Raw genomic sequence first — 136,515 nt, 5'->3', positions numbered from 1 at the left:
TTATGACATAGTAGCCGTCCACATAATAAAAGTTTGTCAAAACCACTTGAATGGGCATGAAATGTAAAATTAAATAAAATAGACCTAATTCAACATTTGAATAAGATAGTACTTTGACAGTAAATATTCAGTTTATTGGCTTTTATTTTCATTACAGTAGTGGATTTGAATGTATTAAAATGAGAGTAGGCCTAGTGAGTTTCCTAGAACTCAATCGCTCATTGAACATCTGTGTGGAACGTTCGCAGCTGACGCAACGGACGCCTTTGAAAAACATTCACGATTTTAGTTTCATATTCAACTTATCAGCAATAATGCACGGCAAATAAATTCCCAGTACTCAAATAAACCTGACAATCGCAATTGTTTATTTATTAGAGCATCCTCTTAGAATGAGAATCACTGTGGTGTCAATGTTTTTGATTATGTCCAAGTAGGAACATAGCTACTGGTATTTTGACTTCTATACTATAATAGTAGTAGTTGTGTGTGTTTTCTTGTTGTGCATTCGTTTTGAGTCAAAGCTAAACCCACAATTTTTTGGTCCCATTCAGTATTAGCACCATCAGCCAATAGGGGAAGTGACATGCCTGAAGCCTAAATTGATGTTGTCAACTAAACACAATTCAATATTACTTTTGTAATACAGGTAATAGCCTAAAGTTAAGGCTCTCTTACAAACTAATGTAACAGTATTTATTCAACCTTAACATAAGTAACAGATTCATGGCCACATTTTGAGGTTACTGTAACTATACATGTATTCATATGTAAAGTTAATCATATAAAATGTAGAGATAGCATGCATACTATACTGTAGGTTGTGGAGATCTGTGGAGATATTCACAATTGCTGTAGTCAATGTAGAATCTCGAACGGCACTGATCACTTGCACCATGTCATCTCAACTTCACCGTCATTTGGTTCTGCTTTTTGATGAAGCAGTGTGGTTTAGTCGCCAGGGTTGTGGATGTGATTCCCACGGGTGACCAGTGTGACCGTATGCGAAATGACTAAAATGTAAATAACCAGTGGTGGAAAAGTACTCAATTGTCATACTTTTTTTTTTACAATATATTTATTGGCATTTCTTTTTTTGTTACAATTTAACAATCATCAGAATATGATACAGATAATGCCCCGTTATTCCCTTCCCTCCCCAACACAGGAACACCCTCCTCCCTCCCCTCTACCGGTATTAACTTCACTGATTAACAACAAAAAAAGAAACAGAATGACCTTCACATTCCATGCTAGAAAATAAATGATTCAACACAAAAACAAATAATAATAATAGATTCATGAAGAAAGTAGTAATGAGGCAGCTAAGGTGACGTCTCTAGAAACTACTGAAAGTCCCCCCAGACATCAGTAAATTCAAAGGGTTTATTACGTCAATTGTATGTTATTCTATCAGATGGAATATAGGAAGATAGTTATTTTAGCCACATCTGCTTGCTTGGCGGAGTGTCACTCTTCCATATAATAGCTCTGCCAATTTAATGAATCTGGTTTTGCTACAAATATAATACATTTGTACAGTAATCTAATCAGACCTACATACTTAGGTCCAATATTCTTCCTCTGTAAAACTTCAAACAGATAGTTCCATTCTATGCGGTCAAAAGCTTTTTCCGGTCATTCTCTACATAATGCATAATATTAAATAATCTTCTGATATTATCAGAAGATGAGCGGTTTCTTACAAAGACTGTTTGGTCCGTATCAACCAAGTCAGGTAGAACCTTATCCAGTCTAAGAGCAATGAGTTTCGCAAGAATCTTATATGAAGTGTTCAATAGAGATATTGGTCTATACGACACACAAAGCATAGGATCTTTCCCAGGTTTTAACAAAACTGTGATCTGTGTCTGGGAGCTTTTCTGTCTCTTCGACATAATTAAACTTACTGTAAAGAGGCTCAATTAGTTTGGGTAAAAAGGATCGATAGAATTCAATAGGGAATCCGTCTAACCCTGGTGATTGTCCCCCAGCAGTGTTGAAAATGGATTCCCTAATTTCCTCTGATGTAATCTCTTTCTCCAAGTGCTCTCTATCCTCATCATTAAAGTTTGTAAATTGAGTTTGTTCAAAAACTCATGACTTGTACAATGTTTCATAAAACTTCCTGAAGACTGGATAAATTTCCTCAGGACTGTGAACAACTGTGTTACTGGGTAGCTTAATAGAGCTAATAACTCTACTAGCATCCTCTCGTCTTATCTGGCAAGGAAGCAACTTTCCTGCTTTATCTCCATGTTCGTAGTGGTTTTGTTTTGTTCTCCTGAGAGCATTTTCCACTTCATGGGTCGTCAGGGTGTTATATTCCAATCGCTTTGAGTCTAATTTTTGTAGAGTTGAGTCGTCAAATGTTACAGTATGTTCATTTTCCAGATCTGTAATTTCATTCTCCAACGAATCTACTTGAGCCTTATACATCTGACAAGCATCTGAACTAAAGGATATGATTTGCCCCCTCAGATATGCAAGGAGAGCTTCTCATAAAATTAGGGAAGAGGCAGAGTTGTTATTGGTGCTAAAAAATAAGTCTATATGAGTGTTCAGAAATGTTACAAATGTGGGACTATTTAGTAAATATGTACCAAACCTCCATCTTCTTGAGGGTGGCTGTGCTCTACTGACGGGTACTGAAGCCAGCAGGGCAGAATGATCTGATATACATCTTGGTAAGTACTTACACCCAGTAGTTAAACTTCCCCTGGCTGCAGGAATAAGAAATACGTCTCTTCTAGAGTAATTGTTATGGACAGGGGAGTAAAATGAGTATTCTTTAACCTTTTGGTTGTGAAATCTCCTTAAGTCTACAAGTCCAAAGTGTTTCATTTGTTTTTAACATTTTAGCTGCCTGTGTGAGGTTGATACTATTAGAGGAAGATCTATCACTGGAAGGGTCCAGTACCAAGTTAAAATCCCCTGCCATTATTATCTCTGATGATGGGCACATTAACTTTAAAAAGATGTCTTGGTAAAATGTAGGATCATCATGGTTAGGACCATACACAATCACAATGGTAATGGGCTCAGTATTAATGAAACCTTGAATGATCACAAACCTTCCCCCTTTGTCTTTATTCTGAGATTGTATCTGAAAGGGGCAATGCTTATTAATGAGTATGGCCACCCCTCTTGCCCGAGAGGTGAAAGATGAATAGTACACTTGGCCCACCCATTCTCTTCAGTTTATCATGCTCAGAGTCAGTCAGGTGTGTCTCCTGAAGAAGAGCTATATCAACCTTATGCTGCTTTAGATAATACAGAATGCGTTTGCGCTTGACTGGGCATTTAGTACCCTTAATGTTAAGTGTCATAAAAGTATAGTTATTAGGTGCAGACATCTTTAAAGAAAATAAGAAATAGGGAAAAGGAAAGAAACAAAATTGCATTGAGTGTATACAACTTGAAAATTTAAAGTAGTAAACATCTCGTGAGCTAATACCCTGACCCTACCACAAACCCACCCAACCCCCTCCCCAACTGAGGGAGTTAAAGTACCCATATCCTTAGATGCTAGTCTTTAAACTAGATGTACCTACTATGCATAGCATCGCTCTAATTAGGTTAATTCTAAATTATATGTATATGGAATTGGAACTACATTGACTGTTCCTTGTAGCATAAAAATATTGTTAGTCAAGTAACAAAATACACTACCTGGACTTATGGATCATCAAATAGAATGATGCAGTACACACAGACTTATATACAAAGCCCACAGACCGCAATACCTTGCTATGTGTGAAATGTATGCATCCCCTTCCCCTCAAGAATGGTCAACCATACAGTCAGTTATGCAGGATTAAACAAATCTGTGGCCACCAGAAAGATTTTGACAACAATGCTAAAAAAAATGACAGATCAATTCAAAATGAGAAGCTACAAGGACAAAACTCTTGATGCTGCAATGATGAAAATATCTCATAAACCAAGAGAGGAATTACTTAAAACTCAACCAAAGAAGAAAAACAACGCAACCATCTTTTGCACTAAATACACCAAGGGTTCAGAGAAAATGAAAGCAATCCTGAAAAAGGACTGGCATATTCTGCAATCAGACAAAAAAAATAATTGCACACCTCTTCAAGGAATCCCCGCTGGTGGTCTATAAGCGTGGTCACAATATTGGAGATAGCTTGGTGAGATCTGACATGCCCCCTGAGCTCACTCAGACACTCTTGACACCTATCCCAAATGGGAACTACAAATGTGGATCATGCGCACAGTGCAATAGCATTATAAAAACATCCTTCTTCAGACACCCACATACAGGTCGAAACATCCCTGTTAGGGGTAATCATCTCCTGCAAGACCCCGGGAGTAATCTATCTCATCATCTGTTCATGTGGAAAAGCCGACAAAGGGAGCCTTACAGGATATCCTCTCTAAAAACATTGACCCCTAGTGGTCTGAATATTGACTTTGATCTCAGGCCCTTCTTATGAACAATTCCTTCTTTTATGAACAAGTCTTATAAATTGATATAATCTTTCTACAGCTTATTAGTGTACACCTAATATGTTCCCCCTGTTGATGATGCTCATTATAGATTAAGGTTGAACCAAAAGATTACATGTAACAAATATGAAATGAAATACGAAACAATGAAATATGTGAAATTGAATTAAACAATAATGTATGTGGATGCTAATATGATGTACTATATTCAATGATGTTTCTATACGATAACAATAGCCTAATATATTTAATATGCCATAAACGATTGTTTAAAAAAAAAAATCTAATTAACTTAATCATTATGGCATTAATTGCACTGTTTGTCTACATAACCTGGTTCAAGTTTTCATGACATTACCCTGAAGAAGGCATAGTGATGCTAAAACATTGGTAAATACCCAATACATTACTGGGAGTTTATATATGGAGTGTGCAACTTTCTTTATTTTGATAAAAAAAAGTATTTAAGTAAAAATACTTTAAAGTACTGTATCTGTACTTTATTATTTATGTTTTTGACATATTTTACTTTTACTTAACATTTCTAAAGAATATGATGTACTTTTTACTCCATATATTTTCCCTGACACCCAAAAGTACTCATTACATTTTGAATGCTTAGCAGGACCGAAAATGGTCAAATTCCCACACTTATCAAGAGAACATCCCTGGTAATCCCTACTGACTCTGATCTGGCGGACTCAAAATCACTAAACACAAATTCTTTGTTTTTAAATGATGTCTGGGTGTGACTCTGGCTATCTGATTTGCTTAATTTAAGGAATTTTAAATTCATACTTTTACTTTTGATACTTAAGTATATTTTAGCAACTACATTTACTTTTGATACTTAAGTATATTTAAAACCAAATACTTTTAGACTTTTACTCAGGTAGTTTTTTATTGGCTGACTTTCACTTTTTTTTGAGTCATTTTCTACTAAGGTAACTTTACTTTTACTCAAGTATGGCAATTGAGTACTTTTTCCATCACTGGTTATTTACATTTTGGTCATTTAGCATACGGTCACACTGGTCACCCGTGGGAATCGCACCCACAACCCTGGCGACTAAACCACACTGTGCTTCATAAAATAGCAAAACCAAATTACTTGGTTTGAAGTTGAGAATACATTAAAAGTGAATTTGAAATGTGTTTGGTCGACAACAGCAATTTAGGCATCAGACATGTCACTTCCCCCATTGGCTGACAGTGCTAATACCGAATGGGACCAAAATATTGTGGGATTAGCGTTGACTCAAAACGAATGCAAGACAAGAAAACACACACAACTGCTACTATTTTAGTATAGAAGTCAAAATACCTGTAGCTATGTTCCTACTTGGACATAATCAAAAACACTGACACCACAGGGATTCTCGTTCTAAGAGGATGCTATAATAAATAGATAATTGCGATTTTCAGATTTATTTGAGCACTGGGAATTTATTTGTCGTGCATATATGCTCATAAATTGAATATGAATGTCACGTTCTGACCCTAGTTCCTGTGTTATTTGTTTGTCTTAGTTGGTCAGGACGTGAGTTGGGTGGGCATTCTATGTTTTGTGTTTCTAGGTTGGTTTTCTGTGTTCGGCCTAGTATGGTTCTCAATCAGAGGCAGGTGTCGTTAGTTGTCTCTGATTGAGAATCATACTTAGGTAGCCTGGATTTCACTGTTGTTTTGTGGGTGATGGTTTCCGTGTCTGTTCACCACACGGTACTGTTTCGGTTTTGTTCACGTTTATTGTTTTGTATTCATTGAGTGTTCAGTTTGTTTTATTAAACGATATGGACACTTAGCACGCTGCGCGTTGGTCCTCCGATCCTTCTCGCTACTCCTCCTCAGAAGAGGAGGAGGAAAACCTTTACAATGAAACTAAAATCGTGAATGTTTTTGTGTGGCGTCAGCTGCGAACGTTCCACACAGATGTTCAATGAGCGATCGAGTTCAACTAAACTCACTAGGCCTACTCTCATTTAAATGAATTCAAAACCACTACTGTAATGAAAATAAAAGCCAATAAACTGAATAATTACTGTCAAAGTATTGTTTTTATTCAATTGTTGAATTAGGCCTATTGTATTTAATTTGACTATTCATTCCTATTCAAGTGGTTTTGACAAACTTTTATGATGTGGACAGCTGCTATGTCATAATGTACATGATGTCATAATGAAGCTTTCTTTTGTTAAAATTTGACATTCCATAGACAGGTCATTGATGCTCTTCCATATCTTAGGTAGGACCTATAATTTAATGAAATAATCTCAAATACACTACTTTTATCTCATGACAACTTTATTTAATCAATAACTAAGAAAAACGTATGTTTTGTGATTTGTTTCAAAAATATTTCTTTAAACTAGGTATTGTGGTCTTGTTTCTGTTTTCAATAATATATTGTTGAAACTGTATAGTCAAATCCTACGTGTGCAAATTATCTGGAAGTCCAAATTGAAGGTAGGCCTTAATCTTTCATTTTTATTAATTTGTGAACATTTTGGCAGGAATTGGAATGTCCTTTGAAAGTGGAAAAACACTAGCTTATAATAACAACTTTGATCAAATTCTATTGTAATAATGAAATTTATTCTATATTGTTATTCTCAAACATGTTGTTTGCTCCTCCACTGTGACTCTCACAGCCATGAAAGACAGAGGGAAGTCCAGGACTAGGACACAAGAGACCAGTCAGAACAGTTCTGAGAACAGCCTGACAGACATCCTCAGTGTCCGGTGTGCCAGTGATATTGTCCTACAGCCAATGCCGCCAGGGAGAAAGAATAGCCGATCCCACTTCCACAACATGGATGGGACTAAAGAGAGGGCTGACATGGGAAGGCTTCCAATGGCCACTCCACCCATCAGGCTCCCAATGCTCATTGTGACCTCTCTCAATGCCCAAAGTAACAAAAACACCCTCAAGGTGCCTGGCATGCCTCGTCTGCAGCTGGAGGGACAGATGGGTAGCAAGCGTCTGGGTCCGGTTAAATCCAAAACCGGAGGGAGCACATTTACCTCCAGCCACAAGAAGGAGCCAGAGGTTAAATCGAGCAGACCACAGACATCAGGAAGCATCCCTAGGAGGCCCAATTTATGCTCCACTGCAGCCAAGGCAGTGGCTCCTTTATCTGGGACTCCATGCAGCCAGTCTGAGGTCAGGATCCAGGCCAATCCTCTCAAGAGGTCTAACATCCAGGAACAAAGGCCCTGCTCTCCTCCTGCTCAGGCCAGACGGTCTCTGTCCGACGGAAGCCTCTTGCAGCCGCCATGTTCTCCTGTGGATGTCCTCCAGCCGGAGGTCCAGGCCAGCAGAAGCCTGGCTCGACCCAAGACCGGGATAGCTAGGATAACAAGACATACTGATGGCAGCACTCTGAGGTTCCCTAACCAGACTTTAGATCTTATAAACTCCATGGGTAGGAGGGAGAGCACCAATTCTTTCCCTGTGCTGCCAACAATTGCAGTGTCAGCCTCACCTGCCCAGATGGCCATCCCATTGCCTACCCCAATGGTCAGCTATGTACCTGACCTTCTGTTGCCTACTCCATCTGCTTCTCCGGTTCCTTCCAGCCGAGTGCCTGCCCCACCTGCCTCCCCAGTGCCAGCCCGGCCTGCCAACGCCAGATCACGGAGTGTGTCGAAGAGGATCCAGCTCTTACAGATCCGGTCTGCTATGCTGGACCAGCAGCTACCAGAACAACTGGGTGACAAACAAATCATATTACCCTCTGAGCCCCTGTCCTTCAGTAGCACTGAGAGGATGTTCCTCTGTGGTCCACCTTTAGTCTGCCACCCAACCAACGTAGGCGGAGATGATGGCTGTCACCCCCTGCCCAGACCTACGCCCAGCCACACAGGTCGCACCGACCACTCCCCCTTATTGACCAGTAGGAGAGCCGTGCAGGCGGGTGAGAAGTGCCCCGTTGAAATCCTCTTGACCCCCTTGGTCCCACTGGCAGAACAGCCTCCTATCAAGCGGGGGCACATGCCCGCATCCCGTGCCAAGGCCGAGCGTGAATGGGAGAATAGCCAACGAGGGCGCAGGAAGAGAGTGAAGCCCATTCACTGGGACGTTAACTTTAAGTCTGGGCCTTTCTTCCCAGTGTGTGTCTCTCCATCACTGCCCTCGATCTTGGAGATGGATGAAGAGTCTCTTTCTGAAGAGATGGAGTAAAGACAGTTTTAAGGGGTCGCACACACACACACACTCACTCACACACGTACACATATCCTCATTTTATTTTTTTGACCTTTATTTAAATTGTGAAGTTAGTTAAGAACAAATTCTTATTTACAATGACGACCTACCCCGGCCAAACCCTGACGACACTGGGCCAATTGTGAACCGCCCTATGGGACCAGTGCCTTATACCGCTGCGCCAATCAGGAGCCCTATTGAGACCTCATGGCCTTCCATGGACCAGAGAGGATCAACCAGCATCATCCCAGCATCTGCCCTGCCTGTCATCCTAGTACCTCCACTTCCCTTTCAACCCCAAACCACAAAGGGCAGGTGACAGAAATGATCCAGCGCCCACCGATCCAGGCTGTTCTGCATGAGCAGCAGCAGCTACTGTCGGAAGTACTGTTGGAACAGACTTTTCCTATGAGACCCAACAGGAGCCACAAGCTGTCAAAGTACTTTCATCCCTGGGGTGTGGAGCTTCTCGAACAGTGTTCTCTTCCTGAAGATGGACTGCTTCAACCCCTTAGGAGTATCCAGAGTATCTAGTACGCTGATGTGATGATAGAATATGTCCCTCAGTATCAACTAGAGATTAATATTAATCCACTTGTTATTCTAGTTGGGCAAATGTTAATTTATCATCAGCATGTTCCAAAGAATTCTGTTTCTATAAAGTTTTATTGCAGTTGAAAATTATGTGTGGTGTGTGTTGTTGGTTTCTTGTGAGCTATGAAGTATACCCTTTTAGTAGAATGTTTATTTCTTCATTGGATTTGTTGATTTGTTGACCAAGGAGAAGAGGTAAGTGCTGACCGGACTAATATAAGTGAAGTTCCGATTCAAATTTGTATTAATCCGAAGGTGGCACATCTGACTCACAATTTAATGTCATAATTCTTCACGTTTTCAATGTATAGCAACACTGACAAATTCTAAGGTGGAACTATTTGTACTACATCATTTGAAATGAGGATATATCCAAACACAGTGGTTATGAATTGCGAGAATGCTGAACAACATTTTCTGACCAATAGGCTTGTTTGTCGTAATATTTGGCCAAAGGTTTCTTTGCTTGAGTCAAGAGGCCCTGTCTCAACTTGCACATGTAAGGGAAGCAGACAGCTGCAGATTTAATATAACTGCTGGGTTACACGATAACCAGGTCTCTCTTGCCAAAAGAACCCACTTTTGCAAGAAAGACCTGATAGTGCCACATAACACAACGCTTATATAATTCTTCCTTTTAAAATTAGCCCTTTAACTGGAATAGATGTAGTGTTGCCTTGCATTTTCTGAAATGTGAATGACATTTGCTTAGCCTTCAAACTGTGCTTCGTTTAAAATACGTTGGTTGGACTGCGACGCAGTGACTATATCGTTTTTCTTTTGATCTGAAGCCTGACACTGTACGACACTTCGTGTCTCATCCTCCGTCATTTGAATAAAACTTCCTCGACATGATTTTATTCTCACATTACCCATGTTTTTTTTCAACCCTCGCAAACAAATGTTGATCCCCATGAAAAGACATGTTATATTCCACAGGGGGGCACTAAAGGTCTGTAAGAAAGGAGGTTGAACACTTTGTACCTTGACACCATCTGAATTTACACACAGCCTCAACTATTTAAATGACAGAAAATGTCATATCTGCTCTCACACAGTACATTAGGTTTTTCACAGTCCATCATAATAAATACTTTTTGGCAACTTATGTGTTGTTGTCTAAGGTTCATTCCGAAACGCATTATCTCCACCAAAGCCCAAAGTTTACTAGCATTATAAAGATATCCATCAAGTTTAAGAGGTGTTACCACATTTTTGTAGATATGTATCTGCGGGCCAGTGCAAAGACTCACATTGCATTGTAAGATTAGTCATGCATCGTACCCAGTTCCTCTCTAGAAACATGCATGAGAAGCTATGACTAAGCAGAGCAGTATGGCTGTATCAATTGTTCTAGAACTGGTTCAAGAAAGAAGGTTAGGTTAGTTAGGCTACGTGTGATCGTGCATCACCATAACTGAAACATGGCCTTTCTTTCACTGTTTCACGTCATGGTGCAAGTATTTCCATGAACTGGGAAACATTTGCATACATTTCAATTTCTCTGGCCGGCAGTGAAGGGGTTAGTCAGCTGTGTGCTCTCAGTATACGCTCACTCCCAACTCATAACTCCCTGTTGGGGTGAGTCTATCTACAAATAAACGCAGCAAGAAGATAACAGCTAACACAGGAAGCTGAAATCCTGGGGTCCGTCTTATGTTCCCTCAGTTCTACCCCATTTTGAACAGATGCTTTCATCCATGACCAGGCCATGTTTTGGCAGTTTTGCTGCACGACATTCTCCAATCCGTCAAAAAAAATAGGCCTATAGTGTACAGTGTCGGCCTATAATGTCATTTTATAACTAGGCCTACCATAAGATAGCCTACCATTTTTAAAACATGCAGTTGCGTTGGATTTATTAACCTAGTCCTGATTCCTGACAAAAGCTTATAGGGACTTGTCCTTTAAGGTATGAACATCAGTTATCCATCAGCTACCCAAGTTTATTACAAGTTTTCTTGAGGCTTTTTGCAAAGAGATCAATAGTGATGTAACGGCCTACGTCTTCATAGCAGTACAAAGCTGAAATCACTTATCAGTACATTTTATTCCACCTTGTGAAACCAGGGGTCTAGTGGAGGGTAAATGTGAATAGAATTTTAAAAAGGCCTGTTATGAGAGAGAAAGAGAGATGGTGAGAGTAGCTGAGTGCCTATAGTAAGAGATGGCTGTTAATATCACTAGGCTGTTTGGTCTGTGTGCAAGTAAGAATCTTAACCTGCCATAAACTGCTTTTGTGTCAGCAAGTCTACAGACCATTCAAGTAACTGCACTGAACACCTCACTGATACTGACGGTGTAAGCTACAAACCCAAATTGTCTACGGAAATGTAGGTGACTGTCACGGTTTTCGTCCTCTTCTTCTTCTGAGGAGTAGGAAGGATCGGACCAATACGCAGCGTGGTAAGTGTTCGTCATATTTTTTATCGAAACTGAACCCTACACAGATTGAAACCGAAATAGTTCTGTGTGGAAAAAACAGAAAACAATCACCCACAACCAAAATGGGGAAGACAGGCTACCTAAGTATGATTCTCAATCAGAGACAACGATCGATCAACAGCTGCCTCTGATTGAGAACCATACCAGGCCAAACACAGAAATACAACATAGAAAAAAGAACATAGACTACCCACCCCAACTCACGCCCTGACCAAACTAACACAAAGACATAATAAAGGAACTAAGGTCTGAATTTGACAGTGACAGTAATAATATTGCACACATATTCAGAAATCTGCAAGTTTTTATACTACTTCTATATTGCACCGTTACCAACATGATCTTTTTTTTTAATCCATTAATTTCCCTGTAATCTGCTGAGATTGTGATAGTTTTCAGGCTTTGAAGGGAGTTTTGACTGGATTTACTAGAAATGTGAAATTGACCTGGCAAGCCTGTCTCTGCCTGAGCATGATCACAACAAAAGTAGCTGTGCAGCACGTTTTTTAAGGAAGAGGAGGATGGTTGCAGACGTTCGCATTTATACAAGAAGGTAAGTTATTAACTAAACTGTTAACAAATATGTTAACTAAAATTGTATGTGGTGTATTGGCAAGCAATGCATGTTCCCATTGTCTTTATTTGTAATTAATGTTAGCTCATGTATGTCTTTCGGTGGAATTCAACATGCATTGACAATGTCCGAAAGCCGCATTGTATCAGATATACTTCATCATGAGATTGAAATTGGTAGGCTCATCCAAACAATTCATTAATATGCAATTGTTACTTTGCATGTTTTTACCTTATATTTATTTACTGCTTGCTAATGATTAGCGTGCTAGCTAGCGGTTAGCGTGCTAGCTAACGGTTAGCGTGCTAGTTTAGCATAATTGGTCAAAATGTCTTTGATTCAGAATACATGTTTGTGGTTAACCCAATGTTACATGATTTGGAAAATAATATTGCCAATGTAACTTGAATTGGTTTACAAGCTAGCCAGAAAAGCCAGTTCCTTTTCATCTGTTTTGTCAAGTCATAAGCATGCATGTGTGCTGAAATATTTAAATAAATCCCCTCATTTAATTATTTTATTTGGGCAGTTTTTTTATCACCCTTTCTTACCCAAAGAGAAATAAGTTGCTAGTTACTTTGGCTTTGCACTCAAAAGAGTGAAACACCACAACAGGAATAAGGATTGTGTAAAGTGTCAAATTTGGTAGGACTGCCAATTCACATGCCTTCCTTTAGCCATATCACTCATACTGTTACTGGTTTAAACCATCCATAAAAGCAGATGTGCTTTAGTTGCATCCAGGAACTTGTATAATGTGCTTATACTTGCTTTTTTTTTTACCTTGAAAGTCGTCTTAAAAAAGGAAATTGTAATAGATGTTTGTAGGACCTCATTCAGTCAATGATAACAGTCATTGGTGTCCCCCAGCCCATCCCCTTTGTTGTGTGCCGAGCAATCTTGTCATTCTTTGAGAAACTTGTCTTTCTTTACGAAGGCACTGCAGAGGCTAAGAAGACGCATGGAAACTCTAAAAGAAACATAATTCAACGTGTAGGCCAGATTTGAAAAGGAAATAATAAATCCTGAAGCTCAGGTTTGTCAGTTGTTTAGAATGAGGATACTGGGGATTGTGTAATCATATTCAATTGCCTAAGTGGCACATGACTAATTTAATATTATTGTATCCTTAGATGTCAGACACCGAGGCTGCCAGTACCGTATACGTAAGTTAGTGTCATTCAACACCAGCACATACTGTAAGTTCTTGTGAATCTGCTTTGTAAATCAAAGACAGGCAAGTCTGCACTTTCATCCCATATTCATTGTATTATAACAAAATGTAAAGTAGAGGAGCACAGAGCCATAACTAATCAAAATGTCAAAATACTTTGTGTTATCTCTCCAGTTATCTAATATGCTTTTTTCTGCAATACAGTTGACCAAAGCTATGCTTGGATACAAGACTGATGACTCAATAACTATTATTGACAAATGTGAAGATGTTATGTCCCAGGGTCATCAGAGGAAGGCAATTTCTATGAAGAAAATCTGACCAGTATGCCTATACCTTACATACACATGGACCTATTCTTATCTGATACAGTGCCTTGAGAAAGTATTCGGCCCCCTTGAACTTTGCGACCTTTTGCCACATTTCAGGCTTCAAACATAAAAATATAAAACTGTATTTTTTTGTGAAGAATCAACAACAAGTGGGACACAATCATGAAGTGGAACGACATTTATTGGATATTTCAAACTTTTTTAACAAATCAAAAACTGAAAAATTGGGCGTGCAAAATGATTCAGCCCCTTTAAGTTAATACTTTGTAGCGCCACCTTTTGCTGTGATTACAGCTGTAAGTCGCTTGGGGTATGTCTCTATCAGTTTTGCACATCGAGAGACTGAATTTTTTTCCCATTCCTCCTTGCAAAACAGCTCGAGCTCAGTGAGGTTGGATGGAGAGCATTTGTGAACAGCAGTTTTCAGTTCTTTCAACAGATTCTCGATTGGATTCAGGTCTGGACTTTGACTTGGCCATTCTAACACCTGGATATGTTTATTTTTGAACCATTCCATTGTAGATTTTGCTTTATGTTTTGGATCATTGTCTTGTTGGAAGACAAATCTCTGTCCCAGTCTCAGGTCTTTTGCAGACTCCATCAGGTTTTCTTCCAGAATGGTCCTGTATTTGGCTCCATCCATCTTCCCATCAATTTTAACCATCTTCCCTGTCCCTGCTGAAGAAAAGCAGGCCCAAACCATGATGCTGCCACCACCATGTTTGACAGTGGGGATGGTGTGTTCAGGGTGATGAGCTGTGTTGCTTTTACGCCAAACATAACGTTTTGCATTGTTGCCAAAAAGTTCAATTTTGGTTTCATCTGACCAGAGCACCTTCTTCCACATGTTTGGTGTGTCTCCCAGGTGGCTTGTGGCAAACTTTAAACAACACTTTTTATGGATATCTTTAAGAAATGGCTTTCTTTTTGCCACTCATAGATCACTGCACCTGTACATAGCCCTCCTGTAATCAGTCCATCCAACTACCTCATCCCCATACTGTTATCTATTTTATTTATTTTGCTCCTTTGCACGCCAGTATCTCTACTTGTACACTCATCTTCTGCACATCTATCACTCCAGTGTTTAATTGCTATATTGTAACTATTTCGCCACTATGGCCTATTTATTGCCTTACCTCTGTTATCCTTCCTCATTTGCACACATTATATAGACGTTTTCTATTGTATTATTGACTGTATGTTTGTTTATTCCATGTGTAACTCTGTGTTGTTGTTGTTTGTGTTGCACTGCACTGTAAAGGAATTAATATGTACATGTAAGTATATGGATGAGGGAGATACAGAACATGGTATAGAGTACAGTATATACATATGAGATGAGTAATGTAGGGTATGTAAACAGTTTAGAAAGTAGCATTGTTAAAAGTGACATTTATTAAAAAATGTAATTATTAAAGTGCCTAGAGATTTTGAGTCAGTATGTAAGCAGCAGCCACTCAATGTTAGTGATTGCTGTTTAACAGTCTGATGGCCTTGAGATAGAAGCTGTTTTTTCAGTCTCTCGGTCCCAGCTTTGATGCACCTGTACTGACCTCACCTTCTGGATGATAGCCTGGGTGAACAGGCAGTGGCTCGCTCGGGTGGTTGTTGTCCTTGAGGATCTTTTTGGCCTTCCTGTGACATCGGATGGTGTAGTTGTCCTGGAGGGCAGGTAGTTTGCCCCCGGTGATGCGTTGTGCAGACCTCACTACCCTCTGAAGAGCCTTACGGTTGTGGGCGGAGAAGTTGCCGTACCAGTCGGTGATATAGCCCGACAGGATGCTCTCGATTGTGCATCTGTAAAGGTTTGTGAGTGTTTTTGGTGACGAGACAAATTTCTTCAGCCTCCTGAGGTTGAAGAGGCGCTGTTGCGCCGCCTTCACCATACTGTGTGTGGGTGGACCATTTCAGTTTGTGTACGCCGAGGAACTTAAAACTTTCCACCTTCTCCACTACTGTCCCGTTGAAGTGGATAGGGGGGTGCTCCCTCTGTTGTTTCCTGAATTCCACGATCATCTCCTTTGTTTAGTTGACGTTGAGTGTGAGGTTATTTTCCTGACACCACACTCCGAGGGCCCTCACCTCCTCCCTGTAGGCTGTGTTGTCATTGTTGGTAATCAAGCCTACCACTGTAGTGTCGTCTGCAAACTTGATGATTGAGTTGGAGGCGTGCATGGCCACGCAGTCGTGGGTGAACAGGGAGCACAGGAGAGGGCTGAGAATGCACCCTTGTGGGACCGCAGTGTTGAGGATTAGCGGAATGGAGATGTTGTTTTCTACCCTCACCACCTGGAGGTGGCCCGTCAGAAAGTCCAGGATCCAGTTGCACAGGGCGGGGTCAAGACCCAGGGTCTCAAGCTAAATTACAAGTTTGGAGGGTACTATGGTGTTAAATGCTGAGCTGTAATCGATGAACATGATTCTTACATAGGTATTCCTCTTGCCCAGATGGGTTAGGGGAGTGTGATTGCGATTGCGTCGTCTGTGGACCTATTGGGGCGGTAAGCAAATTGGAGTGGGTCTAGGGTGGAGGTGATATGATCCTTGACTCGTCTCTCAAAGCATTTCATGATGACAGAAGTGAGTACTACGGGGCGATAGTCGTTTAGCTCAGTTACATTAGCTTTCTTGGGAACAGGAACAATGTTGGCACTCTTGAAGCATGTGGGTACAGCAGACTGGGATAGGGATTGATTGAATATGTCCGTAAACACACCAGCCAGCTGGTCTGCGCATGCTCTGAGGACACGGCTAGGGATGCCGTCTGGGCCGTCAGCCTTGCGAGTTTTAAGACATTTAAATGTTTTACTCACGTTGGCTGCGGTGAAAAAGAGCCTGCAGGTTTTGATAGTGGGCCGTGTCAGTGGCACTGTATTGTCCTCAAAGCGAGCAAAGAAGTTGTTTAGTTTGTCTGGGAGCAAGACTTCAGTGTCCACGACGGGGCTGGTTTTCGTTTTATAATCCGTGATTAGCTACACTGTTTGTATTCGGTCATGTTTCCGGTTGCCTTGCCATGATTAAAAGCAGTGGTTCGCGTTTTCAGTTTTGTGCGAATGCTGCCATCAATCCATGGTTTCTGGTTGGGGAAGGTTTTAATAGTCACCGTGGGTGACTATTAGTCACCGTGGGCAACTTGCACTTGCTAATAAACTCGCTCACCGAATCAGCGTATACATCAATGTGGTTGTCTAAGGCTATCTGGAACATATCCCAGTCCACGTGATCGTAGCAATCTTGAAGTGTGGAATCAGATTGGTCGGACCAGCATTGAACAGACCTGAGCACGGACGTTTCCTGTTTTAGTTTCTGTCTATAGGCTGGGAGCAAGAAAATCGAGTCGTGGTCAGATTTGCGACTCTTTAATCATAAGACATACACCCCCGCCCTTCTTCTTACCAGAGAGATGTTTGTTTCTGTCTGCGCGATGTTGAAGAAACCGGGTGGCTGTACCGAGTCTGATAACGTATCCCGAGTGAGCCATGTTTCCGTGAAACAGAGAATGTTACAATCTCTGATGTCTCTCTGGAAGGCAACCCTTGCTCGAATTTCGTCTACCTTGTGGTAAAGAGACTGGACATTGGCGAGTAGTATATTCGGAAGTGGTGAGCGATGTGCCCGTCTACGGAGCCTGACCAGAAGACCGCTCCGTCTTCCCCTTCTGGGACGCCATTGTTTTTGGTCGCCTTCTGGAATCCAATCCATTGTCCTGGGTGGTGGTCCAAACAGAGGATCCACTTGGGGAAAGCCATATTCCTGGTCGTAATGTTGGTAAGTTGACGTTGCTCTTATATCCAATAGTTCTTCCCGGCTGTATGTAATTAGACTTCAGATTTCCTGGGGAACAGTGTAAGAAATAGACATTAAAAAACAAAATACTGCCTCCCGGGTTGCGCAGTGGTTAAGGGCCCTGTACTGCAGCGCCAGCTGTGCCACCAGAGACTCTGGGTTCGCGCCCAGGCTCTGTCGTAACCGGCCGCGACGGGGAGGTCCGTGGGGAGACGCACAGTTGGCCTAGCGTCGTTCGGGTTAGGGAGGGTTTGGCCGGTAGGGAAATCCTTGTCTCAACGCGCAAAAGCGACTCCTGTGGCGGGCCGGGCGCAGTGCACGCTAACCAAGGTTGCCAGGTGCACCGTGTTTCCTCCGACACATTGGTGCGGCTGGCTTCCGGGTTGGATGCGCGCTGTGTTAAGAAGCAGTGTGGCTTGGTTGGGTTGTGTATCGGAGGACGCATGACTTTCAACCTTCGTCTCTCCCGAGCCCGTACGGGAGTTGTAGCGATGAGACAAGATACTACGAAATTGGGGAGGAAACGGGGTAAAATTCCCCCCGACCCCCCCCCCCCCAAAAAAAAACCCCAAAAATACTGCATAGTTTCCTAAGAACGCGAAGCGAGGCGACCATCTCTGTCAGTTAGTGTATTTCCAACCATGCCAGCACAGAACGGTTCCGTTTGGATTGTACAGTGGTGTGAAAAAGGTTAGGATCCACCCTGATGGAGTCTGCCTTCATTTCAGCATGGTATTGTGCGTTCCCCTCTCACTACATGGCTGTATCTGTAGGGTTTGTGTGGCTGTAGCCGTCCCTCTCATACCATATTCAATAGGCTTGAATGGCACAGCTGTTATAAACCTGCATTTTTAGTTGCTCCAACAGTTATCGCTTATGGATTGGTTCATAGGTTGGATTGGGTGAAACTGACATGATTCCCACTGATGTTTTCCAGGAGAGATGTCAGCGATTCGGGCCAATGACCAAGGGAAAGCTGGGACAAAAGAGAGGTTCACACGGTAAACATGTTTACTACTGTCTTCAGTCAGTGCATTTTCACTCTGGCAAAAAATGCTGACTCTAATTTGTTGTGCATTGATTTAACTTGCTGCAATTTGATTTTGTTTTTGTCTTTTACAAACTATTATGTCTGAAGAAATGGATGCTGCGGCCACTGATTGCGCATCAGAGAATGACTCTGAGAAAGAGGAGTCATCTGAAGAATCCTATGAAGAAAATCTGACCGGTATGCCTATACCTTACATACACATGGACCTATTCTTAATTACAATGTCCTTTTCAACATGTTTTCCAGGAGAGATGTCAGCGATTCGGGCCAAACAACCAATAACCAAGGGAAGACTGGGACAAAAGAGAGGCTCACACGGTAAGCATGTTTCCTATTGCCTTCAGGCAGTGCATTTTCACTCTGTAGTGTCAACTTATGGCCGTACTGTGCTGGTCCAGATCAATCCTGTCTTTATCAGTTAGTGTATTTCCAACCATGCCAGCACAGAACGGTTCGGTTTGGATTGGACACAAGTCAAGACGTTAGATCTGGAACTAGTGTGTCAGGATAGATGATAACACAGAAGGATTACCACACTTTACATTGTTTTTCTTGAGGGAGGGAACTTGATTTAATAGGTATTGCTTTTATTAGAAGGTTTACATTGCAAACAGATTGTTGGGCTTAGATTCCATACAGATTGAGTCTGCCTTGATGTCAGCATTGCACATTCTCCTCTCACATCCTTATCTATGTAGTTATTTAGTTGGGATTATTAGTTTAATTTCAACACAGTCTCTGCAGATACAGCTGTAACCTTGTAGAGTTAATACAGAGAGATGTTCAAGTACTGTATTGTAGTCAACCTTTATTTAATGTAGTCATTCATAATGCCATCTCTTTACAAAGGTGACAAAGGAACAAAAAGGTATTGGTCGACAATAGAGGTGGATGCAGTTGAAGATTCCTTGATGAACTTTATCCGAATGGGGAAAAATGCCTGGAAAACAAGACTGTGAGAAATGCATTGCTGCTTCTCCCCAAGCGCTTTTAAACAGGGACTGGAGAGCAGTACAGTTCTATAGACACAACAGAATAGTTGCAGATCAGAGAAAATAAGTGTATGAGATGCTTCTGGCTATCTCATAGGCAGATGACAAATGTCCTCTATCTCACTGTTCAGGGGAAGTTTTTCCTGGTGGATGGTTCACGAGGTGAGATCTTGCATGGAGCCCCAGATCGAGGGTGATTGACCGTCATCTTGAACTTCTTCCATTTTCTATTAATTGCGCCAACAGTTGTTGCCTTCTCACCAAGCTGATTGCATATTGTCCTGTAGCCTATCCCAGCCTTGTGCAGGTCTACAATTGTATCCCTGATGTCCTTACACAGCTCTCTAGTCTTGGCCATTGTGGAGAGGTTGGAGTCTGTTTGATTGAGTGTGTGGATAGGTGTCTTTTATACAGGTAACGAGTTCAAACAGGTGCAGTTAATACAGGTAATGAGTGGAGAACAGGAGGGCTTCTTTAAAAAAAACTAACAGGTCTGTGAGAGCCGGAATTCTTACTGGATATATTGAATCCATTACTAAAATGGTTGTTCCAGTTTAAATACTTTAAAGAAGAACTACACTACAGCCGTTGAGTTGCCTTCCGTGTTGCTTCATTCTGGCATTCTACATGGATATTTTCAGTCATAAAATATAAATAATGTGTCAAATATAGAGATTTTAAAATTGTTAATTATTTTACGCTTCCATTAGGTACAACTTAGGCAGTTGGATAGCTTTTATAGATTTCATAGGAGACATTCTCTCGATGGCTGATGGCAATGCATTGAGTGGCTGCTGCCAACATACAGACTCAATCTCTAGCCACTTTAATAATGAATTATTCGATGTAATAAATGTATCACTAGTCATTTAAACTGTGCCACTTTATATAATGTTTACATACCCTACATTTCTGTCATTTAAATAGTTGAGGCTGTGTGTTAGTTTAGATGGTGTTCAAGGTACAAAGTGTTCAACCTCCTTTCTTACAAAACTTTAGTGCCCCCCTGTGGAATATCACCTGTCGTTACATGGGGATCAACATTTGTTTTTGAGGGTTGAAAAAAACAAACATGGATAATGTTAGAATAAAATCATGCTGAGGAAGTTTTATTCAAAAGACGAAGGATGAGACACGACGTGTCGTACAGTGTCAGGCTTCAGATCAAAAGAAAAACAATACAGTCTCTTCCTCGCAGTCCAACCAACGGTATTTTAAACGAAGCACAGTTGGAAGGCTAAGCAAATGTCATTCATATTACACAAATGTAAGGCAACACTACATCTATTCCAGATAAAGGGGTGGTTTTTATTCGTATAAAAGGAATCATTTATATAAGTGTTTCTTATGTGGCACTATCCAGGTCTTTCTTGCAAAAGTGGGTTATTTTGGCAAGAGAGACCTGGTTACCGCAGAACCCAGCAGTTATATTTCATCTGCAGCTGTCTGCTTCCCTTACATGTGCAAGTTGAGACAGGGCCTCTTCGCGTCAGATGTACCTCCTTCGGAATAATACAAATTTGAATCGGAACTTCACTTATTTTATTCCGATCAGCACTTACCTCTACTCTTTGGTCAACAAATCCAATGAAGAAATAAACATTCTACTAAAAGGGTATACTTCATAGCTCACAAGAAACCAACAACACACACCACAGATCATTTTCAACTGCAATAAAACTTTATAGAAACAGAATTCTTTGGAACATGCTGATGATAAATTAACATTTGCCCAACTAGAATAACAAGTGGATTAATATTAATCTCTAGTTCATACTGAGGGACATATTCTATCATCACATCAGCGTACTAGATACTCTGGATACTCCTAAGGGGTTGAAGCAGTCCATCTTCAGGAAGAGGCTCATAATTGTTCCAGTGTCGTCCGGTTTAGGGTTTGGCCGGGGTAGGTCGTCATTGTAAATAAGAATTTGTTCTTAACTAACTTCACAATTTAAATAAAGGTAAAAAATAAATAAAATGAAGGTGTGTGTGTGTGTGTGCGACCCCTTACAACTGGCTTTGCTCCATCTCTTCAGAAAGAGACTCTTCATCCACCTCCAATATCGAGGACAGTGATGGAGAGACACACACTGGGAAGAAAGGCCCAGACTTAAAGTTAACGTCCCAGTGAATGGGCTTCACTCTCTTCCTACGCCCTCGTTGTCTATTCTCCCGCTCAGCCTTGGCACGGGAGGTGGGCATGTGCCCCCGCTTGATAGGAGGCTGTTCTGCCAGTGGGACCAAGGGGGTCAAGAGGGTATCAAAGGGGCACTTCTCATCCGCCTGCACGGCTCTCCCACTGGTCAGTAAAGGGGAGTGGTCGGTGCGACCTGTGTGGCTGGGTGTATGTCTGGTCAGGGGGTGACAGCCATCATCTCCGCAGACTAAAGGTGGACCACAGAGGAACATCCTCTCAGTGCTACTGAAGGACAGGGGCTCAGAGGGTAATATGATTTGTTTGTCACCCAGTTGTTCTGGTAGCTGCTGGTCCAGCATAGCAGACTGGATCTGTAATAGCTGGATCTTCTTTGACACACGCCGTGATCTGGCGTTGGCAGGCCGGGCTGGCACTGGGGAGGCAGGTGGGGCAGGCACTCGGCTGGAAGGAACCGGAGATGCAGATGGAGTAGGCACCAGAAGGTCAGGCACATGGCTGACCATTGGGGTAGGCAATGGGATGGCCATCAGGGGAGGTGAGGCTGACACTGCAATGGTTGGCAGCACAGGGAAAGAATTGGTGCTCTCCCTCCTACCCATGGAGTTTATAAGCTCTAAGGTCTGGTTAGGGAACCTCAGAGTGCTGCCATCAGTATGTCTTGTTATCCTAGCTATCCCGGTCTTGGGTCGAGCCAGGCTTCTGCTGGCCTGGACCTCCGGCTGGAGGACATCCACAGGAGAACATGGCGGCTGCAAGAGGCTTCCGTCGGACAGAGACCGTCTGGCCTGAGCAGGAGGAGAGCGGGGCCTTTGGTCCTGGATGTTAGACCTCTTGAGAGGATTGGCCTGGATCCTGATCTCAGACTGGCTGCATGGAGTCCCAGATAAAGGAGCTACTGCCTTGGCTGCAGTGGAGCATAAATTGGGTCTCCTAGGGATGCTTCCTGATATCTGTGGTCTGCTGGATTTAACCTCTGGCTCCTTCTTGTGGCTGGAGATCAATGTGCCCCCTCCGGTTTTGGTTTTAACCGGACCCAGAGGCTTGCTACCCATCTGTCCCTCCAGCTGCAGACGAGGCATGCGAGGCACCTTGAGGGTGTTTTTGTTCCTTTGGGCATTGAGAGAGGTCACAGTGAGCATTGGGAGCCTGATGGGTGGAGTGGCCAATGGAAGCCTTCCCATGTCAGCCCTCTCTTTAATCACATCCATGTTGTGGAAGTGGGATCGGCTATTCTTTCTCCCTGGTGGCATTGGCTGTAGGACAATATCACTGGCACACCGGACACTGAGGATGTCTGTCAGGCTGTTCTCAGAACTGTTCTGACTGGTCTCTTGTGTCCTAGTCATGGACTTCCCTCTGTCTTTCATGGCTGTGAGAGTCACAGTGGAAGAGCAAACAATATGTTTGAGAATAAGAATATAGAATAAATTACATATATTACAATAGAATTTGATCAAAGTTGTTTTTATGAACTAGTGTTTTTCCACTTTCAAAGGACATTCCAATTCCTGCCAAAATGTTCACAAATTCATAAAAATGAAAGATTCACAGACTAAGGCCTACCTTCAATTTGGACTTCCAGATAATTTGCTCACGTAGGATTTAACTCTACAGTTTCAAGAATATATTAAGACCACAATACTTAGTTTAAATAAATACTTTTTTTTGTCACAAATCACAAAACATAACCGTTTTTCTTACAGTTATTGATCAAATAAAGTTCTCATAAGATAAAAGTAGTGTATTTGAGATTATTTCATTAAATTATAGGTCCTACCTCAGATATGGAAGAGCATCAATGACCTGTCTATGGAATGTCTTATTTTAACAAAAGAATGCTTCATTATGACATCATGTACATTATGACATAGTAGCCGTCCACATAATAAAAGTTTGTCAAAACCACTTGAATAGGCATGAAATGTAAAATTAAATAAAATAGGCCTAATTCAACATTTGAATAAGATAGTACTTTGACAGTAAATATTCACTTTATTGGCTTTTATTTTCATTACAGTAGTGGTTTTGAATGTATTAAAATGAGAGTAGACCTAGTGAGTTTCCTAGAACTCAATCGCTCATTGAACACCTGTGTGGAACGTTCGCAGCTGACGCCACGGACGCCTTTGAAAAACTTTCACGATTTTAGTTTCATATTCAACTTATCAGCAATAATGCACGGCAAATAAATTCCCAGTACTCAAATAAACCTGACAATCGCAATTGTTTATTTATTAGAGCATCCTCTTAGAACGAGAATCACTGTGGTGTCAATGTTTTTGATTATGTCCAAGTAGGAACATAGCTACTGGTATTTTGACTTCTATACTATAATAGTAGTAGTTGTGTGTGTTTTCTTGTTGTGCATTCGTTTTGAGTCAAAGCTAAACCCACAATTTTTTGGTCCCATTCGGTATGAGCACCGTCAGCCAATAGGGGAAGTGACATGCCTGAAGCCTAAATTGATGTTGTCAACTAAACACAATTCAATATTACTTTTGTAATACAGGTAATAGCCTAAAGTTAAGGCTCTCTTACAAACTAATGTAACAGTATTTATTCAACCTTAACATAAGTAACATTTTGAGGTTACTGTAACTATACATGTATTCATATGTAAAGTTAATCATATAAAATGTGCATGTTCAAGATAGCATGCATACTATACTGTAGGTTGTGGAGATCTGTGGAGATATTCACAATGGCTGTAGTCAATGTAGAATCTCGAACGGCACTGATCACTTGCACCATGTCATCTCAACTTCAAACCAGGTAATTTGGTTCTGCTTTTTGATGAAGCAGTGTGGTTTAGTCGCCAGGGTTGTGGGTGCGATTCCCACGGTTGACCAGTGTGACCGTATGCTAAATGACTAAAATGTAAATAACTAGTGGTGGAAAAAGTACTAACTTGTCATACTTTTTTTTTTAGAATATATTTATTGGCATTTTTTTTTTTTTTAACAATTTAACAATCATCAGAATATGATACAGATAATGCCCCGTTATTCCTTCCACCTAAACAAAACACCATGCTACATGGGAGCACATCGTGCAAAACCCTTCCCTCCCCAACACAGGAACACCCCCCTCCCTCCCCTCTACCGGTATTAACTTCACTGATTAACAGCAAAAAAAGAAACAGAATGACCTTCACATTCCATGCTAGAAAATAAATGATTCAACACAAAAACAAATAATAATAATAGATTCATGAAGAAAGTAGTAATGAGGCAGCTAAGGTGACGTCTCTAGAAACTACTGAAAGTCCCCCCAGACATCAGTAAATTCAAAGGGTTTATTACATCAATTGTATGTTATTCTTTCAGATGGAATATAGGAAGATAGTTCTTTTAGCCACATCTGCTTGCTTGGCGGAGTGTCACTCTTCCATATAATAGCTCTGCCAATTTAATGAATCTGGTTTTGCTACAAATATAATACATTTGTACAGTAATCTAATCAGACCTACATACTTAGGTCCAATATTCTTCCTCTGTAAAACTTCAAAACGCCACTACAGATTCTTGGTCATTCTCTACATAATGCATAATATTAAATACTCTTCTGATATTATCAGGAGATGAGCGGTTTCTTACAAAGCCTGTTTGGTCCATATCAACCAAGTCCGGTAGAACCTTATCCAGTCTAAGAGCAATGAGTTTCGTAAGAATCTTATATGAAGTGTTCAATAGAGATATTGGTCTATACGACCCACAAAGCATAGGATCTTTCCCAGGTTTTAACAAAACTGTGATCATTGTCTGGGAGCTTTTCTGTCTCTATGGCATAATTAAACTTACTGTAAAGAGGCTCAATTAGTTTGGGTAAAAAGGATCAAAAGAAATCAATAGGGAATCCGTCTAACCCTGGTGATTTTCCCCCAGCAGTGTTGAAAATGGATTCCCTAATTTCCTCTGATGTAATCTCTTTCTCCAAGTGCTCTCTATCCTCATCATTAAAGTTTGTAAATTGAGTTTGTTCAAAAACTCATGCATTGTGGCAGGGGCATCCCCTTCAGACTTGTACAATGTTTCATAAAACTCCCTGAAGACTGGATAAATTTCCTCAGGACTGTGAACAACTGTGTTACTGGGTAGCTTAATAGAGCTAATAACTCTACTAGCATCCTCTCGTCTTATCTGGCCAGGAAGCAACTTTCCTGCTTTATCTCCATGTTCGTAGTGGTTTTGTTTTGTTCTCCTGAGAGCATTTTCCACTTCATGGGTCGTCAGGGTGTTATATTCCAATCGCTTTGAGTCAAATTTTTGTAGAGTTGAGTCATCAAATGTTACACTATGTTCATTTTCCAGATCTGTAATTTCATTCCCCAACGAATCTACTTGAGCCTTATACATCTGACAAGCATCTGAACTAAAGGATATGATTTGCCCCCTCAGATATGCAAGGAGAGCTTCTCATAAAATTAGGGAAGAGGCAGAGTTGTTATTGGTGCTAAAAAATAAGTATATATGAGTGTTCAGAAATGTTACAAATGTGGGAGTATTTAGTAAATATGTACCAAACCTCCATCTTCTTGAGGGTGGCTGTGCTCTACTGACGGGTACTGAAGCCAGCAGGGCAGAATGATCTGATATACATCTTGGTAAGTACTTACACCCAGTAGTTAAACTTCCCCTGGCTGCAGGAATAAGAAATAAGTCTCTTCTAGAGTAATTGTTATGGACAGGGGAGTAAAATGAGTATTCTTTAACCTTTTGGTTGTGAAATGTCCATAAGTCTACGAGTACAAAGTGTTTAATTTCTGCTTTTAACATTTTAGCTTCCTGTGTGAGGTTGATACTATTAGAGGAAGATCTATCACTGGAAGGGTCCAGTACCAAGTTAAAATCCCCTGCCATTATTATCTTTGATGATGGGCACATTATCTTCAAAAAGATGTCTTTGTAAAATGTAGGATCATCATGGTTAGGACCATACACAATCACAATGGTAATGGGCTCAGTATTAATGAAACCTTGAATGATCACAAACCTTCCCCCTTTGTCTTTATTCTGAGATTGTATCTGAAAGGGGCAATGCTTATTAATGAGTATGGCCACCCCTCTTGCCCGAGAGGTGAAAGATGAATAGTACACTTGGCCCACCCATTCTCTTCAGTTTATCATGCTCAGAGTCAGTCAGGTGTGTCTCCTGAAGAAGAGCTATATCAACCTTATGCTGCTTTAGATCATTCAGAATGCGTTTGCGCTTGACTGGGCATTTAGTACCCCTAATGTTAAGTGTCATAAAAGTATAGTTATTAGGTGCAGACATCTTTAAAGAAAATAAGAAATAGGGAAAAGGAAAGAAACAAAATTGCATTGAGTGTATACAACTTGAAAATTTAAAGTAGTAAACATCTCGTGAGCTAATACCCTGACCCTACCACAAACCCACCCAACCCCCTCCCCAACTGAGGGAGTGAAAGTACCCATATCCTTAGATGCTAGTCTTTAAACTAGATGTACCTACTATGCATAGCATCGCTCTAATTAGGTTAATTCTAAATTATATGTATATGGAATTGGAACTACATTGACTGTTCCTTGTAGCATAAACATATTGTTAGTCAAGTAACAAAATACAATTCGATTACAACAATAATGACCGGATTATTTAGCCCAACTTGAGCATGTCTCAACAACAACAACAAAAACCTTGTGCGCGTTCATAGTCACCAACAGAGCCTACAAGCACACCCAAATGTCAACCAATCGGCATTCCCCAATGCGCCCTGAGACCTGTGCTGCGAGGCGACAAAAGCGATGACCACAAATGCACCCCAGCAGGTCAGGAAAAAAGACATCAAGCTGTGATGTATAAATGAAAACCTTTAACAGACGATAACAATCATCTCTCATAAAATAGGGACAAGTAGTTAAACAATCACCATCCTCCTGAGTTCACTGTCCCCAAAAAAATATATATATATATACACACACACACACGTATGCACATACACAAGTGTAAAGCTATCAGCTAGTTGGCAAATAGGCGGCCAGCGGGTAACTTATCCCGGTCCCGGTATCAGTAACGCTAGCATATATCTCTAACAATAAACAAGCCAGCAAACGTAATAGTAGCTAATATTCCCTGAAGTAATATAAACATAGTTAGGCTTGAAACCCAGTCAAATGCCACATAACTATTTAACTAAACCCGGCTGGACCTCTCTGCATAAATTAAAGTATACAGAAAAATTATAACTACCTGGCATAGTGTGGACGTATAGTAGCTAAAGCTACAACCTTGTAAACTTAGCGAGCTGGCTAAGTAGCACAGCCAACATTAGCTAACATCCAACTTTACCTCGCTAGTCATTATCGCACTAGCCATCTAGCCAGCCATCCAGCCAGTCGATCATATGAGTAATTTCGTTGTTTCATCATGTGCTAACAGTTCACTATCCACTGTATCCAAGTTCAAAAGACAGTTCCTCGGGATGTAGTAGACGTGAACAAGTCAGGAAGTTCTTTCCTCATGTATGTTTCAGCCATCTTCACAGAGTCAAATGTGCGCTCACCATTCTTGGTTTCGATCCACAAAGTCGCTGGGTAGCTCAGGTCGTATGCCAAGCCAGCCTGACGTAGAAGTCTCTTCAGTGGGGAGAAAGCCATCCTCCTCTTGTGTAGTGTGGGAGAAAGATCCGGAAAGATCATGATTCTGGCATCTCCATACTTGAGCTCTCCCTTTGCTCGGTTAGCAGACAGGATGCGAACAGTGTTCTGGTGTAGAAATGTAATGACAAATGCCCTGGGTGCAACCTGGCCAGGCAGCCGCCTCCGTAGGGTGCGATGGGCCCTCTCGATCTCCAGTGGGTGCGCGGGAGGGGGTAGATCCAGAATTTTGGGAATCCATTCCTGTAGAAAGCAGATCACGTCTCTTCCCTCCACGGCCTCTGGGAAACCTTGAAGTCTCAAATTCTCACTTCTTGTATTTTTGGTCCACTTCCTCATGGACGTCCAGGATGGCAGCCTGGTGGTCAGCATGGGCTTTTTCTAACTTTGTCACTCGTCCCTTTGTGACTATCTGGTCTTCGTGGAGTTTATCGACCAGTACATCAATTTTGCTGAGGTGTTCAGAAAGTGTCTCTTGGATTTTTGTTATACCCTTGTCCATCTATCTCCATTCTGAACCATGCTGGTGCTTCTTCCGAGCTAGCATCTGCCGAATTCGAAGAAGGGCTGTCAGAGAGGGGCATTTTTCCATGCCTTGTCTGAGGCTTTGACATATTGGGCATATTTTAATTTGACGATACAATAGATGTTTTAACTTCCAACTCACTATTGACGAAAAGGTAAACCATGTCAAATGCCTTAAAAAGGTTTGAAAGTTTGAGGACGCTACGCAGACACGTCTTGTTAGAGCTTAGCCATTTCCGGAAGTCTCAATTGTCATACTTGAGTAAAAGTAAAGTTACCTTTAGTAGAAAATTATTCAAATAAAAGTGAAAGTCAGCCAATAAGATACTACCTGAGTAAAAGTCTAAAAGTATTTGGTTTTAAATATAGTGGAAGTGATTAGCGAGTACACCAGATCAGAGGCAGGAGAGATGACCAGGGATGTTCTCTTGAAGTGTGGGAATTGGACCATTTTCTGTCCTGCTAAGCATTCAACATGTAATGAGTACTTTTGGGTGTCAGGGAAATGTATGGAGTGTAAAGTACATTATATTCTTTAGTAATGTTGTTAAGTAAGTGTAAAATATGTCAAAAACATAAATAATAAAGTACAGATACAGTACTTTAAAGTATTTTTACTTAAATACTTTATATCAAAATAAAGAAAGTCGCACACTCCATATATAAACTCCCATATGTGTGTTATTTACAGTGGTGTAAAGTACTTAAGCAGATTAAAAAACATGAGCTGGTGCACACCCAGAAAAATGTGTTTTTGTGGGGAAATAAACGATAAACTATCAAAATAAAGAAAGTCGCTCACTCCATATATAAACTCCCAGTAATTTATTGGGTATTTGCCAACGTTTCTGCATCACTGTGTCTTCTGCAGGGAAAGTTTCTAAAATCCTCCTATGGAAGAGATACATAGATGATGTATTTGTGCTCTGGGAAGGAAGTCAGCAGGAACTAAATTAATTCCAAACTCTACTAAACGAGAGCTCTGAATACCTTAAAATCCCCATGTAGACTGATGAGAGAAAAATACACTACCTGGACTTATAGATCATCAAATATAATGATGCAGTACACACAGACTTATATACAAAGCCCACAGACCGCAATGCCTTGCTATGTGTGAATAGTATGCACCCCCTTCCCCTCAAGAATGGTCAACCAGTTATGCAGGATTAAACAAATCTGTGGCCACCAGACAGATTTTGACAACAATGCTAAAAAAAATGACAGATCAATTCAAAATGAGAAGCTACAAGGACAAAACTCTTGATGCTGCAATGATGAAAATATCTCATAAACCAAGAGAGGAATTACTTAAAACTCAACCAGAGAAGAAAAACAACGCAACCATCTGTTGCACTAAATACACCAAGGGTTCAGAGAAAATGAAAGCAATCCTGAAAAAGGACTGGCATATTCTGCAATCAGACACACAAAAAAAAGCCCGCTGGTGGTCTATAAGCGTGGTCACAATATTGGAGATAGCTTGGTGAGATCTGACATGCCCCCTGAGCTCACTCAGACACTCTTGACACCTATCCCAAATGGGAACTACAAATGTGGATCATGTGCACAGTGCAATAGCATTATAAAAACATCCTTCTTCAGACACCCACATACAGGTCGAAACATCCCTGTTAGGGGTAATCATCTCATGCAAGACCCCGGGAGTAATCTATCTCATCATCTGTTCGTGTGGAAAAGCCGACAAAGGGAGCCTTACAGGATATCCTCTCTAAAAACATTGACCCCTAGTGGTCTGAATATTGACTTTGATCTCAGGCCCTTCTTATGAACAATTCCTTCTTTTATGAAGTCTTATAAATGTATATAATCTTTCTACAGCTTATTAGTGTACACCTAATATGTTCCCCCTGTTGATGATGCTCATTATAGATTAAGGTTGAACCAAAAGTTTACATGTAACAAATATGAAATGAAATACGAAACAATTAAATATGTGAAATTGAATTAAACAATAATGTATGTGGATGCTAATATGATGTACTATATTCAATGATGTTTCTATACGATAACAATAGCCTAATATATTTAATATGCCATCAACGATTGTTTTTTAAAAACATTTTCACTAATTAATTCTAATTAACTTAATCATTATGGCACAAATTGCAATGTCTGTCTACATAACCTGGTTCAAGTTTTCATGACATTACCCTGAAGAAGGCATAGTGATGCTAAAACATTGGTAAATACCCAATACATTACTGGGAGTTTATATATGGAGGGTGCAACTTTCTTTATTTTGATATAAAGTATTTAAGTAAAAATGTCATGTACTGTCATGTTGTCTTGTCTCTGTCCTTTCCCTTTTTTTGACAGGGGTGCCGGAGGAATATCACGATCTGCGCACGGTGTTCAGTCGGTCCAGGGCCACCTCTCTTCCTCCACACCGGTCGTATGATTGTAGTATTGATCTCCTTCCGGGAACCACCCCCCCCCGGGGTAGACTATTCTCTCTGTCGGCTCCCGAACGTAAGGCTCTCGAAGATTATTTGTCTGTAGCTCTTGACGCCGGTACCATAGTCCCCTCCTCCTCTCCCGCCGGAGCGGGGTTTTTTTTTGTCAAGAAGAAGGACGGGTCTCTGCGCCCCTGCATAGATTATCGAGGGCTGAATGACATAACAGTGAAGAATCGTTATCCGCTTCCTCTTATGTCTTCAGCCTTCGAGATCCTGCAGGGAGCCAGGTTTTTCACTAAGTTGGACCTTCGTAACGCTTACCATCTCGTGCGCATCAGGGAGGGGGACGAGTGGAAGACGGCGTTTAACACTCCGTTAGGGCACTTTGAATACCGGGTTCTTCCTTTCGGCCTCGCTAACGCTCCAGCTGTCTTTCAGGCATTAGTCAATGATGTCCTGAGAGACATGCTGAACATCTTTGTTTTCGTTTACCTTGACGATATCCTGATTTTTTCACCGTCACTCCAGATTCATGTTCAGCACGTTCGACGTGTCCTCCAGCGCCTTTTAGAGAATTGTCTTTTTGTGAAGGCTGAGAAGTGCACTTTTCATGCCTCCTCCGTCACATTTCTCGGTTCTGTTATTTCCGCTGAAGGCATTAAGATGGATCCCGCTAAGGTCCAAGCTGTCATTGATTGGCCCGTCCCTAAGTCACGCGTCGAGCTGCAGCGCTTTCTCGGCTTCGCGAACTTCTATCGTCGTTTCATCCTCTTCTGTCAAGACGTGCTTTAAGTGGTCCGTTTCCGCCCAGGGAGCTTTTGATCTCCTCAAGAATCGTTTTACATCCGCTCCTATCCTTGTTACACCTGACGTCTCTAGACAGTTCGTTGTCGAGGTTGACGCGTCAGAGGTGGGAGTGGGAGCCATCCTTTCTCAGCGCTCCCTCTCTGACGACAAGGTCCACCCATGCGCGTATTTTTCTCATCGCCTGTCGCCGTCGGAACGTAACTATGATGTGGGTAACCGCGAACTGCTCGCCATCCGGTTAGCCCTAGGCGAATGGCGACAGTGGTTGGAGGGGGCGACCGTTCCTTTTGTCGTTTGGACTGACCATAGGAACCTTGAGTACATCCGTTCTGCCAAACGACTTAATGCGCGTCAGGCGCGTTGGGCGCTGTTTTTCGCTCGTTTCGAGTTCGTGATTTCTTATCGTCCGGGCTCTAAGAACACCAAGCCTGATGCTTTGTCTCGTCTCTTCAGTTCTTCAGTAGCCTCCACTGACCCCGAGGGGATTCTCCCTGAGGGGCGTGTTGTCGGGTTGACTGTCTGGGGAATTGAGAGGCAGGTAAAGCAAGCACTCACTCAAACTCCGTCGCCGCGCGCTTGTCCTAGGAACCTTCTTTTCGTTCCCGTTCCTACTCGTCTGGCCGTTCTTCAGTGGGCTCACTCTGCCAAGTTAGCCGGCCACCCTGGCGTTCGGGGTACGCTTGCTTCCATTCGCCAGCGTTTCTGGTGGCCCACCCGGGAGCATGACACGCGTCGTTTCGTGGCTGCTTGTTCGGTCTGCGCGCAGACTAAGTCCGGTAACTCTCCTCCTGCCGGCCGTCTCAGGCCGCTTCCTATTCCCTCTCGACCGTGGTCTCACATCGCCTTAGATTTTGTCACCGGACTGCCTTCGTCAGCGGGGAAGACTGTTATTCTTACGGTTGTCGATAGGTTCTCTAAGGCGGCTCATTTCATTCCCCTTGCTAAGCTTCCTTCTGCTAAAGAGACGGCACAAATCATCATCGAGAATGTTTTCAGAATTCATGGCCTTCCGTCAGACGTCGTTTCGGACAGAGGTCCGCAATTCACGTCTCAATTTTGGAGGGAGTTTTGCCGTTTGATTGGGGCTTCCGTCAGTCTCTCTTCCGGCTTTCACCCCCAGTCTAACGGTCAAGCAGAACGGGCCAATCAGACTATTGGTCGCATCTTACGCAGTCTTTCTTTTCGCAACCCTGCGTCTTGGTCAGAACAGCTCCCCTGGGCAGAATACGCCCACAACTCGCTTCCTTCGTCTGCGACCGGGCTATCTCCTTTTCAGAGTAGCCTCGGGTACCAGCCTCCGTTGTTCTCATCTCAGTTCGCCGAGTCCAGCGTCCCCTCCGCTCAGGCTTTTGTCCAACGTTGCGAGCGCACCTGGAAGAGGGTCAGGTCTGCACTTTGCCGTTATAGGGCGCAGACTGTGAGAGCTGCTAATAAGCGTAGAACTAAGAGCCCTAGATATTGTCGCGGTCAGAGAGTTTGGCTCTCCACTCAGAACCTTCCCCTTAAGACGGCTTCTCGCAAGTTGACCCCGCGGTTCATTGGTCCATTCCGTATCTCTCAGGTCATTAATCCTGTCGCAGTGCGACTTCTTCTTCCGCGATATCTTCGTCGCGTCCACCCGGTCTTCCATGTCTCCTGTGTTAAGCCCGTTCTTCGCGCCCCCGCTCGTCTTCCCCCCCCCCCCCCCCCATCCTTGTCGAGGGCGCACCTATCTACAGGGTCCGTAAAATCTTGGACATGCGTCCTCGGGGCCGTGGTCATCAGTACCTAGTTGACTGGGAGGGGTACGGTCCTGAGGAGAGGAGTTGGGTTCCCTCTCGGGACGTGCTGGACCGTGCGCTGATTGATGATTTCCTCCGTTGCCGCCAGGTTTCCTCCTCGAGTGCGCCAGGAGGCGCTCGGTGAGTGGGGGGGTACTGTCATGTACTGTCATGTTGTCTTGTCTCTGTCCTTTCCCTTCACCCTGTCTCCCTCTGCTGGTCGTTGTTAGGTTACCTTTTCTCCCCCGCTTTCTCCCAGCTGTTCCTTGTCTCCTCTAACTACCCATTCACCCCGTTTCCCACCTGTTCCCTTTTTCCCTCTGATTAGGTCCCTATATCTCTCTCTGTTTCTGCTCCTGTCCTTGTCGGATTCTTGTTTGTTTGTGTCATTCATGCCTGAACCAGACTGTCGTCATGTTTGCTGTAACCTTGTCCTGTCCTGTCGGAATCTGCCGGTCTATCTGAGCCTACCTATGTTTGGTTATTAAAGAAGCTCTGTTTAAGTTAGTTCGCTTTTGGGTCCTCATTCACTCACCGTAACAAAAATACTTTAAAGTACTGTATCTGTACTTTATTATTTATGTTTTTGACATATTTTACTTTTACTTAACATTTCTAAAGAATATGATGTACTTTTTACTCCACACATTTTCCCTGACACCTAAAAGTACTCATTACATTTTGAATGCTTAGCAGGACCGAAAATGGTCCAATTCCCACACTTATCAAGAGAACATCCCTGGTAATCCCTACTGCCTCTGATCTGGCGGACTCACAAATCACTAAACACAAATTCTTTGTTTTTAAATGATGTCTGGGTGTGACTCTGGCTATCTGATTTGCTTAATTTAAGGAATTTTAAATTCATACTTTTACTTTTGATACTTAAGTATATTTTAGCAACTACATTTACTTTTGATACTTAAGTATATTTTAGCAACTACATTTACTTTTGATACTGAAGTATGTTTAAAACCAAATACTTTTAGACTTTTACTCAGGTAGTATTTTATTGGCTGACTTACACTTTTATTTGAGTCATTTTCTACAAAGGTAACTTTACTTTTACTCAAGTATGACAATTGAGTACTTTTTCCATTACTGGTTATTTACATTTTAGTCATTAATCACGAATAAATGTATAGTTACAGTAGCCTCAAAATGTGGCCATGGATCTGTTACTTATTTTAAGGTTGAATAAAGACTGTTACATTAGTGGTTAAGATGGCTATTTACTGTATTACAAAAGTAATATTGAATTGTGTTTAGTTGACAACGCTTCCAAATTTCAACATTTAAAGGATATATTTACTGCTTGGATAGTTCAATCTAAGACACTGGCTTAATTCCATTCTTTCACTTTCATTTTTGGTTGAGTTGGAGACGTGAAGCCAACATATAATTTATGAACTTGTTTTGTCGACAAATTAACAGGCTATTTATTGTATTTCAAAAGTGAAATTGAAATGTGTTTGGTCGACAACATCAATTTAGGCATCAGGCATGTCACTTCCCCCATTGGCTGACAGTGCTAATACCGAATGGGACCAACATATTGCGGGATTAGCGTTGACTCAAAACGAATGCACGACAAGAAAACACACACAACTACTACTATTATAGTATAGAAGTTAAAATACCTGTAGCTATGTTCCTACTTCTACTTAATCAAACACATTGACACCACAGTGATTCTCATTCTAAGAGGATGCTATAATAAATAGATAATTGCGATTTTCAGATTTATTTGAGTACTGGGAATGTATTTGTTGTGCATATATGCTGATAAATTGAATATGAAACTAAAATCGTGAATTTTTTTTCAAAGGTGTCTGTGTGGCGTCAGCTGCGAACGTTCCACACAGGTGTTCAATGAGCGATCAAGTTCTACTAAACTCACTAGGCCTGCTCTCATTTTAATTAATTCAAAACCACTACTGTAATGAAAATAAAAGCCAATAAACGGAATAATTACTGTCAAACGATTTCTATTTCTATTCAATTATTGAATTAGGCCTACTGTACTTAATTTGACATTTCATGCCCATTCAAGTGGTTTTGACAAACTTTTATTATGTGGACGGCTACTATGTCATAATGTACATGATGTCATAATGAAGCATTCTTTTGTTAAAATAAGACATTCCATAGACAGGTCATTGATGCTATTCCTGAACTAAGGTAGGACCTATAATTTAATTAAATAATCTCAAATACACTACTTTTATCTTATGAGAACTTTATTTGATCAATAACTGTAAGAAAAACTGTTATGTTTTGTGATTTGTGACAAAAAAAATATTTTTTTAAACTAGGTATTGTGGTCTTGTGTTTCTGTTTTCAAGAATATATTGTTGAAACTGTATAGTCAAATCCTACGTGTGCAAATTATCTGGAAGTCCAAATTGAAGGTAGGCCTTAGTCTGTGAATCTTTCATTTTTATGAATTTGTGAACATTTTGGCAGGAATTGGAATGTCCTTTGAAAGTGGAAAAACACTAGTTTATAATTACAACTTTGATCAAATTCTATTGTAATATATGTAATTTATTCTATATTCTTATTCTCAAACATGTTGTTTGCTCTTCCACTGTGACTCTCACAGCCATGAAAGACAGAGGGAAGTCCATGACTAGGACACAAGAGACCAGTCAGAACAGTTCTGAGAACAGCCTGACAGACATCCTCAGTGTCCAGTGTGCCAGTGATATTGTCCTACAGCCAATCCCGCCAGGGAGAAAGAATAGACGATCCCACTTCCACAACATGGATGTGACTAAAGAGAGGGCTGACATGGGAAGGCTTCCAATGGCCACTCCACCCATCAGGCTCCCAATGCTCACTGTGACCTCTCTCACTGTCCAAAGGAACAAAAATACCCTCAAGGTGCCTCGCACGCCTCGTCTGCAGCTGGAGGGACAGATGGGTAGCAAGCGTCTGGGTCCGGTTAAATCCATAACCGGAGGGAGCACATTTACCTCCAGCCACAAGAAGGAGCCAGAGGTTAAATCCAGCAGACCACAGACATCAGGAAGCATCCCTAGGAGCCCCAAAATATGCTCCACTGCAGCCAAGGCAGTAGCTCCTTTATCTGGGACTCCATGCAGCCAGTCTGAGGTCAGGATCCAGGCCAATCCTCTCCAGAGGTCTAACATCCAGGACATCAAGGCCCCGCTCTCCTCTTGCTCAGGCCAGACGGTCTCTGTCCGACGGAAGCCTCTTGCAGCCGCCATGTTCTCCTGTGGATGTCCTCCAGCCGGAGGTCCAGGCCAGCAGAAGCCTGGCTCGACCCAAGACCGGGATAGCTAAGATAACAAGACATACTGATGGCAGCACTCTGAGGTTCCCTAACCAGACCTTAGATCTTATAAACTCCACGGATGGGAGGGAGAGCACCAATTCCTTCCATGTGCTGCCAACCATTGCAGTGTCAGCCTCCCCTGCCCAGATGGCCATCCCATTGCCTACCCCAATGGTCAGCTATGTACCTGACCTTCTGGTGGCTACTCCATCTGCTTCTCCGGTTCCTTCCAGCCGAGTGCCTGCCCCACCTGCCTCCCCAGTGCCAGCCCGGCCTGCCAACGCCAGATCACGGCGTGTGTCGAAGAGGATCCAGCTCTTACAGATCCAGTCTGCTATGCTGGACCAGCAGCTACCAGAACAACTGGGTGACAAACAAATCATATTACCCTCTGAGCCCCTGTCCTTCAGTAGCACTGAGAGGATGTTCCTCTGTGGTCCACCTTTAGTCTGCCACCCAGCCGACGTAGGCGGAGATGATGGCTGTCACCCCCTGCCCAGACCTACGCCCAGCCACACAGGTCGCACCGACCACTCCCCTTTATTGACCAGTAGGAGAGCCGTGCAGGCGGGTGAGAAGTGCCCCGTTGAAATCCTCTTTACCCCCTTGGTCCCACTGGCAGAACAGCCTCCTATCAAGCGGGGGCACATGCCCGCCTCCTGTGCCAAGACCGAGCGGGAATGGGAGAATAGCAAACGAGGGCGCAGGAAGAGAGTGAAGCCCATTCACTGGGACGTTAACTTTAAGTCTGGGCCTTTCTTCCCAGTGTGTGTCTCTCCATCACTGCCCTCGATCTTGGAGGTGGATGAAGAGTCTCTTTCTGAAGAGATGGAGTAAAGACAGTTTTAAGGGGTCGCACACACACACACACTCACTCACACACGTACACATATCCTCATTTTATTTTTTTGACCTTTATTTAATTTGTGAAGTTAGTTAAGAATAAATTCTTATTTACAATGACGACCTACCCCGGCCAAACCCTGACGACACTGGGCCAATTGTGAACCGCCCTATGGGACCAGTGCCTTATACCGCTGCGCCAATCAGGAGCCCTATTGAGACCTCATGGCCTTCCATGGACCAGAGAGGATCAACCAGCATCATCCCAGCATCTGCCCTGCCTGTCATCCTAGTACCTCCACTTCCCTTTCAACCCCAAACCACAAAGGGCAGGTGACAGAAATGATCCAGCGCCCACCGATCCAGGCTGTTCTGCATGAGCAGCAGCAGCTACTGTCGGAAGTACTGTTGGAACAGACTTTTCCTATGAGACCCAACAGGAGCCACAAGCTGTCAAAGTACTTTCATCCCTGGGGTGTGGAGCTTCTCGAACAGTGTTCTCTTCCTGAAGATGGACTGCTTCAACCTCTTAGGAGTATCCAGAGTATCTAGTACGCTGGTGTGATGATAGAATATGTCCCTCAGTATCAACTAGAGATTAATATTAATCCACTTGTTATTCTAGTTGGGCAAATGTTAATTTATCATCAGCATGTTCCAAAGAATTCTGTTTCTATAAAGTTTTATTGCAGTTGAAAATGATGTGTGGTGTGTGTTGTTGGTTTCTTGTGAGCTATGAAGTATACCCTTTTAGTAGAATGTTTATTTCTTCATTGAACTTGTTGATTTGTTGACCAAGGAGAAGAGGTAAGTGCTGAGCGGACTAATATAAATGAAGTTCCAATTCAAATTTGTATTAATCCGAAGGTGGCACATCTGACTCACAATTTAATGTCATAATTCTTCACGTTTTCAATGTATAGCAACACTGACAAATTCTAAGGTGGAACTATTTGTACTACAGCATTGGAAATGAGGATATATCCAAACACAGTGGTTATGAATTGCGAGAATGCTGAACAACATTTTCTGACCAATAGGCTTGTTTGTCGTAATATTTGGCCAAAGGTTTCTTTGCTTGAGTCAAGAGGCCCTGTCTCAACTTGCACATGTAAGGGAAGCAGACAGCTGCAGATTTAATATAACTGCTGGGTTACACGATAACCAGGTCTCTCTTGCCAAAAGAACCCACTTTTGCAAGAAAGACCTGATAGTGCCACATAACACAACGCTTATATAATTCTTCCTTTTAAAATTAGCCCTTTAACTGGAATAGATGTAGTGTTGCCTTACATTTTCTGAAATGTGAATGACATTTACTTAGCCTTCAAACTGTGCTTCGTTTAAAATACCGTTGGTTGGACTGCGACGCAGTGACTATATCGTTTTTCTTTTGATCTGAAGCCTGACACTGTACGACACTTCGTGTCTCATCCTCCGTCATTTGAATAAAACTTCCTCGGCATGATTTTATTCTCACATTACCCATGGTTTTTTTTCAACCCTCGCAAACAAATGTTGATCCCCATGAAATGACAGGTGATATTCCACAAGGGGGCACTAAAGGTCTGTTACGAAAGGAGGTTGAACACTTTGTACCTTGACACCATCTGAATTTACACACAGCCTCAACTATTTAAATGACAGAAAATGTCATATCTGCTCTCGCACAGTACATTAATAGATCCCTTGGGTTTTTCACCGTCCATCATAATAAGTACTTTTTGGCAACTTATGTGTTGTTGTCTAAGGATCATTCCGAAACGCATTATCTCCACCAAAGCCCAAAGTTTACTAGCATTATAAAGATATCCATCAAGTTTAAGAGGTGTTACCACATTTTTGTAGATATGTATCTGCGGGCCAGTGCAAAGACTCACATTGCATTGTAAGATTAGTCATGCATCGTACCCAGTTCCTCTCTAGAAACATGCATGAGAAGCTATGACTAAGCAGAGCAGTATGGCTGTATCAATTGTTCTAGAACTGGTTCAAGAAAGAAGGTTAGGTTAGTTAGGCTACATGTGATCGTGCGTCACCATAACTGAAACATGGCCTTTCTTTCACTGTTTCACGTCATGGTGCAAGTATTTCCATGAACTGGGAAACATTTGCATACATTTCAATTTCTCTGGCCGGCAGTGAAGGGGTTAGTCAGCTGTGTGCTCTCAGTATACGCTCACTAGCAGAATCTGTCTGCCACAGCTGCTGCGACCAGCTTCAAACCAAACCATGTACGCACACATACACACACAGATCTAGGAGGAGTTGACCTCCACAGAATGTGAACATTAGCCACTAATATCTGACATCAGTATAGTTTATAAAAGTGTTTATGTTTGTCTGTCTTTCAGTTTCTGTTTAGACTACATCAAAGATAGAGAAGCTGTGCAGCCACACCATGTTCAATCATGTTACCTAATTAGCTAGCTAGCTAGCTGACAATCTGGTTGACCTGTAGCATATAGACATTTGTTGGCACAGAAAGAAAGGGGATTTAAAAATGATTGATTGAAATTCCCCCCGCCACATTCTGACTGGGTTAATAACTTAATATTAAGTTAATATGGACCCATTGTCTTAGACTTGAAATCTTGGACCGGGATTCAAACACAGGGACTTGTGACGACTCGACTCAAACATTGACGACTTTGACTCAATTCAGAGTTAGCTATGGCTAACTGTGTTGTGAATTGACTCGGACTTATGCTTTAGTGACTCGACTACAACACTGCTGCCATAACATGGCTACTACTACTGCTACAACTAACAATTCTAGCAAGGGGTACCCCAGCTTGGATACACTTTTCTTCAGCTCCCTCTAAAGCATTAAGCAGACATTTTTATTATATCTCCCAACTCATAACTCCCTGTTGGGGTGAGTCTATATACAAATACGCAGCAAGAAGATAACAGCTAACACAGGAAGCTGAAATCCTGGGGTCCGTCTTATGTTCCCTCAGTTCTACCCCATTTTGAACAGATGCTTTCATCCATGACCAGGCCATGTTTTGGCAGTTTTGCTGCACGACATTCTCCAATCCGACAAAAAAATAGGCCTATAGTGTACAGTGTCGGCCTATAATGTCATTTTATAACTAGGCCTACCATAAGATAGCCTACCATTTTTAAAACATGCAGTTGCGTTGGATTTATTAACCTAGTCCTGATTCCTGACAAAAGCTTATAGGGACTTGTCCTTTAAGGTATGAACATCAGTTATCCATCAGCTACCCAAGTTTATTACAAGTTTTCTTGAGGCTTTTTGCAAAGAGATCAATAGTGATCGAACGGCCTACGTCTTCACAGCAGTACAAAGCTGAAATCACTTATTATCAGTACATTTTATTCCACCTTGTGAAACCAGGGGTCTAGTGGAGGGTAAATGTGAATAGGATTTAAAAAAGGCCTGTTATGAGAGAGAAAGAGAGATGGTGAGAGTAGCTGAGTGCCTATAGTAAGAGATGGCTGTTAATATCACTAGGCTGTTTGGTCTGTGTGCAGGTAGTGAACTTGATTGCTGAGAGGTTAGGTTGCAAGTAAGAATCTTAACCTGCCATAAACTGCTTTTGTGTCAGCAAGTCTACAGACCATTCAAGTAACTACACTGAACACCTCACTGATACTGACGGTGTGAGCTACAAACCCAAATTGTCTACGGAAATGTAGGTGACTGTCACGGTTTTCGTCCTCTTCTTCTTCTGAGGAGTAGGAAGGATCGGACCAATACGCAGCGTGGTAAGTGTTCGTCATATTTTTTATCAACACTGAACCCTACACAGATTGAAACCGAAATAGTTCTGTGTGGAAAAAACAGAAAACAATCACCCACAACCAAAATGGGGAAAACAGGCTACCTAAGTATGATTCTCAATCAGAGACAACGATCGATCAACAGCTGCCTCTGATTGAGAACCATACCAGGCCAAACACAGAAATACAACATAGAAAAAAAGAACATAGACTACCCACCCCAACTCACGCCCTGACCAAACTAACACAAAGACATAATAAAGGAACTAAGGTCTGAATTTGACAGTGACAGTAATAATATTGCACACATATTCAGAAATCTTCAAGTTTTTATACTACTTCTATATTGCACCGTTACCAACATGATATATATTTTTTTAAATCCATTAATTTCCCTGTAATCTGCTGAGATTGTGATAGTTTTCAGGCTTTGAAAGGAGTTTTGACTGGATTTACTAGAAATGTGAAATTGACCTGGCAAGCATGTCTCTAGGCCTGAGCATGATCACAACAAAAGTAGCTGTGCAGCACGTTTTTTAAGGAAGAGGAGGATGGTTGCAGACTTTCGCATTTATGCAAGAAGGTAAGCTATTAACTAAACTGTTAACCAATATGTTAACTAAAATTGTATGTGGTGTATTGGCAAGCAATGCATGTTCCCATTGTCTTTATTTGTAATTAATGTTAGCTCATGTATGTCTTTCGGTGGAATCCAACATGCATTGACAATGTCCGAAAGCCGCATTGTATCAGATATACTTCATCATGAGATTGAAATTGGTAGGCTCATCCAAACAATTCATTAATATGCAATTGTTACTTTGCATGTTTTTACCTTATATTTATTTACTGCTTGCTAATGATTAGCGTGCTAGCTAGCGGTTAGCGTGCTAGCTAACGGTTAGCGTGCTAGTTTAGCATAATTGGTCAAAATGTCTTTGATTCAGAATACATGTTTGTGGTTAACCCAATGTTACATGCATTGAACAATAATATTGCCATTGTAACTTTAATTGGTTTACAAGCTAGCTAGAAAAGCCAGTTCCTTTTCATCTGTTTTGTCAAGTCATAAGCATGCATGTGTGCTGAAATATTTAAATAAATCCCCTCATTTAATTATTTTATTTAAGTTTGTGCAGTTTTTTTATCACCCTTTCTTACCCAAAGAGAAAAAGTTGCTAGTTATTTTGGCTTTGCACTCCAAAGAGTGAAACACCACAACAGGAATAAGGATTGTGTAAAGTGTCAAATTTGGTAGGACTGCCAATTCACATGCCTTCCTTTAGCCATATCACTCATACTGTTACTGGTTTAGACCATCCATAAAAGCAGATGTGCTTTAGTTGTATCCAGGAACTTGCATAATGTGCTTATGTTATGCTTATACTTGCTTTTTTTTTTACCTTGAAAGTCGTCTTAAAAAAGGAAATTGTAATAGATGTTTGTAGGACCTCATTCAGTCAATGATAACAGTCATTGGTGTCCCCCAGCCCATCCCCTTTGTTGTGTGCCGAGCAATCTTGTCATTCTTTGAGAAACTTGTCTTTCTTTACGAAGGCACTGCAGAGGCTAAGAAGACGTATGGAAACTCTAAAAGAAACATAATTCAACGTGTAGGCCAGATTTGAAAAGGAAATAATAAATCCTGAAGCTCAGGTTTGTCAGTTGGTTAGAATGAGGATACTGGGGATTGTGTAATCATATTCAATTGCCTAAGTGGCACATGACTAATTTAATATTATTGCATCCTTAGATGTCAGACACCGAGGCTGCCAGTACCGTATACGTAAGTTAGTGTCATTCAACACCAGCACATACTGTAAGTTCTTGTGAATCTGCTTTGTAAATCAAAGACTGTCAGGTGCGTGAATGAGGACCCAAAAGTGAATTAACAAACAGAGTTTCTTTAATGATGAACACACGTGGGCTCAGATGGACAGGTAGATTCCGACAGGACAGGACAAGGTTGCAGCAAACACGATGATAGTCTGGTTCAGGCATGAGACACACAAACAAGAATCCGACAAGGACAGGAACAAAAACAGAGAGAGATATAGAGGACTAATCAGAGGGAAAAAGGGAACAGGTGGGAAAAGGGGTGACGAGGTAGTTAGGAGGAGACAAGGAACAGCTGGGGGAAAGCGGGGGAGAAAAGGTAACCTAAAACGACCAGCAGGGGGAGACAGGGTGAAGAGAAAGGACAGAAACAAGACACAACAGGACAATACATGACAGTACCCCCCCACTCACCGAGCGCCTCCTGGCGCACTCGAGGAGGAAACCTGGCGGCAACGGAGGAAATCCTCGATCAGCGCACGGTCCAGCACGTCCCGAGAGGGAACCCAACTCCTCTCCTCAGGACCGTACCCCTCCCAATCTACGAGGTACTGGTGACCACGGCCCCGAGGACGCATGTCCAAAATCCTACGGACCCTGTAGATGGGTGCGCCCTCGACAAGGATGGGGGGGGGGGGGGGGGAGACGAGCGGGGGCGCGAAGAACGGGCTTGATACAGGAGACATGGAAGACCGGGTGGACGCGACGAAGGTATCGCGGAAGAAGAAGTCGAACTGCGACAGGATTAATGACCCGAGAAATACGGAACGGACCAATGAACCGCGGGGTCAACTTGCGAGAAGCCGTCTTAAGGGGAAGGTTCTGAGTGGAGAGCCAAACTCTCTGACCGCGACAATATCTAGGACTCTTAGTTCTACGCTTATTAGCAGCCCTCACAGTCTGCGTCCTATAACGGCAAAGTGCAGACCTGACCCTCTTCCAGGTGCGCTCGCAACGTTGGACAAAAGCCTGAGCGGAGGGGACGCTGGACTCGGCGAACTGAGATGAGAACAGCGGAGGCTGGTACCCGAGGCTACTCTGAAAAGGAGATAGCCCGGTCGCAGACGAAGGAAGCGAGTTGTGGGCGTATTCTGCCCAGGGGAGCTGTTCTGACCAAGACGCAGGGTTGCGAAAAGAAAGACTGCGTAAGATGCGACCAATAGTCTGATTGGCCCGTTCTGCTTGACCGTTAGACTGGGGGTGAAAGCCGGAAGAGAGACTGACGGAAGCCCCAATCAAACGGCAAAAACTCCCTCCAAAATTGAGACGTGAATTGCGGACCTCTGTCCGAAACGACGTCTGACGGAAGGCCATGAATTCTGAAAACATTCTCGATGATGATTTGTGCCGTCTCTTTAGCAGAAGGAAGCTTAGCAAGGGGAATGAAATGAGCCGCCTTAGAGAACCTATCGACAACCGTAAGAATAACAGTCTTCCCCGCTGACGAAGGCAGTCCGGTGACAAAATCTAAGGCGATGTGAGACCACGGTCGAGAGGGAATGGGAAGCGGCCTGAGACGGCCGGCAGGAGGGGAGTTACCGGACTTAGTCTGCGCGCAGACCGAACAAGCAGCCACGAAACGACGCGTGTCATGCTCCCGGGTGGGCCACCAAAAACGCTGGCGAATGGAAGCAAGCGTACCCCGAACGCCAGGGTGGCCGGCTAACTTGGCAGAGTGAGCCCACTGAAGAACGGCCAGACGAGTAGGGACGGGAACGAAAAGAAGGTTCCTAGGACAAGCGCGCGGCGACGGAGTGTGAGTGAGCGCTTGCTTTACCTGCCTCTCAATTCCCCAGACAGTCAACCCGACAACACGCCCCTCAGGGAGAATCCCCTCGGGGTCAGTGGAGGCTACTGAAGAACTGAAGAGACGAGATAAAGCATCAGGCTTGGTGTTCTTAGAGCCCGGACGATAAGAAATCACGAACTCGAAACGAGCGAAAAACAGCGCCCAACGCGCCTGACGCGCATTAAGTCGTTTGGCAGAACGGATGTACTCAAGGTTCCTATGGTCAGTCCAAACGACAAAAGGAACGGTCGCCCCCTCCAACCACTGTCGCCATTCGCCTAGGGCTAACCGGATGGCGAGCAGTTCGCGGTTTCCCACATCATAGTTACGTTCCGCCGGCGACAGGCGATGAGAAAAATACGCGCATGGGTGGACCTTGTCGTCAGAGAGGGAGCGCTGAGAAAGAATGGCTCCCACGCCCACCTCTGACGCGTCAACCTCGACAACGAACTGTCTAGAGACGTCAGGTGTAACAAGGATAGGAGCGGATGTAAAACGATTCTTGAGGAGATCAAAAGCTCCCTGGGCGGAAACGGACCACTTAAAGCACGTCTTGACAGAAGTAAGGGCTGTGAGAGGAGCTGCCACCTGACCGAAATTACGGATGAAACGACGATAGAAGTTCGCGAAGCCGAGAAAGCGCTGCAGCTCGACGCGTGACTTAGGGGCGGGCCAATCAATGACAGCTTGGACCTTAGCGGGATCCATCTTAATGCCTTCAGCGGAAATAACAGAACCGAGAAATGTGACGGAGGAGGCATGAAAAGTGCACTTCTCAGCCTTCACAAAAAGACAATTCTCTAAAAGGCGCTGGAGGACACGTCGAACGTGCTGAACATGAATCTGGAGTGACGGTGAAAAAATCAGGATATCGTCAAGGTAAACGAAAACAAAGATGTTCAGCATGTCTCTCAGGACATCATTGACTAATGCCTGAAAGACAGCTGGAGCGTTAGCGAGGCCGAAAGGAAGAACCCGGTATTCAAAGTGCCCTAACGGAGTGTTAAACGCCGTCTTCCACTCGTCCCCCTCCCTGATGCGCACGAGATGGTAAGCGTTACGAAGGTCCAACTTAGTGAAAAACCTGGCTCCCTGCAGGATCTCGAAGGCTGAAGACATAAGAGGAAGCGAATAACGATTCTTCACTGTTATGTCATTCAGCCCTCGATAATCTATGCAGGGGCGCAGAGACCCGTCCTTCTTCTTGACAAAAAAAACCCCCGCTCCGGCGGGAGAGGAGGAGGGGACTATGGTACCGGCGTCAAGAGCTACAGACAAATAATCCTCGAGAGCCTTACGTTCGGGAGCCGACAGAGAGTATAGTCTACCCCGGGGGGGAGTGGTTCCCGGAAGGAGATCAATACTACAATCATACGACCGGTGTGGAGGAAGAGAGGTGGCCCTGGACCGACTGAACACCGTGCGCAGATCGTGATATTCCTCCGGCACCCCTGTCAAATCACCAGGCTCCTCCTGTGAAGAAGAGACAGAGGAAACAGGAGGGATAGCAGACATTAAACATTTCACATGACAAGAGACGTTCCAGGAGAGGATAGAATTACTAGACCAATTAATGGAAGGATTATGACAAACTAGCCAGGGATGGCCCAAAACAACAGGTGTAAAAGGTGAACGAAAAATTAAAAAATAAATGGTTTCGCTATGATTACCAGAAACAGTGAGGGTTAAAGGTAGCGTCTCACGCTGAATCCTGGGGAGAGGACTACCATCCAGGGCGAACAAGGCCGTGGACTCCCTTAACTGTCTGAGAGGAATGTCATGTTCCCGAGCCCAGGTCTCGTCCATAAAACAGCCCTCCGCCCCAGAGTCTATTAAGGCACTGCAGGAAGCTGACGAACCGGTCCAGCGTAGATGGACCGACAAGGTACTGCAGGATCTTGAAGGAGAGACAGGAGTAGTAGCGCTCACCAGTAGCCCTCCGCTTACTGATGAGCTCTGGCTTTTACTGGACATGAAGTGACAAAATGACCAGCAGAACCGCAATAGAGACAGAGGCGGTTGGTGATTCTCCGTTCCCTCTCCTTAGTCGAGATGCGGATACCTCCCAGCTGCATAGGCTCAGCTCCCGAGCCGGCAGAGGAAGATGGTAGTGATGCGGAGAGGGGGGCAACGGAGAACGCGAGCTCCTTTCCACGAGCTCGGTGACGAAGATCAACCCGTCGCTCAATGCGAATAGCGAGTTCAATCAAGGAATCCACGCTGGAAGGAACCTCCCGGGAGAGAATCTCATCCTTTACCTCTGCGCGGAGACCCTCCAGAAGACGAGTGAGCAAAGCCGGCTCGTTCCAGCCACTGGAGGCAGCAAGAGTGCGAAACTCAATAGAGTAGTCTGTTATGGATCGATTGCCTTGACATAGGGAAGACAGGGCCCTGGAAGCCTCCTCCCCAAAAACAGATCGATCAAAAACCCGTATCATCTCCTCCTTAAAGTCCTGATACTGGTTAGTACACTCAGCCCTTGCCTCCCAGATTGCCGTGCCCCACTCACGAGCCCGTCCAGTAAGAAGAGATATGACGTAGGCGACACGAGCAGTGCTCCTGGCGTAAGTGTTGGGCTGGAGAGAAAACACAATATCACACTGGGTGAGGAACGAGCGGCATTCAGTGGGCTCCCCAGAGTAACACGGCGGGTTATTGATTCTGGGCTCCGGAGATTCGAAAGCCCTGGAAGTGGCCGGTGGATCGAGGCGGAGATGGTGAACCTGTTCTGTGAGGTTGGAGACTTGGGTGGCCAGGGTCTCAACGGCATGTCGAGCAGCAGACAATTCCTGCTCGTGTCTGCCTAGCATCGCTCCCTGGATCTCGACGGCTGAGTGGAGAGGATCCGAAGTCGCTGGGTCCATTCTTGGTCGGATTCTTCTGTCAGGTGCGTGAATGAGGACCCAAAAGCGAATTAACAAACAGAGTTTCTTTAATGATGAACACACGTGGGCTCAGATGGACAGGTAGATTCCGACAGGACAGGACAAGGTTGCAGCAAACACGATGATAGTCTGGTTCAGGCATGAGACACACAAACAAGAATCCGACAAGGACAGGAACAAAAACAGAGAGAGATATAGAGGACTAATCAGAGGGAAAAAGGGAACAGGTGGGAAAAGGGGTGACGAGGTAGTTAGGAGGAGACAAGGAACAGCTGGGGGAAAGCGGGGGAGAAAAGGTAACCTAAAACGACCAGCAGGGGGAGACAGGGTGAAGAGAAAGGACAGAAACAAGACACAACAGGACAATACATGACAAAGACAGGCAAGTCTGCACTTTCATCCCAAATTCTTTGTATTATAACAAAATGTAAAGTAGAGGAGCACAGAGCCATAACTAATCAAAATGTCCAAATACTTTGTGTTATCTCTCCAGTTATCTAATATGCTTTTTTCTGCAATACAGTTGACCAAAGCCATGCTTGGATACAAGACTGATGACTCAATAACTATTATTGACAAATGTGAAGATGTTATGTCCCAGGGTCATCAGAGGAAGGCAATTTCTATGAAGAAAATCTGACCGGTATGCCTATCTATACCTTACATACACATGGACCTATTCTTATCTGATACAGTGCCTTGGGAAAGTATTCTGCCCCCTTGAACTTTGCGACCTTTTGCCACATTTCAGGCTTCAAACATAAAAATATAAAACTGTATTTTTTTGTGAAGAATCAACAACAAGTGGGACACAATCATGAAGTGGAACGACATTTATTGGATATTTCAAACTTTTTTAACAAATCAAAAACTGAAAAATTGGGCGTGCGAAATTATTCAGCCCCTTTAAGTTAATACTTTGTAGCGATTACAGCTGTAAGTCGCTTGGGGTATGTCTCTATCAGTTTTGCACATCGAGAGACTGAATTTTTTTCCCATTCCTCCTTGCAAAACAGCTCGAGCTCAGTGAGGTTGGATGGAGAGCATTTGTGAACAGCAGTTTTCAGATCTTTCAACAGATTCTCGATTGGATTCAGGTCTGGACTTTGACTTGGCCATTCTAACACCTGGATATGTTTATTTTTGAACCATTCCATTGTAGATTTTGCTTTATGTTTTGGATCATTGTCTTGTTGGAAGACAAATCTCCGTCCCAGTCTCAGGTCTTTTGCAGACTCCATCAGGTTTTCTTCCAGAATGGTCCTGTATTTGGCTCCATCCATCTTCCCATCAATTTTAACCATCTTCCCTGTCCCTGCTGAAGAAAAGCAGGCCCAAACCATGATGCTGCCACCACCATGTTTGACAGTGGGGATGGTGTGTTCAGGGTGATGAGCTGTGTTGCTTTTACGCCAAACATAACGTTTTGCATTGTTGCCAAAAAGTTCAATTTTGGTTTCATCTGACCAGAGCACCTTCTTCCACATGTTTGGTGTGTCTCCCAGGTGGCTTGTGGCAAACTTTAAACAATACTTTTTATGGATATCTTTAAGAAATGGCTTTCTTCTTGCCACTCATAGATCACTGCACCTGTACATAGCCCTCCTGTAATCAGCCCATCCAACTACCTCATCCCCATACTGTTATCTATTTTATTTATTTTGCTCCTTTGCACCCCAGTATCTCTACTTGTACACTCATCTTCTGCACATCTATCACTCCAGTGTTTAATTGCTATATTGTAACTATTTCGCCACTATGGCCTATTTATTGCCTTACCTCCGTTATCCTTCCTCATTTGCACACATTATATAGACGTTTTCTATTGTATTATTGACTGTATGTTTGTTTATTCCATGTGTAACTCTGTGTTGTTGTTGTTTGTGTTGCACTGCTTGGCTTTATCTTGGCCAGGTCGCAGTTGTAATTGAGAATTTGTTCTCAGATAGCCTACCTGGTTAAATAAAGGTGAAATAAAATAAATAAAAATACACACAAGTGTAAAGGAATGAATATGTACATGTAAGTATATGGATGAGGGAGATACAGAACATGGTATAGAGTACAGTATATACATATGAGATGAGTAATGTAGGGTATGTAAACAGTTTAGAAAGTAGCATTGTTAAAAGTGACATTTATTAAAAAATGTAATTATTAAAGTGCCTAGAGATTTTGAGTCAGTATGTAAGCAGCAGCCACTCAATGTTAGTGATTGCTGTTTAACAGTCTGATGGCCTTGAGATAGAAGCTGTTTTTTCAGTCTCTCGGTCCCAGCTTTGATGCACCTGTACTGACCTCACCTTCTGGATGATAGCCTGGGTGAACAGGCAGTGGCTCGCTCGGGTGGTTGTTGTCCTTGAGGATCTTTTTGGCCTTCCTGTGACATCGGATGGTGTAGTTGTCCTGGAGGGCAGGTAGTTTGCCCCCGGTGATGCGTTGTGCAGACCTCACTACCCTCTGAAGAGCCTTACGGTTGTGGGCGGAGCAGTTGCCGTACCAGGCGGTGATACAGCCCGACAGGATGCTCTCGATTGTGCATCTGTAAAGGTTTGTGAGTGTTTTTGGTGACGAGACAAATTTCTTCAGCCTCCTGAGGTTGAAGAGGCGCTGTTGCGCCTTCTTCACCATACTGTGTGTGGGTGGACCATTTCAGTTTGTGTACGCCGAGGAACTTCAAACTTTCCACCTTCTCCACTACTGTCCCGTTGAAGTGGATAGGAGGGTGCTCCCTCTGTTGTTTCCTGAATTCCACGATCATCTCCTTTGTTTAGTTGACGTTGAGTGTGAGGTTATTTTCCTGACACCACACTCCGAGGGCCCTCACCTCCTCCCTGTAGGCTGTGTTGTCATTGTTGGTAATCAAGCCTACCACTGTAGTGTCGTCTGCAAACTTGATGATTGAGTTGGAGGCGTGCATGGCCACGCAGTCATGGGTGAACAGGGAGCACAGGAGAGGGCTGAGAATGCACCCTTGTGGGACCGCAGTGTTGAGGATCAGCGGGATGGAGATGTTGTTTTCTACCCTCACCACCTGGAGGTGGCCCGTCAGAAAGTCCAGGATCCAGTTGCACAGGGCGGGGTCAAGACCCAGGGTCTCGAGCTAAATGACAAGTTTGGAGGGTACTATGGTGTTAAATGCTGAGCTGTAATCGATGAACATGATTCTTACATAGGTATTCCTCTTGCCCAGATGGGTTAGGGCAGTGTGATTGCGATTGCGTCGTCTGTGGACCTATTGGGGCGGTAAGCAAATTGGAGTGGGTCTAGGGTGGAGGTGATATGATCCTTGACTCGTCTCTCAAAGCATTTCATGATGACGGAAGTGAGTACTACGGGGCGATAGTCGTTTAGCTCAGTTACATTAGCTTTCTTGGGAACAGGAACAATGTTGGCACTCTTGAAGCATGTGGGTACAGCAGACTGGGATAGGGATTGATTGAATATGTCCGTAAACACACCAGCCAGCTGGTCTGCGCATGCTCTGAGGACACGGCTAGGGATGCCGTCTGGGCCGTCAGCCTTGCGAGTTTTAAGACATTTAAATGTTTTACTCACGTTGGCTGCGGTGAAAAAGAGCCCGCAGGTTTTGGTAGTGGGCCGTGTCAGTGGCACTGTATTGTCCTCAAAGCGAGCAAAGAAGTTGTTTAGTTTGTCTGGGAGCAAGACTTCAGTGTCCACGACGGGGCTGGTTTTCGTTTTATAATCCGTGATTAGCTACACTGTTTGTATTCGGTCATGTTTCCGGTTGCCTTGCCATGATTAAAAGCAGTGATTCGCGTTTTCAGTTTTGTGCGAATGCTGCCATCAATCCATGGTTTCTGGTTGGGGAAGGTTTTAATAGTCACCGTGGGCAACTTGCACTTGCTAATAAACTCGCTCACCGAATCAGCGTATACATCAATGTGGTTGTCTAAGGCTATCTGGAACATATCCCAGTCCACGTGATCGTAGCAATCTTGAAGTGTGGAATCAGATTGGTCGGACCAGCATTGAACAGACCTGAGCACTGACGTTTCCTGTTTTAGTTTCTGTCTATAGGCTGGGAGCAAGAAAATCGAGTTGTGGTCAGATTTGCGACTCTTTAATCATAAGACATACACCCCCGCCCTTCTTCTTACCAGAGAGATGTTTGTTTCTGTCGGCGCGATGTGTGAAGAAACCGGGTGGCTGTACCGAGTCTGATAACGTATCCCGAGTGAGCCATGTTTCCGTGAAACAGAGAATGTTACAATCTCTGATGTCTCTCTGGAAGGCAACCCTTGCTCGAATTTCGTCTACCTTGTGGTCAAGAGACTGGACATTGGCGAGTAGTATATTCGGAAGCGGTGAGCGATGTGCCCGTCTACGGAGCCTGACCAGAAGACCGCTCCGTCTTCCCCTTCTGGGACGCCATTGTTTTTGGTCGCCTTCTGGAATCCGATCCATTGTCCTGGGTGGTGGTCCAAACAGAGGATCCACTTTGGGAAAGCCATATTCATGGTCGTAATGTTGGTAAGTTGACGTTGCTCTTATATCCAATAGTTCTTCCCGGCTGTATGTAATTAGACTTCAGATTTCCTGGGGAACAGTGTAAGAAATAGACATTAAAAAACAAAATACTGCCTCCCGGGTGGCGCAGTGGTTAAGGGCACTGTACTGCAGCGCCAGCTGTGCCACCAGAGACTCTGGGTTCTCGCCCAGGCTCTGTCGTAACCGGCCGCGACCGGGAGGTCCGTGGGGAGACGCACAGTTGGCCTAGCGTCGTTCGGGTTAGGGAGCGTCTCAACACGCAAAAGCGACTCCTGTGGCGGGCCGGGCGCAGTGCGCGCTAACCAAGGTTGCCAGGTGCACCGTGTTTCCTCCGACACATTGGTGCGGCTGGCTTCCGGGTTGGATGCGCGCTGTGTTAAGAAGCAGTGTGGCTTGGTTGGGTTGTGTATCGGAGGACGCATGACTTTCAACCTTCGTCTCTCCCGAGCCCGTACGGGAGTTGTAGCGATGAGACAAGATACTACGAAATTGGGGAGGAAAAGGGGTAAAATTCCCCCCCACCCCCCCCCAAAAAAAACCCCCAAAAATACTGCATAGTTTCCTAAGAACGCGAAGCGAGGCGACCATCTCTGTCAGTTAGTGTATTTCCAACCATGCCAGCACAGAACGGTTCCGTTTGGATTGTACAGTGGTGTGAAAAAGGTTAGGATCCACCCTGATGGAGTCTGCCTTCATTTCAGCATGGTATTGCGCGTTCCCCTCTCACTACATGGCTGTATCTGTAGGGTTTGTGTGGCTGTAGCCGTCCCTCTCATACCAAGGGCCAATGACCAAGGGAAAGCTGGGACAAAAGAGAGGTTCACACGGTAAACATGTTTACTACTGTCTTCAGTCAGTGCATTTTCACTCTGGCAAAAAATGCTGACTCTAATTTGTTGTGCATTGATTTAACTTGCTGCAATTTGATTTTGTTTTTGTCTTTTACAAACTATTATGTCTGAAGAAATGGATGCTGCGGCCACTGATTGCGCATCAGAGAATGACTGAAAAAGAGGAGTCATCTGAAGAATTCTATGAAGAAAATCTGACCGGTATGCCTATACCTTACATACACATGGACCTATTCTTAATTACAATGTCCTTTTCAACATGTTTTCCAGGAGAGATGTCAGCGATTCGGGCCAAACAACCAATGACCAAGGGAAGACTGGGACAAAAGAGAGGCTCACACGGTAAGCATGTTTCCTACTGCCTTCAGGCAGTGCATTTTCACTCTGTAGTGTCAACCTATGGGCCATACTGTGCTGGTCCAGATCAATCCTGTCTTTATCAGTTAGTGTATTTCCAACCATGCCAGCACAGAACGGTTCGGTTTGGATTGGACACAAGTCAAGACGTTAGATCTGGAACTAGTGTGTCAGGATAGATGATAACACAGAAGGATTACCACACTTTACATTGTTTTTCTTGAGGGAGGGAACTTGATTTAATAGGTATTGCTTTTATTAGAAGGTTTACATTGCAAACAGATTGTTGGGCTTAGATTCCATACAGATTGAGTCTGCTTTGATGTCAGCATTGCACATTCTCCTCTCACATCCTTATCTATGTAGTTATTTAGTTGGGATTATTAGTTTAATTTCAACACAGTCTCTGCAGATACAGCTGTAACCTTGTAGAGTTAATACAGAGAGATGTTCAAGTACTGTATTGTAGTCAACCTTTATTTAATGTAGTCATTCATAATGCGATCTCTTTACAAAGGTGACAAAGGAACAAAAAGGTATTGGTCGACAATAGAGGTGGATGCAGTTGAAGATTCCTTGATGAACTTTATCCGAATGGGGAAAAATGCCTGGAAAACAAGACTGTGAGAAATGCATTGCTGCTTCTCCCCAAGCGCTTTTAAACAGGGACTGGAGAGCAGTACAGTTCTATAGACACAACAGAATAGTTGCAGATCAGAGAAAATAAGTGTATGAGATGCTTCTGGCTATCTCATAGGCAGATGACAAATGTCGTCTATCTCACTGTTCAGGGGAAGTTTTTCCTGGTGGATGGTTCACGAGGTGAGATCTTGCATGGAGCCCCAGATCGAGGGTGATTGACCGTCATCTTGAACTTCTTCCATTTTCTATTAATTGCGCCAACAGTTGTTGCCTTCTCACCAAGCTGATTGCATATTGTCCTGTAGCCTATCCCAGCCTTGTGCAGGTCTACAATTTTATCCCTGATGTCCTTACACAGCTCTCTAGTCTTGGCCATTGTGGAGAGGTTGGAGTCTGTTTGATTGAGTGTGTGGATAGGTGTCTTTTATACAGGTAACGAGTTCAAACAGGTGCAGTTAATACAGGTAATGAGTGGAGAACAGGAGGGCTTCTTTAAAAAAAACTAACAGGTCTGTGAGAGCCGGAATTCTTACTGGATATATTGAATCCATTACTAAAATGGTTGTTCCAGTTTAAATACTTTAATGAAGAACTACACTACAGCCGTTGAGTTGCCTTCCGTGTTGCTTCATTCTGGCATTCTACATGGATATTTTCAGTCATAAAATATAAATAATGTGTCAAATATAGAGATTTTAAAATTGTTAATTATTTTACGCTTCCATTAGGTACAACTTAGGCAGTTGGATAGCTTTTATAGATTTCATAGGAGACATTCTCTCGATGGCTGATGGCAATGCATTGAGTGGCTGCTGCCAACATACAGACTCAATCTCTAGCCACTTTAATAATGAATTATTCGATGTAATAAATGTATCACTAGTCATTTAAACTGTGCCACTTTATATAATGTTTACATACCCTACATTTCTGTCATTTAAATAGTTGAGGCTGTGTGTTAGTTTAGATGGTGTTCAAGGTACAAAGTGTTCAACCTCCTTTCTTACAGAACTTTAGTGCCCCCCTGTGGAATATCACGTGTCGTTACATGGGGATCAACATTTGTTTTTGAGGGTTGAAAAAAACAAACATGGATAATGTTAGAATAAAATCATGCTGAGGAAGTTTTATTCAAAAGACGAAGGATGAGACACGACGTGTCGTACAGTGTCAGGCTTCAGATCAAAAGAAAAACAATACAGTCTCTTCCTCGCAGTCCAACCAACGGTATTTTAAACGAAGCACAGTTGGAAGGCTAAGCAAATGTCATTCATATTTCACAAATGTAAGGCAACACTACATATATTCCAGATAAAGGGGTGGTTTTTATTCGTATAAAAGGAATAATTTATATAAGTGTTTCTTATGTGGCACTATCCAGGTCTTTCTTGCAAAAGTGGGTTCTTTTGGCAAGAGAGACCTGGTTACCGCAGAACCCAGCAGTTATATTTCATCTGCAGCTGTCTGCTTCCCTTACATGTGCAAGTTGAGACAGGGCCTCTTCGCGTCAGATGTACCTCCTTCGGAATAATACAAATTTGAATCGGAACTTCACTTATATTATTATTCCGATCAGCACTTACCTCTACTCTTTGGTCATCAAATCCAATGAAGAAATAAACATTCTACTAAAAGGGTATACTTCATAGCTCACAAGAAACCAACAACACACACCACAGATCATTTTCAACTGCAATAAAACTTTATAGAAACAGAATTCTTTGGAACATGGTGATGATAAATTAACATTTGCCTAACTAGAATAACAAGTGGATTAATATTAATCTCTAGTTCATACTGAGGGACATATTCTATCATCACATCAGCGTACTAGATACTCTGGATACTCCTAAGGGGTTGAAGCAGTCCATCTTCAGGAAGAGGCTCACAATTGGCCCAGTGTCGTCCGGTTTAGGGTTTGGCCGGGGTAGGTCGTCATTGTAAATAAGAATTTGTTCTTAACTAACTTCACAATTTAAATAAAGGTACAAAATAAATTAAATTAAGACGTGTGTGTGCGACCCCTTACAACTGGCTTTGCTCCATCTCTTCAGAAAGAGACTCTTCATCCACCTCCAAGATAGAGGGCAGTGATGGAGAGACACACACTGGGAAGAAAGGCCCAGACTTAAAGTTAACGTCCCAGTGAATGGGCTTCACTCTCTTCCTACGCCCTCGTTGTCTATTCTCCCGCTCGGCCTTGGCACGGGAGGCGGGCATGTGCCCCCGCTTGATAGGAGGCTGTTCTGCCAGTGGGACCAAGGGGGTCAAGAGGGTATCAAAGGGGCACTTCTCATCCGCCTGCACGGCTCTCCCACTGGTCAGTAAAGGGGAGTGGTCGGTGCGACCTGTGTGGCTGGGTGTATGTCTGGTCAGGGGGTGACAGCCATCTCCGCAGACTAAAGGTGGACCACAGAGGAACATCCTCTCAGTGCTACTGAAGGACAGGGGCTCAGAGGGTAATATGATTTGTTTGTCACCCAGTTGTTCTGGTAGCTGCTGGTCCAGCATAGCAGACTGGATCTGTAATAGCTGGATCTTCTTCGACACACGCCGTGATCTGGTGTTGGCAGGCCGGGCTGGCACTGGGGAGGCAGGTGGGGCAGGCACTCGGCTGGAAGGAACCGGAGATGCAGATGGAGTAGGCACCAGAAGGTCAGGTACATAGCTGACCATTGGGGTAGGCAATGGGATGGCCATCAGGGGAGGTGAGGCTGACACTGCAATGGTTGGCAGCACAGGGAAAGAATTGGTGCTCTCCCTCCTACCCATGTAGTTTATAATCTCTAAGGTCTGGTTAGGGAACCTCAGAGTGCTGCCATCAGTATGTCTTGTTATCCTAGCTATCCCGGTCTTGGGTCGAGCCAGGCTTCTGCTGGCCTGGACCTCCGGCTGGAGGACATCCACAGGAGAACATGGCGATTGCAAGAGGCTTCCGTCGGGCAGAGACCGTCTGGCCTGAGCAGGAGGAGAGCGGGGCCTTTGGTCCTGGATGTTAGACCTCTGGAGAGGATTGGCCTGGATCCTGACCTCAGACTGGCTGCATGGAGTCCCAGATAAAGGAGCTACTGCCTTGGCTGCAGTGGAGCATAAATTGGGTCTCCTAGGGATGCTTCCTGGTATCTGTGGTCTGCTGGATTTAACCTCTGGCTCCTTCTTGTGGCTGGAGATCAATGTGCTCCCTCCGGTTTTGGTTTTAACCGGACCCAGAGGCTTGCTACCCATCTGTCCCTCCAGCTGCAGACGAGGCATGCGAGGCACCTTGAGGGTGTTTTTGTTCCTTTGGGCATTGAGAGAGGTCACAGTGAGCATTGGGAGCCTGATGGGTGGAGTGGCCAATGGAAGCCTTCCCATGTCAGCCCTCTCTTTAATCACATCCATGTTGTGGAAGTGGGATCGGCTATTCTTTCTCCCTGGTGGCATTGGCTGTAGGACAATATCACTGGCACACCGGACACTGAGGATGTCTGTCAGGCTGTTCTCAGAACTGTTCTGACTGGTCTCTTGTGTCCTAGTCCTGGACTTCCCTCTGTCTTTCATGGCTGTGAGAGTCACAGTGGAAGAGCAAACAATATGTTTGAGAATAAGAATATAGAATAAATTACATATATTACAATAGAATTTGATCAAAGTTGTTTTTATGAACTAGTGTTTTTCCACTTTCAAAGGACATTCCAATTCCTGCCAAAATGTTCACAAATTCATAAAAATGAAAGATTCACAGACTAAGGCCTACCTTCAATTTGGACTTCCAGATAATTTGCTCACGTAGGATTTGACTGTACAGTTTCAAGAATATATTAAGACCACAATACCTAGTTTAAATAAATACTTTTTTTTGTCACAAATCACAAAACATAACCGTTTTTCTTAGTTATTGATCAAATAAAGTTGTCATAAGATAAAAGTAGTGTATTTGAGATGATTTCATTAAATTATAGGTCCTACCTCAGTTCAGGAAGAGAGTCAATGACCTGTCTATGGTATGTCTTATTTTAACAAAAGAATGCTTCATTATGACATCATGTACATTATGACATAGTAGCCGTCCACATCATAAAAGTTTGTCAAAACCACTTGAATAGGCATGAAATGTCAAATTAAATACAATATGCCTAATTCAACATTTGAATAAGATAGTACTTTGACAGTAAATATTCAGTTTATTTGCTTATATTTTCATTACAGTAGTGGATTTGAATGTATTAAAATGAGAGTAGGCCTAGTGAGTTTCCTAGAACTCAATCGCTCATTGAACATCTGTGTGGAACGTTCGCAGCTGACGCCACGGACGCCTTTGAAAAACATTCACGATTTTAGTTTCATATTCAACTTATCAGCAATAATGCACGGCAAATACATTCCCAGTACTCAAATAAACCTGACAATCGCAATTGTTTATTTATTAGAGCATCCTCTTAGAATGAGAATCACTGTGGTGTCAATGTTTTTGATTATGTCCAAGTAGGAACATAGCTACTGGTATTTTGACTTCTATACTATAATAGTAGTAGTTGTGTGTGTTTTCTTGTTGTGCATTCGTTTTGAGTCAAAGCTAAACCCACAATTTTTTGGTCCCATTCGGTATTAGCACCGTCAGCCAATAGGGGAAGTGACATGCCTGAAGCCTAAATTGATGTTGTCAACTAAACACAATTCAATATTACTTTTGTAATACAGGTAATAGCCTAAAGTTAAGGCTCTCTTACAAACTAATGTAACAGTATTTATTCAACCTTAACATAAGTAACAGATTCATGGCCACATTTTGAGGTTACTATAACTATACATGTATTCATATGTCAAGTTAATCATATAAAGTGTGCATGTTCAAGACAGCATGCATACTGTGGGTTGTGGAGATATTCACAATGGCTGTAGTCAATGTAGAATCTCGAATGGCACTGATCACTTGCACCATGTCATCTCAACTTCAAACCAGGTCATTTGGTTCTGCTTTTTGATGAAGCAGTGTGGTTTCGTCGCCAGGGTTGTGGGTGTGATTCCCACGGTTGACCAGTGTGACCGTATGCTAAATGACTAAAATGTAAATAACCAGTGGTGGAAAAAGTACTCAATTGTCATACTTTTTTTTTTACAATATATTTATTGCCATTTTTTATTTTTTTTAACAATCATCAGAATATGATACAGATAATGCCCCGTTATTCCTTCCACCTAAACAAAACACCATGCTACATGGGAGCACATCGTGCAAAACCCTTCCCTCCCCAACACAGGAACACCCCCCTCCCTCCCCTCTACCGGTATTAACTTCACTGATTAACAACAAAAAAAGAAACAGAATGACCTTCACATTCCATGCTAGAAAATAAATGATTCAACACAAAAACAAATAATAATAATAGATTCATGAAGAAAGTAGTAATGAGGCAGCTAAGGTGACGTCTCTAGAAACTACTGAAAGTCCCCCCAGACATCAGTAAATTCAAAGGGTTTATTACATCAATTGTATGTTATTCTTTCAGATGGAATATAGGAAGATAGTTCTTTTAGCCACATCTGCTTGCTTGGCGGAGTGTCACTCTTCCATATAATAGCTGTGCCAATTTAATGAATGTGGTTTTGCTACAAATATAATACATTTGTACAGTAATCTAATCAGACCTACATACTTAGGTCCAATATTCATCCTCTGTAAAACTTCAAACAGATAGTTCCATTCTATGTGGTCAAAAGCTTTTTCCGGTCATTCTCTACATAATGCATAATATTAAATAATCTTCTGATATTATCAGGAGTTGAGCGGTTTCTTACAAAGCCTGTTTGGTCCATATCAACCAAGTCAGGTAGAACCTTATCCAGTCTAAGAGCAATGAGTTTCACAAGAATCTTATATGAAGTGTTCAATAGAGATATTGGTCTATACGACCCACAAAGCATAGGATCTTTCCCAGGTTTTAACAAAACTGTGATCATTGTCTGGGAGCTTTTCTGTCTCTATGGCATAATTAAACTTACTGTAAAGAGGCTCAATTAGTTTGGGTAAAAAGGATCGAAAGAAATCAATAGGGAATCCGTCTAACCCTGGTGATTTTCCCCCAGCAGTGTTGAAAATGGATTCCCTAAATGGATTCCCTAATCTCTTTCTCCAAATGCTCTCTATCCTCATCATTAAAGTTTGTAAATTGAGTTTGTTCAAAAACTCATGCATTGTGGCAGGGGCATCCCCTTCAGACTTGTACAATGTTTCATAAAACTCTCTGAAGACTGGATAAATTTCCTCAGGACTGTGAACAACTGTGTTACTGGGTAGCTTAATAGAGCTAATAACTCTACTAGCATCCTCTCGTCTTATCTGGCAAGGAAGCAACTTTCCTGCTTTATCTCCATGTTCGTAGTGGTTTTGTTTTGTTCTCCTGAGAGCATTTTCCACTTCATGGGTCGTCAGGGTGTTATATTCCAACCGCTTTTAGTCTAATTTTTGTAGAGTTGAGTCATCAAATGTTACACTATGTTCATTTTCCAGATCTGTAATTTCATTCTCCAACGAATCTACTTGAGCCTTATACATCTGACAAGCATCTGAACTAAAGGATATGATTTGCCCCCTCAGATATGCAAGGAGAGCTTCTCATAAAATTAGGGAAGAGGCAGAGTTGTTATTGGTGCTAAAAAATAAGTATATATGAGTGTTCAGAAATGTTACAAATGTGGGACTATTTAGTAAATATGTACCAAACCTCCATCTTCTTGAGGGTGGCTGTGCTCTACTGACGGGTACTGAAGCCAGCAGGGCAGAATGATCTGATATACATCTTGGTAAGTACTTACACCCAGTAGTTAAACTTCCCCTGGCTGCAGGAATAAGAAATACGTCTCTTCTAGAGTAATTGTTATGGACAGGGGAGTAAAATGAGTATTCTTTAACCTTTTGGTTGTGAAATGTCCATAAATGTACGAGTCCAAAGTGTTTAATTTCTGCTTTTAACATTTTAGCTTCCTGTGTGACGTTGATACTATTAGAGGAAGATCTATCACTGGAAGGGTCCAGTACCAAGTTAAAATCCCCTGCCATTATTATCTCTGATGATGGGCATATTAACTTTAAAAATATGTCTTTGTAAAATGTAGGATCATCATGGTTAGGACCATACACAATCACAATGGTAATGGGCTCAGTATTAATGAAACCTTGAATAATCACAAACCTTCCCCCTTTGTCTTTATTCTGAGATTGTATCTGAAAGGGGCAATTCTTATTAATGAGTATGGCCACCCCTCTTGCCCGAGATGTGAAAGATTAATAGTACACTTGGCCCACCCATTCTCTTCAGTTTATCATGCTCAGAGTCAGTCAGGTGTGTCTCCTGAAGAAGAGCTATATCAACCTTATGCTGCTTTAGATAATACAGAATGCGTTTGCGCTTGACTGGGCATTTAGTACCCCTAATGTTAAGTGTCATAAAAGTATAGTTATTAGGTGCAGACATCTTTAAAGAAAATAAGAAATAGGGAAAAGGAAATAAACAAAATTGCATTGAGTGTATACAACTTGAAAATTTAAAGTAGTAAACATCTCGTGAGCTAATACCCTGACCCTACCACAAACCCACCCAACCCCCTCCCCAACTGAGGGAGTGAAAGTACCCATATCCTTAGATGCTAGTCTTTAAACTAGATGTACCTACTATGCATAGCATCGCTCTAATTAGGTTAATTCTAAATTATATGTATATGGAATTGGAACACTACATTGACTGTTCCTTGTAGCATAAACATTGTTAGTCAAGTAACAAAATACAATTCGATTACACCAATAATGACCGGATTATTTAGCCCAACTTGAGCATGTCTCAACAACAACAACAAAAATCTTGTGCGCGTTCATAGTCACCAACAGAGCCTACAAGCACACCCAAATGTCAACCAATCGGCATTCCCCAATGCGCCCTGAGACCTGTGCTGCGAGGCGACAAAAGCGATGACCACAAATGCACCCCAGCAGGTCAGGAAAAAAGACATCAAGCTGTGATGTATAAATGAAAACCTTTAACAGACGATAACAATCATCTCTCATAAAATAGGGACAAGTAGTTAAACAATCACCATCCTCCTGAGTTCACTGTCCCCCCCCCAAAAAAAATATATATACACACACACACACGTATGCACATACACAAGTGTAAAGCTATCAGCAAGTTGGCAAATAGGCGGCCAGCGAGTAACTTATCCCGGTCCCGGTATCAGTAACGCTAGCATATATCTCTAACAATAAACAAGCCAGCAAACGTAATAGTAGCTAATATTCCCTGAAGTAATATAAACATAGTTAGGCTTGAAACCCAGTCAAATGCCACATAACTATTTAACCAAACCCGGCTGGACCTCTCTGCATAAATTAAAGTATACAGAAAAATTATAACTACCTGGCATAGTGTGGACGTATAGTAGCTAAAGCTACAACCTTGTAAACTTAGCGAGCTGGCTAAGTAGCACAGCCAACATTAGCTAACATCCAACTTCACCTCGCTAGTCATTATCGCACTAGCCATCTAGCCAGCCATCCAGCCAGTCGATCATATGAGTAATTTTGTTGTTTATCATGTGCTAACAGTTCACTATCCACTGTATCCAAGTTCAAAAGACAGTTCCTCGGGATGTAGTAGACGTGAACAAGTCAGGAAGTTCTTTCCTCATGTATGTTTCAGCCATCTTCACAGAGTCAAATGTGCGCTCACCATTCTTGGTTTCGATCCACAAAGTCGCTGGGTAGCTCAGGTCGTATGCCAAGCCAGCCTGACGTAGAAGTCTCTTCAGTGGGGAGAAAGCCATCCTCCTCTTGTGTAGTGTGGGAGAAAGATCCGGAAAGATCATGATTCTGGCATCTCCATACTTGAGCTCTCCCTTTGCTCGGGCAGCAGAGAGGATGCGAACCTTGTTCTGGTAGTGTAGAAATGTAATGACAAATGCCCTGGGTGCAACCTGGCCAGGCAGCCGCCTCCGTAGGGTGCGATGGGCCCTCTCGATCTCCAGTGGGTGCGCGGGAGGGGGTAGATCCAGAATTTTGGGAATCCATTCCTGTAGAAAGCAGATCACGTCTCTTCCCTCCACGGCCTCTGGGAAACCTTGAAGTCTCAAATTCTCACTTCTTGTATTTTTGGTCCACTTCCTCATGGACGTCCAGGATGGCAGCCTGGTGGTCAGCATGGGCTTTTTCTAACTTTGTCACTCGTCCCTTTGTGACTATCTGGTCTTCGTGGAGTTTATCGACCAGTACATCAATTTTGCTGAGGTGTTCAGAAAGTGTCTCTTGGATTTTTGTTATACCCTTGTCCATCTATCTCCATTCTGAACCATGCTGGTGCTTCTTCCGAGCTAGCATCTGCCGAATTCGAAGAAGGGCTGTCAGAGAGGGGCATTTTTCCATGCCTTGTCTGAGGCTTTGACATATTGGGCATATTTTAATTTGACGATACAATAGATGTTTTAACTTCCAACTCACTATTGACGAAAAGGTAAACCATGTCAAATGCCTTAAAAAGGTTTGAAAGTTTGAGGACGCTACGCAGACACGTCTTGTTAGAGCTTAGCCATTTCCGGAAGTCTCAATTGTCATACTTGAGTAAAAGTAAAGTTACCTTTAGTAGAAAATTATTCAAATAAAAGTGAAAGTCAGCCAATAAGATACTACCTGAGTAAAAGTCTAAAAGTATTTGGTTTTAAATATAGTGGAAGTGATTAGCGAGTACACCAGATTAGAGGCAGTAGGGATGACCAGGGATGTTCTCTTGATAAGTGTGGGAATTGGACCATTATCTGTCCTGCTTTCAACATGTTGAATTCAACATGTAATGAGTACTTTTGGGTGTCAGGGAAATGTATGGAGTAAAAAGTACATTATATTCTTTAGGAATGTTGTTAAGTAAGTGTAAAATATGTCAAAAACATAAATAATAAAGTACAGATACAGTACTTTAAAGTATTTTTACTTAAATACTTTATATCAAAATAAAGAAAGTCGCACACTCCATATAAAACCTCCCATATGTGTGTTATTTACAGTGGTTTAAAGTACTTAAGCAGATTAAAAAACATGAGCTGGCGCACACCCAGAAAAATGTGTTTTTGTGGGGAAATAAACGATAAACTATCAAAATAAAGAAAGTCGCTCACTCCGTATATAAACTCCCAGTAATTTATTGGGTATTTGCCCACGTTTCTGCATCACTGTGCCTTCTGCAGGGAAAGTTTCTAAAACCATCCTATGGAAGAGATACATAGATGATGTATTTGTGCTCTGGGAAGGAAGTCAGCAGGAACTAAATTAATTCCAAACTCTACTAAACGAGAGCTCTGAATACCTTAAAATCCCCATGCAGACTGATGAGAGAAAAATACACTACCTGGACTTATGGATCATCAAGTATAATGATGCAGTACACACAGACTTATATACAAAGCCCACAGACCGCAATGCCTTGCTATGTGTGAATAGTATGCACCCCCTTCCCCTCAAGAATGGTCAACCAGTTATGCAGGATTATACAAATCTGTGGCCACCAGAAAGATTTTGACAACAATGCTAAAAAAAATGACAGATCAATTGAAAATGAGAGGCTACAAGGGCAAAACTCTTGATGCTGCAATGATGAAAATATCTCAAAAACCAACAGAGGAATTACTTAAAACTCAACCAAAGAAGAAAAACAACGCAACCATCTTTTGCACTAAATACACCAAGGGTTCGGAGAAAATGAAAGCAATCCTGAAAAAGGACTGGCATATTCTGCAATCAGACAAAAAAAATAATTGCACACCTCTTCAAGGAATCCCCGCTGGTGGTCTATAAGCGTGGTCACAATATTGGAGATAGCTTGGTGAGATCTGACATGCCCCCTGAGCTCACTCAGACACTCTTGACACCTATCCCAAATGGGAACTACAAATGTGGATCATGCGCACAGTGCAATAGCATTATAAAAACATCCTTCTTCAGACACCCACATACAGGTCGAAACATCCCTGTTAGGGGTAATCATCTCATGCAAGACCACGGGAGTAATCTATCTCATCATCTGTTCATGTGGAAAAGCCGACAAAGGGAGCCTTACAGGATATCCTCTCTAAAAACATTGACCCCTAGTGGTCTGAATATTGACTTTGATCTCAGGCCCTTCTTATGAACAATTCCTTCTTTTATGAACAAGTCTTATAAATGTATATAATCTTTCTACAGCTTATTAGTGTACACCTAATATGTTCCCCCTGTTGATGATGCTCATTATGGATTAAGGTTGAACCAAAAGATTACATGTAACAAATATGAAATGAAATACGAAACAATTAAATATGTGAAATTGAATTAAACAATAATGTATGTGGATGCTAATATGATGTACTATATTCAATGATGTTTCTATACGATAACAATAGCCTAATATATTTAATATGCCATAAACAATTGTTTTTTTAAAAATCATTAATTAAATCTAATTAACTTAATCATTATGGCACTAATTGCACTATTTGTCTACATAACCTGGTTCAAGTTTTCATGACCCATTACCCTGAAGAAGGCACAGTGATGCTAAAACATTGGTAAATACCCAATACATTACTGGGAGTTTATATATGGAGTGTGCAACTTTCTTTATTTTGATAAAAAAAAGTATTTAAGTAAAAATACTTTAAAGTACTGTATCTGTACTTTATTATTTATGTTTTTGACATATTTTACTTTTACTTAACATTTCTAAAGAATATGATGTACTTTTTACTCCATATATTTTCCCTGACACCCAAAAGTACTCATTACATTTTGAATGCTTAGCAGGACCGAAAATGGTCCAATTCCCACACTTCACACACATCAAGAGAACATCCCTGGTCATCCCTACTGCCTCTGATCTGGCGGACTCACAAATCACTAAACACAAATTCTTTGTTTTTAAATGATGTCTGGGTGTGACCCTGGCTATCTGATTTGCTTAATTTAAGGAATTTTAAATTCATACTTTAACTTTTGATACTTAAGTATATTTTAGCAACTACATTTACTTTTGATACTGAAGTATGTTTAAAACCAAATACTTTTAGACTTTTACTCAGGTAGTATTTTATTGGCTGACTTACACTTTTATTTGAGTCATTTTCTACAAAGGTAACTACTTTTACTCAAGTATGACAATTGAGTACTTTTTCCATCACTGGTTATTTACATTTTAGTCATTTAGCATACGGTCACACTGGTCACCCGTGGGAATCGCACCCACAACCCTGGCGACTAAACCACACTGCTTCATCAAATAGCAAAACCAAATTACTTGGTTTGAAGTTGAGAATACATTAAAAGTACATGGTCCAAGTAATCAATGTCGTTCGAGAATCTACTTAGACAACATCAATTGTGAATATCTAAACAGATCCGCCACAACCTACAGTAGGCATGCTGTCTTGAACATGCACGCTTTATATGATGAACATTACATACGAATAAATGTATAGTTACAGTAGCCTCAAAATGTGGCCATGGATCTGTTACTTATTTTAAGGTTGAATAAATACTGTTACATTAGTGGTTAAGATGGCTATTTACTGTATTACAAAATTAATATTGAATTGTGTTTAGTTGACAACGCTTCCAAATTTCAACATTTAAAGGATATATTTACTGCTTGGATAGTTCAATCTAAGACACTGGCTTAATTCCATTCTTTCACTTTCATTTTTGGTTGAGTTGGAGACGTGAAGCCAACATATAATTTATGAACTTGTTTTGTCGACAAATTAACAGGCTATTTATTGTATTTCAAAAGTGAAATTGAAATGTGTTTGGTCGACAACATCAATTTAGGCATCAGGCATGTCACTTCCCCCATTGGCTGACAGTGCTAATACCGAATGGGACCAACATATTGCGGGATTAGCGTTGACTCAAAACGAATGCACAACAAGAAAACACACACAACTACTACTATTATAGTATAGAAGTTAAAATACCTGTAGCTATGTTCCTACTTGGACATAATCAAACACATTGACACCACAGTGATTCTCATTCTAAGAGGATGCTATAATAAATAGATAATTGCGATTTTCAGATTTATTTGAGTACTGGGAATTTATTTGTCGTGCATATATGCTGATAAATTGAATATGAAACTAAAATCGTGAATTTTGGTGTCTGTGTGGCGTCAGCTGCGAACGTTCCACACAGGTGTTCAATGAGCGATCAAGTTCTACTAAACTCACTAGGCCTACTCTCATTTTAATTAATTCAAAACCACTACTGTAAAGAAAATAAAAGCCAATAAACTGAATAATTACTGTCAAAGTATTGTTTTTATTCAATTGTTGAATTAGGCCTATTGTATTTAATTGGACATTTCATGCCTATTCAAGTGGTTTTAACAAACTTTTATGGACGGCTGCTATGTCATAATGTACATGATGTCATAATGAAGCTTTCTTTTGTTAAAATACGACATTTCATAGACAGGTCACTGATGCTCTTCCATATCTGAGGTAGGACCTATAATTTAATGAAATAATCTCAAATACACTACTTTTATCTTATGACAACATCATTTGATCAATAACTGTAAGAAAAACGGTTATGTTTTGTGATTTGTGACAAAAAAATAATAATTTTAAACTAGGTATTGTGGTCTTGTTTCTGTTTTCAAGAATATATTGTTGAAACTGTATAGTCAAATCCTATGTGTGCAAATTATCTGGAAATCCAAATTGAAGGTAGGCCTTAGTCTGTGAATCTTTCATTTTTATGAATTTGTGAACATTTTGGCAGGAATTGGAATGTCCTTTGAAAGTGGAAAAACACTAGTTTATAATTACAACTTTGATCAAATTCTATTGTAATATATGTAATTTATTCTATATTCGTATTCTCAAACATGTTGTTTGCTCTTCCACTGTGACTCTCACAGCAATGAAAGACAGAGGGAAGTCCAGGACTAGGACACAAGAGACCAGTCAGAACAGTTCTGAGAACAGCCTGACAGACATCCTCAGTGTCCAGTGTGCCAGTGATATTGTCCTACAGCCAATGCCGCCAGGGAGAAAGAATAGCCGATCCCACTTCCACAACATGGATGTGATTAAAGAGAGGGCTGACATGGGAAGGCTTCCAATGGCCACTTCACCCATCAGGCTCCCAATGCTCACTGTGACCTCTCTCAATGCCCAAAGTAACAAAAACACCCTCAAGGTGCCTCGCACGCCTCGTCTGCAGCTGGAGAGACAGATGGGTAGCAAGCGTCTGGGTCCGGTTAAAAATAAAACCAGAGGGAGCACATTTACCTCCAGCCACAAGAAGGAGCCAGATGTTAAATCCAGCAGACCACAGACATCAGGAAGCATCCCTAGGAGCCCCAAAATATGCTCCACTGCAGCCAAGGCAGTAGCTCCTTTATCTGAGACTCCATGCAGCCAGTCTGAGGTCAGGATCCAGGCCAATCCTCTCCAGAGGTCTAACATCCACGACCAAAGGCCCCGCTCTCCTCCTGCTCAGGCCAGACGGTCTCTGTCCGACGGCAGCCTCTTGCAGCCGCTATGTTTTCCTGTGGATGTCCTCCAGCCGGAGGTCCAGGCCAGCAGAAGCCTGGCTCGACCCAAGACCGGGATAGCTAAGATAACAAGACATACTGATGGCAGCACTCTGAGGTTCCCTAACCAGACCTTAGATCTTATAAACTCCACGGATGGGAGGGAGAGCACCAATTCCTTCCATGTGCTGCCAACCATTGCAGTGTCAGCCTCCCCTGCCCAGATGGCCATCCCATTGCCTACCCCAATGGTCAGCTATGTACCTGACCTTCTGGTGCCTACTCCATCTGCTTCACCTTTTCCTTCCAGCCGAGTGCCTGCCCCACCTGCCTCCCCAGTGCCAGCCCGGCCTGCCAACGCCAGATCACGGCGTGTGTCGAAGAGGATCCAGCTCTTACAGATCCGGTCTGCTATGCTGGACCAGCAGCTACCAGAACAACTGGGTGACAAACAAATCATATTACCCTCTGAGCCCCTGTCCTTCAGTAGCACTGAGAGGTTGTTCCTCTGTGGTCCACCTTTAGTCTACCACCCAGCCAACGTAGGCAGAGATGATGGCTGTCACCCCCTTTCCAGACCTACGCACAGCCACACAGGTCGCACCGACCACTCCCCATTATTGACCAGTAGGAGAGCCGTGCAGGCGGGTGAGAAGTGCCCCGTTGAAATCCTCTTGACCCCCTTGGTCCCACTGGCAGAACAGCCTCCTATCAAGCAGGGGCACATGCCCGCCTCCTGTGCCAAGACCGAGCGGGAATGGGAGAATAGCAAACGAGGGCGCAGGAAGAGAGTGAAGCCCATTCACTGGGACGTTAACTTTAAGTCTGGGCCTTTCTTCCCAGTGTGTGTCTCTCCATCACTGCCCTCGATCTTGGAGGTGGATGAAGAGTCTCTTTCTGAAGAGATGGAGTAAAGACAGTTTTAAGGGGTCGCACACACACACACACTCACTCACACACGTACACATATCCTCATTTTATTTTTTTGACCTTTATTTAAATTGTGAAGTTAGTTAAGAACAAATTCTTATTTACAATGACAACCTACCCCGGCCAAACCCTGACGACACTGGGCCAATTGTGAACCGCCCTATGGGACCAGTGCCTTATACCGCTGCGCCAATCAGGAGCCCTATTGAGACCTCATGGTCTTCCATGGACCAGAGAGGATCAACCAGCATCATCCCAGCATCTGCCCTGCCTGTCATCCTAGTACCTCCACTTCCCTTTCAACCCCAAACCACAAAGGGCAGGTGACAGAAATGATCCAGCGCCCACCGATCCAGGCTGTTCTGCATGAGCAGCAGCAGCTACTGTCGGAAGTACTGTTGGAACAGACTTTTCCTATGAGACCCAACAGGAGCCACAAGCTGTCAAAGTACTTTCATCTCTGGGGTGTGGAGCTTCTCGAACAGTGTTCTCTTCCTGAAGATGGACTGCTTCAACCCCTTAGGAGTATCCAGAGTATCTAGTACGCTGGTGTGATGATAGAATATGTCCCTCAGTATCAACTAGAGATTAATATTAATCAACTTGTTATTCTAGTTGGGCAAATGTTAATTTATTCCAAAGAATTCTGTTTCTATAAAGTTTTATTGCAGTTGAAAATGATCTGTGGTGTGTGTTGTTGGTTTCTTGTGAGCTATGAAGTATACCCTTTTAGTAGAATGTTTATTTCTTCATTGGACTTGTTGATTTGTTGACCAAGGAGAAGAGGTAAGTGCTGAGCGGACTAATATAAATGAAGTTCCGATTCAAATTTTTATTAATCCGAAGGTGGCACATCTGACTCACAATTTAATGTCATAATTCTTCACGTTTTCAATGTATAGCAACACTGACAAATTCTAAGGTGGAACTATTTGTACTACAGCATTTGAAATGAGGATATATCCAAACACAGTGGTTATGAATTGCGAGAATGCTGAACAACATTTTCTGACCAATAGGCTTGTTTGTCGTAATATTTGGCCAAAGGTTTCTTTGCTTGAGTCAAGAGGCCCTGTCTCAACTTGCACATGTAAGGGAAGCAGACAGCTGCAGATTTAATATAACTGCTGGGTTACACGATAACCAGGTCTCTCTTGACAAAATAACCCACTTTTGCAAGAAAGACCTGATAGTGCCACATAACACAATGCTTATATAATTCTTCCTTTTAAAATTAGCCCTTTAACTGGAATAGATGTAGTGTTGCCTTACATTTTCTGAAATGTGAATGACATTTGCTTAGCCTTCAAACTGTGCTTTGTTTAAAATACCGTTGGTTGGACTGCGACGCAGTGACTATATCGTTTTTCTTTTGATCTGAAGCCTGACACTGTACGACACGTCGTGTCTCATCCTCCGTCATTTGAATAAAACTTCCTCGGCATGATTTTATTCTCACATTACCCATGGTTTTTTTCAACCCTCACAAACAAATGTTGATCCCCATGAAATGACACGTGATATTCTACAGGGGGGCACTAAAGGTCTGTAAGAAAGGAGGTTGAACACTTTGTACCTTGACACCATCTGAATTTACACACAGCCTCAACTATTTAAATGACAGAAAATGTCATATCTGCTCTCACACCGTACATTAATAGATGATGATCCCTGGGGTTTTTCACAGTCCATCATAATAAGTACTTTTTGGCAACTTATGTGTTGTTGTCTAAGGATCATTCCGAAAAGCATTCTCTCCACCAAAGCCCAAAGTTTACTAGCATTATAAAGATATCCATCAAGTTTAAGAGGTGTTACCACATTTTTGTAGATATGTATCTGCGGGCCAGTGCAAAGACTCACATTGCATTGTAAGATTAGTCATGCATCGTACCCAGTTCCTCTCTAGAAACATGCATGAGAAGCTATGACTAAGCAGAGCAGTATGGCTGTATCAATTGTTCTAGAACTGGTTCAAGAAAGAAGGTTAGGTTAGTTAGGCTACATGTGATCGTGCGTCACCACAACTGAAACATGGCCTTTCTTTCACTGTTTCACGTCATGGTGCAAGTATTTCCATGAACTGGGAAACATTTGCATACATTTCAATTTCTCTGGCCGGCAGTGAAGGGGTTAGTCAGCTGTGTGCTCTCAGTATACGCTCACTAGCAGAATCTGTCTGCCACAGCTGCTGCGACCAGCTTCAAACCAAACCATGTACGCACACATACACACACAGATCTAGGAGGAGTTGACCTCCACAGAATGTGAACATTAGCCACTAATATCTGACATCAGTATAGTTTATAAAAGTGTTTCTGTTTGTCTGTCTTTCAGTTTCTGTTTAGACTACATCAAAGATAGAGAAGCTGTGCAGCCACACCATGTTCAATCATGTTACCTAATTAGCTAGCTAGCTAGCTGACAATCTGGTTGACCTGTAGCATATAGACATTTGTTGGCACAGAAAGAAAGGGGATTTAAAAATGATTGATTGAAATTCCCCCCGCCACATTCTGACTGGGTTAATAACTTAATATTAAGTTAATATGGACCCATTGTCTTAGACTTGAAATCTTGGACCGGGATTCAAACACAGGGACTTGTGACGACTCGACTCAAACATTGACGACTTTGACTCAATTCAGAGTTAGCTATGGCTAACTGTGTTGTGAATTGACTCGGACTTATGCTTTAGTGACTCGACTACAACACTGCTGCCATAACATGGCTACTACTACTGCTACAACTAACAATTCTAGCAAGGGGTACCCCAGCTTGGATACACTTTTCTTCAGCTCCCTCTAAAGCATTAAGCAGACATTTTTATTATATCTCCCAACTCATAACTCCCTGTTGGGGTGAGTCTATATACAAATACGCAGCAAGAAGATAACAGCTAACACAGGAAGCTGAAATCCTGGGGTCCGTCTTATGTTCCCTCAGTTCTACCCCATTTTGAACAGATGCTTTCATCCATGACCAGGCCATGTTTTGGCAGTTTTGCTGCACGACATTCTCCAATCCGACAAAAAAATAGGCCTATAGTGTACAGTGTCGGCCTATAATGTCATTTTATAACTAGGCCTACCATAAGATAGCCTACCATTTTTAAAACATGCAGTTGCGTTGGATTTATTAACCTAGTCCTGATTCCTGACAAAAGCTTATAGGGACTTGTCCTTTAAGGTATGAACATCAGTTATCCATCAGCTACCCAAGTTTATTACAAGTTTTCTTGAGGCTTTTTGCAAAGAGATCAATAGTGATCGAACGGCCTACGTCTTCACAGCAGTACAAAGCTGAAATCACTTATTATCAGTACATTTTATTCCACCTTGTGAAACCAGGGGTCTAGTGGAGGGTAAATGTGAATAGGATTTAAAAAAGGCCTGTTATGAGAGAGAAAGAGAGATGGTGAGAGTAGCTGAGTGCCTATAGTAAGAGATGGCTGTTAATATCACTAGGCTGTTTGGTCTGTGTGCAGGTAGTGAACTTGATTGCTGAGAGGTTAGGTTGCAAGTAAGAATCTTAACCTGCCATAAACTGCTTTTGTGTCAGCAAGTCTACAGACCATTCAAGTAACTACACTGAACACCTCACTGATACTGACGGTGTGAGCTACAAACCCAAATTGTCTACGGAAATGTAGGTGACTGTCACGGTTTTCGTCCTCTTCTTCTTCTGAGGAGTAGGAAGGATCGGACCAATACGCAGCGTGGTAAGTGTTCGTCATATTTTTTATAAAAACTGAACCCTACACAGATTGAAACCGAAATAGTTCTGTGTGGAAAAAACTGAAAACAATCACCCACAACCAAAATGGGGAAAACAGGCTACCTAAGTATGATTCTCAATCAGAGACAACGATCGATCAACAGCTGCCTCTGATTGAGAACCATACCAGGCCAAACACAGAAATACAACATAGAAAAAAGAACATAGACTACCCACCCCAACTCACGCCCTGACCAAACTAACACAAAGACATAATAAAGGAACTAAGGTCTGAATTTGACAGTGACAGTAATAATATTGCACACATATTCAGAAATCTTCAAGTTTTTATACTACTGCTATATTGCACCGTTACCAACATGATCTTTTTTTTTAAATCCATTAATTTCCCTGTAATCTGCTGAGATTGTGATAGTTTTCAGGTTTTGAAGGGAGTTTTGACTGGATTTACTAGAAATGTGAAATTGACCTGGCAAGCATGTCTCTGCCTGAGCATGATCACAACAAAAGTAGCTGTGCAGCACGTTTTTGAAGGAAGAGGAGGATGGTTGCAGACGTTCGCATTTATGCAAGAAGGTAAGTTATTAACTGAACTGTTAACCAATATGTTAACTAAAATTGTATGTGGTGTATTGGCAAGCAATGCATGTTCCCATTGTCTTTATTTGTAATTAATGTTAGCTCATGTATGTCTTTCGGTGGAATACAACATGCATTGACATTGTCCGAAAGCCGCATTGTATCAGATATACTTCATCATGAGATTGAAATTGGTAGGCTCATCCAAACAATTCATTAATATGCAATTGTTACTTTGCATGTTTTTACCTTATATTTATTTACTGCTTGCTAATGATTAGCGTGCTAGCTAGCGGTTAGCGTGCTAGCTAACGGTTAGCGTGCTAGTTTAGCATAATTGGTCAAAATGTCTTTGATTCAGAATACATGTTTGTGGTTAACCCAATGTTACATGATTTGGAAAATAATATTGCCAATGTAACTTGAATTGGTTTACAAGCTAGCCAGAAAAGCCAGTTCCTTTTCATCTGTTTTGTCAAGTCATAAGCATGCATGTGTGCTGAAATATTTAAATAAATCCCCTCATTTAATTATTTTATTTAAGTTTGGGCAGTTTTTTTTATCACACTTTCTTACCCAAAGAGAAATAGGTTGCTAGTTATTTTGGCTTTGCAGTAAAAGAGTAAAACACCACAACAGGAATTATGATTGTGTAAAGTGTCAAATTTGGTAGGACTGCCAATTCACATGCCTTCCTTTAGCCATATCACTCTTACTGTTACTGGTTTAGACCATCCATAAAAGCAGATGTGCTTTAGTTGCATCCAGGAACTTGCATAATGTGCTTATACTTGCTTTTTTTTACCTTGAAAGTCGTCTTAAAAAAGGAAATTGTAATAGATGTTTGTAGGACCTCATTCAGTCAATGATAACAGTCATTGGTGTCCCCCAGCCCATCCCCTTTGTTGTGTGCCAAGCAATCTTGTCATTCTTTTAGAAACTTGTCTTTCTTTACGAAGGCACTGCAGAGTCTAAGAAGACATATGGAAACTCTAAAAGAAACATAATTCAACGTGTAGGCCAGATTTGAAAAGCAAATAATAAATCCCGAAGCTCAGGTTTGTCAGTTGTTTAGAATGAGGATACTGGGGATTGTGTAATCATATTCAATTGCCTAAGTGGCACATGACTAATTTAATATTATTGTATCCTTAGATGTCAGACACCGAGGCTGCCAGTACCGTATACGTAAGTTAGTGTCATTCAACACCAGCACATACTGTAAGTTCTTGTGAATCTGCTTTGTAAATCAAAGACAGGCAAGTCTGCACTTTCATCCCATATTCATTGTATTATAACAAAATGTAAAGTAGAGGAGCACAGAGCCATAACTAATCAAAATGTCAAAATACTTTGTGTTATCTCTCCAGTTATCTAAGATGCTTTTTTCTGCAATACAGTTGACCAAAGCTATGCTTGGATACAAGACTGATGACTCAATAACTATTATTGACAAATGTGAAGATGTTATGTCCCAGGGTCATCAGAGGAAGGCAATTTCTATGAAGAAAATCTGACCGGTATGCCTATACCTTACAGACACATGGACCTATTCTTATCTGATACAGTGCCTTGGGAAAGTATTCGGCCCCCTTGAACTTTGCGACCTTTTGCCACATTTCAGGCTTCAAACATAAAAATCTAAAACTGTATTTTTTTGTGAAGAATCAACAACAAGTGGGACACAATCATTAAGTGGAACGACATTTATTGGATATTTCAAACTTTTTAACAAATCAAAAACTGAAAAATTGGGCGTGCAAAATTATTCAGCCCCTTTAAGTTAATACTTTGTAGCGCCACCTTTTGCTGCGATTACAGCTGTAAGTCGCTTGGGGTATGTCTCTATCAGTTTTGCACATCGAGAGACTGAATTTTTTTCCCATTCCTCCTTGCAAAACAGCTCGAGCTCAGTGAGGTTGGATGGAGAGCATTTGTGAACAGCAGTTTTCAGTTCTTTCAACAGATTCTCGATTGGATTCAGGTCTGGACTTTGACTTGGCCATTCTAACACCTGGATATGTTTATTTTTGAACCATTCCATTGTAGATTTTGCTTTATGTTTTGGATCATTGTCTTGTTGGAAGACAAATCTCCGTCCCAGTCTCAGGTCTTTTGCAGACTCCATCAGGTTCTTCCAGAATGGTCCTGTATTTGGCTCCATCCATCTTCCCATCAATTTTAACCATCTTCCCTGTCCCTGCTGAAGAAAAGCAGGCCCAAACCATGATGCTGCCACCACCATGTTTGACAGTGGGGATGGTGTGTTCAGGGTGAATAGCTGTGTTGCTTTTACGCCAAACATAACGTCTTGCATTGTTGCCAAAAAGTTCAATTTTGGTTTCATCTGACCAGAGCACCTTCTTCCACATGTTTGGTGTGTCTCCCAGGTGGCTTGTGGCAAACTTTAAACAATACTTTTTATGGATATCTTTAAGAAATGGCTTTCTTCTTGCCACTCATAGATCACTGCACCTGTACATAGCCCTCCTGTAATCAGTCCATCCAACTACCTCATCCCCATACTGTTATCTATTTTATTTATTTTGCTCCTTTGCACCCCAGTATCTCTACTTGTACACTCATCTTCTGCACATCTATCACTCCAGTGTTTAATTGCTATATTGTAACTATTTCGCCACTATGGCCTATTTATTGCCTTACCTCCGTTATCCTTCCTCATTTGCACACATTATATAGACGTTTTCTATTGTATTATTGACTGTATGTTTGTTTATTCCATGTGTAACTCTGTGTTGTTGTTGTTTGTGTTGCACTGCTTGGCTTTATCTTGGCCAGGTCGCAGTTGTAATTGAGAACTTGTTCTCAGCTAGCCCACCTTGTTAAATAAAGGTGAAATAAAAAATAAAAAAATACACACAAGTGTAAAGGAATGAATATGTACATGTAAGTATATGGATGAGGGAGATACAGAACATGGTATAGAGTACAGTATATACATATGAGATGAGTAATGTAGGGTATGTAAACAGTTTAGAAAGTAGCATTGTTAAAAGTGACATTTATAAAAACATTTAATTATTAAAGTGCCTAGAGATTTTGAGTCAGTATGTAAGCAGCAGCCACTCAATGTTAGTGATTGCTGTTTAACAGTCTGATGGCCTTGAGATAGAAGCTGTTTTTTCAGTCTCTCGGTCCCAGCTTTGATGCACCTGTACTGACCTCACCTTCTGGATGATAGCCTGGGTGAACAGGCAGTGGCTCGCTCGGGTGGTTGTTGTCCTTGAGGATATTTTTGGCCTTCCTGTGACATCGGATGGTGTAGTTGTCCTGGAGGGCAGGTAGTTTGCCCCCGGTGATGCGTTGTGCAGACCTCACTACCCTCTGAAGAGCCTTATGGTTGTGGGCGGAGAAGTTGCCGTACCAGGCGATACCAGGCGGTGATACAGCCCGACAGGATGCTCTCGATTGTGCATCTGTAAAGGTTTGTGAGTGTTTTTGGTGACGAGACAAATTTCTTCAGCCTCCTGAGGTTGAAGAGGCGCTGTTGCGCCTTCTTCACCATACTGTGTGTGGGTGGACCATTTCAGTTTGTGTACGCCGAGGAACTTAAAACTTTCCACCTTCTCCACTACTGTCCCATTGAAGTGGATAGGGGGGTGCTCCCTCTGTTGGTTCCTGAATTCCACGATCATCTCCTTTGTTTAGTTGACGTTGAGTGTGAGGTTATTTTCCTGACACCACACTCCGAGGGCCCTCACCTCCTCCCTGTAGGCTGTGTTGTCATTGTTGGTAATCAAGCCTACCACTGTAGTGTCGTCTGCAAACTTGATGATTGAGTTGGAGGCGTGCATGGCCACGCAGTCATGGGTGAACAGGGAGCACAGGAGAGGGCTGAGAATGCACCCTTGTGGGACCGCAGTGTTGAGGATCAGCGGGATGGAGATGTTGTTTCCTACCCTCACCACCTGGAGGTGGCCCGTCAGAAAGTCCAGGATCCAGTTGCACAGGGCGGGGTCAAGACCCAGGGTCTCGAGCTAAATGACAAGTTTGGAGGGTACTATGGTGTTAAATGCTGAGCTGTAATCGATGAACATGATTCTTACATAGGTATTCCTCTTGCCCAGATGGGTTAGGGCAGTGTGATTGCGATTGCGTCGTCTGTGGACCTATTGGGGCGGTAAGCAAATTGGAGTGGGTCTAGGGTGGAGGTGATATGATCCTTGACTCGTCTCTCAAAGCATTTCATGATGACGGAAGTGAGTACTACGGGGCGATAGTCGTTTAGCTCAGTTACATAAGCTTTCTTGGGAACAGGAACAATGTTGGCACTCTTGAAGCATGTGGGTACAGCAGACTGGGATAGGGATTGATTGAATATGTCCGTAAACACACCAGCCAGCTGGTCTGCGCATGCTCTGAGGACACGGCTAGGGATGGCGTCTGGGCCGTCAGCCTTGCGAGTTTTAAGACATTTAAATGCTTTACTCACGTTGGCTGCGGTGAAAAAGAGCCCGCAGGTTTTGGTAGTGGGCCGTGTCAGTGGCACTGTATTGTCCTCAAAGCGAGCAAAGAAGTTGTTTAGTTTGTCTGGGACTTCAGTGTCCACGACGGGGCTGGTTTTCGTTTTATAATCCGTGATTAGCTACACTGTTTGTATTCGGTCATGTTTCCGGTTGCCTTGCCATGATTAAAATCAGTGGTTCGCGTTTTCAGTTTTGTGCGAATGCTGCCATCAATCCATGGTTTCTGGTTGGGGAAGGTTTTAATAGTCACCGTGGGTGACTATTAGTCACCGTGGGCAACTTGCACTTGCTAACTCGCTCACCGAATCAGCGTATACATCAATGTGGTTGTCTAAGGCTATCTGGAACATATCCCAGTCCACGTGATCGTAGCAAACTTGAAGTGTGGAATCAGATTGGTCGGACCAGCATTGAACAGACCTGAGCACGGACGTTTCCTGTTTTAGTTTCTGTCTATAGGCTGGGAGCAAGAAAATCGAGTCGTGGTCAGATTTGCGACTCTTTAATCATAAGACATACACCACCGCCCTTCTTCTTACCAGAGAGATGTTTGTTTCTGTCGGCGCGATGTGTGAAGAAACCGGGTGGCTGTACCGAGTCTGATAACGTATCCCGAGTGAGCCATGTTTCCGTGAAACAGAGAATGTTACAATCTCTGATGTCTCTCTGGAAGGCAACCCTTGCTCGAATTTCGTCTACCTTGTGGTCAAGAGACATTGGCGAGTAGTATATTCGGAAGCGGTGAGCGATGTGCCCGTCTACGGAGCCTGACCAGAAGACCGCTCCGTCTTCCCCTTCTGGGACGCCATTGTTTTTGGTCGCCTTCTGGAATCCGATCCATTGTCCTGGGTGGTGGTCCAAACAGAGGATCCACTTTGGGAAAGCCATATTCCTGGTCGTAATGTTGGTAAGTTGACGTTGCTCTTATATCCAATAGTTCTTCCCGGCTGTATGTAATTAGACTTCAGATTTCCTGGGGAACAGTGTAAGAAATAGACATTAAAAAACAAAATACTGCCTCCCGGGTGGCGCAGTGGTTAAGGGCCCTGTACTGCAGCGCCAGCTGTGCCACCAGAGACTCTGGGTTCGCGCCCAGGCTCTGTCGTAACCGGCCGCAACGGGGAGGTCCGTGGGGAGACGCACAGTTGGCCTAGCGTCGTTCGGGTTAGGGAGGGTTTGGCCGGTAGGGAAATCCTTGTCTCAACGCGCAAAAGCGACTCCTGTGGCGGTCCGGGCGCAGTGCACGCTAACCAAGGTTGCCAGGTGCACCGTGTTTCCTCCGACACATTGGTGCAGCTGGCTTCCGGGTTGGATGAGCGCTGTGTTAAGAAGCAGTGTGGCTTGGTTGGGTTGTGTATCGGAGGACGCATGACTTTCAACCTTCGTCTCTCCCGAGCCCGTAGGGAGTTGTAACGATGAGAAGAGATACTACGAAATTGGGGAGGAAAAGGGGTAAAATTCCCCCCCACCCCCCCCCCAAAAAAAAACCAAAATACTGCATAGTTTCCTAAGAACGCGAAGCGAGGCGACCATCTCTGTCAGTTAGTGTATTTCCAACCATGCCAGCACAGAACGGTTCCGTTTGGATTGTGCAGTGGTGTGAAAAAGGTTAGGATCCACCCTGATGGAGTCTGCCTTCATTTCAGCATGGTATTGCGCGTTCCCCTCTCACTACATGGCTGTATCTGTAGGGTTTGTGTGGCTGTAGCCGTCCCTCTCATACCATATTCAATAGGCTTGAATGGCACAGCTGTTATAAACCTGCATTTTGAGTTGCTCCAACAGTTATCGCTTATGGATTGGTTCATAGGTTGGATTGGGTGAAACTGAAATGATTCCCACTGATGTTTTCCAAGAGAGATGGTGGCGATTCGGGCCAATGACCAAGGGAAAGCTGGGACAAAAGAGAGGTTCACACGGTAAACATTTTTACTACTGTCTTCAGTCAGTGCATTTTCAAAAATGCTGACTAATTTGTTGTGCATTTATTTAACTTGCTGCAATTTGATTTAGTTTTTATTGTCTTTTACAAACTATTTTGTCTGAAGAAATGGATGCTGCGGCCACTGATTGCGAATCAGAGAATGACTGAGAAAGAGGAGTCCTCTGAAGAATCCTATGAAGAAAATCTGATCGGTATGCCTATACCTTACATACACATGGACCTATTCTTAATTACAATGTCCTTTTCAACATGTTTTCCAGGAGAGATGTCAGCGATTCGGGCCAAACAACCAATGACCAAGGGAAGACTGGGACAAAAGAGAGGCTCACACGGTAAGCATGTTTCCTACTGCCTTCAGGCAGTGCATTTTCACTCTGTAGTGTCAACTTATGGCCGTACTGTGCTGGTCCAGATCAATCCTGTCTTTATCAGTTAGTGTATTTCCAATCATGCCAGCACAGAACGGTTCGGTTTGGATTGGACACAAGTCAAGACGTTAGATCTGGAACTAGTGTGTCAGGATAGATGATAACACAGAAGGATTACCACACTTTACATTGTTTTTCTTGAGGGAGGGAACTTGATTTAATAGGTATTGCTTTTATTAGAAGGTTTACATTGCAAACAGATTGTTGGGCTTAGATTCCATACAGATTGAGTCTGCTTTGATGTCAGCATTGCACATTCTCCTCTCACATCCTTATCTATGTAGTTATTTAGTTGGGATTATTAGTTTAATTTCAACACAGTCTCTGCAGATACAGCTGTAACCTTGTAGAGTTAATACAGAGAGATGTTCAAGTACTGTATTGTAGTCAACCTTTATTTAATGTAGTCATTCATAATGCCATCTCTTTACAAAGGTGACAAAGGAACAAAAAGGTATTGGTCGACAATAGAGGTGGATGCAGTTGAAGATTCCTTGATGAACTTTATCCGAATGGGGGAAAATGCCTGGATAACAAGACTGTGAGAAATGCATTGCTGCTTCTCCCCAAGCGCTTTTAAACAGGGACTGGAGAGCAGTACAGTTCTATAGACACAACAGAATAGTTGCAGATCAGATAAAATAAGTGTATGAGATGCTTCTGGCTATCTCATAGGCAGATGACAAATGTCCTCTATCTCACTGTTCAGGGAAGTTTTTCCTGGTGGATGGTTCACTTTTGGAGTGACTAAGGTCTCAAGAATACAAAGCCTGCTGACTTGAAATGTTACAGAAAAATTAAGAAAAGTCTAAACTATTAATCTGTTACTTGGATATATTGAATCCATTACTAAAATGGTTGTTCCAGTTTAAATACTTTAATGAAGAACTACACTACAGCCGTTGAGTTGCCATCCGTGTTGCTTCCTTTAGGTACAACTTAGGCAGTTGGATAGCTTATATAGATTTCATAGGAGGCATTCTCTCAATGGCTGATGGCAATGCATTGCAATGCATTGAGTGGCTGCTGCCAACATACAGACTCAATCTCTAGCCACTTTAATAATGAATAATTCGATGTAATAAATGTATCACTAGTCACTTAAACAATGCCACTTTATATAATGTTTACATACCCTACATTACTCATCTCATATGTATATACTGTACTCTATACCGTCTACTGCATCTTGCCTATGCCGTTCGGCCATCGCTCATCCTTATATTTATATGTACGTATTCTTAAATATTCCTTTACACATTTGTGTATAAGGTAGTTGTCGTGAAATTGTTAGATTACTTGTTAGATATTTCTGCACAGTTGGAACTAGAAGCGTACAAGCATTTCGCTACACTCGCATAAACATCTGCTAACCATGTGTATGAGACTGATTTGATTTGCAATGTATGGTCTCAAGTAGTTGTTAAAATTTCAAGTTAACTTTTTTCAAGGAGTCAGCAACTTTACGTGATTTCCTCATAATTGATTTTTTTTCTAACTCATGAGTGTAATTTCTGTGCTTCTATGATGTCTGGAAAGCATGGTCCTCAAAAGGTATGTATTTGTGAGGAATCCTAAATTGGTTACAAATACAAGACTGTGTGTGTGTGTGTGTGTGGGGGGGGGGGGGGTTAGGTTTGAAGCTTCTGTAACCTGCTCTGTTGTTGGCCTCTGGAAACACCTCTGGTTGTCAGTCCTCTCTGTGATAGAATAGTCACCTTAACGCAGCATCTGTGGCAGACGTATTCTGCTAGTGAGCGTAAACTAAGAGCACACAGCTGATCAACCCCTTTAGTGCCGGCCAGGGAAATTGAAATGTATGCAAATGTTTCCTAGTTTATGGAAAATACTGAAAGAAAGAAGGCTGTGTTTCAGTTATGGTGACGCACAATCACATGTAGCCTAACTTACCTAACCTTCCTGAGAGTATGATGGAAAGTGTTCATATGTTACCCAACATCCTTCTATGCTTTGTCTCTATCTCTCGCTCTTCTTTCTTGAACAATTGATTAAGACATACTTCTCTGCTGAGTCATAGCTTTCTCATGCATGTTTCTGGAGAGAGACTGGGTACGATGCATGACTGATCTTACAGTGCAATGTGAGTCTTTGCGCTGGCCCCCATATAAATCTCTACAAAAATGTGGTAACACCTCTTAAACTTGAGTGATATCTTTATAATGCTAGTAGGCTTTGGTGGAGAGAATGCGTTTCGGAATGAACCTTAGACAACAATACATACGTTGCCAAAAAGTATTTATTATGATGGACTGTGAAAAACCAAAGGGATCATCATCTATTAATGTACTGTGTGAGAGCAGATATGACATTTTCTGTCATTTAAATAGTTGAGGCTGTGTGTAAGTTTAGATGGTGTTCAAGGTCCAAAGTCTTCAACCTCCTTTCGTTACAGACCTTTAGTGCCCCCCTGTGGAATATCACGTGTATCACATGGGGATCAACATTTGTTTTTGAGGGTTGAAAAAAAAAAACATGGATAATGTTAGAATAAAATCATGCTGAGGAAGCTTTATTCAAATGACCGAGGATGAGACACAAAGTGTCGTACAGTGTCAGGCTTCAGATCAAAAGAAAAACGATACAGTCACTGCCTTGCAGTCCAATCAACAGTATTTTAAACGAAGCACAGTTTGAAGGCTAAGTAAATGTTATCTATTCCAGATAAAGGGGTAATTTTTATTCGTATTAAAGGAATAATTTATATAAGCGTCGTCTTATGTGGCACTATCCAGGTATTTTTCTTTTGGCAAAAGAGACCTGGTTATCGCAGCAGTTATATTTCATCTGCAGCTGTCTGCTTCCCTTACATGTGCAAGTTGAGACAGGGCCTCTTGACTCAAGCGAAGAGAACTTTGGCCAAATATTACGACAAACAAGCCTACTGGTCAGTAAATGATGTTCAGCATTCTCGCATTTCATAAACACTGTGTTTGGATAGATCCTCATTTCCAATGCTGTAGTACAAATAGTTCCACCTTATAATTTGTCAGTGTTGCTATACATTGAAAACGTGAAGAATTATGACACTAAGGTGTGAGTCAGATGTGCCACCTTCGGATTAATACAAATTTGAATTGGAACTTCATTTATATTAGTCCGCTCAGCACTTACCTCTTCTCTTTGGTCAACAAATCAACAAGTCCAATGAAGAAATAAACATTCTACTAAAAGGGTATACATCATAGCTCACAAGAAACCAACAACACACACCACAGATCATTTTCAACTGCAATAAAACTTTATAGAAACAGAATTCTTTGGAACATGCTGATGATAAATTAACATTTGCCCAACTAGAATAACAAGTGGATTAATATTCATCTCTAGTTGATACTGAGGGACATATTCCACCATCACACCAGCGTACTAGATACTGGATACTCCTAAGGGGTTGAAGCAGTCCATCTTCAGGAAGAGAACACTGTTCGAGAAGCTCCACACCCCAGGGATGAAAGTACTTTGACAGCTTGTGGCTCCTGTTGGGTCTCATAGGAAAAGTCTGTTCCAACAGTACTTCCGACAGTAGCTGCTGCTGCTCATGCAGAACAGCCTGGATCGGTGGGCGCTGGATAATTTCTGTCACTTGCCCTTTGTGGTTTGGGGTTGAAAGGGCAGTGGAGGTACTAGGATGGCAGGCAGGTCAGATGCTAGCTGATCCTCTCTGGTCCATGGGAGGCCATGAGGTCTCAATAGGGCTCCTGATTGGCGCAGCGGTATAAGGCACTGGTCCCATAGGGCGGCTCACAATTGGCCCAGTGTCATCCGGGTTAGGGTTTAGCCGGGGTAGGTCGTCATTGTAAATAAGAATTTGTTCTTAACTAACTTCACAATTTAAAAAAAGGTAAAAAATAAATAAAATTAAGGTGTGCGTGTGTGTGCGACCCCTTACAACTGGCTTTGCTCCATCTCTTCAGACAGACTCTTCATCCACCTCCAAGATCGAGGGCAGTGATGGAGAGACACACACTGGGAAGAAAGGCCCAGACTTAAAGTTAACGTCCCAGTGAATGGGCCCCACTCTCTTCCTGCTTCCTCGTTGGCTATTCTCCCATTCCCGCTCGGCCTTGGCACGGGAGGCGGGCATGTGCCCCCGCTTGATAGGAGGCTGTTCTGCCAGTGGGACCAAGGGGTTCAAGAGGGTATCAAAGGGGCACTTCTCACCCACCTGCACGACTCTCCTACTGGTCAATAAAGGGGAGTGGTTGGTGCGACCTGTGTGGCTGGGCGAAGTTCTGGTCAGGGGGTGACAGCCATCATCTCCGCAGACTAAAGGTGGACCACAGAGGAACAATCTCTCAGTGCTACTGAAGGACAGGGGCTCAGAGGGTAATATGATTTGTTTGTCACCCAGTTGTTCTGGTCGCTGCTGTTCCAGCATAGCAGACCGGATCTGTAATAGCTGGATCTTCTTCGACACATGCCGTGATCTGGCGTTGGCAGGCCGGGCTGGCACTGGGGAGGCAGGTGGGGCAGGCACTCGGCTGGAAGGAACCGGAGATGCAGATGGAGTAGTCACCAGAAGGTCAGGCACATGGCTGACCATTGGGGTAGGCAATGGGATGGCCATCAGGGGAGGTGAGGCTGACACTGCAATGGTTGGCAGCACAGGGAAATAATTGGTGCTCTCCCTCCTACCCATGGAGTTTATAAGCTCTAAGGTCTGGTTAGGGAACCTCAGGGTGCTGCCATCAGTATGTCTTGTTATCCTAGCTATCCCGGTCTTGGGTCGAGCCAGGCTTCTGCTGGCCTGGACCTCCGGCTGGAGGATATCCACAGGAGAACATGGCGGCTGCAAGAGGCTGCCGTCGGACAGAGACCGTCTGGCCTGAGCAGGAGGAGAGCGGGGCCTTTGGTCCTGGATGTTAGACCTCTTGAGAGGATTGGCCTGGATCCTCACCTCAGACTGGCTGCATGGAGTCCCAGATAAAGGAGCTACTGCCTTGGCTGCAGTGTAGCATAAATTGGGCCTCCTAGGGATGCTTCCTGGTGTCTGTGGTCTGCTGGATTTAACCTCTGGCTCCTTCTTGTGGCTGGAGGTAAATGTGCTCCCTCCGGTTTTGGTTTTAACCGGACCCAGACGCTTGCTACCCATCTGTCCCTCCATCTGCAGACGAGGCATGCGAGGCACCTTGAGGATGTTTTTGTTACTTTGGGCATTGAGAGAGGTCACAGTGAGCATTGGGAGCCTGATGGGTGGAGTGGCTAATGGAAGCCTTCCCATGTCAGCCCTCTCTTTAGTCACATCCATGTTGTGGAAGTGGGATCGGCTATTCTTTCTCCCTGGTGGCATTGGCTGTAGGACAATATCACTGGCACACCGGACACTGAGGATGTCTGTCAGGCTGTTCTCAGAACTGTTCTGACTGGTCTCTTGTGTCCTAGTCATGGACTTCCCTCTGTCTTTCATGGCTGTGAAAGTCACAGTGGAAGAGCAAACAACATGTTTGAGAATAAGAATATAGACTAAATTACATATATTACAATAGAATTTGATCAGTTGTTTTTATGAACTAGTGTTTTTCCACTTTCAAAGGACATTCCTGACAAAATGTTAAAAAATTCATAAAAATGAAAGATTCACAGACTAAGGCCTACCTTCAATTTGGACTTCCAGATAATTTGCTCACGTAGGATTTGACTATACAGTTTCAACAATATATTCTTGAAACCAGAAACACAAGACCACAATACCTAGTTTAAAAAAATATTTTTTTTGTCACAAATCACAAAACATAAGTTTTTCTTACAGTTATTGATCAAATACAGTTCTCATAAGATAAAAGTAGTGTATTTGAGATTATTTAATTAAATTATAGGTCCTATCTCAGTTCAGGAAGAGCATCAATGACCTGTCTATGGAATGTCTTATTTTAACAAAAGAATGCTTCATTATGCCATCATGTACATTATGACATAGTAGCCGTCCACATCATAAAAGTTTGTCAAAACCACTTGAATAGGAATGAAATGTCAAATTAAATACAATATGCCTAATTCAACAATTGAATAAAAATAGTCGTTTGACAGTAATTATTCAGTTTATTGGCTTTTATTTTCATTACAGTAGAGTGGTTTTGAATGTATTAAAATGAGAGTAGGCCTAGTGAGTTTAGTTGAACTCGATCGCTCATTGAACATCTGTGTGGAATGTTCGCAGCTGACGCCACACAGACGCCTTTGAAAAACATTCACGATTTTAGTTTCATATTCAACAAATAAATTCCCAGTACTCAAATAAATCTGACTATCGCAATTATTTATTTATTAGAGCATCCTCTTAGAACGAGAATCACTGTGCTGTCAATGTTTTTGATTATGTCCAAGTAGGAACATATCTACAGGTATTTTGACTTCTATACTATAATAGTAGTAGTTGTGTGTGTTTTCCTGTCGTGCATTCGTTTTGAGTCAACGCTAAACCCACAATATTTTGGCTCCATTTGGTATTAGCACCGTCAATAGGGGAAGTGACATGTCTGATGCCTAAATTGATGTTGTCGACCAAACACATTTCAATTTCACTTTTGAAATACAATAAATAGCCTGTTAATTTGTCGACAAAACAAGTTAATAAATTATATGTTGGCTTCACGTCTCCAACTCAACCAAAAATGAAAGTTAAAGAATGGAATTAAGCCAGTGTCTTAGATTTGAAGTATCCAAGCCGTAAATATATCATTTAATTGTTGATATTTGGTTGCTTTGTCAACTAAACACAATTCAATTTTACTTTTGTAATATAGTAAATAGCCTAAAGTTAAGGCCCTATTACAAACTAATGTAACAGTATTTATTCAACCTTAAAATAAGTAACAGATCCATGGCCACATTTTGAGGTTACTATAACTATACATGTATTCATATGTAAAGTTAATCACATAAAATGTGCATGTTCAAGATAGCATGCATACTGTAGGTTGTGGAGATATTCACAATGGCTGTAGTCAATGTAGAATCTCGAACGGCACTGATCACTTGCACCATGTCATCTCAACTTCAAACCAAGTAATTTGGTTCTGCTATTTGATGAAGCAGTGTGGTTTAGTCACCAGGGTTGTGGGTGCGATTCCCACGGTTGACCAGTGTGACCGTATGCTCAATGACTAAAATGTAAATAACCAGTGGTGGAAAAAGTACTCAATTGACATACTTTTTTTTTTACAATACATTTATTGGCATTTCTTCTTTTTTTAAACAATTTTAACATTCATCAGAATATGATACAGATAATGCCCCGTTATTCCTTCCACCTAAACAAAACACCATGCTACATGGGAGCACATCGTGCAAAACCCTTCCCTCCCCAACACAGGAACACCCCCCTCCCTCCCCTCTACCGGTATTAACTTCACTGATTAACAACAAAAAAAGAAACAGAATGACCTTCACATTCCATGCTAGAAAATAAATGATTCAACACAAAAACAAATAATAATAATAGATTCATGAAGAAAGTAGTAATGAGGCAGCTAAGGTGACGTCTCTAGAAACTACTGAAAGTCCCCCCAGACATCAGTAAATTCAAAGGGTTTATTACATCAATTGTATTTTATTCTTTCAGATGGAATATAGGAAGATAGTTCTTTTAGCCACATCTGCTTGCTTGGCGGAGTGTCACTCTTCCATATAATAGCTGGCCAATTTAATGAATGTGGTTTTTGCTACAAATATAATACATTTGTACAGTAATCTAATCAGACCTACATACTTAGGTCCAATATTCTTCCTCTGTAAAACTTCAAACAGATAGTTCCATTCTATGCGGTCAAAAGCTTTTTCCGGTCATTCTCTACATAATGCATAATATTAAATAATCTTCTGATATTATCAGGAGATGAGCTGTCACGAGTCCGACCGAGGGTGTTTCCCTTTCCCGGGCAGGTGGCGCTCGGCGGTCGTCGTCACCGGCCTATTAGCTGCCACTGATTGTTTTTCCTTCCCCTCCTTGTATGTTGAGTGGTAGCACCTGTGAATGTGTAATTAGTTTGTCTTTATTAGACAGCCGGCCCGCCTGGTTGTTGTGCGGGATTATTTCATTGTAAACCTTCGGCTCTGTGGTATAGGCACGTTGTGTCCCATTTGTACATTTTGATTCCCTGTGTTTTGGGAACGTAACGTTTTTGTGAGCACCCTGTGGTGCATTGGTGCGATTAAAGGACGCGCAGCATTGAACTCTCTGTCTCCTGCATTTGACTCCACACCCACGACACCCGGAGCATTACAGAATCCCGCACCTATCAAATTGATGGAGTCAGCAGGAGCAGCAGCCAACCCTCTCCCATCGATGGAGGAACGGGTTCTCCACCACACCACCGTCCTTCATCGGATCGGATCCGCGATGGATCAAGTGATGGAGAGAATGGACAGATGGGAGAGGAGTGGGCTCCTCTCTCCACCTTCGGCACCCACGGTTCCGGACTCCCCATCTCCCGACTCCAGCACCCTCCGTCTGACGCTACCGAGGGCTTATGATGGAGCGGCGGCGGGTTGCCAGGGGTTTCTGCTCCAGCTGGAGCTATACCTGGCCACCGTCAGACCCACTCCCTCAGGAGAAGAGAGGGTGAGTGTCCTCATCTCCTGCCTCACGGGTCGTGCCCTGGAATGGGCGAACGCGGTCTGGAATGGTCCAGACTCAGCGCGGGAGCACTACCCAGAGTTTTCCCGTCGCTTCCGCGCCGTGTTTGATCACCCTCTAGACGGCCGAGCGGCGGGAGAACGACTATTTCACCTCAGGCAGGAGAGGAGGAGCGCCCAGGATTACGCGCTGGAGTTCCGGACCTTGGCAGCCGGATCTGGGTGGAACGACAGGGCTCTCATGGACCACTACAGGTGTAGTCTCCGAGAGGATGTCCGCCGGGAGTTAGCGTGTCGGGACACCACTCTGTCACTGGATCAGCTGATTGACATGTCCATTCGACTGGATAATCTGCTGGCTGCCCGCGGGCGTTCAGAGAGGGTCCTGTGCGTTCCACCACCCAGCCCCTCCGCTCCCATTCCGATGGAGTTGGGAGGGGCTGCGCCGAGGGGTACCGGAGGAGGAGGCCTTCCCTGCACCAACTGTGGTCGGAGAGGACACACGTCTGATCGGTGCTGGGGGGGGTCCGTCTGGGAGTAGAGATGGCAGGCGGAACGCTTCTCGGTCACCCCAGGTGAGTCAGCATCAAACTCACCCAGAACCCCCTGTTGGCCACATGTTTGTCTTAACTTTTTTCCTTCGCTTTTTTCCCTCTTCCCAGCATAGGGCGCTCGTCGATTCAGGCGCAGCTGGGAACTTTATGGATCGCGGACTCGCCCTTAAGTTAGGGGTTCCGCTGGTGCCGATAGATTCTCCTTTCCCCGTGCACTCCCTAGATAGCCGGCCATTAGGGTCAGGGATGGTCAGGGAGACCACGGTCCCACTGGACATGGTGACGCAGGGGAATCATAGGGAGCGTATCAGTTTCTTTATTATTGACTCGCCTGCGTTTCCAGTGGTGCTGGGGACTCCCTGGCTGGCCCGGCACAATCCTAAAATTTCGTGGAAACAGGGGGTTCTCCAGGGGTGGTCAGAGGAGTGTTCTGGAAGGTGTTTGGGAGTTTCCATCGGTGCCACGTCGGTGGAGAGTCCAGACCAGGGTTCCACGGTGTGCATTCCCCCCGAGTATGCCGATTTGGCAATCGCTTTCAGTAAAGTGAAAGCGACTAAATTACCACCTTATCGACCGGGAAGGGATTGTACGATAGATCTCCAGGTAGACGCTGCGCTTCCCAAGAGTCACGTGTACCCGCTGTCCCAGGAGGAGACGTTGGCAATGGAGACATATGTCACGGAGGCGCTGGGACAGGGGTACATTCGGTCCTCCATTTCACCCGTCTCCTCAAGTTTCTTTTTTGTGAGGAAAAAGGAGGGAGGCTTGCGTCCGTGTATCGATTATAGAGGTCTAAACGCCATCACAGTGGGGTATAGTTACCCTCTACCTCTCATCGCTACGGCGGTGGAATCGTTCCACGGAGCGCAGTTCTTCACAAAACTGGATCTCAGGAGCGCGTATAGTTTGGTGCGTATTCGGAAGGGAGACGAGTGGAAAACCGCATTTAGTACTACATCAGGCCACTATGAGTACCTCGTCATGCCGTATGGGTTAAAGAATGCTCCAGCCGTTTTCCAATCCTTTGTAGACGAGATTCTCAGGGACCTGTGCGGGCAGGGAGTGGTGGCTTATATCGATGACATTCTGATCTACTCGGCCACTCACACCGCGCATGTGTCTCTGGTGCGCAAGGTGCTTGGTAGACTGCTGGAGCATGACCTATACGTCAAGGCTGAGAAATGCGTGTTCTCTAAACGAGCCGTCTCTTTTCTGGGATATCGCATTTCCACCTCGGGGGTAGTGATGGAGGGTGACCGCATTAGGGCCGTGCGTAATTGGCCGACTCCGACCACGGTAAAGGAGGTGCAGCGTTTTCTGGGTTTTGCCAACTACTACCGGAGGTTTATCCGGGGTTTTGGCCAGGTAGCGGCTCCCATCACCTCACTGCTGAAGGGGGGCCCGGTGCGTTTGCAGTGGTCAGCAGAGGCGGACGGAGCATTCAACAAGTTGAAGGCGCTGTTTACTGATGTGCCCGTGTTGGCGCATCCGGACCCCTCTCTAGCATTCATAGTGGAGGTGGACGCGTCCGAGGCTGGGGTGGGTGCCGTGCTATCACAGCGCTCGGGTACGCCACCAAAACTCCGACCCTGCGCTTTCTTCTCAAGGAAGCTCAGCCCAGCGGAGCGTAACTATGATGTGGGGGACCGGGAGTTGCTAGCGGTGGTTAGAGCTCTGAAGGTGTGGAGACACTGGCTTGAGGGGGCTAAACACCCCTTTCTCATCTGGACCGACCACCAGAATCTGGAGTATATTCGGGCAGCTAGGAGACTTAACCCACGTCAGGCAAGGTGGGCCATGTTCTTCACCCGGTTCCGATTTACTTTGTCTTATAGACCGGGCTCCCAGAACGTGAAGGCTGACGCACTGTCCCGCCTTTATGACACGGAGGATGGGTCCACCGAACCTACTCCCATCCTTCCCGCATCGAAGCTGGTAGCCCCAGTGGTATGGGAGGTGGACTCGGACATCGAGCGGGCGTTACGGGCTGAACCCGCGCCTTCTCAGTGTCCAGCGGGGCGAAGGTACGTGCCGCTTGGTGTTCGGGACAAACTGATTCGGTGGGCTCACGTTCTACCCTCCTCGGGTCACCCTGGGGTGACGAGGACAGTGGGGAGCCTTCAGGGGAGGTATTGGTGGCCTACGTTGGCTAAGGACGTTAAGGGTTATGTCTCCTCCTGTTCAGTGTGCGCTCAGAGTAAGGCTCCTAGGCACCTTCCTAGAGGGAAGCTACAACCCCTCCCTGTTCCACAGCGGCCATGGTCACATCTGTCCATAGATTTCCTAACCGATCTCCCGCCGTCTCAGGGGAACACCACGGTTCTGGTGATTGTGGATCGGTTCTCTAAGTCCTGCCGTCTCCTCCCGTTGCCCGGTATCCCTACAGCCCTACAGACTGCGGAGGCGTTATTCACCCATGTCTTCCGGCACTACGGGGTGCCGGAGGACATCGTTTCTGATCGGGGCCCCCAATTCACGTCCCGGGTATGGAGAGCGTTCATGGAACGTTTGGGGGTCTCTGTCAGCCTGACCTCCGGTTATCACCCCGAGAGTAATGGGCAGGTGGAGAGAGTGAACCAGGAGGTGGGTAGGTTTCTGCGGTCGTATTGCCAGGATCGGCCAGGGGAGTGGGCACGATACATTCCCTGGGCTGAAATGGCTCAGAACTCACTACGCCACTCCTCTACTAACGTGTCCCCTTTTCAGTGTGTGTTGGGGTACCAGCCGGTCCTGGCACCATGGCATCCGAGCCAGACCGAGGCTCCTGCGGTGGAGGAATGGGTACAGCGCTCCAAGGAGACCTGGAGGGCCGTCCAGGAATCTCTACGACAAGCGAGTGGACGGCAGAAGAGGAGTGCTGACCGCCACCGCAGTGAGGCCCCCGTGTTTGTACCGGGGGACAGGGTCTGGCTCTCGACCCGAAACCTACCTCTCCGCTTGCCCTGCCGGAAGCTGGGTCCGCAGTGTGTAGGGCCCTTTAAAGTCCTGAGGAGGATAAACGAGGTGTGTTATCGATTACAACTCCCTTCCTATTATCGTATTAACCCCTCGTTTCATGTGTCTCTCCTCAGGCCGGTGGTAGCTGGTCCCCTGCAGGACAGTGATGTACCGGAGGTCCCTCCCCCCCCGCTGGACATCGAGGGGTCCCCGGCGTACACGATCCGGGCCATTCTGGACTCAAGACGCCGGGTGAGGGGCCTGCAGTACCTCGTGGACTGGGAGGGGTACGGTCCGGAGGAGAGGTGCTGGGTACCGGTGGGGGACATCTTGGATCCCTCCATGTTGAGGGATTTCCATCGCCTCCATCCGGATCGCCCTGCGCCTCGTCCTCCGGGGCGACCTCGAGGCCGGTGTCGGCGCGCTGCGGGAGCCACGCGTCAGGGGGGGGGTACTGTCACGAGTCCGACCGAGGGTGTTTCCCTTTCCCGGGCAGGTGGCGCTCGGCGGTCGTCGTCACCGGCCTATTAGCTGCCACTGATTGTTTTTCCTTCCCCTCCTTGTATGTTGAGTGGTAGCACCTGTGAATGTGTAATTAGTTTGTCTTTATTAGACAGCCGGCCCGCCTGGTTGTTGTGCGGGATTATTTCATTGTAAACCTTCGGCTCTGTGGTATAGGCACGTTGTGTCCCATTTGTACATTTTGATTCCCTGTGTTTTGGGAACGTAACGTTTTTGTGAGCACCCTGTGGTGCATTGGTGCGATTAAAGGACGCGCAGCATTGAACTCTCTGTCTCCTGCATTTGACTCCACACCCACGACACCCGGAGCATTACATGAGCGGTTTCTTACAAAGCCTGTTTGGTCCATATCAACCAAGTCCGGTAGAACCTTATCCAGTCTAAGAGCAATGAGTTTCACAAGAATCTTATATGAAGTGTTCAATAGAGATAGATATTGGTCTATACGACCCACAAAGCATAGGATCTTTCCCAGGTTTTAACAAAACTGTGATCTGTGTCTGGGAGCTTTTCTGTCTCTTCGGCATAATTAAACATACTGCAAAGAGGCTCAATTAGTTTGGGTAAAAAGGATCGATAGAATTCAATAGGGAATCCGTCTAACCCTGGTGATTTTCCCCCAGCAGTGTTGAAAATGGATTCCCTAAATGGATTCCCTAATCTCTTTCTCCAAGTGCTCTCTATCCTCATCATTAAAGTTTGTAAATTGAGTTTGTTCAAAAACTCATGCATTGTGGCAGGGGCATCCCCTTCAGACTTGTACAATGTTTCATAAAACTCCCTGAAGACTGGATAAATTTCCTCAGGACTGTGAACAACTGTGTTAATGGGTAGCTTAATAGAGCTGATAACTCTACTAGCATCCTCTCGTCTTATCTGCCAAGGAAGCAACTTTCCTGCTTTATCTCCATGTTCGTAGTGGTTTTGTTTTGTTCTCCTGAGAGCATTTTCCACTTCATGGGTCGTCAGGGTGTTATATTCCAATCGCTTTGAGTCTAATTTTTGTAGAGTTGAGTCGTCAAATGTTACACTATGTTCATTTTCCAGATCTGTAATTTCATTCTCCAACGAATCTACTTGAGCCTTATACATTTTACGAGCATCTGAACTAAAGGATATGATTTGCCCCCTCAGATATGCAAGGAGAGCTTCTCATAAAATTAGGGAGGAGGCAGAGTTGTTAAAAATTATGTCTATATGAGTGTTCAGAAATGTTACAAATGTGGGACTTTTTAGTAAATATGTGCCAAACCTCCATCTTCTTGAGGGTGGCTGTGCTCTACTGACTGGTTCTGAAGCCAGCAGGGCAGAATGATCTGATATACATCTTGGTAAGTACTTACACCCAGTAGTTAAACTTCCCCTGGCTGCAGGAATAAGAAATAAGTCTCTTCTAGAGTAATTGTTATGGACAGGGGAGTAAAATGAATATTCTTTAACCTTTTGGTTGTGAAATGTCCATAAGTCTACGAGTCCAAAGTGTTTCATTTCTGCTTTTAACATTTTAGCTTTGTGTCTCCTGAAGAGCTATATCAACCTTATGCTGCTTTAGATCATTCAGAATGCGTTTGCGCTTGACTGGGCATTTAGTACCCCTAATGTTAAGTGTCATAAAAGTATAGTTATTAGGTGCAGACATCTTTAAAGAAAATAAGAAATATGGAAAAGGAAAAACAAAATTGTATTGAGTGTATACAACTTGTAACAACTAAAATTATGAAAGTTTAAAGTAGTAAACATCTCGTCAGCTAATACCCTGACCCTACCACAAACCTACCCAACCCCCTCCCCAACTAGGGAGTGAAAGAACCCATATCCTTAGATGCTAGTCTTTAAACTAGATGTACCTGCTATGCATAGCATCGCTCTAATTAGGTTCATTCTAAATTATATGTATATGGAAGTAGAAGTACATTGACTGTTCCTTGTAGCATAAAAATATTGTTAGTCAAGTAACAAAATACAATTTGATTACAACAATAATGACCGGACTATTTCGCCCCACTTGAGCATGTCTCAACAACAACAACAAAAACCTTGTGTGCGTTCATAGTCACCAACAGAGCGTACACACACACCCAAATGTCAACCAATCGGCATTCCCCAATGTGCCCTGAGACCTGTGCCGCGAGGCAACAAAAGCGATGACCACAAACGCACCCCAGCAGGTCAGGAAAAAGACATCAAGCTGTGATGTATAAATGAAAACCTTTAACTGACGATCTCTCAAATATAAAATAGTGACAAGTAGTTAAACAATAACCATCCTCCTGAGTTCACTGACCCCCCAAAAATATTATATATATATATATATATGTATACAAACACAAACACACACACACACGTACACAAGTGTAAAGCTTTCAGCTAGTTGGCAAATAGGCAGCCAGCGAGTAGCTTATCCCGGTCTCGGTATCAGTAACACTAGCATATATCTCTCACAATAAACAAGCCAGCAAACGTAATAGTAGCTAATATTCCCTGAAGTAATATAAACATAGTTAGGCTTGAAACACAGTCAAAAGCCACATAACTATTTAACCAAACCCGACTGGACCTCTCTGCATAAAACAAAAGTATACAGAGAAAATGTAACTACCTGGCATAGTGTGGACATATAGTAGCTATAGCTACACCCATGTAAACTTAGCGAGCTGGCTAAGTAGCACAGCCAACATTAGCTATGATCTAACTTTACCTCGCTAGTCATTATCACGCTAGCCATCTAGCCAGCCATTCAGCCAGTTGATCATACGAGTAATTTTGTTGTTTCATCATGTGCTAACAGTTCACTATCCACTGTTTCCAAGTTCAAAAGACAGTTCCTCGGGATGTAGTAGACGTGAACAAGTCAGGAAGTTCTTTCCTCATGTATGTTTCAGCCATCTTCACAGAGTCAAATGTGCGCTCACCATTCTTGGTTTCGATCCACAAAGTCGCTGGGTAGCTCAGGTCGTATGCCAAGCCAGCCTGACGTAGAAGTCTCTTCAGTGGGGAGAAAGCCATCCTCCTCTTGTGTAGTGTGGGAGAAAGATCCGGAAAGATCATGATTCTGGCATCTCCATACTTGAGCTCTCCCTTTGCTCGGTTAGCAGACAGGATGCGAACAGTGTTCGTTCTGGTGTAGAAATGTAATGACAAATGCCCTGGGTGCAACCTGGCCAGGCAGCAGCCTCCGTAGGGTGCGATGGACCCTCTCGATCTCCAGTGGGTGCACGGGAGGGGGTAGATCCAGAATTTTGGGAATCCATTCTTGTAGAAAGCAGATTGCGTCTCTTCCCTCCACGGCCTCTGGGGAACCTTGAAGTCTCAAATTTGAGCGCTTTTGGAAATCTTCATAATAATCAAATTTCTCCTCGAGTTTAGAGTCTTCTAACTTCTTGTATTTTTGGTCCACTTCCTCGTGGACGTCCAGGATGGCAGCCTGGTGGTCAGCATGGGCTTTTTCTAACTTTGTCACTCGTCCCTTTGTGACTATCTGTTCTTCGTGGAGTTTATCGACCAGTACATCAATTTTGCTGAGGTGTTCAGGAAGTGTCTCTTGGATTTTTGTTATACCCTCGTCCATCTATCTCCATTCTGAACCATGCTGGTGCTTCTTCCGAGCTAGCATCTGCTGAATCCGAAGAAGGGCTGTCAGAGAGGGGCATTTTTACATGCCTCGTCTGAGGCTTTGACATATTGGGCATCTTTTGCTTTGGCGATACAATAGATGTTTTAACTTCCAACTCACTATTGACGAACAGGTAAACCATGTCAAATGCCTTAAACAGGTTCGAAAGTTTGAGGACGCTACGCAGACACGTCTTGTTAGAGCTTAGCCATTTCCGGAAGTCTCAATTGTCATACTTGAGTAAAAGTAAAGTTACCTTAGTAGAAAATGATTCAAATAAAAGTGAAAGTCAGCCAATAAGATACTACCTGAGTAGTCAAAGTATCAAAATTAAAAGTATGAATTTCAAAGTCCTTAAATTAAGCAAATCAGATAGCCAGGGTCACACTCAGACATCATTTAAAAACAAAGAATTTGTGTTTAGTGATTAGTGAGTCCGCCAGATCAGAGGCAGTAGGGATGACCAGGGATGTTCTCTTGATAAGTGTGGGAATTTGACCATTTTCTGTCCTGCTAAGCATTCACAATGTAATGAGTACTTTTGGGGGTCAGGGAAAATTTATTGAGTAAAAAGTACATCATATTCTTTAGGAATGTTGTTAAGTAAATGTAAAATATGTCAAAAACATACATTTATTTAACTAGGCAAGTCAGTTAAGAACAAACTCCTATTTTCAATGATGGTCTAGGAGCAGTGGGTTAACTGCCTGTTCAGGGGCAGAATGACAGATTTGTACCTTGTCAGCTCAGGGATTTGAACTTGCAACCTTTCGGTGACAAGTCCACCACTCTAACCACTAGGCTACCCTGCTGCCCCATAACTAATAATGTGCAGATACAGTACTTTAAAATATTTTTACTTAAATACTTTATATCAAAATAAAGAAAGTCGCACACTCCATATATAAACTCCCATATGTGTGTTATTTTCAGTGGTGTAAAGAACTTAAGCAGATTAAAAAATATGAGCTGGCGCACACCCAGAAAAATGTGTTTGTGTGGGGAAATAAATTATAAACTGTCAAAATAAAGTCGCTCACTCCGTATATAAGCTCCCAGTAATTTATTGGGTATTTGCCCACGTTTCTGCATCACTGTGTCTTCTGCAGGGAAAGTTTCTAAAACCATCCTATAGAAGAGATACATAGATGATGTATTTGTGCTCTGGGAAGGAAGTCAGCAGGAACTAAATGAATTCCAAACTCTACTAAACAGGAGCTCTGAATACCTCAAATTCACCATGCAGACTGATGAGAGAAAAATAAACTACCTGGACTTATAGATCATCAAAGAGAATGACATTACACACAGACTTATACACAAAGCCCACAGACTGTAATATCTTGCTATGTGTGAATAGTATGCATCCCCTTCCCCTCAAGAATGGTTAACTATACAGTCAGTTATGCAGGATTAAACAAATCTGTGGCCACCAGACAGATTTTGAAAACAATGCTAAAAAAAATGACAGATCAATTCAAAATGAGAAGCTACAAGGACAAAACTCTTGATGCTGCAATGATGAAAATATCTCATAAACCAAGAGAGGAATTACTTAAAACTCAACCAAAGAAGAAAAACAACGCAACCATCTTTTGCACTAAATACACCAAGGGTTCGGAGAAAATGAAAGCAATCCTGAAAAAGGACTGGCATATTCTGCAATCAGACAAAAAAAAAAGCCCGCTGGTGGTCTATAAGCGTGGTCACAATATTGGAGATAGCTTGGTGAGATCTGACATGCCCCCTGAGCTCACTCAGACACTCTTGACACCTATCCCAAATGGGAACTACAAATGTGGATCATGCGCACAGTGCAATAGCATTATAAAAACATCCTTCTTCAGACACCCACATACAGGTCGAAACATCCCTGTTAGGGGTAATCATCTCATGCAAGACCACGGGAGTAATCTATCTCATCATCTGTTCATGTGGAAAAGCCGACAAAGGGAGCCTTACAGGATATCCTCTCTAAAAACATTGACCCCTAGTGGTCTGAATATTGACATTGATCTCAGGCCCTTCTTATGATCAATTCTTTCTTTTATGATCAAGTCTTATAAATGTATATGATCTTTCTACAGCTTATTAGTGTACACCTAATATGTTCCCCCTGTTGATGATGCTCATTATAGATTAAGGTTGAACCAAAAGATTACATGTAACAAATATGAAATGAAATACAAAACACTGTTGTTTTGTGGGTGATTGTTTCCGTGTCTGTTCGCCACACGGTGGTACTGTTTCGGTTTTGTTCACGTTTATTGTTTTGGTTTGTTCACGTTTATTGTTTTGTATTCATTGAGTGTTCAGTTTGTTTTATTAAACGATATGGACACTTAGCACGCTGCGCGTTGGTCCTCCGATCCTTCTCGCTTCTCCTCCTCAGAAGAGGAGGAGGAAAACCTTTACAATGAAACTAAAATCGTGAATGTTTTTCAAAGGTGTCTGTGTGGCGTCAGCTGCGAACGTTCCACACAGATGTTCAATGAGCGATCGAGTTCAACTAAACTCACTAGGCCTACTCTCATTTTAATAAATTCAAAACCACTACTGTAATGAAAATAAAAGCCAATAAACTGAATAATTACTGTCAACGTATTGTTTTTATTCAATTGTTGAATTAGGCCTATTGTATTTAATTCGACATTTCATTCCTATTCAAGTGGTTTTGACAAACTTTTATGATGTGGACGGCTGCTATATCATAATGTACATGATGTCATAATGAAGCTTTCTTTTGTTAAAATTTGACATTCCATAGACAGGTCATTGATGCTCTTCCATATCTGAGGTAGGACCTATAATTTAATGAAATAATCTCAAATACACTACTTTTATTTTATGATAACTTCATTTGATCAATAACTAACAAACTGTTTTGTGATTTGTGACAAAAATATTTATTTAAACTAGGTATTGTGGTCTTGTGTTTGTGTTTTCAAGAATATATTGTTGAAACTGTATAGTCAAATCCTATGTGTGCAAATTATCTGGAAATCCAAATTGAAGGTAGGCCTTAGTCTGTGAATCTTTCATTTTTAAGAATTCGTGAACATTTTGGCAGGAATTGGAATGTCCTTTGAAAGTGGAGAAACGCTAGCTTATAATAACAACTTTGATCAAATTCTATTGTAATATATGTAATTTAGTCTATATTCTTATTCTCAAACATGTTGTTTGCTCCTCCACTGTGACTCTCACAGCCATGAAAGACAGAGGGAAGTCCAGGACTAGGACACAAGAGACCAGTCAGAACAGTTCTGAGAACAGCCTGACAGACTTCCTCAGTGTCCGGTGTGCCAGTGATATTGTCCTACAGCCAATGCCACCAGGGAGAAAGAATAGCCGATCCCACTTCCACAACATGGATGTGACTAAAGAGAGGGCTGACATGGGAAGGCTTCCAATGGCCACTTCACCCATCAGCCTCCCAATGCTCACTGTGACCTCTCTCAATGCCCAAAGGAACAACAACACCCTCAAGGTGCCTCGCATGCCTCGTCTGCAGCTGGAGGGACAGATGGGTAGCAAGCGTCTGGGTCCGGTTAAATCCAAAACCGGAGGGAGCACATTTACCTCCAGCCACAAGAAGGAGCCAGAGGTTAAATCCAGCAGACCACAGACATCAGGAAGCATCCCTAGGATGCCCAATTTATGCTCCACTGCAGCCAAGGCAGTAGCTCCTTTATCTTGGACTCCATGCAGACAGTCTTAGGTCAGGATCCAGGCCAATCCTCTCAAGAGGTCTAACATCCAGGAACAAAGGCCCTGCTCTCCTCCTGGTCAGGCCAGACGGTCTCTGTCCGACGGCAGCCTCTTGCAACCGCCATGTTCTCCTGTGGATGTCCTCCAGCCGGAGAAACAGGCAAGCAGAAGCCTGGCTCGACCCAAGACCGGGATAGCTAGGATAACAAGAAATACTGATGGCAGCACTCTGAGGTTCCCTAACCAGACTTTAGAGCTTATAAACTCCATGGGTAGGATGGAGAGCACCAATTCTTTCCCTGTGCTGCCAACAATTGCAGTGTCAGCCTCACCTGCCCAGATGGCCATCCCATTGCCTACCCCAATGGTCAGCTATGTACCTAACCTTCTGGTGCCTACTCCATCTGCTTCTCCGGTTCCTTCCAGCCGAGTGCCTGCCCCACCTGCCTCCCCAGTGCCAGCCCGGCCTGCCAACACCAGATCACGGAGTGTGTCGAAGAGGATCCAGCTCTTACAGATCCGGTCTGCTATGCTGGACCAGCAGCTACCAGAACAAGTGGGTGACAAACAAATCATATTACCCTCTGAGCCCCTGTCATTCAGTAGCACTGAGAGGTTGTTCCTCTGTGGTCCACCTTTAGTCTGCCACCCAGCTAACGTAGGCGGAGATGATGGCTGTCACCCCCTGCCCAGACCTACGCCCAGCCACACAGGTCACACCGAACACTCCCCCTTATTGACCAGTAGGAGAGCTGTGCAGGCGGGTGAGAAGTGCCCCTTTGAAATCCCCTTGACCCCCTTGGTCCCACTGGCAGAACAGCCTCCTATCAAGCGGGGGCACATGCCCGCCTCCCGTGCCAAGGCCAAGCGTGAATGGGAGAATAGCCAACGAGGGCGCAGGAAGAGAGTGAAGCCCATTCACTGGGACGTTAACTTTAAGTCTGGGCCTTTCTTCCCAGTGTGTGTCTCTCCATCACTGTCCTCGATCTTGGAGGTGGATGAAGAGTCTCTTTCTGAAGAGATGGAGCAAAGCCAGTTGTAAGGGGTCGCACACACACACACACACACACACACACACACACACACACACACACACACACACACAAACATATCTTTATTTTTTTTTTACCTTTATTTAAATTGTGTAGTTAGTTAAGAACACATTCTTCTTTACAATGACGACCTACCCCGGCCAAACCCTAACCCGGACGACACTGGGCCAATTGTGAGCCACCCTATGGGACCAGTGCCTTATACCGCTGCGCCAATCAGGAGCCCTATTGAGACCTCATGGCCTCCCATCGCCAGAGAGGATCAGCCAGCATCATCCCAGCGTCTGCCCTGCCTGCCATCCTAGTACCTCCACTGCCCTATCAACCCCGAACCACAAAGGGCAGGTGACAGAAATGAACCAGCGCCCACCGATCCAGGTAGTTGTGCATGAGCAGCAGCAGCTACTGTCGGAAGTACTGTTGGAACAGACTTTTCCTATGAGACCCAACAGGAGCCACAAGCTGTCAAAGTACTTTCATCCCTGGGGTGTGGAGCTTCTCGAACAGTGTTCTCTTCCTGAAGATGGACTGCTTCAACCCCTTAGGAGTATCCAGAGTATCTAGTACGCTGGAGTGATGATATAATATGTCCCTCAGTATCAACTAGAGATTAATATTAATCCACTTGTTATTCTAGTTAGGCAAATGTTAATTTATCATCACCATGTTCCAAATAATTCTGTTTCTATAAAGTTTTATTGCAGTTGAAAATGATCTGTGGTGTGTGTTGTTGGTTTCTTGTGAGCTATGAAGTATACCCTTTTAGTAGAATGTTTATTTCTTCATTGGACTTGTTGATTTGTTGACCAAAGAGAAGAGGTAAGTGCTGACCGGACTAATATAAGTGAAGTTCCGATTCAAATTTGTATTATTCCGAAGGAGGTACATCTGACTCACACCTTAGTGTCATAATTCTTCACGTTTTCAATGTATAGCAACACTGACAAATTCTAAGGTGTAACTATTTGTACTACAGCATTGGAAATGAGGATCTATCCAAACACAGTGTTTATGAAGTGCGAGAATGCTGAACAACATTTTCTGACCAATAGGCTTGTTTGTCGTAATATTTGGCCAAAGGTTTCTTCGCTTGAGTCGAGACCCTGTCTCAACTTGCACATGTAAGGGAAGCAGACAGCTGCAGATTTAATATAACTGCTGGGTTACACAGTAACCAGGTCTCTCTTGCCAAAAGAACCCACTTATGCAAGAAAGACCTGGATAGTGCCACATAACACAATGCTTATATAAATCTTCCATTTATACAAATAAAAATAATAATAATAAATAATAATAAATAATAATAATAAAAATCACATTGTGAAATGTGAATGACATTTGCTTAGCCTTCAAACTGTGCTTAGTTTAAAATACCGTTGGTTGGACTGCGAGGCAGTGACTGTATCGTTTTTCTTTTGATCTGAAGCCTGACACTGTACGACACTTTGTGTCTCATCCTACATCATTTGAATAAAGCTTCCTCAGCATGATTTTATTCTAACATTACCCATGTTGTTTTTGCAACCATCACAAACAAATGTTGATCCCCATATAACGACAGGTGATATTCCTCAAGGGGGCACTAAAGGTCTGTAACGAAAGGAGGTTGAAAGATTTGTACCTTGAACACCATCTAAACTTACACACAGCCTCAACTATTTAAATGACAGAAAATGTCATATCTGCTCTCACACAGTACATTGGGTTTTTCACAGTCCATCATAATAAATACTTTTTGGCAACTTATGTATTGTTGTCTAAGGTTAATTCCGAAACGCATTCTCTCCACCAAAGCCCAAAGCTTACTAGCATTATAAAGATATCCATCAAGTTTAAGAGGTGTCACCACATTTTTGTAGAGATGTATATGGGGGGCAGTGCAAAGACTCATATTGCAGTGTAAGATCAGTCATGCATCGTACCCAGTTTCTCTCTAGAAACATGATGAGAAGCTATGACTTAGCAGAGCAGTATGGCTGTATCAATTGTTTTAGAACTGGTTCAAGAAAGAAGGTTAGGTTAGTTAGGCTACATGTGATCGTGCGTCACCATAACTGAAACATGGCCTTCTTTCTTTCACGGTTTCACGTCATGGTGCAAGTATTTGCATAAACTGGGAAACATTTGCATACATTTCAATTTCTCTGGCCGGCAGTGAAGGGGTTAATCAGCTGTGTGCTCTCAGTATACGCTCACTAGCAGAACAACAGCTAACACAGGGAGCTGAAATCCTGGGGTCCGCCTTATGTTCCCTCAGTTCTACCCCATTTTGAAAAGATGCTTTCATCCATGACCAGGCCATGTTTTGGCAGTTTTGCTGCACTAGGCAAGACAATTGCAGACATACTCCAATCCGGCAAAAATAGGCCTATAGTGTACAGTGTCGGCCTATAATGTCATTTTATAACTAGGCCTAACATAAGATAGCCTACCATTTCTAAAACATGCAGTTGCGTTGGATTTATTAACCTAGTCCTGATTCCTGACAAAAGCTTATAGGGACTTGTCCTTTAAGATATGAACATCAGTTATCCATCAGCTACCCAAGTTTATTAGAAGTTTTCTTGAGGCTTTTTGCAAAGAGATAAATGCTGATGTAACGGCCTACGTCTTCACAGCAGTACAAAGCTGACTTCACTTATCACTTATTATCAGTACATTTTATTCCACCTTGTGAAACCAGGGGTCTAGTGGAGTGTACATGTGAAAAGGGTTAAAAAAGGCCTGTTATGAGAGAGAAAGAGAGATGGTGAGAGTAGCTGAGTGCCTATAGTAAGAGATGGCTGTTAATATCACTAGGCTGATTGGTCTGTGTACAGGTAGTGAACCTGATTGCTGAGAGGTTAGGTTGCTAGTTAGAATCTTAATCTGCCATAAACTACTTTTGTGTCAGCAAGTCTACAGACCATTTAAGTAGCTACACTGAACACCTCACTGATACTGACTGTGTATCTACAAACCCAAATTGTCTAAGGAAATGTAGGTGACTGTCACAGTTTTCTTCCTCCTCTTCTGAGAAGGAGTAGGAAGGATCGGACCAATACGCAGCGTGGTAAGTGTTCGTCATATTTGAATCAAAACTGAACACTACACAAACTGAAAACGAAACAGTTCTGTGTGGAAAACACAGACATAGAAAACAATCCCCCACAACCAAATGGGGAAAACAGACTACCTAAGTATGATTCTCAATCAGAGACAACGATCGACAGCTGCCTCTGATTGAGAACCATACCAGGCCAAACACAGAAATACAACATAGAAGAAAGAACATAGATTACCCACCCCAACTCACGCCCTGACCAAACTAACACAAAGACATAATAATGGAACTAAGGTCAGAATGTGACAGTACCCCCCCCCCCCCAAAGGTGTGGACCCCGGCCGTAAAACCTGAACCTATAGGGGAGGGTCTGGGTGGGCGCCTCTGGCGCGGGACGTGGACCCCACTCCACCATAGTCTTGGTCTACTTAAGCGGCGCCTTTGGAGCGGTGACCCTCGCCGCCGACCTCGGACTTGGGACCCTTGCAGCGGGCCCCGAATAGATGGGAGACTCTGGCAGCGCCGGAGTGAAGGGCGGCTCCGGCAGCTCCTGACTGACGGGCGGCTCCGGCAGCTCCTGACTGACGGGCAGCTCCGGCAGCTCCTGACTGACGGGCGGCTCAGGCAGCTCCTGACTGACGGGCGGCTCCGGCAGCTCCTGACTGACGGGCGGCTCCAGCAGCTCAGGACAGGCGGGCGGATCCGGCAGCTCAGGACAGACGGGCGGCTCCGGCAGCTCAGGAGAGACGGGCGGCTCCGGCAGCTCAGGACAGACGGGCGACTCTGGCAGCTCAGGACAGACGGGCGACTCTGGAAGCACCGAGCCTGCACAACCTGTCCTGGCTGGATACTCCTCGTAGCCCAGCAAGAGCGGTGGGTTGGAACAGACCGCACTGGGCTGTGCTGGCGAACCGGGGACACCGTGCGTAGGGCTGGTGCCATATAACCCGGGCCGAGGAGACGCACTGATTGAGAACCATACCAGGCCAAACACATAAATACATAATAGAAAAGAGAACATAGACTACCCACCCCAACTCACACCCTGACCACACTAACACAAAGACATAATAAAGGAACTAAGGTCAGAACTTGACAGTGAGTAATAATATTGCACACATATTCAGAAATCTTCAAGTTTTTATACTACTTCTATATTGCATGATATATATATTTTTTTCATCCATTCATTTCCCTGTAATCTGCTGAGATTGTGATAGTTTTCAGGCTTTGAAGGGAGTTTTCACTGGATTTACTAGAAATGTGAAATTGACCTGGCAAGCCTGTCTCTGCCTGAGCATAATCACAACAAAAGTAGCTGTGCAGCACGTTTTTTAAGGAAGAGGAGGATGGTTGCAGACGTTCGCATTCATGCAAGAAGGTAAGCTATTAACTAAACTGTTAACCAATATGTTAACTAAAATGGTATGTGGTGTATTGGCAAGCAATGCATGTTCCCATTGTCTTTATTTGTAATTAATGTTAGCTCATGTATGTCTTTCGGTGGAATCCAACATGCATTGACAATGTCCGAAAGCCGCATTGTATCAGATATACTTCATCATGAGATTGAAATTGGTAGGCTCATCCAAACAATTCATTAATGTACAATTGTTACTTTGCATGTTTTTACCTTATACTTATTTACTGCTTGCTAATGATTAGCGTGCTAACTAGCGGTTAGCGTGCTAGCTAACGGTTAGCGTGCTAGTTTAGCTTAATTGGTCAAAATGTCTTTGATTCAGAATATATGATTGTGGTTAACCCAATGTTACATGCATTGAACAATAATATTGCCAATGTAACTTGAATTGGTTTACAAGCTAGCTAGAAAAGCCAGTTCCTTTACATCTGTTTTGTCAAGTCATAAGCATGCATGTGTGCTGAAATATTTAAATAAATCCCCTCATTTAATTATTTTATTTAAGTTTTGGCAGTTTTTTTTAGCACCCTTTCTTACCCAAAGAGAAATAAGTTGCTAGTTACTTTGGCTTTGCACTCAAAAGAGTGAAACACCACAACAGGAATTATGATTGTGGAAAGTGTAAAATTAGGTAGGACTGCCAATTCACATGCCTTCCTTTAGCCATATCACTCATACTGTTTCTTGTTTAGTTCATCCATAAAAGCAGATGCGCTTTAGTTGCATCCAGGAACTTGTATAATGTGCTTATGTTATGCTTATACTTGCTTTTTTACCTTGAAAGTCGTCTTAAAAAAGGAAATTGTAATATATGTTTGTAGGACCTCTATCAGTCAATGATAACAGTTATTGGTGTCCCCCAGCTCATCCCCTTTGTTGTGTGCCGAGCAATCTTGTCATTCTTTTAAGTGTCAACCATTCTTTTAGAAACTTGTCTTCCTTTACTCAGGCACTGCAGAGTCTAAGAAGACGCATGGAAACTCTATAAGAAACATAATTCAATTTGTAGGCCAGATTTGAAAAGGAAATAATAAATCCTGAAGCTCAGGTTTGTCAGTTGTTTAGAATTAGGATACTGGGGATTGTTGAATCATATTCCATTGCCTAAGTGGCACATGACTAATTTAATATTATTGTATCCTTAGATGTCAGACACCGAGGCTGCCAGTACCGTATACATAAGTTAGTGTCATTCAACACCAGCACATACTGTAAGTTCTTGTGAATCTGCTTTGTAAGTCAAAGACAGGCAAGTCTGCACTTTCATCCCAAATGATTTGTATTATAACAAAATGTAAAGTAGAGGAGCACAGATCCATAACTAATCAAAATGTCCAAATACTTTGTGTTATCTCTCTAGTTATCTAAGATGCTTTTTTCTGCAATACAGTTGGATACAAGACTGATGACTCAATAACTAGTATTGACAACAGTGAAGATGTTATGTCCCAGGGCCATCAGGTTCATCAGAGGAAGGCAATTTCTCTGAAAAAAATCTGACCGGTATGCCTATACCTTACATACACATGGACCTATTCTTATCTGATATGTCAGTGCATTTTCACTCTGTAGTCAAATAAAATGTTATTGGTCACATGCACATGGTTAGCAGATGTTTATACGAGTGTAGCGAAATGCTTGTGTTTCTATTTCTGATTTTGCAGTAATATCTTACAAGTAATCTAACAATTTCACAACAACTACCTTATCTCTTCAACTGATCGCTGCTCACACCTGCCCGCCAGCCCAGCATCACTACTCTGGATGGTTCTGACTTAGCATATGTGGACAACTACAAATACCTAGCTGTCTGGTTAGACTGTAAACTCTCCTTCCAGACTCACATTAAGCATCTCCAATCCAAAATGAAATCTAGAATCAGCTTCCTATTTCGCAGCAAAGCATCCATCACTCATGCTGCCAAACGTACTCATGCTGCCAAATGATCCTTGACTTCGGCGATGTCATTTACAAAATAGCCTCCAACACTCTACTCAGCAAATTGGATGCAGTCTATCACAGTGCCATCTGTTTTGTCACCAAAGCCCCATATACTACCCACCATTGCGACCTGTATGCTCTCGAAGGCTGGCCCTCGCTTCATATTCGTCGCCAAACCCACTGGCTCCAGGTCATCTATAAGTCTTTGCTAGATAAAGCCCCGCCTTATCTCAGCTCACTGGTCACCATAGCAGCACCCACCCGTAGCACGCACTCCAGCAGGTATATTTCACTGGTCACCCCCTTAGCAAATTCCTCCTTCGGCCACCTTTCCTTCCAGTTCTCTGCTGCCAATGACTGGAACGAACTGCAAAAATCACTGAAGCTGGGGACTCATATCTCCCTCACTAGCTTTAAGCACCAGCTGTCCGAGCAGCTCATAGATCACTGCACCTGTACATAGCCCTCCTGTAATCAGCCCATCCAACTACCTCATCCCCATACTGTTATCTATTTTATTTATTTTGCTCCTTTGCACCCCAGTATCTCTACTTGTACACTCATCTTCTGCACATCTATCACTCCAGTGTTTAATTGCTATATTGTAATTATTTCGCCACTATGGCCTATTTATTGCCGTACCTCCGTTATCCTACCTCATTTGCACACATTATATAGACGTTTTCTATTGTATTATTGACTGCATGTTTGTTTATTCCATGTGTAACTCTGTGTTGTTGTTTGTGTTGCACTGCTTTGCTTTATCTTGGCCAGGTCGCAGTTGTAATTGAGAACATTTTCACTCTGTAGTGTCAACTTATGGCCGTACTGTGCTGGTCCAGATCAATCCTGTCTTTATCAGTTAGTGTATTTCCAACCATGCCAGCACAGAACGGTTCGGTTTGGATTGGACACAAGTCAGCCTACCTGGTTAAATAAAGGTGAAATAAAAAAATAAAAAATACACACAAGTGTAAAGGAATGAATAAGAATATGTACATGTAAATATATGGATGAGGGAGATACAGTAGATGGTATAGAGTACAGTATATACATATGCGATGAGTAATGTAGGGTATGTAAACAGTTTAGTAAGTGGCATTGTTAAAAGTGACTAGTGATACATTTATTACATCCAATTTTTTATTATTAAAGTGGCTAGAGATTTGAGTCAGTATGTAAGCAGCAGCCACTCAATGTTAGTGATGGCTGTTTAACAGTCTGATGGCCTTGAGATAGAAGCTTTTTTTTCAGTCGTTTAGCTCAGTTACATTAGCTTTCTTGGGAACAGGAACAATGGTGGCACTCTTGGAGCATGTGGGTACAGCAGACTTGGATAGGGATTGATTGAATATGTCCGTAAACACACCAGCCAGCTGGTCTGCGCATGCTCTGAGGACACGGCTAGGGATGCTGTCTGGACCGGCAGCCTTGCGAGGGTTAACTAGTTTGAATGTTTTACTCACGTTGGCTGCGGTGAAAAAGAGCCCGCAGGTTTTGGTTTGGTCAGTGTATTGTCCTCAAAGCGAGCAAAGAAGTTGTTTGAGTTTGTCTGGGAGCAAGACGTCAGTGTCCACGACGGTGCTGGTTTTCTTTTTATAATCCGTGATTGACTGTAGACCCTGCCACATACAGTGGGGAGAACAAGTATTTGATACACTGCCGATTTTATAAAATGCAAATTAATTACTTAAAAATCATACAATGTGATTTTCTGGATTTTTGTTTTAGATTCCGTCTCTCACAGTTGAAGTGTACCTATGATAAAAAATTATGGACCTCTACATGCTTTGTAAGTAGGAAAACCTGCAAAATCGGCAGTGTATCAAATACTTGTTCTCCCCACTGTAGGTCTCATGTCTGAGCCGTTGAATTGCGACTCTACTTTGTCTCTATACTGATGCTTAGCTTGTTTGATTGCCTTGCGGAGGGAGTAGCTACACTGTTTGTATTCGGTCATGTTTCCGGTTGCCTTGCCATGATTAAAAGCAGTGGTTCGCGTTTTCAGTTTTGTGCGAATGTTGCCATCAATCCACGGTTTCTGGTTGGGAAAGGTTTTAATAGTCACCGTGGGCAACTTGCACTTGCTAATAAACTCGCTCACCGAATCAGCGTATACATCAATGTTGTTGTCTAAGGCTATCCGGAACATATCCCAGTCCACGTGATCGAAGCAATCTTGAAGTGTGGAATCAGATTGGTCGGACCAGCATTGAACAGACCTGAGCACGGGCGTTTCCTGTTTTAGTTTCTGTCTATAGGCTGGGAGCAACAAAATCGAGTCGTGGTCAGATTTGCGACTCGTTAATCATAAGACATACACCCCCGCCCTTCTTCTTTCCAGAGAGATGTTTGTTTCTGTCAGCGCGATGCGTGAAGAAACCGGGTGGCAGTACCGAGTCTGATAACGTATCCCGAGTGAGCCATGTTTCCGTGAAACAGAGAATGTTACAATCTGATGTCTCTCTGGAATGCAACCCTTGCTTGAATTTCGTCTACCTTGTGGTCAAGAGACTGGACATTGTCGAGTAGTATACTCGAGAGCGGTGAGCGATGTGCCCGTCTACGGAGCCTGACCAAAAGACCGCTCCGCCTTCCTCTTCTGGGGCGCCATTGTTTTTGGTCGCCTTCAGGAATCCGATCCATTGTCCTGGGTGGTGGTCCAAACAGAGGATCCACTTTGGGAAAGCCATATTCCTGGTCGTAATGTTGGTATGTTGACGTTGCTCTTATATCCAATAGTTCTTCCCGGCTGTATGTAATAAGACTTACGATTTCCTGGGGAACAGTGTTAGAAATAATACATAAAAAAATAAAATTCTGCATAGTTTCCTAAGAACGCGAATCGAGGCGACCATCTCTGTCAGTTAGTGTATTTCCAACCATGCCAGCACAGAACGGTTCGGTTTGGACACAAGTCAAGACGTTAGATCTGGAACTAGTGTGTCAGGATAGATGATAACACAGAAGGATTACCACGCTTTACATTGTTTCTCTTGAGGGAGGGAACTTGATTTAATAGGGATTGCTTTTATTAGAAGGTTTACATTGCAAACATATTGTTGGGCTTAGATTCCATACAGATTGAGTCTGCTTTGATGTCAGCATTGCACATTCTCCTCTCACATCCTTATCTATGTAGTTATTTAGTTGGGATTATTAGTTTAATTTCAACACAGTCTCTGCAGATACAGCTGTAACCTTGTAGAGTTAATACAGAGAGATGTTCAAGTACTGTATTGTAGTCAACCTTTATTTAATGTAGTCATTCATAATGCCATCTCTATACAAAGGTGACAAAGGAACAAAAAGGTATTGGTCGACAATAGAGGTGGATGCAGTTGAAGATTCCTTGATGAACTTTATCCGAATGGGGAAAAATGCCTGGAAAACAAGACTGTGAGAAATGCATTGCTGCTTCTCCCCAAGCGCTTTTAAACAGGGACTGGAGAGCAGTACAGTTCTATAGACACAACAGAATAGTTGCAGATCAGAGAAAATAAGTGTATGAGATGCTTCTGGCTATCTCTTAGGCAGATGACAAATGTCGTCTATCTCACTGTTCAGGGGAAGTTTTTCCTGGTGGATGGTTCACGAGGTGAGATCTTGCATGGAGCCCCAGATCGAGGGTGATTGACCGTCATCTTGAACTTCTTCCATTTTCTTTTAATTGCGCCAACATTTGTTGCCTTATCACCAAGCTGATTTCATATTGTCCTGTAGCCTATCCCAGCCTTGTGCAGGTCTACAATTTTATCCCTGATGTCCTTACACAGCTCTCTAGTCTTGGCCATTGTGGAGAGGTTGGAGTCTGTTTGATTGAGTGTGTGGATAGGTGTCTTTTATACAGGTAACGAGTTCAAACAGGTGCAGTTAATACAGGTAATGAGTGGAGAACAGGAGGGCTTCTTAAAGAAAAACTAACAGGTCTGTGAGAGCCGGAATTCTTACTGGATATATTGAATCCATTACTAAAATGGTTGTTCCAGTTTAAATACTTTAATGAAGAACTACACTACAGCCGTTGAGTTGCCTTCCGTGTTGCTTCATTCTGGCATTCTACATGGATATTTTCAGTCATAAAATAGAAATAATGTGTCAAATATAGAGATTTTAAAATGGTTAATTATTTTACGCTTCCATTAGGTACAACTTAGGCAGTTGGATAGCTTTTATAGATTTCATAGGAGACATTCTCTCGATGGCTGATGGCAATGCATTGAGTGGCTGCTGCCAACATACAGACTCAATCTCTAGCCACTTTAATAATGAATTATTCGATGTAATAAATGTATCACTAGTCATTTAAACTGTGCCACTTTATATAATGTTTACATACCCTACATTTCTGTCATTTAAATAGTTGAGGCTGTGTGTTAGTTTAGATGGTGTTCAAGGTACAAAGTGTTCAACCTCCTTTCTTACAGAACTTTAGTGCCCCCCTGTGGAATATCACGTGTCGTTACATGGGGATCAACATTTGTTTTTGAGGGTTGAAAAAAACAAACATGGATAATGTTAGAATAAAATCATGCTGAGGAAGTTTTATTCAAAAGACGAAGGATGAGACACGACGTGTCGTACAGTGTCAGGCTTCAGATCAAAAGAAAAACAATACAGTCTCTTCCTCGCAGTCCAACCAACGGTATTTTAAACGAAGCACAGTTGGAAGGCTAAGCAAATGTCATTCATATTTCACAAATGTAAGGCAACACTACATCTATTCCAGATAAAGGGGTGGTTTTTATTCGTATAAAAGGAATAATTTATATAAGTGTTTCTTATGTGGCACTATCCAGGTCTTTCTTGCAAAAGTGGGTTATTTTGGCAAGAGAGACCTGGTTACCGCAGAACCCAGCAGTTATATTTCATCTGCAGCTGTCTGCTTCCCTTACATGTGCAAGTTGAGACAGGGCCTCTTCGCGTCAGATGTACCTCCTTCGGAATAATACAAATTTGAATCGGAACTTCACTTATATTATTATTCCGATCAGCACTTACCTCTACTCTTTGGTCATCAAATCCAATAAAGAAATAAACATTCTACTAAAAGGGTATACTTCATAGCTCACAAGAAACCAACAACACACACCACAGATCATTTTCAACTGCAATAAAACTTTATAGAAACAGAATTCTTTGGAACATGGTGATGATAAATTAACATTTGCCTAACTAGAATAACAAGTGGATTAATATTAATCTCTATTTCATACTGAGGGACATATTCTATCATCACATCAGCGTACTAGATACTCTGGATACTCCTAAGGGGTTGAAGCAGTCCATCTTCAGGAAGAGGCTCACAATTGGCCCAGTGTCGTCCGGTTTAGGGTTTGGCCGGGGTAGGTCGTCATTGTAAATAAGAATTTGTTCTTAACTAACTTCACAATTTAAATAAAGGTACAAAATAAATTAAATTAAGACGTGTGTGTGCGACCCCTTACAACTGGCTTTGCTCCATCTCTTCAGAAAGAGACTCTTCATCCACCTCCAAGATCGAGGGCAGTGATGGAGAGACACACACTGGGAAGAAAGGCCCAGACTTAAAGTTAACGTCCCAGTGAATGGGCTTCACTCTCTTCCTACGCCCTCGTTGTCTATTCTCCCGCTCGGCCTTGGCACGGGAGGCGGGCATGTGCCCCCGCTTGATAGGAGGCTGTTCTGCCAGTGGGACCAAGGGGGTCAAGAGGGTATCAAAGGGGCACTTCTCATCCGCCTGCACGGCTCTCCCACTGGTCAGTAAAGGGGAGTGGTCGGTGCGACCTGTGTGGCTGGGTGTATGTCTGGTCAGGGGGTGACAGCCATCTCCGCAGACTAAAGGATGACCACAGAGGAACATCCTCTCAGTGCTACTGAAGGACAGGGGCTCAGAGGGTAATATGATTTGTTTGTCACCCAGTTGTTCTGGAAGCTGCTGGTCCAGCATAGCAGACTGGATCTGTAATAGCTGGATCTTCTTCGACACACGCCGTGATCTGGTGTTGGCAGGCCGGGCTGGCACTGGGGAGGCAGGTGGGGCAGGCACTCGGCTGGAAGGAACCGGAGATGCAGATGGAGTAGGCACCAGAAGGTCAGGTACATAGCTGACCATTGGGGTAGGCAATGGGATGGCCATCAGGGGAGGTGAGGCTGACACTGCAATGGTTGGCAGCACAGGGAAAGAATTGGTGCTCTCCCTCCTACCCATGTAGTTTATAATCTCTAAGGTCTGGTTAGGGAACCTCAGAGTGCTGCCATCAGTATGTCTTGTTATCCTAGCTATCCCGGTCTTGGGTCGAGCCAGGCTTCTGCTGGCCTGGACCTCCGGCTGGAGGACATCCACAGGAGAACATGGCGGTTGCAAGAGGCTTCCGTCGGGCAGAGACCGTCTGGCCTGAGCAGGAGGAGAGCGGGGCCTTTGGTCCTGGATGTTAGACCTCTTGAGAGGATTGGCCTGGATCCTGACCTCAGACTGGCTGCATGGAGTCCCAGATAAAGGAGCTACTGCCTTGGCTGCAGTGGAGCATAAATTGGGTATCCTAGGGATGCTTCCTGGTATCTGTGGTCTGCTGGATTTAACCTCTGGCTCCTTCTTGTGGCTGGAGATCAATGTGCTCCCTCCGGTTTTGGTTTTAACCGGACCCAGAGGCTTGCTACCCATCTGTCCCTCCAGCTGCAGACGAGGCATGCGAGGCACCTTGAGGGTGTTTTTGTTCCTTTGGGCATTGAGAGAGGTCACAGTGAGCATTGGGAGCCTGATGGGTGGAGTGGCCAATGGAAGCCTTCCCATGTCAGCCCTCTCTTTAATCACATCCATGTTGTGGAAGTGGGATCGGCTATTCTTTCTCCCTGGTGGCATTGGCTGTAGGACAATATCACTGGCACACCGGACACTGAGGATGTCTGTCAGGCTGTTCTCAGAACTGTTCTGACTGGTCTCTTGTGTCCTAGTCCTGGACTTCCCTCTGTCTTTCATGGCTGTGAGAGTCACAGTGGAAGAGCAAACAATATGTTTGAGAATAAGAATATAGAATAAATTACATGTATTACAATAGAATTTGATCAGTTGTTTTTATGAACTAGTGTTTTTCCACTTTCAAAGGACATTCCAATTCCTGCCAAAATGTTCACAAATTCATAAAAATGAAAGATTCACAGACTAAGGCCTACCTTCAATTTGGACTTCCAGATAATTTGCTCACGTAGGATTTGACTGTACAGTTTCAAGAATATATTAAGACCACAATACCTAGTTTAAATAAATACTTTTTTTTGTCACAAATCACAAAACATAACCGTTTTTCTTACAGTTATTGATCAAATAAAGTTCTCATAAGATAAAAGTAGTGTATTTGAGATTATTTCATTAAATTATAGGTCCTACCTCAGTTCAGGAATAGCATCAATGACCTGTCTATGGAATGTCTTCATTTAACAAAAGAATGCTTCATTATGACATCATGTACATTATGACATAGTAGCCGTCCACATAATAAAAGTTTGTCAAAACCACTTGAATGGGCATGAAATGTAAAATTAAATAAAATAGACCTAATTCAACATTTGAATAAAAACAATACTTTGACAGTAAATATTCAGTTTATTGGCTTTTATTTTCATTACAGTAGTGGATTTGAATGTATTAAAATGAGAGTAGACATAGTGAGTTTCCTAGAACTCAATCGCTCATTGAACATCTGTGTGGAACGTTCGCAGCTGACGCCACGGACGCCTTTGAAAAACATTCACGATTTTAGTTTCATATTCAACTTATCAGCAATAATGCACGGCAAATAAATTCCCAGTACTCAAATAAACCTGACAATCGCAATTGTTTATTTATTAGAGCATCCTCTTAGAATGAGAATCACTGTGGTGTCAATGTTTTTGATTATTTCCAAGTAGGAACATAGCTACTGGTATTTTGACTTCTATACTATAATAGTAGTAGTTGTGTGTGTTTTCTTGTTGTGCATTCGTTTTGAGTCAAAGCTAAACCCACAATTTTTTGGTCCCATTCAGTATTAGCACCATCAGCCAATAGGGGAAGTGACATGCCTGAAGCCTAAATTGATGTTGTCAACTAAACACAATTCAATATTACTTTTGTAATACAGGTAATAGCCTAAAGTTAAGGCTCTCTTACAAACTAATGTAACAGTATTTATTCAACCTTAACATAAGTAACAGATTCATGGCCACATTTTGAGGTTACTGTAACTATACATGTATTCATATGTAAAGTTAATCATATAAAATGTAGAGATAGCATGCATACTATACTGTAGGTTGTGGAGATCTGTGGAGATATTCACAATTGCTGTAGTCAATGTAGAATCTCGAACGGCACTGATCACTTGCACCATGTCATCTCAACTTCAAACCAGGTCATTTGGTTCTGCTTTTTGATGAAGCAGTGTGGTTTAGTCGCCAGGGTTGTGGGTGCGATTCCCACGGGTGACCAGTGTGACCGTATGCTAAATGACTAAAATGTAAATAACCAGTGGTGGAAAAAGTACTCAATTGTCATACTTTTTTTTTTACAATATATTTATTGGCATTTATTTTTTTGTTACAATTTAACAATCATCAGAATATGATACAGATAATGCCCCGTTATTCCCTTCCCTCCCCAACACAGGAACACCCCCCTCCCTCCCCTCTACCGGTATTAACTTCACTGATTAACAACAAAAAAAGAAACAGAATGACCTTCACATTCCATGCTAGAAAATAAATGATTCAACACAAAAACAAATAATAATAATAGATTCATGAAGAAAGTAGTAATGAGGCAGCTAAGGTGACGTCTCTAGAAACTACTGAAAGTCCCCCCAGACATCAGTAAATTCAAAGCGTTTATTACGTCAATTGTATGTTATTCTATCAGATGGAATATAGGAAGATAGTTATTTTAGCCACATCTGCTTGCTTGGCGGAGTGTCACTCTTCCATATAATAGCTCTGCCAATTTAATGAATCTGGTTTTGCTACAAATATAATACATTTGTACAGTAATCTAATCAGACCTACATACTTAGGTCCAATATTCTTCCTCTGTAAAACTTCAAAACGCCACTACAGATTCTTGGTCATTCTCTACATAATGCATAATATTAAATACTCTTCTGATATTATCAGGAGATGAGCAGTTTCTTACAAAGCCTGTTTGGTCCATATCAACCAAGTCAGGTAGAACCTTATCCAGTCTAAGAGCAATGAGTTTCGTAAGAATCTTATATGAAGTGTTCAATAGAGATATTGGTCTATACGACCCACAAAGCATAGGATCTTTCCCAGGTTTTAACAAAACTGTGATCTGTGTCTGGGAGCTTTTCTGTCTCTTCGACATAATTAAACATACTGTAAAGAGGCTCAATTAGTTTGGGTAAAAACGACTGATAGAATTCAATAGGGAATCCGTCTAACCCTGGTGATTGTCCCCCAGCAGTGTTGAAAATGGATTCCCTAATTTCCTCTGATGTAATCTCTTTCTCCAAGTGCTCTCTATCCTCATCATTAAAGTTTGTAAATTGAGTTTGTTCAAAAACTCATGACTTGTACAATGTTTCATAAAACTCCCTGAAGACTGGATACATTTCCTCAGGACTGTGAACAACTGTGTTAATGGGTAGCTTAATAGAGCTAATAACTCTACTAGCATCCTCTCGTCTTATCTGCCAAGGAAGCAACTTTCCTGCTTTATGTCCATGTTCGTAGTGGTTTTGTTTTGTTCTCCTGAGAGCATTTTCCACTTCATGGGTCGTCAAGGTGTTATATTCCAATCGCTTTGAGTCTAATTTTTGTAGAGTTGAGTCGTCAAATGTTACACTATGTTCATTTTCCAGATCTGTAATTTCATTCTCCAACGAATCTACTTGAGCCTTATACATCTGACAAGCATCTGAACTAAAGGATATGATTTGCCCCCTCAGATATGCAAGGAGAGCTTCTCATAAAATTAGGGAAGAGGCAGAGTTGTTATTGGTGCTAAAAAATAAGTATATATGAGTGTTCAGAAATGTTACAAATGTGGGACTATTTAGTAAATATGTACCAAACCTCCATCTTCTTGAGGGTGGCTGTGCTCTACTGACGGGTACTGAAGCCAGCAGGGCAGAATGATCTGATATACATCTTGGTAAGTACTTACACCCAGTAGTTAAACTTCCCCTGGCTGCAGGAATAAGAAATACGTCTCTTCTAGAGTAATTGTTATGGACAGGGGAGTAAAATGAGTATTCTTTAACCTTTTGGTTGTGAAATGTCCATAAGTCTACGAGTACGAGTCTATGAGTAAGTGTTTAATTTCTGCTTTTAACATTTTAGCTTCCTGTGTGAGGTTGATACTATTAGAGGAAGATCTATCACTGGAAGGGTCCAGTACCAAGTTAAAATCCCCTGCCATTATTATCTTTGATGATGGGCACATTATCTTCAAAAAGATGTCTTTGTAAAATGTAGGATCATCATGGTTAGGACCATACACAATCACAATGGTAATGGGCTCAGTATTAATGAAACCTTGAATGATCACAAACCTTCCCCCTTTGTCTTTATTCTGAGATTGTATCTGAAAGGGGCAATGCTTATTAATGAGTATGGCCACCCCTCTTGCCCGAGAGGTGAAAGATGAATAGTACACTTGGCCCACCCATTCTCTTCAGTTTATCATGCTCAGAGTCAGTCAGGTGTGTCTCCTGAAGAAGAGCTATATCAACCTTATGTTGCTTTAGATAATACAGAATGCGTTTGCGCTTGACTGGGCATTTAGTACCCCTAATGTTAAGTGTCATAAAAGTATAGTTATTAGGTGCAGACATCTTTAAAGAAAATAAGAAATAGGGAAAAGGAAATAAACAAAATTGCATTGAGTGTATACAACTTGAAAATTTAAAGTAGTAAACATCTCGTGAGCTGACCCTACCACAAACCCACCCAACCCCCTCCCCAACTGAGGGAGTGAAAGTACCCATATCCTTAGATGCTAGTCTTTAAACTAGATGTACCTACTATGCATAGCATCGCTCTAATTAGGTTAATTCTAAATTATATGTATATGGAATTGGAACTACATTGACTGTTCCTTGTAGCATAAACATATTGTTAGTCAAGTAACAAAATACAATTTGATTACAACAATAATGACCGGACTATTTCGCCCCACTTGAGCATGTCTCAACAACAACAACAAAAACCTTGTATGCGTTCATAGTCACCAACAGAGCCTACAAGCACACCCAAATGTCAACCAATCGGCATTCCCCAATGCGCCCTGAGACCTGTGCTGCGAGGCGACAAAAGCGATGACCACAAATGCACCCCAGCAGGTCAGGAAAAAAGACATCAAGCTGTGATGTATAAATGAAAACCTTTAACAGACGATAACAATCATCTCTCATAAAATAGGGACAAGTAGTTAAACAATCACCATCCTCCTGAGTTCACTGTCCCCAAAAAAATATTATATATATATACACACACACACACGTATGCACATACACAAGTGTAAAGCTTTCAGCTAGTTGGCAAATAGGCAGCCAGCGAGTAGCTTATCCCGGTCTCGGTATCAGTAACGCTAGCATATATCTCTCACAATAAACAAGCCAGCAAACGTAATAGTAGCTAAAATTCCCTGAAGTAAAATAAACATAGTTAGGCTTGAAACACAGTCAAAAGCCACATAACTATTTAACCAAACCCGACTGGACCTCTCTGCATAAAACAAAAGTATACAGAGAAAATGTAACTACCTGGCATAGTGTGGACGTATAGGAGCTATAGCTACACCCTTGTAAACTTAGCGAGCTGGCTAAGTAGCACAGCCAACATTAGCTATGATCTAACTTTACCTCGCTAGTCATTATCACGCTAGCCATCTAGCCAGCCATTCAGCCAGTTGATCATACGAGTAATTTTGTTGTTTCATCATGTGCTAACAGTTCACTATCCACTGTTTCCAAGTTCAAAAGACAGTTCCTCGGGATGTAGTAGACGTGAACAAGTCAGGAAGTTCTTTCCTCATGTATGTTTCAGCCATCTTCACAGAGTCAAATGTGCGCTCACCATTCTTGGTTTCGATCCACAAAGTCGCTGGGTAGCTCAGGTCGTATGCCAAGCCAGCCTGACGTAGAAGTCTCTTCAGTGGGGAGAAAGCCATCCTCCTCTTGTGTAGTGTGGGAGAAAGATCCGGAAAGCTCATGATTCTGGCATCTCCATACTTGAGCTCTCCCTTTGCTCGGGCAGCAGAGAGGATGCGAACCTTGTTCTGGTAGTGTAGAAATGTAATGACAAATGCCCTGGGTGCAACCTGGCTAGACAGCCGCCTCCGTAGGGTGCGATGGGCCCTCTCGATCTCCAGTGGGTGCGCGGGAGGGGGTAGATCCAGAATTTGGGGAATCCATTCCTGTAGAAAGCAGATCGCGTCTCTTCCCTCCACGGCCTCTGGGAAACCTTGAAGTCTCAAATTCTCACTTCTTGTATTTTTGGTCCACTTCCTCGCGGACGTCCAGGATGGCAGCCTGGTGGTCAGCATGGGCTTTTTCTAACTTTGTCACTCGTCCCTTTGTGACTATCTGGTCTTCGTGGAGTTTATCGACCAGTACATCAATTTTGCTGAGGTGTTCAGAAAGTGTCTCTTGGATTTTTGTTATACCCTTGTCCATCTATCTCCATTCTGAACCATGCTTGTGCTTCTTCCGAGCTAGCATCTGCCGAATCCGAAGAGGCTTTGACATATTGGGCATATTTTAATTTGACGATACAATAGATGTTTTAACTTCCAACTCACTATTGACGAAAAGGTAAACCATGTCAAATGCCTTAAAAAGGTTTGAAAGTTTGAGGACGCTACGCAGACACGTCTTGTTAGAGCTTAGCCATTTCCGGAAGTCTCAATTGTCATACTTGAGTAAAAGTAAAGTTACCTTTAGTAGAAAATGATTCAAATAAAAGTGAAAGTCAGCCAATAAGATACTACCTGAGTAAAAGTCTAAAAGTATTTGGTTTTAAATATAGTGGAAGTGATTAGCGAGTACACCAGATTAGAGGCAGTAGGGATGACCAGGGATGTTCTCTTGATAAGTGTGGGAATTGGACCATTTTCTGTCCTGCTAAGCATTCAACATGTAATAAGTACTTTTGGGTGTCAGGGAAAATATATGGAGTAAAAAGTACATCATATTCTTTAGAAATGTTAAGTAAAAGTAAAATATGTCAATAACATAAATAGTAAAGTACAGATACAGTACTTTAAAGTATTTTTACTTAAATACTTTATATCAAAATAAAGAAAGTTGCACACTCCATATAAAACCTCCCATATGTGTGTTATTTACAGTGGTGTAAAGTACTTAAGCAGATTAAAAAACATGAGCTGGCGCACACACAGAAAAATAGTTTGTGTGGGGAAATAAACGATAAACTATCAAAATAAAGAAAGTCGCTCACTCCGTATCTAAACTCCCAGTAATTTATTGGGTATTTGCCCACGTTTCTGCATCACTGTGCCTTCTGCAGGGAAAGTTTCTAAAATCATCCTATGGAAGAGATACATAGATGATGTATTTGTGCTCTGGGAAGGAAGTCAGCAGGAACTAAATTAATTCCAAACTCTACTAAACGAGAGCTCTGAATACCTTAAAATCACCATGCAGACTGATGAGAGAAAAATACACTACCTGGACTTATGGATCATCAAATAGAATGATGCAGTACACACAGACTTATATACAAAGCCCACAGACCGCAATGCCTTGCTATGTGTGAATAGTATGCACCCCCTTCCCCTCAAGAATGGTCAACCAGTTATGCAGGATTAAACAAATCTGTGGCCACCAGACAGATTTTGACAACAATGCTAAAAAAAATGACAGATCAATTCAAAATGAGAAGCTACAAGGACAAAACTCTTGATGCTGCAATGATGAAAATATCTCATAAACCAAGAGAGGAATTACTTAACTCAACCTAAGAAGAAAAACAACGCAACCATCTTTTGCACTAAATACACCAAGGGTTCAGAGAAAATGAAAGCAATCCTGAAAAAGGACTGGCATATTCTGCAATCAGACAAAAAAAATAATTGCACACCTCTTCAAGGAATCCCCGCTGGTGGTCTATAAGCGTGGTCACAATATTGGAGATAGCTTGGTGAGATCTGACATGCCCCCTGAGCTCACTCAGACACTCTTGACACCTATCCCAAATGGGAACTACAAATGTGGATCATGCGCACAGTGCAATAGCATTATAAAAACATCCTTCTTCAGACACCCACATACAGGTCGAAACATCCCTGTTAGGGGTAATCATCTCATGCAAGACCCCGAGAGTAATCTATCTCATCATCTGTTCGTGTGGAAAAGCCGACAAAGGGAGCCTTACAGGATATCCTCTCTAAAAACATTGACCCCTAGTGGTCTGAATATTGACTTTGATCTCAGGCCCTTCTTATGAACAATTCCTTCTTTTATGAACAAGTCTTATAAATTGATATAATCTTTCTACAGCTTATTAGTGTACACCTAATATGTTCCCCCTGTTGATGATGCTCATTATAGATTAAGGTTGAACCAAAAGATTACATGTAACAAATATGAAATGAAATACGAAACAATGAAATATGTGAAATTGAATTAAACAATAATGTATGTGGATGCTAATATGATGTACTATATTCAATGATGTTTCTATACGATAACAATAGCCTAATATATTTAATATGCCATAAACAATTATTTTTTAAAAACATTTTCACTAATTCATTCTAATTAACTTAATCATTATGGCACTAGTTGCAATGTTTGTCTACATAACCTGGTTCAAGTTTTTATGACATTACCCTGAAGAAGGCACAGTGATGCTAAAACATTGGTAAATACCCAATACATTACTGGGAGTTTATGGATGGAGGGTGCAACTTATTTTATTTTGATAAAAAAGTATTTAAGTAAAAATACTTTAAAGTACTGTATCTGTACTTTATTATTTATGTTTTTGACATATTTTACTTAACATTTCTAAATAATATTATGTACTTTTTACTCCATATATTTTCCTTGACACCCAAAAATACTCATTACATTTTGATTGCTTAGCAGGACAGAAAATTGTCCAATTCCCACACTTATCAAGAGAACATCCCTGGTCATCCCTACTGCCTCTGATCTGGCTGACTCACTAATCACTAAACACAAATTATTTGTTTTTAAAATGTCTGAGTGTGACCCTGGCTATCTGATTTGCTTAATTTAAGGAATTTTAAATTCATACTTTTACTTTTGATACTTAAGTATATTTTAGCAACTACATTTACTTTTGATACTGAAGTATGTTTAAAACCAAATACTTTTAGACTTTAACTCAGGTAGTATTTTATTGGCTGACTTTCACTTTTATTTGAGTAATTTTCTACTAAGGTAACTTTACTTTTACTCAAGTATGACAATTGAGTTATTTTTCCATCACTGGTTATTTACATTTGAGTCATTTAGCATACGGTCACACTGGTCACCCGTGGGAATCGCACCCACAACCCTGGCGACTAAACCACACTGTGCTTCATCAAATAGCAAAACCAAATTACTTGGTTTGAAGTTGAAAATACATTAAAAGTACATGGTGCAAGTCATCAATGTCGTTCGAGATTCTACTTAGACAACATCAATTGTGAATATCTCCACCACAACCTACAGTATGCATGCTGTCTTGAACATGCACATTTTATATGATTAACTTGACATATGAATGAATACATGTATAGTTACAGTAGCCTCAAAATGTGGCCATGGATCTGTTACTTATTTTAAGGTTGAATAAATACTGTTAAATTAGTTTGTAAGATGGCTATTTACTGTATTACAAAAGTAATATTGAATTGTGTTTAGTTGACAACGCTTCCAAATTTCAACATTTAAAGGATATATTTACTGCTTGGATAGTTCAATCTAAGACACTGGCTTAATTCCATTCTTTCACTTTCATTTTTGGTTGAGTTGGAGACGTGAAGCCAACATATAATTTATGAACTTGTTTTGTCGACAAATGAACAGGCTATTTATTGTATTTCAAAAGTGAAATTGAAATGTGTTTGGTCGACAACAGCAATTTAGGCATCAGGCATGTCACTTCCCCCATTGGCTGACGGTGCTAATACCGAATGGGACCAAAATATTGTGGGATTAGCGTTGACTCAAAACGAATGCACGACAAGAAAACACACACAACTACTACTATTATAGTATAGAAGTCAAAACACCTGTAGCTATGTTCCTACTTGGACATAATCAAAAACATTGACACCACAGTGATTCTCCTTCTAAGAGGATGCTCTAATAAATAGATAATTGCGATTTTCAGATTTATTTGAGTACTGGGAATTTATTTGTCGTGCATATATGCTGATAAATTGAATATGAAACTAAAATCATGAATTTTTTTCAAAGGCGTCTGTGTGGCGTCAGCTGCGAACGTTCCACACAGGTGTTCAATGAGCGATCGAGTTCTACTAAACTCACTAGGCCTACTCTCATTTTAATTAATTCAAAACCACTACTGTAAAGAAAATAAAAGCCAATAAACTGAATAATTACTGTCAAAGTATTGTTTTTATTCAATTGTTGAATTAGGCCTATTGTATTTAATTGGACATTTCATGCCTATTCAAGTAGTTTTGACAAACTTTTATGATGTGGACGGCTGCTATGTCATAATGTACATGATGTCATAATGAAGCATTCTCTTGTTAAAATACGACATTTCATAGACAGGTCATTGATGCTCTTCCATATCTGAGGTAGGACCTATAATTTAATGAAATAATCTCAAAAACACTACTTTTATCTTATGACAACTTTATTTGATCAATAACTGTAAGAAAAACTGATATGTTTTGTGATTTGTGACAAAAAAAAGTATTTATTTAAACTAGGTATTGTGGTCTTAATATATTCTTGAAACTGTACAGTTAAATCCTACGTGAGCAAATTATCTGGAAGTCCAAATTGAAGGTAGGCCTTAGTCTGTGAATCTTTCATTTTTATTAATTTGTGAACATTTTGGCAGGAATTGGAATGTCCTTTCAAGTGGAAAAACACTAGTTTATAATAACAACTTTGATCAAATTCTATTGTAATATATGTAATTTATTCTATATTCTTATTCTCAAACATGTTGTTTGCTCTTCCACTGTGACTCTCACAGCCATGAAAGACCGAGGGAAGTCCAGGACTAGGACACAAGAGACCAGTCAGAACAGTTCTGAGAACAGCCTGACAGACATCCTCAGTGTCCGGTGTGTCAATGATATTGTCCTACAGTCAATGCCACCAGGGAGAAAGAATAGCCGATCCCACTTCCACAACATGGATGTGACTAAAGAGAGGGCTGACATGGGAAGGCTTCCAATGGCCACTCCAACCATCAGGCTCCCAATGCTCACTGTGACCTCTCTCACTGTCCAAAGGAACAAAAACACCCTCAAGGTGCCTCGCACGCCTCGTCTGCAGCTGGAAGGACAGATGGGTAGCAAGCGTCTGGGTCCGGTTAAAACCAAAACCAGAGGGAGCACATTTACCTCCAGCCACAAGAAGGAGCCAGAGATTAAATCCAGCAGACCACAGACATCAGGAAGCATCCCTAGGAGCCCCAATTTATGCTCCACTGCAGCCAAGGCAGTAGACTCCATGCAGCCAGTCTGAGGTCAGGATCCAGGCCAATCCTCTCCAGAGGTCTAACATCCACGACCAAAGGCCCCGCTCTCCTCCTGCTCAGGCCAGACGGTCTCTGTCCGACGGCAGCCTCTTGCAGCCGCTATGTTCTCCTGTGGATGTCCTCCAGCCGGAGGTCCAGGCCAGCAGAAGCCTGGCTCGACCCAAGACCGGGATAGCTAGGATAACAAGACATACTGATGGCAGCACTCTGAGGTTCCCTAACCAGACCTTCGATCTAATAAACTCCACGGATGGGAGGGAGAGCACCAATTCCTTCCATGTGCTGCCAACCATTGCGGTGTCAGCCTCCCCTGCCCAGATGGCCATCCCATTGCCTACCCCAATGATCAGCTATGTACCTGACCTTCTGGTGCCTACTCCATCTGCTTCTCCGGTTCCTTCCAGCCGAGTGCCTGCCCCACCTGCATCCCCAGTGCCAGCCCGGCCTGCCAACGCCAGATCACGGCGTGTGTCGAAGAGGATCCAGCTCTTACATATCCGGTCTGCTATGCTGGACCAGCAGCTACCAGAACAACTGGGTGACAAACAAATCATATAACCCTCTGAGCCCCTGTCCTTCAGTAGCACTGAGAGGATGTTCCTCTGTGGTCCACCTTTAGTCTGCCACCCAGCTAACGTAGGAGGAGATGATGGCTGTCACCCCCTGCCCAGACATACGCCCAGCCACACAGGTCGGACCGACCACTCCCCTTTACTGACCAGTAGGAGAGCCGTGCAGGCGGGCGAGAAGTGCCCCGTTGAAATCCTCTTGACCGCCTTGTTCCCTAAGGAAGAACAGACTCCTATCAAGCGGGGGCACATACCCGCCTCCCGTGCCAAGGCCGAGCTGGAATGGGAGAATAGCCAACGAGGGCGCAGGAATAGAGTGAAGCCCATTCACTGGGACGTTAACTTTAAGTCTGGGCCTTTCTTTCCAGTGTGTGTCTCTCCATCACTGCCCTCGATCTTGGAGGTGGATGAAGAGTCTCTTTCTGAAGAGATGGAGTAAAGACAGTTGTTAGGGGTCGCACACACACACTCACACATACACATATCTTCATTTTATTTGTGTTTTTTGTTTTTGTTTTAGTTAGTTAAGAACAAATTCTTATTTACAATGACGACCTACCCCGGCCAAACCCTGACCCGGACGACACTGGGCCAATTGTGAGCCTCCCTATGGGACCAGTGCCTTATACCGCTGCGCCAATCAGGAGCCCTAATGAGACCTCATGGCCTCCCATGGACCAGAGAGGATCAACCAGCATCTGCCCTGCCTGCCATCCTAGTACCTCCACTGCCCTTTCAACCCCAAACAACAAAGGGCAGGTGACAGAAATGACTTTTCCTATGTGACTTTTCCTGTGAGACCCAACAGGAGCCACAAGCTGTCATCCCTGGGGTGTGTAGCTTCTCAAAGTGTTCTCTTCCTGAAGAATATTAATCCACTTGTTATTCTAGTTAGGCAAATGTTAATTTATCATCACCATGTTCCAAAGAATTCTTTCTACAAAGTTTCTATAAAGTTTTATTGCAGTTGAAAATGATCTGTGGTGTGTGTTGTTGGTTTCTTGTGAGCTATGAAGTATACCCTTTTAGTAGAATGTTTATTTCTTCATTGGATTGGTTGATTTGTTGACCAAAGAGAAGAGGTAAGTGCTGACCGGACTAATATAAGTGAATTTCCGATTCAAATTTGTATTAATCCGAAGGCACATCTGACTCAAAATTTAATGTCATAATTCTTCACGTTTTCAATGTATAGCAACACTGACAAATTCTAAGGTGGAACTATTTGTACTACAGCATTTGAAATGGGGATATATCCAAACACAGTGGTTATGAATTGCGAGAATGCTGAACAACATTTTCTGACCAATAGGCTTGTTTGTCGTAATATTTGGCCAAAGGTTTCTTCGCGTGAGTCAAGAGGCCCTGTCTCAACTTGCACATGTAAGGGAAGCAGACAGCTGCAGATTTAATATAACTGCTGGGTTACACGATAACCAGGTCTCTCTTGCCAAAAGAACCCACTTTTGCAAGAAAGACCTGATAGTGCCACATAACACAACGCTTATATAATTCTTCCTTTTAAAATGACCCCTTTATCTGGAATAGATGTAGTGTTGCCTTACATTTTCTGAAATGTGAATGACATTTGCTTAGCCTTCAAACTGTGCTTCGTTTAAAATACCGTTGGTTGGACTGCGAGGCAGTGACTGTATCGTTTTTCTTTTGATCTGAAGCCTGACACTGTACGACACTTCGTGTCTCATCCTCCGTCATTTGAATAAAACTTCCTCGGCATGATTTTATTCTCACATTACCCATGTTTTTTTTTCAACCCTCGCAAACAAATGTTGATCCCCATGAAATGACACGTGATATTCCACAGGGGGGCACTAAAGGTCTGTAAGAAAGGAGGTTGAACACTTTGTACCTTGACACCATCTGAATTTACACACAGCCTCAACTATTTAAATGACAGAAAATGTCATATCTGCTCTCACACAGTACATTAATAGATGATGATCCCTTGGGTTTTTCACAGTCCATCATAATAAGTACTTTTTGGCAACTTATCTAAGGTTCATTCCGAAACGCATTATCTCCACCAAAGCCCAAAGTTTACTAGCATAAAGATATCCATCAAGTTTAAGAGGTGTTACCACATTTTTGTAGATATGTATCTGCGGGCCAGTGCAAAGACTCACATTGCATTGTAAGATTAGTCATGCATCGTACCCAGTTCCTCTCTAGAAACATGCATGAGAAGCTATGACTAAGCAGAGCAGTATGGCTGTATCAATTGTTCTAGAACTGGTTCAAGAAAGAAGGTTAGGTTAGTTAGGCTACATGTGATCGTGCGTCACCATAACTGAAACATGGCCTTCTTTCTTTCACGGTTTCACGTCACGGTGCAAGTATTTGCATAAACTGGGAAACATTTGCATACATTTCAATTTCTCTGGCCGGTAGTGAAGGGGTTAATCAGCTGTGTGCTCTCAGTATACGCTCACTAGCAGAATCTGTCTGCCACAGCTGCTGTGCTAATCTTCTATCACAGCGCTGAAAACCAGAGGACAACAACACAGAGCTGGTTAGAGAAGCTTCAAACCAAACCACGTACGCACACACACACACACACACACACACACAGATCTAGGAGCAGTTGACCTCCACAGAATGTGAACATTAGCCACTAATATCTGACATCAGTATAGTTTATAAAAGTGTTTCTGTTTGTCTGTCTTTCAGTTTCTGTTTAGACTACATCAAAGATAGCCACACCATGTTCAATCATGTTACCTAATTAGCTAGCTAGCTAGCTGACAATCTGGTTGACCTGTAGCATATAAACATTTGTTGGCACAGAAAGAAAGGGGATTTAAAAATGATTGATTTAAATTCCCCCTGCCACATTCTGACTGGGTTAATAACTTAATATTAAGTTAATATGGACCCATTGTCTTAGACTTGAAATCTTGGACCGGGATTCAAACACAGGGACTTGTGACTCGACTCAGACATTGACGACTTTGACTCAATTCAGAGTTAGCCATAGGGTGTTGTGAATTGACTCGGACTTATGCTTTAGTGACTCGACTACAACACTGCTGCCATGACATGGCTACTACTACTGTTAGAACTAACAATTCTAGCAAGGGGTACCCCAGCTTGGATACACTTTTCTGCTGCTCCTTCTAAAGCATTAAGCAAACATTTTTACTATATCTCCCAACTCTCATAACTCCCTGTTGGGTTGAGTCTATCTACAAATAAACGCAACAAGAGGATAAAAACAGCTAACACAGGGAGCTGAAATCCTGGGGTCCGCCTTATGTTCCCTCAGTTCTACCCCATTTTGAACAGATGCTTTCATCCATGACCAGGCCATGTTTTGGCAGTTTTGCTGCACTAGGCAAGACAATTGCAGACATTCTCCAATCCGGCAAAAGAATAGGCCTAAACACTGTACAGTGTCGGCCTATAATGTCATTTTATAACTAGGCCTACCATAAGATAGCCTACCATTTTTAAAACATGCAGTTGCGTTGGATTTATTAACCTAGTCCTGATTCCTGACAAAAGCTTATAGGGACTTGTCCTTTAAGGTATGAACATCAGTTATCCATCAGCTACCCAAGTTTATTACAGGCTTTTTGCAAAGAGATCAATCTTGATGTAACAGCCTACGTCTTCACAGTGGTACATTTTATTCCACCTTGTGAAACCAGGGGTCTAGTGGAGGGTAAATGTGAATAGGATTTTAAAAAGGCCTGTTATGAGAGAGAAAGAGAGATGGAGAGAGTAGCTGAGTGCCTATAGTAAGAGATGGCTGTTACTATCACTAGGCTGTTTGGTCTGTGTGCAGGTAGGTTGCTAGTTAGAGTCTTAACCTGCCATAAGCTACTTTTGTGTCAGCAAGTCTACAGACCATTCAAGTAGCTGCACTGAACACGTCACTGATACTGACTGTGTAAGCTACAAACCCAAATAACACTGAACACACTACACTCAAAACTGAACACTACACAAACTGAAAACGAAACAGTTCTGTGTGGAAAACACAGACACAGAAAACAATCCCCCACAACCAAAATGGGGAAAACAGGCTACCTAAGTATGATTCTCAATCAGAGACAACGATCGACAGCTGCCTCTGATTGAGAACCATACCAGGCCAAACATAGAAAAAAGAACATAGACTACCCACCCCAACTCACACCCTGACCAAACTAACACAAAGACATAATAAAGGAACTAAGGTCAGAACGTGACACTAAAGGTGCGGACTCCGGACGCAAAACCTGAACCTATAGGGGAGGGTCTGGATGGGCGCCTGTCCACGGTGGCGGCTCTGGCGCGGGACGTGGACCCCACTCCACCATAGTCTTGGTCCACTTAAGTGGCGCCTTTGGAGCGGCGACCCTCGCCACCGCCCTTGGACTGGGGACCCTTGCAGCGGGCCCCTAATAGATGGGAGACTCTGGCAGCTCTGGACAGGCGGGAGACTCTGGCAGCTCTGGACCTGCGGGAGACTCTGGCAGCGCCGTAGTGAAGGGCGGCTCCGGCAGCTCCTGACTGACTGGCGGCTCCGGCAGCTCAGGACAGACGGGCGGCTCCGGCAGCTCCTGACTGACGGTCGGCTCCGGCAGCTCCTGACTGACGGTCGGCTCCGGCAGCTCCTGACTGACGGGCTGCTCCGGCAGCTCCTGACTGACGGGCGGTTCCAGCAGCTCAGGACAGACGGGCGACTCCGGCAGATCTGGACAGACGGGCGGCTCCGGCAGCTCAGGACAGACTGGCGACTCCGGCAGATCTGGACAGAAGGGCGGCTCCGGCAGCTCAGGACAGACGGGCGGCTCCGGCAGCTCAGGACAGACCGGCGACTCTGGAAGCGCTGGACAGACAGGCGACTCTGGAAGCGCTGGACAGGAGGGAGACTCTGGAAGCGCTGGACAGGAGGGAGACTCTGGAAGCGCTGGACAGGAGGGAGACTCTGGAAGCGCTGGACAGGAGGGAGCACCTGGAGGGAGGAGACGGAAAGACAGCCTGGTGCGTGGGGCTGCCACCGGAGGAGACCTGATGCGTGGAGAAGGCACCGGATGGACCGGACCGTGGAGGCGCAATGGAGGTCTTGAGCACCGAGCCTGCACAAACTGTCCTGGCTGGATACTCCTCGTAGCCCAGCAAGAGCGGTGGGTTGGAACAGACCGCACTGGGCTGTGCTGGCGAACCGGGGACACCTGGTGCCATATAACCCGGGCCGAGGAGACGCACTGATTGAGAACCATACCAGGCCAAACAGAGAAATACAATATAGAAAAAATTACATAGACTACCCACCCCAACTCACGCCCTGACCAAACTAACATAAAGACATAGTAAAGGAACTAAGGTCAGAACTTGACAGGGACAGTAATAATATTGCACGCATCTGCAAGTTTTTATACTACTTCTATATTGCATGATATTTTTTTTTTATCCATTAATTTCCCTGTAATCTGCTGAGATTTTGATAGTTTTCAGGTTTTGAAGGGAGTTTTCACTGGATTTACTAGAAATGTGAAATTGACCTGGCAAGCCTGTCTCTGCCTGAGCATGATCACAACAAAAGTAGCTGTGCAGCACGTTTTTTAAGGAAGAGGAGGATGGTTGCAGACGTTCGCATTCATGCAAGAAGGTAAGCTATTAACTAAACTGTTAACTAATATATTAACTACAATTGTATGTGGTGTATTGGCAAGCAATGCATGTTCCCATTGTCTTTGTTTCTAATTAATGTTAGCTCATGTATGTCTTTCGGTGGAATCCAACATGCATTGACAATGTCCGAAAGCTGCATTGTATCAGATATACTTCATCATGAGATTGAAATTGGTAGGCTCATCCAAACACTTCATTAATGTGCAATTGTTACTTTGCATGTTTTTATCTTATACTTATTTACTGCTTGCTAATGATTAGCGTGCTAGCTAGTGGTTAGCGTGCTAGCTAACGGTTATCGTGCTAGTTTAGCATAATTGGTCAAAATGTCTTTGATTCAGAATAAATGATTGTGGTTAACCCAATGTTACATGCATTGGAAAATAATATATATAATAATAATATTGCCAGTGAATTCAATAACTTGAATTGGTTTACAAGCTAACTAGAAAAGCCAGTTCCTTTTCATCTGTTTTGTCAAGTCATAAGCATGCATGTGTGCTGAAATATTTAAATAAATCCCCTCATTTAATTATTTTATTGAAGTTTTGGCAGTTTTTTTATCACCCTTTCTTACCCAAAGAGAAATAAGTTGCTAGTTATTTTGGCTTTGCACGTAAAAGAGTGAAACACCACAACAGGAATAAGGATTCTGGAAAGTGTCAAATTTGGTAGAACTGCCAATTCACATGCCTTCCTTTAGCCATATCACTCATACTGTTTCTTGTTTAGTTCATCCATAAAAGCAGATGTGCTTTGGTTGCATCCAGGAACTTGTATAATGTGCTTATGTTATGCTTATACTTGCTTTTTTCCTTGAAAGTCGTTTAAAAAAGGAAATTGTAATATATGTTTGTAGGACCTCTATCAGTCAATGATAACAGTTATTGGTGTCCCCCAACTCATCCCCTTTGTTGTGTGCCGAGCAATCTTGTCATTCTTTTAAGTGTCAACCATTCTTTTTGAAACTTGTCTTCCTTTACGCAGGCACTGCAGAGGCTAAGAAGACGCATGGAAACTCTATAAGAAACATAATTCAATTTGTAGGCTAGATTTGAAAAGGAAATAATACATCCCGAAGCTCAGGTTTGTCAGTTGTTTAGAATGAGCAGCTCATAGATCACTGCACCTGTACATAGCCCTCCTGTAATCAGCCCATCCAACTACCTCATCCCCATACCGTTATCTATTTTATTTATTTTGCTCCTTTGCACCCCAGTTATCGCTTATGGATTGGTTCATAGGTTGGATTGGGTGAAACTGACATGATTCCAACTGATGTTTTCCAGGAGAGATGTCAGCGATTCGGGCCAATGACCAAGGGAAAGCTGGGACAAAAGAGGGGTTCACACGGTAAACATGTTTACTACTGTCTTCAGTCAGTGCATTTTCACTCTGGCAAAAAATGCTGACTCTAATTTGTTGTGCATTGATTTAACTTGCTGCAATTTGATTTAGTTTTTATTGTCTTTTACAAACTATTATGTCTGAAGAAATGGATGCTGCGGCCACTGATTGCGCATCAGAGAATGACTCTGAGAAAGAGGAGTCGTCTGAAGAATCCTATGAAGAAAATCTGACCGGTATGCCTATACCTTACATACACATGGACCTATTCTTAATTACAATGTCCTTTTCAACATGTTTTCCAGGAGAGATGTCAGCGATTCGGGCCAAACAACCAATAACCAAGGGAAGACTGGGACAAAAGAGAGGCTCACACGGTAAGCATGTTTCCTACTGCCTTCAGGCAGTGCATTTTCACTCTGTAGTGTCAACTTATGGGCCATACTGTGCTGGTCCAGATCAATCCTGTCTTTATCAGTTAGTGTATTTCCAACCATGCCAGCACAGAACGGTTCGGTTTGGATTGGACACAAGTCAAGACGTTAGATCTGGAACTAGTGTGTCAGGATAGATGATAACACAGAAGGATTACCACACTTTACATTGTTTTTCTTGAGGGAGGGAACTTGATTTAATAGGTATTGCTTTTATTAGAAGGTTTACGTTGCAAACAGATTGTTGGGCTTAGATTCCATACAGATTGAGTCTGCTTTGATGTCAGCATTGCACATTCTCCTCTCACATCCTTATCTATGTAGTTATTTAGTTGGGATTATTAGTTTAATTTCAACACAGTCTCTGCAGATACAGATGTAACCTTGTAGAGTTAATACAGAGAGATGTTCAAGTACTGTATTGTAGTCAACCTTTATTTAATGTAGTCATTCATAATGCCATCTCTTTACAAAGGTGACAAAGGAACAAAAAGGTATTGGTCGACAATAGAGGTGGATGCAGTTGAAGATTCCTTGATGAACTTTATCCGAATGGGGAAAAATGCCTGGAAAACAAGACTGTGAGAAATGCATTGCTGCTTCTCCCCAAGCGCTTTTAAACAGGGACTGGAGAGCAGTACAGTTCTATAGACACAACAGAATAGTTGCAGATCAGAGAAAATAAGTGTATGAGATGCTTCTGGCTGTCTCATAGGCAGATGACAAATGTCCTCTATCTCACTGTTCAGGGGAAGTTTTTCCTGGTGGATGGTTCACGAGGTGAGATCTTGCATGGAGCCCCAGATCGAGGGTGATTGACCGTCATCTTGAACTTCTTCCATTTTCTATTAATTGCGCCAACAGTTGTTGCCTTCTCACCAAGCTGATTGCCCATTGTCCTGTAGCCTATCCCAGCCTTGTGCAGGTCTACAATTTTATCCCTGATGTCCTTACACAGCTCTCTAGTCTTGGCCATTGTGGAGAGGTTGGAGTCTGTTTGATTGAGTGTGTGGATAGGTGTCTTTTATACAGGTAATGAGTTCAAACAGGTGCAGTTAATACAGGTAATGAGTGGAGAACAGGAGGGCTTCTTTAAAAAAAACTAACAGGTCTGTGAGAGCCGGAATTCTTACTGGATATATTGAATCCATTACTAAAATGGTTGTTCCAGTTTAAATACTTTAATGAAGAACTACACTACAGCCGGTGAGTTGCCTTCCGTGTTGCATCATTCTGGCATTCTACATGGATATTTTCAGTCATAAAATAGAAATAATGTGTCAAATATAGAGAATTTAAAATTGTTAATTATTTTACGCTTCCATTAGGTACAACTTAAGCAGTTGGATAGCTTTTATAGATTTCATAGGAGACATTCTCTCGATGGCTTGAAGCAATGCATTGAGTGGCTGCTGCCAACATACAGACTCAATCTCTAGCCACTTTAATAATGAATTATTCGATGTAATAAATGTATCACTAGTCATTTAAACTGTGCCACTTTATATAATGTTTACATACCCTACATTTCTGTCATTTAAATAGTTGAGGCTGTGTGTAAGTTTAGATGGTGTTCAAGGTACAAAGTGTTCAACCTCCTTTCTTACAGAACTTTAGTGCCCCCCTGTGGAATATCACGTGTCGTTACATGGGGATCAACATTTGTTTTTGAGGGTTGAAAAAAACAAACATGGATAATGTTAGAATAAAATCATGCCGAGGAAGCTTTATTCAAAAGACGAAGGATGAGACACGACGTGTCGTACAGTGTCAGGCTTCAGATCAAAAGAAAAACGATACAGTCACTGCCTTGCAGTCCAATCAACAGTATTTTAAACGAAGCACAGTTGGAAGGCTAAGCAAATGTCATTCATATTACACAAATGTAAGGCAACACTACATCTATTCCAGATAAAGGGGTGGTTTTTATTCGTATAAAAGGAATAATTTATATAAGTGTTTCTTATGTGGCACTATCCAGGTCTTTCTTGCAAAAGAGGGTTATTTTGGCAAGAGAGACCTGGTTACCGCAGAACCCAGCAGTTATATTTCATCTGCAGCTGTCTGCTTCCCTTACATGTGCAAGTTGAGACAGGGCCTCTTCGCGTCAGATGTACC

The 136,515-nt window shown here is 42.8% G+C and overlaps 5 long non-coding RNA genes across 5 annotated transcripts; all 5 read left to right on the top strand.

Annotated features, from left to right (window-relative positions):
- Positions 1-18,395: 18,395 nt before the first annotated feature.
- Positions 18,396-19,814, top strand: LOC118964696. Its single transcript, XR_005051912.1, has 3 exons — positions 18,396-18,577; positions 18,724-18,954; positions 19,486-19,814. It is a non-coding gene; the product is annotated as an uncharacterized LOC118964696 (long non-coding RNA).
- A 33,812-nt stretch (positions 19,815-53,626) lies between these two features.
- Positions 53,627-54,903, top strand: LOC118964695. Its single transcript, XR_005051910.1, has 3 exons — positions 53,627-53,664; positions 53,959-54,030; positions 54,563-54,903. It is a non-coding gene; the product is annotated as an uncharacterized LOC118964695 (long non-coding RNA).
- A 25,917-nt stretch (positions 54,904-80,820) lies between these two features.
- LOC118964699 lies at positions 80,821-81,895 on the top strand. The gene is made up of 3 exons (XR_005051921.1): positions 80,821-80,868; positions 81,155-81,226; positions 81,758-81,895. It is a non-coding gene; the product is annotated as an uncharacterized LOC118964699 (long non-coding RNA).
- Positions 81,896-106,652: 24,757 nt separating this feature from the next.
- Positions 106,653-108,463, top strand: LOC118964692. The gene is made up of 4 exons (XR_005051907.1): positions 106,653-106,730; positions 107,722-107,820; positions 107,918-107,983; positions 108,163-108,463. It is a non-coding gene; the product is annotated as an uncharacterized LOC118964692 (long non-coding RNA).
- A 23,952-nt stretch (positions 108,464-132,415) lies between these two features.
- Positions 132,416-135,079, top strand: LOC118964691. Its single transcript, XR_005051906.1, has 4 exons — positions 132,416-132,593; positions 133,906-133,969; positions 134,269-134,340; positions 134,873-135,079. It is a non-coding gene; the product is annotated as an uncharacterized LOC118964691 (long non-coding RNA).
- Positions 135,080-136,515: the final 1,436 nt, after the last annotated feature.

This window comes from Oncorhynchus mykiss, chromosome 1 (assembly GCF_013265735.2).
Source record: "Oncorhynchus mykiss isolate Arlee chromosome 1, USDA_OmykA_1.1, whole genome shotgun sequence".
Lineage (NCBI taxonomy): Eukaryota > Metazoa > Chordata > Actinopteri > Salmoniformes > Salmonidae > Oncorhynchus > Oncorhynchus mykiss.
Note: the sequence above shows the minus strand (reverse complement) of the source record. Positions and strands in the feature narration are given on the sequence as shown.